The sequence below is a fragment of the Peromyscus eremicus genome, chromosome X, assembly GCF_949786415.1.
Source record: "Peromyscus eremicus chromosome X, PerEre_H2_v1, whole genome shotgun sequence".
Taxonomy (NCBI): Eukaryota; Metazoa; Chordata; class Mammalia; order Rodentia; family Cricetidae; genus Peromyscus; species Peromyscus eremicus.
The window spans coordinates 88,427,293-88,554,377 of NC_081439.1; the positions used below are offsets into that span (position 1 = coordinate 88,427,293).

Consider the following 127,085-nt stretch of genomic DNA (forward strand, 5'->3'; position numbering starts at 1 on the left):
TGTGACGTTTTATACAGTAGATAATCACTGTGCACTGCCATGCTTTAGCCTCTGAGCTACATGCTTTGGATTTGATGGTGACTCAGACCTTCAAGCCTGACATTAACAGCTTGGCCTGGAAGATTTTATTAATTCATTTTTTGAACAACATTTCTTGAAATAAAATCTCTGTATACTGGAAATTATGCTCAACAGATTCATTTTGCATATGGAACCAAACATATTATTTACCATGTATGTGCAATGGTTATATATAGAAAGGTGCATGGCATGTATGTAAGTCCTATAGACCTGTATATGATTCCCAAATAGGAGTGTGAGAGCACTTTTAACTCTATACTGTCCTTCCCAAAGCTCTTTCAGATTCCTAGACAATGATCCAGCATGGTGGCTTTCTCCAGTAACCCTAGCATTCAGGAAGATGAGTCAGAAGGATTTCCATAAGTCCTGGGCCAGCCTGGGTTACATAGTGAGCTCCATTCCAGAATGGGTTACAGGCTAAGACTCTAACTCAAAACATTTCAAAGATGCCAGATCACTAGCTAACTCATTGAGAGCTGCTGGTGCTTCTACTGGACTAGGCACTCACTGGGCCTCCCTATTTCACACATGGCGTTTTATTTCATTTTACAGTGGTAGGAATGTATTTGAGAACTGAGAAACTGATAATAGTTCCTACTAGGTACCAGCATAAGGATTCAAACCCGGTACCCTAGCACCGTTCAAAGCATACTGCTTTCTGATGTCAACCACCAAAGTTCCTTCCTCATCAAGAACACCACCACCATTGTTGTCATTGTGATCATTGTCATCTTGTCGTCCATCATATTAGCTGTCAAAGCCTTCCTTTGTGCTAAAATTCTCTTAAAAACAAAGATAATACCACGTGATCGTTATTTTAACCTTGTTGTCTGCCAGACACTACCATACTATTCTTAGCTGTGTTTTATCTATTTTTATTGTTTGGTTTTGGGTTTTTGTGGTTTTTGTATGTTTTTGAGACAGAATCTGGCTGTGTATCCCAGGCTGGACTTGAACTCACTATGTAGCCCAGTCTGGTCTCAAACTTAGGATTTTCCTGCTTTAGTCTCCCAAGTTCTAGGATTATAGGTATGTGTCACTATATACTGACTCTTAGCCCACTTCTGAGAAGAGGAAACGGGAGGTTATATAGGCCAATTTACCCATGGCCTCACAGCCAGTCAATACCAGAGCTAGGACATGACCTTTAACTGACTCTAGAACCTTGTGTCCTGTGCCAAACTGCCTCTTGTATTAGGAGTCTTGCCTGAAGAAATGTTTGCATTTTTCCCTTTTTATGTTTTTGTGAACATTATCTGCCTGCCATTGGCTTCTGATGACTGGAAATGTCTCAAACCCATCTGCTAACTGGGATAGGGGCTGGGGGAGCAGGCCACCATGGATGTGAATAGATATGCCCCACTGATGAACCAAGACTATTTCCATCTGGCAGCCGATGCCTTAAGAATAGGGAATATGCTCAGAGGGGGCCTCTGGGCCAATCAATTTCTATAAAAGAACTTTGAAAAAATATAGTAGCTAAGACCTGTATGTGGAAGCCTGGTAAACAAGATGATTCTTCTTTTTGTATTTTCTTCCTCTGCATTTGATCCAGTAGGAGTCTATGGGTACAAATTATCTTCAAGAGAACTGCTAGATGCCCTGCCCACTCGCATCTCTTAGCAGGGCCTCCTTCTTCCGACTAACCCTAACTCACCCGAATCCCTTACCTCCTGTTTATTTCAATGTTCTTTGTTTATTATCCCATTTTTCTCCTTTTGAAAACGCCAGCTCCTTTCCCCTGTAAATCTCTTTCCTTTTTCCTTCTTTCAGCTCAAGCCATATTAAGGCTGAGAAGCACTTTGAAAAGTAGTGAGTATGGCAGGCTGGTAAATAGAGCTTGGGGATATTTTTCTTTTGTTGGGCTATGAAAACCAATGGTAATTCACAGCCCTGGTATATCTTCGTTTTTGTAGTGCTATTAGGTAGCTATAGATAGGGTTTGTGGTCATAACCCCAAATGAACAATTCTTGGTGGAGGGCATGAAAAGTCACTCCAAGTGAAGTAGTATTAGCTTGATTAGCATTTCCCACATTGACTTCTATGATATTCCACGTGTGAGGGATTAATAGGTACCACGGGGAGAAAAGGGTTTCTGGGTACAAATGACTTTGATAAGTACTGAGTTAGATAAGCTAAGTTTTACTACAGGATTTTGCCGAGCTTTTAATATACTAATGAGCATCATGAATCTCCAAAAGGACATTTAGAGGTTTTCCATTCGAAGTGTGGTCTGAGGACTGGCAGAATAGGCATCACCTGGGAGCTTGTTAGACATGCAGGAGCTCAAGCCTCCACCCCATACTTTCCCAGCCAGAACTGGCATCGTGACAAGATCATCAGGGGAGTTGCCTGTGCATTAAATTCTGAGCAGCACCAATTTAGAGTGGCTAGCATCTCTCAAACCTTTTTTGTCCATGGGACCCTTTTATACAGCCTCTTCAGGGACATTCTTCAGAGAAATACCAAGGCTAGAAAGTTCCTCATAGCATCTTTTCCTAAAGGAATGGGAGCTAACACCACATTTATAAATTGGGGCACTGGTTGGTTGTGCAGCACCCAAAGATTCATTTTACAGCAGTTCTGTGTCTTCTGAATCTTGTGGCACCAGAAAGTCTTTCCATACCCCTTGTTCCCAATTAACTCATTTCCCGGGGCATTTTAAGCAGTACCACGGCTGTGCTTCTTGGTCTGTTGTCTGGCCCAAATCACCTTGTTCGTTTCTTAAACCCAGCAGCTTCTCCTGGGTGCCGGAGCTCAGAATCTGAGCATGCAAAGAATGTTCCATGATCCCCTGCTGTAAATCATTACAAAGACAATTTTCTTGAAGCTAGGCAACTTTTCAGTCCAGTGTGTTCTGTTCGGTTAAGCTGTCGTTGTTTTTCTTTTAGGCCTTTAAGCTATTGTGCCAAACATCAAAATAACACTAGCTACTTTGTATTCAGATCTTGCAACTCATTTGGGGGCATTGTTAATATTTTATAAGAAAATTCTCTTTTCCATTCATATTTGTGATTTTCAAGTGTGTTGCTCTGTTGCATTCATAAACACGATTTTTATTAAGTCTTGGGGCCCCGGTTTCTTTCTTTCTTTCTTTCTTTCTTTCTTTCTTTCTTTATTTATTTATTTATTTATTTATTTATTTTCTCTTCCCTTGGAGGAAAAAAACTCTCCAGTTGTATGTTAAAAGTTAAAAGGAAAATAAGCCTTGGTATGTGAAAACTGATTTTGCAAGAAAGCTGTCCAGGATGCAACTATTCTGTACAGTGGGGTACATCTGTGCCTAGACTCTGGTTCTGACATAGGCAAAGCTCTCAGGACGGTTTCTTTGCCATGGCCACTTTCTGTGGCTGGCCAGGACTGTGTGTTTACAGACCGGGTAGACTAGGTAAGATGACCAGAAGGATGACATTTAGAGATATTTAAACTTAAGGAAGACTGCCAACCCCTGAGGCTGCCCAGTGTGGGGAAAACAGTGCTTCTGACTTTTTCCATACTCCCATTGACTGACCAGTCTCATACTCCCACTGGCTGACCTGTCTCATACTCCCATTGACTGACCAGTCTCATACTCCCACTGGCTGACCAGTCTCATATTCCCATTGACTGACCAGTCTCATATTCCCATTGACTGACCAGTCTCATATTCCCATTGACTGACCAGTCTCATACTCCCACTGACTGACCAGTCTCATACTCCCACTGGCTGACCAGTCTCATACTCCTACTGGCTGACCTGTCTCATATTCCCATTGACTGACCAGTCTCATACTCCCACTGGCTGACCTGTCTCATACTCCTATTGGCTGACCAGTCTCATACTCCCACTGACTGACCAGTCTCATACTCCCACTGGCTGACCAGTCTCATACTCCTACTGGCTGACCTGTCTCATACTCCTATTGACTGACCAGTCTCATACTCCCACTGGCTGACCAGTCTCATACTCCCATTGACTGACCAGTCTCATACGCCTACTGGCTGACCTGTCTCATACTCCCATTGACTGACCAGTCTTATACTCCCACTGGCTGACCTGTCTCATACTCCCGTTGACTGACCAGTCTCATACTCCCACTGGCTGACCAGTCTCATACTCCCATTGACTGACCAGTCTCATACTCCCACTGGCTGACCTGTCTCATACTCCCATTGACTGACCTGTCTCATACTCCCACTGGAAACACCTCATCATGCAGAAGATCTGAAGCTTCATTTGAATTCTCACTAGCACAATGATACCAGAAGTGCTATGGTCCAGGGTCTCATTCTTTAAAAGGGACATGCAAAAGTCACTGAAAAAGGTAATCATTCAGGGCAATGTTTCCTAACTCTTCTTAGTATTAACATCAGGACACATCCCATAATAGTGGATTATTCTACTGGAAGTGTTTTCTCTCTACTGATAACCTACAGTTGGTATGGATTAAGAGTTTTTCCCCTGCTAAAAATCCATGGGCCTTTCAGCTAAACCAAAGTCACATAGATTTAACTCTGTCATTCATTGCTAGGTATGAATGAATACTAGCAGCTACTATTTCTTGAGCACTTTCTGTATACTTGGCACTGGCCATGGCACTTTTATTTACATTATCACTTGATCTATATTATCATCCAATCTTCACAATTCCTTGTCATTTCTATGTACAGATAAGGAAGCTGAGGTTCAGGGAAGTAGAAAGCCACACAACTAAGAGTAGAACCTTGGAGCAAGCCCCAATCTGTAGAGCTCCCAAGTTGTACTCTTTACTCCTTGGGCTGGGGGATCACAGAATTCACTACAGAATCCAAAAGGAAGGACCAGAGCCTTGGAGATTACTAGAGACATGTGTTTGCCTCATCATTTTACCTAGGGCTAGTCCTGGAAGCAATTGTGATTACAGTAATCCGAATAGCCCATTTGAAGAATTACCAACAGAGACAATTCCTGAGATCCATGTCTACACCCTATCCTCCAGCAACACCAGTCTTGCTCCTGGTGCTTGCTTACACTAGGCGTGCTCTGTGTGAGTCTTTGTGCTCACCGCTCCTTGTGCTTATAACACCCACTCCCTCTCTTCCTTCAGCACTTTGCTCAGTTGCCACCTTCTCTGGTGTCTTTCTCTTGCTTTGTTTCTCTCTCCCTCCCCCCAAAACTTATTTTCTATGCTAGCATAGAATTTCACCTACAAATTGATTTATTGTCTGTGTCTTCTCACTAGAATGCAAGGCATACAAAGGCAGGGCTTTTTTAAAAAAAATCTTTTGTGTTCATTGTAGTATCCTGAGGCTCTGGCACTACTTCTGGCATGTTGTAGAATCTCGATAAATATTTGTATGATGAATGATTGAATATGAAGGTAGCTTTTGACACGGTTCCCTGCCTGTGCCATATCTACAGAGTCAGCCATGGCCTTGGAGATAAAATAGCAGGTGATCAGATAAGAGATGTGCAACTTCACAGGTAAGAAGAAACCGAGGGTGAATATTTTACATACAGAATGACAAAAGCCAAGGATCCATATTCCAGTGCCTCTTCACAGCACTTTTACTCTTACTATCTGTTGATTGAAAAATGAATAGTGATGATGAATTAATCTAAATTTGTGGCTGTGTTTATTTATAAACATGCTAATTATATAGCCTGGGCTGACTTCAAATTGTCAGTCCTCCTGCCTCAGCCACTTGAGAGCTAACATTACAGGTATGTACTAGCACACTGAGACATACCTTAAAATAAATATAGATTTTGTTAATCATTCTGGCATTGGCCTAATACTTGGAAAACAGGGATATGTAATTTAGTGCAATGTTTTAGGATAAATGCTTAAGTGTGTGGCATCTCTTGGCCAGAGTTTGACTCCTAACATTGTCTCTTATTATCTGTGTGATCTTGAGGAAGTTAATTAAACCTTGGCCTCAGTGTCCTTATCTTTACAAGGAGACTAGGAAAAGACTCAAGTTCATAGAGTTGTTATGAAAATTTAATGAGTCACTGCATGGGCAGCCCATGTAAAGTGACTGGCATGTAATAAATGCTCCCCAATTTAAAAAGTCATCATCATCATCATTGTTGGTCATTAGTTGAGAACTCAAATAATAGTTCCATGTATACAAATATGCACCCCTCTTTTAGTACCCCCAAAGTCCTAGACCTTCAGTTCTAGAGCCAATGCAGCTGGCACAAGGTATCCCTAACAGTCAAAGAAAATGGGTTGGAGGCTGGGTATGGTGGCACACACCTGTAATTAATCCTAGCACTTGACAGGCTGAATCAGGAAGATTGCCAGTTCTAGGCCAGCCTGAGCTACATAGTTCCAGGTCAGCTTGGACTATATGGTAACCCTCCACCACTACCACCTTACAAAACGTTTTTAAAGGTAGATTAAGCCCTGGTAGCTAGAGGACCTAAGTGTAGTGAGAATGGGGAGGGATACCAGAGCAAAGGCAGTGATAGGCATCATTTCAGGAGGATAGCTAGAAGTACACATTTAGAGCAGAAGCCAGCAGCTACAAGGAGGCCTTCCAATGCTTTTCAAATACTGACTTAGCTCTAACAGTTGCTGAGGAAGACAGTTAAAGATAGTTATCACTGAAGGGCCTTGCTGGAAGCTGCAAGCATCTTATCGCCCTGGAGTGTTAGCTCTTCAAGTGTAGTGAGGCTGCTTTGATCTTTACCTTATCTGGCTTTGCATTATAGAAAGAAAGTCTTAGTGCCAGGCACTAGTTCATCACTAGACGGTTGTTTATGGGTGACCTGAACAGTTTCTCTTCAGTATATCCCTGCTTACCTCCTACCCCAAATGAAAACTCAAGGAGGCTTTTTGAAAGGTCCTGGACTACTAAGCTGTGCAGCCGCAGTTGGTACTCAATAGGCAGTGATGCTTTCTCCTCTGTCTGTCATTGCTCTGTCCTGAAGAGCTCAAATCCCAGGAAAGATTAACCAAGGAGCCTAGTGAGTCTGGGGATTCAAGAGATCCAACAAGAAGGAGGTCAAGGATGGAGATCCATGGGGGTAAGGAGAAGTGGCCACCCCCTGAAGCTACACATTATTGGATAGGAACTAGTTCACCCACGGAGAGAGCTCACAAGCTGTGCTCTAGGCTGATTAATTTGATGAGGGAGTTGAGCATATTCTGTGATTTTTTGCTAAGAATGGGCAACAGAGCCAATTAAACCTCACCTTCATAGGGAAAAAACTGGGAATCCCAGCTCCTGGGTTTATTTTAGGAAACTGATCTTTCTGGGGGAAAAAACCCTTCAGTAGCACATGGCAGTATGCCACAAAAAGGCTGCTTCTGTTTGACCTTCAGCCCAAACTCCTGCACACACCAGAGACTTGTGTCCCAAACCAAGGACCTTAAAATACCCCTGTTGGTTTTGTACAGATCCACTGGTGCCCCATCGTCATTTCTCCAGAGCATCAATTCCATTCTCCTTGTCATGCAGTAGACCATTTGTAATTGTCCAGTCCTTCCCTTGGTCTGATGGGGAGTTCTGCTCTGTGGCCTCATTTGCATCAACAAACGCAGACTGGCATCTGTCAGCTTAGCACCTCAAGCCAAGGATCTGGAGCAGCAACCGGCAACCTTCTGAGCCAATACTTTGGATACTGAATTCAGAAATGACAGTGTCAAATTGGGGCTAATTTGCATAGGCTTATCAGGTTAATTACTACAATGTCTCCAGGAACTTAAAAATCCTTGAATTCTTATGCAACCAGAATGCTCAAAGACTGTTGCTATGAAACTTAGAGTGTAAATTACCATGAATACCATTAATCTGTTCACTAGGAGGTTAATTTGCAATTTGTTGGCAAATCACATGTGGGTCTTATAGCAAGAGTGTGGGTGGTGTTTTCCTGCCAACTTATGGCCCTGCCTGTGTTTTGGTGTGTGTGCATGAGCACTCACACTCGTGTGCATGCGTGCACCCATGCATATGCGCACATTGCTGGGATTGGTACTTTATAGAAACTTACTTCCTTGATCTTCCCACTGTCTCCTAATCTCACCTGGATCTTCTGGCATACCCTGGGTCCTAGAGTATGTGTTCTCCAACTTGGAGGGCTCCTGTACAGAACACTGCTTGGCCTAGTGCCAGCCACCTTATGCGACATTAGCTCCTCCTGAGACAGAAGCACCAAGGTGTCCGCTAATGCCTCCTAATCATCTGGCTTTTTGGAAAGATATACTTTTGACTTAAAGGCTCTCAAGTTGTTTTTGCATGCCTGTAGTCTGTGTCTGGAGGAAACAGAATAAGAAAAATACCTTGAGATTGGAGATGGTGACCAGAACACACTGGGGGATGGGTCGACTGTTGAGTATGACTATCCTATATTACTCTTATGACTAGTGACAGGGCTAGTGATCCAAGCTGCGTTAGCCTATTCTCCATAAGAGACTGGTACATACAATCATTTGAAGAACATTCTCTCCTGATTTAGAGGACAAGCTGTGGGGAGTGACGGAAGGAGCATTAGAACTACACTCAGAAGTAGCTAGCATCTCAGGGTAACAAGTCTCCTTTAGGGAGATTCAAATATGTTCTGAGAAGAAAGACCTAGTAGGAGATCCTAAAAGGAATGAGAATATAAAGCACCCATTTTTCGGTGCTCAGGAGGGATCTTCAGGAAATTCCTAATGCTTCAGGAGATGCTCTGAAATCCTGGGTGGGAGAAGCATACATATCTATCACAGTGATGACTACCCAAAGGAATGAGGACATGCTACAAGTTTAGAAAAGCTCCAAACTGGTTTTGTTTACTGACCTTACAAGAAAGTCTGAGAACAGAGAATTTAGGTTAGCTGGAAGAACATGGGATGCTGGGCAGAGACAGTTAAGAGAGACTAAAACCCAGAAAGTGTTACTGCTAAGGTATCTTCAACAGTTCTCTTCACCACAATCTTCCCTGCCCATTTGTTCACAAAACATTAACTGAGGCTAGAGAAATGAGTTAGAGGTTAAGAGCACTAGCTGCTCTTCCAAAGGACCCAGGTTTAATTCCCAACACCCACATGGTGACTCATAACCATCTGTGATTCCAGTTCCGAGGAATCCAACATCCTTTTCTGGCTTCCAAGGGCATGCATGGGGCACAAATATGGTGCACAGACACATATTCAGGCAAAACATTCATACACATAAGATAAGTAAGTGTAGATTGTTTTTTTAAAAATTAAAGTATTTAATTTAATTTAGTAGTGGTTCATGCCTGCAATCCCAACAACGGTAAGGGTGGGGGAGGGGGATGGTAAGTTTGAGGCTAGCCTTGGTTACATATTGAGTTCCAGGCCAGTTTGGTCTATATAGTGAAAGCTGTCTAAAAATTAAAAAAATAATAATAAAAAACATTTACTGGATCTGGGGATCTAATGAGCAGAACAAAGGTCTTGTCCTGCCCTCCATGAACACACATTCTAATGGAGGCTGGACTTTGAAATTAGTTCTCCCTAGGGGAAGATGAGGTTTATAAAGGCTTTCCCAGGCAAGGTGACTTCAGCTGAGTCCAAAAGGTGATGTTGGAGATTTCCAGGCAGTCAAGGTGGCAGAGAGCATTCTGAGAAAAGGCATAGCAACATGAGGATAAGTATGGAAGCATAAACTTAGTGTGATCCCACTGTAAAGCAAGAAATGCAAGTTTGCTTAATAAAACATCACCCCAAATTTCCATGCGTGGCCCTGAAAAAAAGACTGTCCCAGAAAGAAAGATCTGTAAGATTTCTCTGCTTCTATAACACTGACCCAATGCCGAGCCGTTGAATACTCAAAATCATTATCCACATCAGGATGACATTTTGCTGACAAACCGTGTGTTAAAGGCTGGGGTGTGGGCTGGGTGTTCATCTTAGTGGTAGAGCACTTGTGTTGTAGGCATGAGTTCCTAGGGTCCATCTTCAGGACAGTAAAAGCCATAGAGAGGAGAAAGAGGAAACAAAAGCATGTTGGTGGTGACAAAGAGAAACCAACATGAAGAATAATGGGAATAAAAATAGCCAGCATTTATTAAGCATTTCCTTGGAGCAGGCACCTCACATGTACTCTTCATAATAACCCCATGGAATGCATACTTCAGTAATGTAATTTAATAACTATAATAATAGGGAATGTTATTCCCACTCTACCCATTTCACAGATGATCAAGAGGAAGCTGAACAAGTCAGTCAGACTTAGAAGGTATAACTCAGCTATCTTCCATTGCTGAGGTTCTGGGACTTGTTCTTTCTTCCTGGTTCCAGGCCTGCCTCCATGGGTCCAAGGTTGTCTGTAACACCAACTGCCTACAAGGGTGCACCCTCCACCATGGAGACTCTGAACCAATCTGTAACAGGGGCACTCAGCTTGTCCGCTCACTGTGTTAAAGAAATGGCAGAGGGAAGAGATGGGATTATAAACTCAGATGCCCACATGGCCAAGTCTGAAAGAGTCAATGAGGGGGAGATTAGTATAATGCCCAAGAAATGCTCTCTTGCCCTTTTTAGTTGTTCTTTTAATAAAAACAACCCAGGAGTTTAAGTACAATATTAAATAGAGACTGACACTTCACCCTATTATGAGGCTACAGAAGGAATGGGGAGCACTGGGGTGTCCCAGAGAGCCTCTCATCCAAAAGGGACACGACTACTTAGTTCCATCAAATTGTTATTTGGTGGATCCTTAAAGCACCGAGTTACCAGGAGGATTTTTTTTCTTTTCTTTTCTTTTTTTTTTTTTAAAGTTTCATTTATTTTGTATAGTGTTCTGCCTGCATGTATGCCTGCAGGCCAGAAGAGGGCACCAGATTTCATTACAGATGGTTGTGAGCCACCATGTGGTTGCTGGGAATTGAACTCAGGACCTCTAGAAGAGCAGCCAGTGCTCTTAACCTCTGAGCCATCTCTCCAGCCCCGGATTTTTTTTTTTCAAGAGAAGTCAAAAATCTGGATGCTCATGTGAGATCTGAGGATTTTTACATTTTAAAATAATGTTTATTTATTGATTTGTGAGCCAGCATGCCACTGTGTGTGTGTGTGTGTGTGTGTGTGTGTGTGTGTGTGTGTGTGTGTGTGTGTGTAGACAGTTTGTGGGAGTTAGTGCTCTCCTTCCATGGTGTGGGTTCCAGGGATCAAACTCAGATCATCAGGCTTGGCAGCAAGTAATGTTACCTGCTGAGCCATCTTGCCAGGACAATTTTTATATATTAATAACTAAAAAAAATATTATCAAGGGGCTGGAGAAATGGCTCGGAGGTTAGGAGCACTTGCTGCTCTTGCATAAGACCTAGGTTCAATTCCAAGAATCCATAGTGGCTGGCTCACAACCATCTGTAACTCCAGTTCCAGGGAATCCAACACCCTCTTTTGGCCTTTGTGGGCAATGCACTTACATTGTACACATACACGCAAATATATGCTCACATTGCTTGTTCTGATCTGTTGTTGTTGTTGTTCTATGGGGGAAGGGGTCTAGAGAGAGGGAGAAAAACATAAGGTTGGGTGGTTAGAGAGGTAGGAAGGACTTGGGAGGAGCTGGGGAGGGGAAATATGATTAAAGTATATTATATGTAAAAGGTTTTAAATAAGAAAATAATTTAAAAGCCATTGAAAACATGGGGTAAGCCTAACAAAGCTCCCCTGCTTATCTGAGTGAACTTTAAATAAAGTAACTGGAGTCTCATTTTACCCAATATATAAAATAGGTTTAAAGCAATACCTGTTTCAGAAGATAATTATGAGAACAAGCTGAGGACAGATAACTGGGATACCTGTCACATATAAGTGATTAATATATGGTAACTATTTAGATGATTATTATTCCTAGGATTCTCAACGTATAATCTGAAGATAAACTATTTCTAACTGACTGAAAGGGAAGTCTTTACCCTTCAGCTCTCGATAGCCCCAATGCTGTAACAAGGCAGTTTAGCTCCTGCTTGCAGACAGAAGATACTAAACACACTTAGATGCCTGAACAGCATGTTAGAAAGTCAGTCCAAGGCTATGGTGGAACTGAAAAGGTCTGTAGAATGATTCAAGCAGAATTCAGGGGGAGACTGAGGCCATACTTTATATCCACTCCACCTCCGGTTTGGTTCTTACTGGAGATGCCCAAGGCTTTCAACCAGGCTCTTCTTCGTCTTTTTCTTCTGTTCACTCCTGTCTGCTGTCCCTCTGCCCCCTCCTTCATCTCTCCTCTCCTTTCCCTCCTCTCTTCTTCTCCCCACCTCCTCATTTCAGGCCTTGGCTCTCACCCTGGCTGCACATAAGAATTGCCTAAGGAAGTTTGTAGAAACTACTCATGTAGGGGCCTGTCCTACAGAGATTCTGTGACCCCCTCCCAACATGCACACACAATCATAATCCTAACTCATATCCTAGTATGTACATACCTACACCTTCCCAAGAACTCCATGTGGCCCTAGAGGGTAGTATGTGGGGTGCCATAGGAAAGAGCTGCGTTTCTAAGCCCTCTTGGCCATTTCACATCATGTTTCATTGGTCACACACACAAGCTTTCATACCTCTCTGAGCCTTGGTCTCCTCACCCATCCCACAGGAATGGTTTCCTCCGGTGTTTGTGAGGATGTGGTGAATCACTACATCGTGTATAAGAAAGCATTTTGAGGAAGCCCAGCCCTCTCTCCACAAGGGAGAGCCTGTTATTACAAGGTTAAGAAGGGTGTGGGTGGGGAGGCAACAGAGGCAGCAGGGAACAGCATTACACGTGGAGAAAAGGCCATGCACGTTAACAATGCAGCTCACAAATGAAAGCAAATTAATACTGGGCCCAGGGAGAACAGAACATTCACAGCACAGGGGCAAAGCACCTATTGGAGCTGCTAGGCCTTGACAGGGAGAAGGAAGCAGGATCTCAGAGGGCAGAAGAAGAGGGGCCAAGTGAGGGGGATTTCCGATGCTAGGGAGCTTATCTAGCTGGAAGCAGAAGATAAGGTATCAGCTACCAAGGAGGGAAGGATAGGAGAAGGAAAAAGGCTGAGCAGGGGGAGCTCCCCACCTAGACCTGGGGAGCAAGTGGGAGCATCTGACAGCCCCTGCAGAGGGCAGCAGTGTGGTAAGGTAGTCGTAACAAGGAGGCATATTCCTCCAACATCAACATATTTGCCTTCATCCTCTAGCAACTAGATCCAGATCACCAAGCAGAGGGTCGCCAACACAGGAGTCGCAAACTACATAACCAGTCCCCTCCTGCCACCATGGCTCCCTTCTTTCTCTCTATTCTGTAAACCAATCAGGTGCTCTGACTAGGAGGCAGAGAGTCAAGCTTCCCTCAGCTTAGAAAAGACCTGACAAATCTTCAGTTCAGTCAGAATGAGCGGCTCTGAGAATCAGAACAGGGTTGTGGAGAGCAGAGATTGGGTCAGAAGCCAGTGGGTAGTGCTAGGAAGTGGGGGCACCAGGAGGCCTTTGGGGGAGCAGCTATTTACCAATCACTAAAGAAGGAATGTAAGATTTTAACAGGTAAGACGGTGTTACAGGTGTTTCCCAGGGGAATGTCAGCCCTGATCCTCCATTAGTGGAATCAGTCCTAGAGGGTCTAGGATTCTCAGGTAGATAACTACCTCTGGAAATCCAAGGAGTCCTTTTTTTTTCTGCTTTCCTTCCATAATAAAGGTACATTAGATAGTGCCTATGCTGTTCAGTAGCAGTACCAGGTCCATGCCCATAGTGCCAACCCTTTGTCTAACTCCCCTGCATGAATAATGCTAATATACCTGCTGCCCTGTGATCAGGACCTACCCTTACAAGAACAGCAGTTCCAATGTCAGAGGACTTAGAGTCTGTGTTTATTTAAACAGGAAGGAACCACAGAATCAGCTAACCCAGCATTCTCATTTAATGTGTGGGGAAACTGAGGCATAGAAAGGGGAAGTGTAAGGCCACATACGTCTAATTGCTGCCAGAGCTGAGGAGAACTGCAAGCTGTCTCTATTCACAGCCCAGAATGTTTTCTCTTTGCTTCTTTGCTACTATCCCAAGTCTTCATTATATTTGAGCAAAAATGCCAGAATGTCTTCAGGGCCAGCCTTACACATAGGTAAACATCATGTGATCAAATGTATCTCCTTCATTGCCTGTCACTGTGCCTGAGACTTTACCCTCATGATTCATTCCTTTGGATCTAGAGGCTTTCTGCTCTTTGGGGATAGAGTATAAACAAGGGAGTGGGGAGTGTTGTTGACAATTGCTGAGAGAAAGGCATTGTAAATTAGAGCCAAGCTATAGGTTCGGAGAGAGCCAGCAACTGGTCTAGGGGAGACGACGCAGGCCAGCCAGAGGAGAACTCAGGGCAAGCATCTGAACCTGGGGCTTAGACCACCGTGGTGGGGCACGGAAAGAGTATTTGATTATGAATGCGCCCAAAGCGACCCTCCAGCCGTAAACGTGGACACTCAGGAAGCTTTTCACCCAGAAAACTCCTGTGACCCAGGAAGCTTGAATCACTGCTGGCTAGGGAGAAGGATGTGAGGGTGAAGGATAACATCAGGGCTGTCTGGAGTGGCGGCAGGGGCACTTTATTAAGAGAAGCAGCCTGGGCGAGATGGATGTGACAAGGGAATGTATGAAGACATCCAGAAGAGCCCCAGCCACAAGAGGGATGGGCTCTACGACTGCCAAGGAAGGCTGGGTGTGGGCTGTGTCTGCTCCGTGTCTTCTCTAGGGACCTACTTGCTGCAGGTGCCCTGGCTTGAGGCCAAAGTGCTTGCTCTTCTTCCCTTTGGCTTTCTTTCTAGTTCTCCAGAGCTGTTGAGGGCAGCTGTGGGCTTGGCTCCGCTTCCTGGGTACCTGAGCCTTCCCTCAGTCTTCTATCGCCTCTAGCCTTCTTAGAGCCAATCTTGATGACAATCTGACAGGAAGTGAGACTGGAAGGGAAGAAGCTAGCAGATGTGCCTAGAAACTGATTTTGCCCACCAGGCCCCTGTGTTTCCGTAAAGTGTGTTTGCTTCGAGTAGCTGGGGGTAAAAGTGAGCACATCTGGAAATCTGGAAATGTGTCTTGAAGACACAGTTGCATGGCAGACATACTATAGGCAGTCCCTTGTTCCCTTGGGCTCTGCATTCTCCGATTCAACCAACTGTAAATCAAAATAGTCCAAAGAATAAAATTATCTTGCTTCTTTTGCGAAAACAAGAAAAAGAAATTCTAAAGAGAATTATGTTTGTGTTAAATTTTATTTCTTGTCATTATTCACTAACCAATATGGCATGACAACTACTTACATAACTTTTATATTGTATTGGATTTTTAAGTAATCTAGAGGTGATTTAAAGTATACAAGAGGATGTGCATAGATTATATGCAAATACTGTGCTATTTTAAATAAGGGAGATGAGCATCCTTATATTTTGGCATCTGTTGGGATCCCGAAACCTTCTCTGTAGATACCAAGGGACAATTGTGTTGTAATTTAGATTGTAGAGATATTTGGGGTGGTCCATGAGATGAGCTAAACAAGCGAAAGACCCTCCCAAAGTTTCTACTAGTTCTGTTGCCAGTCTCAGCTACTTGGGCAGAACACAGACCCCCAGCTAATAGCCAAAGTAAGCCTTCACGCTCTGGACCACCATTTGCTGTCTGCCATGAGCTCTGTGCTTTTCTGAACAGAATGGATTTTGGGGGCCTTAAGAGGTTTCAACCCAGACACTTGCAATCCGGGGACTGGATAATCTCATGGGAGGAGGAGGAAGAGGAGGAGGCTGCTATTGCCACTAGTTAGAGATCCAGAACCCAGACAGTTCTGCTGGTTCCATTCAAGTCCCCCAAAACAATCTCCCCCATTTAAGGCCAAGTCATTACTAATCAGTATGTCCTAGGCACCACTGAGGGAGGATGCCATTTTACAGAGCAAGGGCTGCCTAGCTGCAGGCTCAGTAGTTCTGGAAAGATGAAATTCAGTGCAATCAATCTTGGAGAGTCAGCCAGGATTTCTTTTCAGCTTTACTTCCCAGTAGCCCCCTCCCATCTTGGAGACAGACTAATCCCTGACATTTGTCTAGTGGCTTTATACTTTTCAAAGCTCCTTCACATCCATTACCTCCCTCCAGCATCACAAACACCCCCAGAAAGCTGGACTGGAAGGTGTTATTATCCCTGTTTGACCAAGAAAACTGAGGTCCCAAAGGGATACATGACTCATACAGGGTCACACAGCCATTTAGTCAAAGAACCAGGGCTTTAAATGTTTCCTAACTTCCAGTCTTGTGATCTCTCTGCCTTGCAAGGCGGACTCTCCTACAGGACTATGGAAGTGTGCTCCTAGCACAGTACCCAGCACACAAAGATGCTAATAAATATTTGCTGCATGAATAACTGAGTGGATAAGCAACAGAGGAAGGAAGGGAGAAACATAAGTTCTACAATGGTTCCTCTTCTTATTTTTGTTGTTTTGAAAAATGGTCTCACCATGTCACCAGGCTGTTCTTGAATTCCTGGTCTCAAGTGATCCTTTATACTCAGCTTCCCAAATCTCTGAGGCTATAGATAAGGCCAACCACTCATAGCTCTACTGACCTCTTTAAATGATTAAAATAAGACAAGTATGTTATGTTATCTGATCATTTTGACCAGGAAGGAAGGAGTACACAATCTTTCCCAATTCACCAATGTCAACACCAAAGAAAGGCAAGTGTGACCTGATACCCATAGGGAAGCCAATGAGGCTTAATCTCCTAACAAAGCCACCTTCTACTCATCCTTCACATGGGCCCTCAATCCAGTAGCAGGAAGGAGTTAGAATCAGCCCCCACTGCAAGATCCTCCCCAAATTGTCTCTAGGAGCTTCTCTCTGGTCCCCCATCAATGGCTCTCTGAAGTTCTACTGTGAGGGTTACCTGAGAACATTGGCTGCTCTCATCTCTAGGACCTGAGCACAATCCTGGACGAATTCCTAGCATAACCCAGACTTCAGAGAAGACCACCTGGATCCAGACATTCCCCTCCCCCTTGTCTGTCTCCCATAGAGCCTGGAACATAGTAGATACCTATCAAATGTTAAGAAAAGAACTGTCGCGCCGGGCAGTGAGCACGCCTTTAATCCCAGCACTCGGGAGGCAGAGGCAGGCAGATCTCTGTGAGTGCGAGGCCAGCCTGGTCTACAGTGCGAGTTCCAGGAAAGGCTCAAAGCTACACAGAGAAACCCTGTCTCAAAAACCCAAATGAAAAAAAATGAACTGTCTGTGCTAACGAAGGATGCTTGGGGTTGCCACTTGTCCTTCCTTACCTTAGTCCAGTTAGAAAAATGGGGAAAGGAGAGGTAAAGACACTGGATTTCAAACGCTGCTTTGCAGTAATACAAAGTGGAGTTTGTGCCACGTACCCCCTCATTTAAGATCTCTGTGGTTTCTAACCTTGGCCCCACCAGTTCCTGTCTCCTGAATCTCAGGGGGCATTTGTTTTGCTCCCCCTCCCCCGCATTAGTTTTGTTTTCTGTACAATAAAGAGGGCGCTGGAATGAGAAAATGAATGCAAAGTAGCGGCCAGCCTAGCTAAGCGGTAGCTGGATTATCCACACACCTCTGTTCCCAGAGGGAGGGGTGCCCCAGGGGCACCAGGCTGCTCCTGAGGCCAGAATCCAGGTGGAAAAGAGGGGCTGAGGCTGTGTTTACCAGCTCTGTGCTTAGTTCATCACCCCAGCCTCTGCTCTGGGGCCCAGCCAGTCGCCTCCTTCTTTAAGATTCTGGTCACAGCAGGGGCTGGGTTTCTAAGGCAGGCGTGATCTTTCTCTTCCTACAGACGCTGCTGCTGCTAGTGTCTGCGCTGGGCACAGGCAGGGGCAGCGCACCGGAGAGACGGCGGGCGGGAGGGTTCCCGCTCCACAGCCAAGCAGCCAGGGCCCGGAGAGGGTCCCCAACAGTAAGTACTGCGCCCCAGCAGCCAGGCTAGGGCTCACCTGGGAAAGGGTTATGTAGCCGGGCGCGTGTGGGCTTGTGAGTTCCTCAGAGATTGCTAGGGTCCTCATTGGCACCTTAGAGTGACTTGGGGGAGGCTCTGGCATGTGCCCCTTCCTTCTGGGCGTGCCCCCTTTCTATCTTCCCTGGGAGGGGGCAGAGGATGTACAGAGTTGGCGCTTTGGGGGGGAGGGGGTGATATGCCTCTCCATCCCCCACCTCAAGCCCCCAGGGATTCCTTCTAGTTGCCAAGAGGCCCTCGGGTCAGTTCGCTGTGCTACGGACCAGGAAATTGCAAGGCAAGATGCATGCGGGGCAGAGGTTTGGATGCCTATGGCAAAGTGGCAGCAGGAGCGGGAAGTTTTCCTGCTGAGGGTGGGGGGCGGGGAGCGGGGAGCGAAGAGGGTGAAGAGAGGCTAAACGAGCAGAAAGCTGGAGGGGAGGGCAGAGCTTCTAGGTGTTGGAACTCAAGCCTCCTGCTAGCCGCCAGATCCTCCAGGCCCCTCTCCAGGTGAGAGCTTTGGTCCCCAGCCAGCAGCTGCGAGTTCAGTGGGGAAAGATCTGGGCTTCTAGCCCCCCTCCTCTGTTTCCCAGGCATAGTGGCTAGGCTGCACTCCCGGGGATCTTTGAGGGTGGGGGAGGGTGCACAGAGGATGCTGATTGCTTTGTGGGGAGGGGACAGCTGAGACCTCAGTGTTCTCCAAGCAGAGTCAGGCTGAGGAACATGACCACTGTACCCACCTGGCGGTATATTATTTACAGACATTTCATCCATTAGCAAGTGAGAATAGGCAGGAACATGCCTGTCACTATTTTCTCTCGATTGTGTAAAATTCAGAGGGTGTCAGGCCTGAGATCACAAAGACCTGTCTTCCATCTGTTTTTCCATCCTCAGCTACATAGGTTAGATTCACTAAACTCTCAACCTCTCAGTAATAACAACTCATATGTAATAATAACAACACTACCTGTCATTTGTTTGGAACTTGCTATATGCCAGGCACAGTTCTAAGTACTTTACATGCACTATTTTATTCAATCCGCACGAAAATCCTGTAGGGTAAATACTAATATTATTCATAGTTAACAAAAGAGGAAACTGAGGTATAGAGAGGCCTTCAAGGCCATGGCCCGACAGCTAGTGAAAGGCAGAGCTAGGGTTTCGACCCACTCTTTCTTCAAACACATCCTCATTGGTACCTACTGGAAATATGGTGACAAGCAGACTTTAATGAAGTAATTAAAAAAAAAAGGTTGATTTGCCTGTGGTGAAACTTATTTTAATTCTATAGTTCTGAAGTCAGGGCCTCGTCCTAATGAATGTTGAATCAATTTTTCAAATCGCCCCCAATTACAAACTGTGGGGAAAGACAAACAGCGGGCCAGAACAACACAGCACATCCCATTACTTGATGGCCAATGATAATCATAATCGCGAGTAGAGCCTGTAAGTGAGCACTTATTTGCCAGCATGTTTCACGTATTAAATCTTTGTATAGGTGTTTTGAAGTGAGTCCTATGACGAGTCTCACTTTATAAATAAAGGAATTGAGGCTTAAGAGTTGGGTTTCCAACCTAGATCCAAGAACTCCAAGCCCAGAGCGAGCTGTAACAACCCCTTGGCAAATCTGTGCATGAAAACAGGGGTTTGTATTTACTGTAGTCCCCCAGCTGTTTGCCCAGAACTCTGCACTATCTTTCTCATTTCTCAGCTCCTTGTACCCTAAAGACAGAATTGCATAGATTGGTGGAGAGCAGGCTTCCAGAAGAAACTAGAGTGTTCCGGATGGATTTGGGTTTTGTTGTTGTACAAAATGCCATGCTTGTAACATCAATAAGGTGTAATGCTTTATAGGTTTTATTAATTAAACAAGTGTCTGGTTTGCTGGCTTGGAGTTATTAATCCGATATTATGGCTCTATCTGAGTACCTCTGTTAGGAGGTAATTTTTAAAGAATATTTGCAGTGATGGACAAAACTGTCTTTGTATCACCTAAGGAGAGGGGAGGGTCTTGTTTTGAAACTACAACTTTAGTAGCAGAAGCTGCAGCCTGTATATGCATAAGATTATTGTTGTGCCCCCTTCCCAGCAAGATCCCTGTAAGCTGAAATCTACACGTAACAAATCCCTTGAGGCTGTTCCTGGGTCATATCTAACCCTTCAATGGGGTCCTTTGTAATTTCCTACTATTTTCCCAGCCCATTCAGAGACTAGCATTGAATAGACCCTCTTCAATATGGACAGTGTAGGGTGTGTGAGCTCCGTGCCTTTGGTCTCTGGGACTACGGCTGGATCTTACTGAACCTGCTGTCAGCCTACCTTTCCTGCTGCTCCAGGAGGGGAGCCTTCCACGTGCATGAGAAGTTCGCTGCCAAGCCCGTGTTTGCAGGGCTCCGGCTCTCTGTGCTCTCTCATCAGAGTCCATTGCATCACTTCATAAAGCTACACGAAAGGAGTCGGTGGGGAACTGTGCTCAAATTAAAGTTTGACTTGAATTCATCCTGTGATTTCTTCTAACTGCAGTGACTTAAGTACCCAGAGGTCTCCCTCTTTGCTGACTCTTCCCAACTATTCATTCGCTGTCACATTTGACATTCCTTTTCTGGAATGTCCTTCTCACCTTCACCACTCTGCAAGGGTAGGGGAGATCTGCTGGGAGATACCTTCTTCTGTGTTCCCAGAGCATCCTCTGATGCCCTCTGTGCAGCCAGGTAACATGTCGTTTTGTGTTTGTTTACATAGCCATCTCCGCATTAGACTGGAGGGATAGGCTGGGTACATAGTAGATGTACAGTAGATTTTTTTGGGTGCATATACAAATGAAGGAATGATTTAATGCTATCCAAAACCTGCAGAGGAGAGCCCTTCATTCACAGCAAAGGACTATGCTAGCCTTTCCTTTATAAGAAGCTGAACAGAAAGAGAACTTGCACTGTTCTTCAAGAAAGCCCTGGCTCTGTGAGTTTAATCAATAAAAACACAATACACTATAATGCCAAAATCGGAAGGCTTAAGGAAGGGCCTTCTTGGTTAATAAGCTATTCAGGTACAGTAACTAAAAGTTAGTCCTCAAAAATTATCATTTTTCTACATTGTTTTAATTGAAAATTCATGCAACATACTCTAATCATGGTTTCCCCTCCCCATCTCCTCCCAGATCCTCTCCACCTCCCCACACATCCAACTCCACCCTTCTTTCTCTCTTTAGAAAACAAACAGGCAGATTAAAAAGAAAACTAAATATAAAATAAAATAAACAGAGAAAAAGCACAACACACACACAAAAAAAAACCCCACAATATTGGAAACCATAATATATGTACAAAAAAAAAACAGTGAGAATTTTAAAAAACTGCCCAAACAAAGTAATATGAGATATAAAAAAAAAACACCATTAAATTTTTTTGTGTTGGCCATCTATTGCTGGGCATAGGGCCTGCCCTTGAGTCTGGTTTATATACACAGTGGGACTCCAGTGGAGAAAGCAGTTGTCAATTAAACAGCTTATTGGTCAGGGATGGGGGTGTATGTCCTTTTCCCCTCTCAGCACCGGGGCCCCATATGAACCAATGCAGGCCCTGTGCATGCTGCCACAAACTCTGTGAGTTTATATGTGTGTGTGTCCTGTGTGTCTGGAAGACATTGTTTCTTTGCTGTCTTCCATCCCCTCTGGCTCTTACAATCTTTCTGCTCCTTCTTCTGCAAGGCTCCTTGAGCCCTGAGGGGAGGGATTCGATAGAGACATCCCATTTAGGACTGAGTGTTCCAAGGTCTCTCACTCTCTGCATGTTGTCCAATTGTGGGTCTCTGTATTTGTTCCCATCTACCTAGCTTCTCTAATGGTGGCTGAATATGACATTTATCTATGGGTATAGCAGAATGTCATTAGGAGTCATTTTATTGCTGTGTTCCCTTAGCAAAACAGTAGAATTTGGTTTTCCCTAGGTCCATGGTCTACCTAGTCTCAGGTTCTTGACCACCAGGGCAGTGTCAGGCACAGGTTTCATCTCATGGACACTAAATCCAATCAGATAGTGGTTGGTTAACCCCACAATTTTGTGCCACTATTGCAAGAGGGTCACCATTGTAGATCACAGGTTTTGTAGCTGGGTTGATGGTTACCTTTCTCCTCTGGTAGCATGTAGAGTATCTTCTAGTACCATGAACACTAATCAGTAGGCACCAGCTCAACATTGCCGTGTTCAATGAGTTGTATAGGTGTTATCTTCAGCAATAGGGCCTTCCCATCATTTTGTGGAGAGTAACCAATAGCCTTGACAATAGCCTGGGTTGTTTGGGGATTCTCATGAGACACCTTTGGCCAATGACTCAACGAGATATAACCTATTCCTGGTACTGGAGGTTTCACTTGCTGGAAGACGTCTAGTTGGGGCATTGCCTCCCCATTATTTGGTGACTCCTTTTAGATTTCTCTCTTGTATGTATATGTTTTAAGAAGCTTCTACTGCAGTAGGTTCTCAAATGGCCCTTCATATGCTCCTTGGTGTTAGTTGTTCCTCCCTGTATTTCCCCTTTACCTCTCCTCATGTTATCCTCCTGTTCCAGTCTGTCCCCTGTCTCTCCATAACTATATGTTCTATTTCCCCTTGCTAGGGAGATCCTTCCTTTCCATCTAGTCCCATACTCTATGCCTAACCTCTGTGGTTCTGTGGATTGTGGCCTTTGGCAGGTATTTTTTGCCTGTTGCTTTTATTCTTAGGTGGAGTGTTCATCAACCTCACTTTTCTTTTCTGACCCCAGTTCGGGGAAGACTTTAAAATTCTGTCTTCTCTCTCAGCAGGAAGATGCAATTAGGCAGAATAAAAGGTGTCTCATTGTCCTGAGGCTGCAGTTAACATCTCTGGACACCTCCTGGCAGGGTGTTATGGGTTAACCAGGCCTCTATTCACATCCTTTCCTTTGTCTAGTGGCTTCTTGACCTAATTTTTGCCTTGCATCTGGGGTGGACTGATTGAATAGGTCTGAGCTGACACAAGAGAAGGAGCTGGGGACTGCTCTCTCACACATCAGCCTGGTGCCTGTTGGTCCTAAATTCTATGCTGAAGATACCCATTTCAGGCATCTAGGCAAAGCACCAGGGTAGATGTACTTTACTGCCTTCTCAGAAGCTCCCTGAGAGAACACTGAGGGGAAAATTCTGTGCCCCTGCAAAGCCAGACATGAGGGAAAGTCCTGCTCACTAAGTTACCTATAGCTTTTTGCTTTCCTGTTAGCCTGTACTTGGGTTCATCTTCATGCCTTCTGCTACATATTTCCTGAACTCTTTGGTCTCTGGGCCTGTTTGTGCCCTCCCTCTCTACCGGTCCAGGTCTGGCACTTCCTCCAGGACCCAGCTGCAGTCCTAGCCTTCCCCTCCTGTTTCTGGAAATCAGCAGGGGTGCAACAAGAGCAAGTAAATAACTTGCATGATCGTTGCCAACTCTGAGATTGTCCTGGAGTTGACCAAAATCAGAGGCTGGGGGCATCCAAGGCTAGTGGCTCAGGCCATTGATGCTTAGTAGTCTCATAATGAGGAGGGTCTTGGCATGGTCCAACAGCTGAATGGGCACTCTTTTAGCTTCGAGAGGCTATGCCCAGAGCCCTGTGCAGTCAGCGCCTGCCAAGCAGGCCCCAGGGAGATGCTATATGAGTCCTGGGTCTTTGCTGCTGGAGGCAGCTACTTGGGAAATTCCCAGAAACTCCTGACCACACCTGCTCCCTTGTCTGTCCTCCAAGCTTTGTTTACAGTTCAGCCCTTGGCAGACTAAAGGCTGGGATCCAAGAGAAGAAAAAAAGTGGGTAGCCAGGGACCCTCTCCTGGCTTGGCTTTTTCTGCCCAAGCTCTATGGTCCAGCCTAGCCTCAAAGAGAGTGTGCACCGAGGGGACCAGTCCAGGCCTGCTGTTCCTTTCCCTGCCAACTCTACTTTTCCCATCACGACTATGCCCTCCTGCTTTCTGCAGTTCTCTCCCAGTCCTGTTTGGCTTCTCTCAATCTCCTCTTTCACAACAAAAATCCAGTTTCTGGTGCCTGGAAAATTGGCCTACATCAGCAAAGTGTCCTGGGCCTTTCACTCATAATGTTTTCCATTTGTCGCTTGTCCACTGTATCCCCATCTGTGAACCGGGTAGGAGCATCATACTGTCAGTTTGGCATCATAGCAATCCTCCTCCCAGAAGAGTTCTGTCCTCTGAAGTGCTCTATCTGAAGGCTCTCATTACCATATGGTCCTTGAGCAGTGGTGGATGCCCTAAAGGTAACACTGGGGACAGCTGGCAAGCATCTAGAGGACAAGGGAAGAATTGGAAAGGACCTTCAAAAAGCTAAGGTGACAAGAGATGGTGTCTCTAGTGTTTGCCTTCTCCAAGCTTGTCCTCTTGCCTTCAAGGTCTCCAAGGCCTTTCTGTCTTATTTCTCCTCCATCTTGTTGGCCCTGCCTCTTTCCCTCTGGGCTCTGACAGGCCTCTTCCCTGCTCAGCTGTCTTCTCTTCTCTTCTTGATTGTCTTTCCCTTCATTCCTCATCCCTTTTCCTCCGGCTCAGTCAATCTGTCTTGGCATCCTTCAGAAATACTTGGTGTCATACATGGAGGTGGGGGCTGGGGTGCCCAGGGTTCTTTAGAATGACATGACAACTCCTTCAAGCTCCCATGAATATTTCATTGCTCTAGTTCCCCCTCACTGCCTCAGCCAGTGACAGGTGAGTGAGGGCTAAAATGTAAGGATCTCCCTACTAACTGCCTCAGCTCAATGGCAGCAGCTTCAGATCTTGTGACCCAGAATGCCATATGGCATCAGCCTCACATCTGGAACAGCCCTAACATCTGTCACCAGACTGACAGGCCCAGCAAGGAGAGTTTAGGAGTGTGTCTGGACCTATTAGGCAGCATGTCGGAATCTACTGAATGTGTAACCCCTGAGGAGAAGAGGGGAAGGCAAGGGGGCAGCTGCAAAGAGGGTCCCCTATGGCTTCCTTTTTTTCTTCTTCTTCTTCTTCTTTTTTTTTTTTTTTTTTTGATTTTTGATTTTTCAAGACAGGGTTTCTCTGTGTAGTTTTGGTGCCTGCCCTGGATCTCACTCTGTAGCCCAGGCTGGCCTCGAACTCACAGAGATCTACCTGGCTCTGCCTCCAGAATGCTGGGATTAAAGGCGTGTGCCACCACCACTGGGCTCTCTCTACAGCTTCCTTTCAGAGACATTTTAGGCTTGGTCTTTGACCAAATTACTGCAAGCTCCCAAATATTTGTAGAAGAACAGATGACTTCAGTCACTACACTTTCCCTCTTATGACAAATAACAGTTATTCCAGCCTACTAGGGGAAAGCTAGTTTAGACAATCCAAGAAAAGAATCCAGATACCAACAAGTTTTCCCAAAGATGGTTCTTCAGGCTCAACTGAAGAGGAAATTGCAGGGCCATAAAGATTGGGAAGGAAGAGGGTGTTAGCCCAAGGAAAGTAACCATCTGGAGACTCTCAGGAGTGATAAGGACCATGGTCTCTTCCTACCCAACCCAGTGCTTCTGGCCATTCTGAAAAGATGATTGAATACCCGTTAGAGAAAATTCCTTCCCTCTGAGGGAAATTCTGTTCTATTTCGAACTCTCAAAGGACTTGGAACCCTACTGTCTCTTGTTCCTTCCTGTATTGTAGTCTTGGACTCCTTGGACTCCATTCTCTCCTTACAATTGTCTTGGTCAGATACATTGAGGAGTGTCTCCTTTGGGCCAGATCCACTGCTGTGATTTGGATATGACATATATCTCCCAAAGATGCATGAGTTGAAGGTTTAGTATCCAACTGGTGGATCTGATTGGATCCTAAGGTATCTAATCTGATCAATACATTAATACTTGGTAGATTCATAAATCAATGGTTTTGGAGGCGGTGTCAACAAAGGCCCTAGTTGGAAGAAGTGGGTCAATGGGTGTATGTGCTGCCAAGATGTGTCCTGTCGTCTGTCCCTTCCTGTCTTTCTGCTTCTTGTTTGCCTTGAGGAGAGCTGCTTTGTTCTATTATGTACTCTCCACCACAAGCCACAGCCTCACCACAAGCCTACAAGCAGCATGGCTGACTTTCTAGGAAAGGCCTTTGTGAGGAGGTGATATTTAAGAAGAGACCTAAAGGATGAAAGAGCATCTATGTGAAGAGTGAGGAAAGAGATTTCCTTGAAAGAATGGAGTACCATGTGAGCATGTACTGAAACCTGCAAAACCATGGACCAAAAATAAGTGTTCCTCTTATTAAGTTGTTTTTCTTGGGTATCTATTATAGAAACTAGAGTCTGACGAATATGATTGCCATCTATGAATCTGACTTTCACAGGGTGAACCACAGCCAGTAGCCAGTTGACAATTAATTGCGTGGAATGGCCAGAGATTCTGTGTGCCTCAAAATTACTTCTACTCACTGATGCATTGGTTCACTTGGAAAACAACACTCAGCACCAACTATGTGCCAAACACGTAATAGGTGCACTGTTAAACAAAAGAGACCCAGTCCCAACTCATAGGGTTTATAGCAAAATAGCCACAAAGCACATAATTACAAAGTGTGATGAGTCTCATGAAGGAAATAACAGGCCACAATAATAGGGCAGTTTACAGGAAAAGCCTTTGTGAGAGAGTGATATTTAAGCATAGAAATAAAGGATAAAAGATCAGCCATGTGGAAAATAGGGAAAGAGGTTTCCAGGAAAACAGAATACCAAATGGGCTGGCCTTGAGATGGCAAAGAACTTGTTTGGTGTGATGAGAAACTCAACAGTAGCTAATGGGACCATATTGTAACAGTCAATACTAAGAATAGCTTGGGGAGAAGGGCATGTGAGCCATGGAAAATAAGTTTCAGTACTGTTTACAAGCCATGGAGAATGTCGACAGGGTTTTCAACAATGGAATGACTAGCTCTAGTCTTGACTCTTGCAACACCTATAAATGCCAAATTTAGAAGGGGACAGCAGTGACACGGGAAGGCCAAGAGGGAGGCCGATGCAGCACTCCACAGGAGAAGTGACGGCGGTTTGCATCAGGGACAGCCATGGAGCCGGAGAGAATTGGGCAGAGTCTGGATGTGCTTTGAAGTGACAGCTGACAGTACCTACTGAGAAATTGGATGTCAGGGATGAAGGAGGAAATACAGGCTTCACGAAGGACTCGGGTTTCCAGCTTGACTCGGTGCCACGTACTGAGATGAAAAATGCTGAATGAGGTTTTGGAGGGGAAAAAAAATTAAGAGTTCAGTTTCGGCAATGTTAAGTTTGAGATTCCTGAGATATATAAAACTAGAAATGTTTAAGTCTAAGAGTTTGGGAGCTCCTGAAGAAGAGTGAGTAGAGTGTAAGCTTGGAGATTGTGGCACTGGAGATTTGGGAGTTAGTACAATACTTGATAATGTCTAGGGACGGCAATGAAGTGAGTTCAGTGACAGAAGTTGTTTTCAGTGGCTTTCCCATCACCTGTAGATGTTGAATTCACCAATAGTGGTATCAAAACTAGGCATGGGCCCACCATTTCATAACTATTATGAAAACAAAACAACAAACAGAAACATAAGTCATAGCTAGAAAAAAGTGGTATACCCATTGAGACATATGGCCATTCCTAAAAAAATAAAATTAATTACAGAGTTCTCATACTATCTGGGAAGCCCACTTCTAAGTTGGGTTAATCACTTTTTCATTGCTGTACCAAATGTTTCAGAGAAATAATTTTAAAAGAGGATGAATTTGTTTTTGATCATGGTTTCATAGATTTCAGCACACAACCGGCTGATTCCACTGACTTTAGGCTCATGCCACAGCAGAAACGCCATGGAGGAGGGCATGACAAAGGACAGCTGCACGCATCATGGCAGTCAGGAAACCAGAAGAGAAGCAAAAAGGGACAAGATTACAATCTGTCTGGGGTACTCCTCTTGTGACTTCTTTACTCATTCAAACAAGGCCCCCACCTCCCACTTTCTACCACCATCACATTATATATTCATCAAAGGATCGATCCATTGGTTGACTCAGATTCCTCGAATCTAATCACTTTCCAAATAGCAACCAAGCCCTGGAGGTATGAGCCTTTAGGAGAAACCAAAACATGGGTCTAATCCCCCTAAAAGTGAAATCAAGGATCCAACAGATATTTATACATCTGTATTCATAGCAGCATTATTCGGAGTAACCAAATGTTGGGAACAATCAGTGTCCATCAACAGATGAATAAAATGTGGCACATACATAGAATGTGATTGAGTCTTAAGAGGAAGGAGGTGCTGACACAGGCTACAATATGGATGAATCCTGAAGACATTCTACTCTCTGAAATATGCCAAACACGTAAGTTTCTGTTTGTGAAGAGGAATGCTTTCTGGAGATGGGCGGTTGTGAGATTTGCAAAACAATGTGAGTGATTTTAATGTCACAGAACTAATTGTAGAGTAAAAATGGCTGAAGTTGTAAATTTCATGTTATGTATATTGTACCGAGATTTCTTTTTAAAAAGAGTGGAGGGGGGAGATCACATGTGATTTGAAACGAAAGTTCTCAGTGACCTTGGGACCTACCTAGAAAGTCTACAGGTAACACTGAAAAGGGAGGAAGGCTGGAACAGGCAAGTTCCTCAGAAGGTGGGGGCATTTCAGAAGAAAGAACTAGTGGCCTAGAGAGAGCACTGGTAAGTACAGGAGGCCTACCTCCCCTGCAGGTCCTGAGCGACTGAGATTCCAGAGAGAGAGAGAAACAAAAACAATTTTCAAAAATAAGCAGCTTCCACTTGAAAATGAGGGCCTAGGAGCTAGACAGATGCCTGGCAAGCAGACAGATAGGGAAAGGGGCCACAAATACATAAGAAAGACAGCAAACTTCAGAGCTTTTCCTCACCCTCCTGACTGGAGATAAAGCCCTGGTAGATTCTCACACACACACACACACACACACACACACACACACACACACACACCCCACCCCACCCCCGCCTCCAGCTGACCAGTCCTAAGTATGTTTACATGAAGCCTCGGGCCTGCCAGTTCAATCTTTCTTTGGCTAAGCTGACCAATCCAAAATGAGGAGAGGGGAACAGTCCAAGGCAACCAAAAGCACTTCAAACTTCCAGCCATCAAGGGGAGGGGGTGGGGCTTGCTTTCTTCATCCCCTGCCCACTTACACAGCAACAGAAGGTCTCCCTTTGGAAGGAAGATGCCAGGCCATTTCAGAAGGGAAACTGAGAGTACAGGAGAGTATGCTGTTGACTAGGAGCTTCCAAGGCCACAAAAGAAGGGTGGTGTTAGATTGTGGACAGGTCATTACAGTAAAGCCCACTCAGCCAATGGCTTCACCTTCTGCAGTTTTAATTACTTTCAGTCAGCTGGAGCCCAACAACACCAAGTGAAAAATTCCAAAAGTAAATAATTCATACCTTCAAAACAATTTTTATTATAGTACTGTCTTGCTGGTCTGTTGCTATGAAGAGACACCATAAGCAAGGCAACTTATAAAAGAAAGCATTTAATTGGGGGCTTGCTTACAGTTTCTGAGGCTGAGTCCATGACCATCATGGTGGGGAGCATGGCAGCAGGCAGGCAGGCATGGCACTGGAGCAGTAGCTGAGAACTTACATCCTGATTCTCAAATTGGAGGCAAGAGAGAGAGAGACTGGATCTGGCAAGGGCCCACCACCAGTGACAAACCTCCTTCAACAAGGCCACCCCTCCTAATCATTCTCCAAACAGTTTCACCAACTGGAGACCAAGCATTCAAATATAATCAAATGGCCTGTGGGGGCCATTCTCATTCAAACCACCACAAGCACTTTGCTATAGTCAGTCTCATTTCTTTTGTTTTTTTTTTTTTTTTTTTAGTCAGGACTCTCACTATATACCCCAGGTTGGCCTGAAACTTGTTACATAGTCTGGCTGGCCACAAATTCCTAATCCTGTAGCCTTAACCTCTGGAGTACTGGAATTATAGATGTGCACCAATAAACCCATCTTCTCTTTTATCTTTGTTAATCTTTTACTGTGCCTCACTCATTAAATTAAACTTTATCATAGGGGTGTACGTACAGGAAAATAACCACAATATAGAAAGAGTTTAATATTATCTTTGATTTAAGGTAACCTTGGGTGGAAGGGTTGTCTTAGAATATGTCCTCCATGAATAAGAGGTCAGTTCTGTGCCTAGCATCCCTGATGTCACTTACTGGTGTGGCGTCTTCAAAGACGTCTGCTCTTAAAGACAGCACTAAAACAGCGTTCAGTTCACTTGGGAAGGAACAGTCCACAGAGCTGACCTCACTACCTTTTAATAATCTGCTAGGTTCATAGGTTCCTGGCAAAAATCATAGAGTAATTGGCAGACCTGGGTTCATGTTGCAATTCCACATGGCTTCTAAGGATATATTCTTTAGCAGATTGTATGATCTCTTTTGTCAAATGTTTCCTTAACTGTAAAATAGTCATGGTACTCTAGCTCAGGAGGTTGCCATAAAGATGGAGGGTAATATGCGAATAGACCCTGGAGCATGGTAAGTCCTCAATAAACACCTAATTCTGTTACTTAGCGGTATCCTTCCTTTCAGCATCTAACTACCTGACTCCCAGATGTTTCTAGTCCTTGGGATGACCAGATTCTCCAGTAGGGCCAAATAAATCCATATCTTTCTTCTCCTTGCCCCAATGTGACCTTCCCTGTCTCGTTTCATAAAAGCTCTTCATATTCATTCCTCAGATATATCTGATTCAGCCATCCAGATCTTTGTTTACAAAAATTAACGTGTCCACGATAGGTAATAATGGGGTTTTACTCATTTGGTTTTTAGTTTTTTTTTTTTTTTTGAGGTTTTGGTTTTTAGTATTTTTGAAACAAGGTCTCATGTAGACTAGGCTGGCCTCTGTAGCTGAGGATGACCTTGAACTCTTGATCTTCCTGTCTCTTTGTCCCAACTCCTGAGATTACACATGTGTGCCACCAACCCTGGCAACAGTTAGGCTTTAACTGGGACCTTCAATGGTGCAACAAAACAGAGTGAAAGCACTGACGTAGTCTCCTATCTGACTGTGGTTCTCCCGTTGTCTAAGGATAATGTCCTTGCATCCCAAATTATAGTCAGCAGTGGCATCACCCTGGAATAGGTCAGAATGTCAGAGCTGACTACAGACCTGCTGCCTCAGAATAATTTGCTAATACCCCCCATGACCCATGTGCGCATTAAAATTTGAGCAGCACTACACAGTAAGAAGCAGCTAGCTAAAAGGAGAGGAGAGGGCACCTTTACCAGGGGAAAGAGGTTTACACCCAGAGGAGCTATCTCAGAGCTCTGGAGATAGGGTTCCTGTTCCTGCCACCTGGAATTCATGGCATCTCATAGATACCCAGCTGCTTGCCTGCTGTGCTGGATCTTTGGAGTTTCCAGGAGAGTCAGGCTCCAGTTACTGGAATCAGAGGGCTAATTGGCGCCACATGGCTCCAAATCCTGCCAGTTTCAAGGAGAATGACAAGACTCCCCAAGGAGCCAACCAAATGTAAAGAAAAAAGAGCCAAAGGCAAGGAGGGATGGAGAACTAAAAGCCAGCGCCTGGAAATGTAACTGTAACATTTTAGTTCTCCTGCCCCAAAGTGCAGAAAGATAGAACATTAGCACAGAACCATTTCATTGCCCTGTCAGTTCATCTGTCTTTAGCCACATCTGCCTAGCAACAGTTGTTAGTGTGAACTCCAGCTCCTGGTTTCTCTTTGGCCAGTGATGGAGGTCAGGTTAGTCCACAGAGAAATCAAAGCATTCAGATGGAGTCAGATTGTCTGATAGTTTGGGCCAGGAAATGGACTGCCCAGCTAACAAAGGAGCAGAGTGCATTGTGGGGCTGTCTCTTAAAAAGAAAGGGTGTGGAAAGGCCCCAAAGCTGTGTGACTTTGGGTGAAGGTTCATTTTTGGCTCCATTTCTCTGTTCCTCTGGCCACCCTGAATAATGCTACCCATAATATTGTCACCTCTACATCCGTATGCTATACTTAACCTTCTAAATGCTTTCTTCTGTAGCCATGATCTCATCTCATTCTCCCAACAACACAAAGTGAACAGGATAAGAGACAGGTTAATTATAATGTGTGCTGAGCATCCAAGCCTGGCCAGGACATGACATGTTACTATTCACAGGGTTGGAGCCAGCTTGAAATGGAAATTCTGGGTGACAAGGGGTCCAGGACTCTGAAAGCATGTAGCTGATGGTGCTGGGATTTTGGGACTTTCCAAGGAGATTTGGCTCCAGCTGGATCACGGCTGTGCTCAGCCTCTGTGGGTATCTGCCCCTACCTTGAGGGCTGGGGGAGGAGCAGTCACCTCGCCTCTTTGGCAGGACAGAGAGCAGCTGTGAGGAGATAGTGGATGTGAAAGTACTTTTTCTCAAATGAGGTAATAGGTGTCAATATGCAAAGAAGCACATGGACCTAAAGGTTGTTACTATGAGGCAGAAGGAAAAGGCTAGAACTTTTTCTTGGATCACTGAATGAAGAGGGCCACCGTGGTGTAGGATGAGCAGATACTTTAGAGACATCGTATAGAAAAGGGGACAGAATGAAGGTGCTGTATGCTTGGGAACAAACAACAGAAGAAGATGGCAGATGCCAGAAATAAAGCAATGGGGGGCTCATGAGCTTTGGCTGCTTCATAATTTGTTCAGGGTTACCCTGTTTGGAGAGACCAGAAGCCAAATGTCTTTCAAAGTCAAATTGCCTAGTTTCCCCAGGAAGGCAGTCACGTGGCCCTTGGACAGCTGAGCTCGACTCATCCATTACTGCTTGCCTCCGGTGTCCCTCGGAAGTCTCCAGACACTTAGCAAATTTTCGAGGGACTGGGCTGCATACACTAAAAGATGCAGACCTTAGGAGGGAAGGAAGACATTCCATTGGATTATCAAATGGCCCCCCTAGATTGTTAATAGAGGTGTCTCCCCTGACCCAAGACATGTGGGAAGGCCTAGGCACTGGGAGGCATCAGATACTTGTAGAATTGAGAAAGATCCAGCTAGGGACAGTTAGTCCAGCTCAGAAACAACCCTAATGAGGAACAAAATGTGATTCGATTTCACCTGGCAACACGCCTTTTATGGTGAAGAATAGCTGGGTCGCCTGCGAGAGAGAGCTTGAGTTCCTTTCTCTCTCCACAGTGTGCCTTTTCCTGGCCTACCCAAATCATTCCCACACCCTCCATGGCACCTTCTCCAGCTTCTCTACCCTTTCCTCTGAATATACAAGGTTGAGTTAGTCATCAAGTTCATCTACTGTTCTCAATCATACTCTAATTCCCGTGGGCACTGGACCCTTGTCTTTTCTCTTCCAGCTAGACTGGTAGCTCTTCGTAGCCAAAGACCTAGAGCTTCTCTGTGTCCTCAAGGGCTCTGGACTGCCTGAGTAGGTACTCAATAACTACTCGTTCTTTGCCCCCATGTGAGTCAGAAGAATAAAGCAAAGCATGTCACGAAAGGCTTTCAGCTTGTCGGTTGCTGTGGCTCCAAGAGTGGCTGTTTTAATCAGTAATGGTGGTACCTCAAGGTCCACTGAAGGCTGAAGGGTCCCCAGCTTCACGGAAAGCAGAGGGAGGGAAAATCTGGATTGTTAGTGGTTGGGATGGGAGGGTGAGTACAGGATAGTACAGGATACTTCCATGGTATACCTGCAGGCTCTTTGCTCCCCAGGTCAGGGGCTGTGCAGCCCAACAGCTTCTCAAGCATCCACCCTGCCCCAACGTGCGTCCACATCAGCACCCAGTTCAGGGCATCCCGGGAAGAGGCTTTTTATCGTCTTTGAGACTAGGTGCTCAATTGAGTAGCGACCTCAAGGCTGAGGCAAGATGGTAGCCCAAAACAATGCTCTCTGGCTCCCTGCAATGCTAAACTTGTGCCTGCCAGCAAGAACAGAAGTCAGAAAAGCACCTCAGGTCACCCCCAAAGATACCCTGTACCCCCAAAATACCTATTCAGAAAAATAGGCAAGCCACCTTCCAGCTGTTTCATGCCTTTCAGTTAGAAAGTGTCCATTTGTCTTACTAGGGCAGGAAAACGGGAGGGAGCCAGCTTCTAAATTTGCCTTCTAGAGACTTCTAAATTTGCCCTATACTAGCATCCACCTCCCCAAGGGATGAAAGACAGTCTCCAGACCACATTGGGTACAGCTAGAGTATATGTGGGTGATTCATATCATCCCTGGTCTGGTATGATGAAGACAGCTGTGGGGTCTTTGCTGAATTATCATTTATCTTTCATGTAATTGCTCCAAATCTCACCTCCCCCACAAACAGTCTAAAGCTCAGCTCTAATTAGTTGATTCCTGATAAACAACCCACCTGCCACTGAAGTATTTGGAATTCTTAGCTAGTCAACAATTGCATCACTCTCATAGTGTCAAAGCCTCCCACATCTTTTACAAACCTTGTACTAGTCTAATTAATTAACTCCTAGTCATCTGTTTTGAAGAGCCCTGGCTAGAACTTTAATTTTAGAGAATAGATATACTGAGGTAAGGAACCTAGGTTCTTCTGCTATACCTGAAAGCCTGCGGGTATTGGAGCTAAATCAGGTTGCTAAGATTCTGAGTCTCTTGGTTCTGGTCCTCTCTCTTCCATCCCTGCCTACTTTGTCCTTCTTCTAGACCATCATTCCCTGTTTTACTATCTCCCTTATCCCTGGCACCCAGTGTCCCCACAAACATCACTTTCCTTACACCCCCACTACTCAGGGTTCTTCATCCAAATGCTCCACCTGGGCCTATCTGCCTGAAATATGCCTCACCCTGGCCCTCAGTGTAGAATCTTTATACAGCTAGCTCTATGTAACTGTTAACCTTCAGGAGCTTAAGTTGTAGGCATTGAGAGAACAACATGGAATCTCTTCCAGGTGTGAGGGAAGTGTTCCCTCTTCCCCAGCCTCGACTGAGTTTCAGATCTATCAGCCACCTCAAGAAGATGCTCTCCTTCTGGCCCACAGGAGCCATTTTCCAGCTGTCCCATTAAGTGAAATAAGTTGGCATTCTGTACAATTGTGTAAAGTAATGGTCCTGAACATTAGCACGCTTGTTTATATATGCCACCTAAATAGTTCCTTTTTATATATCACCTAATAGACATTAAAGTTTAAAATTGTACAAGGACTTCCGTGAAGATGTTCCTCATTCTGGAATGATTTCACATTTCCTTTCCCACTTATTCTCCTGCTTTTGTGGTCTGTTCCCTGGGGGGTTAGTTTCCTTTAGGGAGTTAATAGCCAATTAAGATAGGTGATACCAGTTAACTTCAGAACAATACATTTGCATGTAGGCTTCTTCTAGAGTCCCAACATCATAGAGAAGGAGTGTGACTTGCAATTCCCATGTCACCAGTTTCTCCTGAAGACAAGTAGCTTCTCCCCGCTAGCTCCCTCTTACTCCAGTATGAACTACAAGGTAGTCATTGCTTCTGCTGGTCCCAAAACATGAAGGAAGTGAAGCTGTGATCTCCCAGATATCATAGCCAGAACCATAACTGATGTCCCTCCCAGCTGGCTTTGAGGCTTAGTTCCCTTTGCGTCTTGTTTTGCTCCTATCTTCCCCTCCCCCCCCAGTCATGTGATGCAAGAAGAGAGCGCAAATGATATGGAATGTGTACAGCTGCCAGCAGAGACACTGCGACAAGTGACCATTCACCGAGACCCTATTTATGGCTTTGGCTTCGTGGCCGGCAGTGAGAGGCCTGTGGTGGTTCGATCTGTGAGGCCAGGTAGGTGTCCCTCAGAGGGTACCCCCAATCCCTGGCTTTTGTCTCCAACACCTACATATCTTCCCAGAGAGCAGAGCTCCTAAGTATATGGGCTTACTAAGTAATTTACCAAGCATGGATAAAGATTTGTCAGCTAGTAACAAACCATCCAGGTGGTTTGGGGCCTGAGACAGAGACTGCAGTTAAGAGGAACTGGGGCGGGGGGGAATCTTCCACTTGCACAGAACATGAGTAGGAGACACATCATACCTTGGATGAGAAAGTACCATTCAATTTATTTCAACAAGTATTTACAGAATGCCTACTCTAAGCCAAGCAGTGCTGTAGGGAAGCACAAGGCCCAGCTCCTGTCCTCAAGAATCTGTGGGCTTAGTAAATAAAAGCACTTGCTGTGCGGGCCTGATGACCTAAGTTTGATCCCTGGAATCCACATAAATGTGGAAGGAAAGAATCAACTCCACAAAACTGTTCTCTAACATCCACACATGGACAATGGCATGCCAAGTATCCATTCTCTCTCTCTCTCTCTCTCTCTCTCTCTCTCTCTCTCTCTCTCTCTCTCTCTCTCTCTCTCTTTCTTTCTCTCTCTCTCTGTCTCTCTCTCTCTGTCTCTCTCTCTGTGTCTCTCTCTCTCTGTCTGTCTGTCTCTCTCTCTCTCTCTCTCTCTCTCTCTCACACACACACACACACACACACACACACACACACACACACACAGAATCTGATCTCCAGCCTATGGATACTATTCATGAGATAGATGAGCTAGTGAAGACCAGAATTAGGATTGAGACTACTGGTAGGATGGGAAAGGGAAAAGAGAATGAACTGTCTGAAGGCCAGACTGTCAGTAGCAAAAGTTCCCATTAATGAAGCATCTCCTAAGTCCTTTATTTCATTTTGTCTAGTTCTCACAGCAAAGCTGGTAAGGTAAGGGGCATGTAACAGGGTCGTTCAACTAGGAAGCAGCTAAACAAGAGTTTGCTCAGAGCCTGTTTGAGTTGGTGAGAGGCAAGCTGGGCTTGGAAGTGACTGCATGGGATGGGAAAAGGAACAAGCACCCCGCCCGCCCGCCCGCCTGCATGTCTGAAACCCTGCCATTGTGAGTGAAATAGAGCCAAAGCAATGTTGTGTTTGCATTCGCTGTGCATTGACAGGAAAGGGCTTTATTCCTCACTTGCTAGGCCTGAGGCTTGAGATGTTTACAACAGTTTCTCACTCAGTCAAAAGGAGCAGCAGAGTACGAACTGGTCTTGCAGAAATTTGATGAATTTCGCTATCCTCAAAGGAAAAGAAAAAAAAAAAAACATTTTTTCCCTGTAAGCTCTCTTCAACTAGAGGGCACAAGCAAACAAAATTCAATACAGGAGTTTGTGGATAACCTTAGGCTCCTGAGTCAGTCATCCAGTTTGGCAAAAGAGTTCTGTCTTCTGATCAGAAACCAAATTTGTCTCGGGAAGAGGGAATACAATAGACCACCAGAAACCCCTACTTTAACTTCAAAGTAAACAGAATTTGAAGACTGGAAAGAAGCCCTCCCCCATCCCATCCCTGTCCTAGAACAGAAGGAGGTGAAGGAATAAAAAGAAAAGTCCTGGGGCTGGAGAGATGGCTCAGTGGTTAAGAGTACTGACTGCTCTTCCTGAGGACCTGGGTTCAATTCCCAGCACCCACATAGCAGCTCACAACTATCTGTAATTCCAGTTCCAGGGGACCTGATACCCATGGCAAAACACCAATGCACATAAAATAAAAATAAATAAATTTTAAAACCTGATTTTAAAAAAATAAATAAAAGTCCATTGATAGAGCCACAAAAAGCTAGGGACTGCCAGGCCCTACCCTTTAAAAGATGGGCTGATCCATGAATACATCCATGGATACAGAGGATGTTTGCTTGCATATGAGGCCATGAGAAAAGATGTATTCTACAGAGGGTCAGTCATGGCTCCGAAGACCCACAAACCATTTGTGCAAAAGGTAGATCAATATCACCAGTGACATGGACAGGTCCAAGGCCCAAGAAGAAAGTTGTATTCTATGAAGACCTCTTCACTCCAGGCTAGGGAGAGAGGGAAGAAGGAAATAAAATAAGTAAAGTGCCCCCACCTACGAGACTGTTATTTTCATTTTGTTGGCTTTTTTATTTGTTTGTTTTAGAGACAGGGTCTTGTGTAGCCCTGGCTATCCTGATATCAGGCCAGGCTGGCTCTGGACTTAAAGGAATTGTCCTGCCTCTGTCTCTTGAATGTTAGGATTATAGGTGTGCACCACCACATCTCATTTATGTGGTTCTGGGGAGTGAGCCCTCTGGGGAGTGAGCCCACGGCCGAGTGTATACAAAGCAAGCACTCTACCAACTGAGTTACATCCCTAGCCAAAGCTAGTTGGTTTTGACAGAAATTGATAGACGTAATGAAACAAACGGAAGGAACTGTCCCTTGGAAGATCCAATAACCATCATTTATTCAGTTCTCACTGACAGCGATCAACTATTTGTATTCTTTGCTTTGTTCTGTTTTTGAGACAGGATCTTATGCAGTCTAAGTTGACCTTTAAATCACTGTGTAGTTAAGACTGACCTTGAACTCCTAATCCTCCTGCCTCAACTTCCCAAGTACTAGGATTATAGGTGTGGGACACTTTACCTGGCTTAATCAGCTATTTTAAGTACTATACATTTATCATCTCATTTATCTTCCCAACATACTGTCATTTTCTCAGTTAACAGATAAGTGACTGGGAGACATTACAAGTCTCACTCAAGGTCACACAGTAAATTATGACTGCAGGATTAGAGCCCAGTTCTTCATGGCTGCGAGGAGTATGATTGTCAACCCCACGCTCACAATTCGTGAAATCACTGAACTGTCATGAGGCCTAGCAAATGTCAATGCTGTTCCATTGGTGACTCCTACATGAGTCCCAGGGGCCAGAGCCATTGAGGTATGCTCAGGTGACTTTTTATTTTTGCCCATGGGCTTGAACTCCGTGTATGCTGGGCCATAAAACCTCACCTCTCGACTGTCTTCACTTTTTTATCTTGACACAGGGTCTTGCTAAGTTTCCCAGACTAGCCTTGAACTTAGCTAGTAGCTCCAGCACCCTTGAACTTCCGATCTTCCTGTCTCAGCCTCCCTAGCAGTTGGGATTATAGGCCTGCACCATCATTGACATATTCAATACGTATAAGTTTGGGAAGTCAATAGGCAGCGCACTTCTCTGTGGAGAGAGAAGTTGGGATTTGGCCTTTTTTAAATGGCCACAAATAATAAGCAAGGCCAGTTTGAGAGTGGGACATATCATTTAGCTTTTCTTTAGGGTTTGAATCATGCTGTATCCAACTTCATTCTCTTTCTGTCTCTGAAAAGCTTTTCTCAAGAAAAATAGAAAAAAAAGGAAGGAAGGAAGGAAGGAAAGAAGGAAGGAAGGGAGGGAGGGAGGGAGGGAGGGAGGGAGGGAGGGAGGGACTTTCCTAGGAAGTGGAGGCAGCACCACCTGTGGCACCTCTCTGGCTCTACCTTTGGCTTTAGCCAAAGCATTTAGCTTTCCCATAGATCAGTTCTTAACCTCACCATTGGAGATGGGAAGGCAGCAAGCAGATGTCCTGCTGCCTGGGGACCTGTACTTTGTTTACACATTTGGAGGGGATAGCATCTCTCAGTGTTGGAAAAATTTAAGCCCTTTCGGTCTTAAAATCCATTCCCCTATCTCCCAGCATATGAGTGCCTAAAGCGTTTCAGAATAAATGCGACTGATATTCAAGTAAGAAGATTGCTTCCCCTGCTCTTGTCACTTGTACCACCTCCAGCAGTCAGAAGCCATTCATTTTGCCTAAGTGAACCACTCAAATGAGACAGAAGTCTCTGTCCCTCTTTAGAACCAAGCGACCAGACACTTACAGCCGCACCTTAGCCGTGGGCCTTTTGCTCCTACGCCGCGCTCTGAGAAAGGGTCTCTACTCCAGTCTCTCTCTTCATTCCTCTGTCCTTCATGGGCAGAAGCCTGAGCTAGAAAAACACTTCTGCCACCATACCTCAGTCTGCATCCTCTGCAGGCTTCTACTGGAGTTCTCTCTCTCTCCTCTCTCTTTATTGGCTTGACTCCCTCAGGCAATGTGGCTTTTGCCCAGACTTGCACTTTCCCTTGGCAGTACCTCTGAGCCCTCACGCCTCTCTCCTCTCCTCTGCAGGAGGCCCCTCTGAGGACAAGCTCCTGGCTGGTGACCAGATTGTGGCTATTAATGAGGAGGACGTGAGTGAAGCCCCCAGGGAGAGGTTCATAGAACTCATCAGGTAACAGGGGCCTCTGGGGCCTTGACAGGAGCTGAGCAATGCCCCCACCCCTGTCCCATCAGTGGCAAAGGGCTACCACTATTCAAGGCCCTAGAGAGAAACCTTCCCAGGCAGATCAGCTCTAGCCAGGGCTCCTGGCCACCTAGAACTGTGGGTATCAGCCAGTAAGGGTCACCACAGGCCTCACATACTCTGCCAGTGACATGAGTAGACAAAAAGAAGAGCCTTCATGCTCCTGCCTCACCTCTGTCCTCTCCAACTTCTCCAACTTGTCTCTACATCCAAGCCCTTTGGAGTTTTGGAATTACTGTACAGTGGGACAGGCCAAGTGACTGATGAGAATCCAATATGCCATTAAAAGAACACTCTGAGATAAGCACAGTGCAAGCAAACACACACACACACACACACACACACACACACACACACACACACACACTTCTTGTCCCGACACCACATACTTATACTTTTGCATAGATGTCTTGAAAGGAAAGGACAGGATAGAAGTGAAGACTAAATTCAGTGAGCTAACCTCAGTTTGGGGGACTCCCTGCCTCTCTGTCTCTGCCTCACTGCTTCTCTCTCTTTGTCTCTCTAGCTTGCTCACTCATTCGCTCTTTCTGCCTTGTATGACCTGCCTTCGTCTTTGCTTTTATCCCCTTCTACTGTACTTGGTTCAGAGTGTTTTCCTTCTATTCATCTTTCTGGAACTCACCAAAGCCTGCCTGCTCCCAGAAACACTCCCTGGCTTTCAGAGGCAGACTTTGCATTCTGTGTGTGGTACCACACTCTCCTATCTCCTTGAAAGGTATTGGAATGCTCTGTCCTGAAGTCCAGAGTAGGTCTTCTTTGCCGTACTTCCCCTGCAGCTCAATGCCTCCAAATGTCTCTGATCTCTAATGACTTATTTGTCTCTTCTTCAATTCAACTGCCCATTGTACTGCCCTACTCTTTACACTGTGCCCTTCACCCTCCACTAGCACAACAGTATGGGGAGAGCTCCCTTTTACCCCATCAGTACATGCTGGTGTTCTTTCAGCTATGCCCCTCAGAAGTCCTCCTTTGCTTCTAGTGGATGTCTTTGTACCCTAGAACAAAGTATTCCAATTTTGTAAAGGTTTCTGGAGCTCCATCAGTGTCAAAACAAACCTTACTCTTTTGATAACTCAGGTGCTAATGGTCCATTCATCTATCCATCCATTTATTCAATGAACATGTGTTTATTGTCTGTTATGCACCAGATACCACTTTAGGCATTGAATAAGACACAAAATTTCTTGGCTTATTAGCATTTGCAATATAGTAAAAAGAAACACCCCCAAACAGTGGACAGGTTGAATAATTGTATTACAATAAACAAAAAGTAAATAAAGATTTTTGAAGAATAGAAAGTATATAGGGTAAAGAAGGTCAGATTGCTGGACCCAAGGGTGCAAAATGTAACCTTAAACACAATGCCCAGTATTGGCTTTATTGAGAAGGTGATGTGTGAAGAAAGACATGGAGGCAAATACATTGGAGAAAGAAGAGCTAGTTTAAAGGCCCATAAGACAGCACTGTGTCTGCCCTGAAAGAGGAACAGGGAGATGCCCCAAGAGTCTGGTAAGACAATGGAGAGAATGTTGTAGAAGATAAATCCAGATTGTGGAGAGCCCTGTAAGTCATTATCAAATCCAGCTTTCTTCATAATGGAATGGGGAAAACTGGCAAGGACTGGAGCAGGTGACTATATGTCCCTTCCCTGTTTGAGATAAACTGCTCCCTGAAGATTCTCCCTATAGTACAATTCTTTGCTCTGGTAATTTCCCAGAACTTGGAGCTGATTGATTAGTGGACTTTGCCTCAACAAATGTGGGAAATGTTCATTAAAAGTCCTTGGACAGGAGTCTTAGACAAAAATAAATAACCAAAATCAAAGTAGCTTTGATATTATTGTTGCTGCTGGTGGTGGTGGAGGAGGAGGTGGTGGTAGTGGTGGTGATATTTGAGTCAGAGTCTTGCTATGTAGTCCAGGCTTGCCTCAAACTCATTACCTTGCTGCCTCAGCCAGCTAAGTGCTAAAATTATAGGTGTGTGGTGTCAGACTCGGCATGACTCTCCTTGGATGCCTTTGTCCCTATAAACATCTGAAAAAGGCCAACAGGGAGAGGGAAAACTCCTTTAGGGAAAACTCTTCCCATTTCACTTAGTTATTTTAAAAGATTATGTATTCCTGCGAGAGAATTTTCATACCCCACAGCCTCTTTGATCGTTGGCATAATTCTTGTTGGAAGAGTTTTGAATTCTTCATCCTTTGAATATTTGCTATCTGGAGAGTCTGGACTTCCATCTGTTGCTCCTTGGCTCTCGTTTTTTGGTCCCTCAATTAAAACAAATCTGCTGAGTATGAGTCACAATGACCAAATGACCTCCTCTGGGTTTTTCCTTTGAGTTTCTTTTCTTGCTTAAATACCAAATTGCCAATAATCATCATACATGGTTCCCAGGACTCTCTGGCTGTGTGCCCTTTGAGTTCTATAATTCAGGCCTGTAGTTTTCCTTGAGAATTTTCTAGTCTACAGATAAAATCGTACCTAGGGTTTAGTGATTTCTGCAAAGAATGTGAGAAGGACTATGAAAAGAAAACCTGAAAAATGACAACCCCAGAGGTAATGCTAATACCATTGCTGAGTACCCGTGTGAACCAATATGGATGGTTTTGTGTCAGCTTCCACAAATGATGGGAAGCGAGGCATCCATGCAGATCCTCAGATTACCCTCTGTCCTAATCCATATACTGGAATGCAACCCAGGGGAACATTCTGGTGTTGCTTCTTGTACTAGATGAATACCTAGTGCATGATATACTGCTCTCCTGTTCCCTCTTTTCTCTGTAGGAGTGCTAAGGAAGCCATCGTTCTTACAGTTCTGCACACTCATCAGGTGAGTGAGCCTCTGTGCCATCTGCCCTTCATCCTGCCTCCTGCCTAAGAAAAGAGGACTCCATCTTAGAAAGTGGCAGCCTAGGATGGAAAAGGGATCAGAGACCTAGGAAGGAAGAGGGATAAGAAAATAGAGCAGACCTGAGAGGCACAGATTTAGGAGTGAGCTTAAATACGATATCTCCAGCCATATCCAGGGCTGAAGATTTTGAAGAGCTGTGCAGTGCTATGCTCTGTAACATGTCTTCTGCTTAACCAAGCTAAATTGCCCACCTGCCTCAGCTTAGAGCCTGTCTTCCACCATGCTTTTGCTGTGCTCCACCTGAATGTGACCATCTCCCATAAAGTTCTGCCAGCTAGTGGGTGCTACTTTTATTTATCCACATAAAGACTAAATGACCTGTGATGTGTGAGACCTAGTGCTATATTTGAAGCATTTCAGATAAAAATTGCTGCAATGTCTGGGGATAATAACTCAATGATAAAGTGCCTGTCTGGCATGCTCAGTGGCATGGGTTTGACTCCTAGCACCATGCAAACAATTAATTAATTGAAAAATGAGGTTATACAGGGTGGTGGGGGGGAGTTCGCACCTTTAACCCCAGCACTTGGAAGGCAGAGGAAGGATCTCTGTGATTTCTAAGCCACCCTAGTCTCCATAGCCCGTTTCAGGCCAGCCAGAGTTACATAGTGAGATCCAATTGGACAAGAGCTTCATTTTTCTCCTGATACATTCAGAAGCTGGCTGTGTGACCTTGGGTGAGTCCCCTTTTCTAATCTGTTCTTTGATCTGTAAATTGAGGTTTCAAGATGGACAACATTTGCTAAATATGCATTGTCATAATAATCAATACAACTGCTATTGGAAGGGAAAATTTCCAATTTCCCTCTCCTAGAAACTGGATTCTGTCAGAGCCCATTACTAGCATGTATCCTTATGGCAACTTTAACTTAAACCACTAACCCAGATGCAAAACTTCCATCTGTAAAACTTCCAACCCTCACTCCCCTCCAGCCCATCTGTCCTTTCCTAGTGTCATGAAAGTTCCCTGTACCCCAGCACTGATGGCCCACCCCATTGAAGGAGACAGAACCAAAGTTGGACCTTGAGAAAGGGCAGGATTTCCCAGACACTGGACACAGACATAGGGAAAGATTTTTCAATGAGAGACATGTTTGTATGTAAAGCCAGAAATGGAGCACTGGTGTAAGCCTAGGCTCCAGGTCAAGAAGCGTGGTTCAAATCGAACCAGGAACCAGCTATCTTGCTCCATGGTGTCCAGTTCTTTTCAGGCTTACACATACATGTGAACACACATACACACACTTGCATATACACACATGCTCAGCACATACATATAACACTCACACACTAGCTACAACGACATGCAAAAAGCACCAGGCAAACAGACTTTAGATTCTTGCATTTCTCTACCTCTGAGAAAACAAGCCCTGGTCCTCTGTGGGTGTTATGAATAGTTCTTTCCCACCTTATTGTTCAATGTGCACATGCCTGGTGAGCCATGGCCAGTCACTCCCTACCTGTCCTGTCTTGAAAACAGGAACTAGTTCTACCCTCAAAGCATGCATTTTGTAAGGCTAGAATTTACCATGTTGAGCCAGGCATGGTAGTCCATACCTGTAATTCCAGTGCTCAGAAGTCAGAGGCAGGAGGATCAATTGAAAGGCAGTCTCAGCTACATAGTGTGCCCAAGGCCAGCCTGGGTTACATGAGATCATGTGTCCACTCTCCTTGCCTCCACTAGTAAAAAGACTTTGCTACTCTGATCAGAGGTACATTGTGGATTACTCTGTTAATCTGGTCTTTTCAAATGTCACCTTTCTCACAGATGCTTTTCTTGACTACCCTTTCTAAGATAGCATTTACCCATCATTATCTCTGGATACTGCTTCATTTTTACTCAAAGCTCAAATACTATTTTTTTTGTATGTTGACTCTTTTTATTCTGCTCTTATATATTACATCTGAACCGCAGTTTCCCCTTCCTCTTCACCTCCCAGTCCCCCAACACACATACCTCTCCTCTCCCCAGATCCACTCCTCCTCCTTTTCTTTTCAGAAAAAGGCAGGCCTCCCAGGGAGATCAACCAAACATGGCCTATCAGGTTCCAATAAGACTAGGCACATCCCCTCATATTAAGGCTGGACAAGGCAACCCAGTAGGAGGAAAAGAGTCCCAAGAGCAGGCAAAAGAGTCAAGGACAGCCCCCAACTCTCATTGTTAAGAGTCCTACCAAAACACCAAGCTACTCAGCCATAACATATGCAGAGAATCTAGGTCAGACTCCATAGGCTCCCTGATCTCTGAGAACCCCCATGAGTCCCAGCCAATTGATTCTGAAGGCCATATTCTTGTGGTGTCTCTGAGCCCTCAGGCTCCTACAATCCTTCATCTCCCTCCTCTGCTGGACTCTCTGAGCTCTGCCTAATGTTTGGTTGTGGGTCTCTGCATCTGCTCTCATCAGTTGCTGGATGAAACCTCTCTAATGATAATATGCTAGACTCACTCCAATCTACAGGTATAACAGAGTAGCTTTAGGAATCATTTCATTTACATTTTTTTTTCTGCTGGTCACAAACACTGTTTTTGGTTGTTGATGTTTTGGTTTTGGTTTTGGTTTTCTGAGACAGGGTTTCTCTGTATGTACCCCTGACTGTTCTGGAACTTGCTCTGTAGAGCAGGCTAGCCTCAAACTAACAGAGATCCACCTGCCTCCACCTCCCAAGTGCTGGGATTAAAGGTGTGTGCCACCACTGGGCAAATACTATATTTTAAATCATTTTCTTTTGAACTAATTATAGTCACAGAAACTTGCAAAATTAGTATAGAGACATCATGTGTATTATATAGCCTGTTGCTACTAATGACTACATCTTTCATAACTATAAAATGTAATATTGCCAGGCGATGGTGGCACACGTCTTTAATCCCAGCACTTGGGAGGCAGAGCCAGGAGAATCTCTGTGAGTTTGAAGCCAGCATGGTCTACAGAGTGAGATCCAGGAAAGGCACGAAAGCTACAAAGAGAAACCCTGTCTCAAAAAAAATGTAATATCAAAATTAAGAAGTCAGAGCAATGGCTCATGCCTGTAATCCCAGCACTTCAAAAGTTGAAGCAAGAAATTTTGAGTGACAGGAAAGCAGAATGATGTATTAGTCAGGGTTCTCTAGAGGACCAGAACATATAGAACAGAACTTCAGTTCAGTCCATAAGGCTGGATGTCTCAGCTGGTCTTCGGTATATGCTGTCTCAAAGTAGGCTCCAGTGCCAATAAAGGAATGGACTTACTAGCAAGGTGAGAACAAGCAGGCAAAGAGAGCAAGCTTCCTTCTTCCGTGTCCTTTATACAGGCTGCCAGCAGAAGGTGTGGCCCAGATTAAAGGTGGGTCTTCCTGCCTCAAAAGATCTAGATTAAAATTGTACCTTGTCATCTGAAAAGATCCAGGTTGAAAGTGGCTCTTCCCACTTGAAATGGTTTAATTAAGAAAAAATTCCTCACAGGTGTAATCAGCCGCTTGGGTTTTAGTTCATTCCAGATATAGTCAAGTTAACAGCCAATAACAGTCATCACCCATAAGCTTCATACCAAGACCCTGCTTCAAAAAGAATAAACACACATACCTTTTTTTCAGGATTACAGCCCTGATCCTATACATATACATGGTTTCGTGTGAATTTATCAATGGTGTGCATCCACCAATACAATCAAAAGACAGATTTTTGTGGAAAAATCTACCACAAAAAAGATCGCTTATGGTGCCCTTATATAGACACACCCTCTCCTCCCACTCCATCTGAAATCCCTGTTAACCACTAATCTGTTCCCCATTTCTGTATTTCAACAATACTATGAAAATGGAACAATATGGCATACTATCACATGGAACCATTGGGACTTAGCTTTGTTTCACTCAGCATATTGCCCTTGAGATTCATTCAAATTGTGTGTAGCAATATTTTGTTGCCTTTATTGTAGAATAGTATCCCATGGTGTGAATCTATGAGTTTAGTTAATCATTCACCATTGAAGGGCCTCTGGGTTGCATCTAATTTGAGGCTATTATGAATAAAGCTGCTATAAACATTTGTGTTTCTTGTGAGCATAAGAACTCATTCCTCTGGGATAAATGCTCAAGAGTGTGATTGCTAGGTCATATAGTAAGTGTGGGTTTAGTTCAAATAACTGCCAGATTGTTTTTCCAGAGTGGCTTTATAATCTTACATTCCCTTGAAACAGTATGTTAATATGTTTATTATCTATATCCCTCATTAGAATGTCACCTTGAAAGGCTGGAGACTATGTTTTCTTACTGCTCTATCCCAAACACCTGGAACAGCATCTGGCACAGAAGTATTAATAAATACTGGTTGGAGGAAGGAAGCCCAGGTTCCAGCCATCTAAAAAACCTAAACTCAAATTACCAGACGGATATGCAGAATGAGAATCTAACATTTTCCCCATATCCATCCTAACCTTCCTCCCTCCCATTCCACCCACCTCTGATGCCACAGCTTCTCCACCTCCAGGCCCCTCCCTTTGTGATGGCCAGGTTGCTTTCCTTTTCCTCCTTGGGCATTTCTTAGTTCTTATTGGACTTCTGATTATTCTCTTTGTGTTACTTGAGTTCTTGTGTAACAACGTTCATTTCCTTTCAAACCTGGCTGATTGTGCCCATCTTTCAAACATAATGAGAGCTTCTAACTCATTCACTCATTCATGGAGTATTTATCAAATGCCTGATATTCTGGCAACTTACACAGGCTCGGAATATAGCTGTTCATAGAACAGCCACACCTCCTGCCCTCAGTAGCTCACATTCCAGTTCCTGGCTTTGTTCTCTCCAAATCCTGGGAGCATAGATGTAGGTAGGCACGTACACAGGTGGTGTCGTATGATCACTGTGAATTTGAGGTCATCCTTAGCTACGAAGTTCTAGGCCAGTGTGGGCTACCGAGTGAGACCCTGAGGTGGGGAGAGAGACAGACTGAAAGAGAGTGAGAGAAAGAGATTGCTAAAGGATAAAGACAGTAGGATGTAATGCAGAGTGGGAAATGCTTCTCCGGAGTACAAGGCTAGTTATCAGAGGTTCAGTCCTGAGTCTGGAACTTCTAAGGGAGGTGGCCTCAAGTAAGACACCTAACAGTCGTGATTCTCAATTTCTCCTCCTGAAATAAAGAAAATAGAGTCTACAAGTATGAGCTCCTTTCAGGATTTAAGATTATAATCTATGGGAAATATTGGAGCAACTGTTCACCATGCACTAATTCAGTGTTCACAGTTGTATAGAACTGTCTTAACAATATTCAACTAAGAGAATCTTCTCTCTCAAGCTATAGTGAAAATTTCTTGAAGACCCCAGTATACACTCAACATTATACCCCCATATCAAGCAGGCACTTAGCATTTTAGAGGTGCAAGGAGATTACTGCCTCTTAATGGAATCTTGCCATGTTAAAGTTTGGGTACCAAATCTCCGAGAAGATAGCTCATTGATAGGTCTAGGATGTGACAGACAATTCAATATTTGTAATGACGTCCCATAATTGATTCTGGTGATCAGTGGGATTTAGGAAACACTGGACCAGATAATCTCTAAGGCTCCTCCCTGCTCTGGTTGATAATGGTCTAATGCTTGCTCCTTCATTTGGTGCCTGGTAGTGGTTCTTGGCTCTGACTATTCATCAGAACCATCGAAGAAGTTCTTAAAACCATTTACATTCAAGTTTTAGCCCCGACTAATTGAATTACAGGCTCTGGGGACAGGGCCTTGGTATTGGACTTTTGAAAAGGCTCCCCCAAATGATTCTAGTCTCTTTCATTTGACACTTTCCTCTTAATAGAATAAATTATACTACAGCAGACCATTGTGGGAAGTAATTTCAGAGGTCACCACACCTCCACCTATCCTATATATACAAATATCCACATATTAAGGCTTTTTTTAATCTTTTGGTGACCAACTATCTCCCTGTGACTGTTTATTAATCATGATATATGTAGACTTTATCACATGGCATGTCCTCAACAAATGTTGAATTTTAAATAAAGTTGTGACCTTAAATAACCTTGATAAAGCAAATAAAGATAGTTCCTCCAAAGGAGGGCCAAATGAGAACAACCCAAAGAGCCAAAATCCCTTCTGCTTAGGGCCATCTTCCCAGAAAAAGCTCAGAATAATGAAAATGACTATAGAAATGGTTTTCCACAGAGCATTTGGGGGTACTTAGCAATTCTAGACCCATGTTTTTGAGATATGGTTCTAGGCAGATGGTGAGCACCCAAATTATACTTTCTGGATTCATGAACTAATTCATAATTAATTATAGCAATCAAACCAATATCTTTTATGCTGAGTCTACCATGTGCTTAGTGCTAGAAGAGACATAGGGATGCTAAATCCTATCTCTTATAACCTGATTGATCAGATAAACTATGGCAGTGTGGATTAATCAAAATATTGAAGGAAATTTGGGAAAGTAAATGGCAGACCTGAAGAAGAATCCAGATCAAAGAATTGGAACTATTTTGTTGTTGTTGCTTTGTTTTATTTTTTCAGGTTTTTGTTTTGTTTCTGAGATTAGAGTCTTACTATGTAGCACAGGCTGGCCTCAAACTCACTGCTCTCCTTCCTGCCTTAGCCTCCTAAGTGCTGGAATTACAGATGTGTGTCACCACACTCTGCCGGAACTAGGTTTTAATGAAGGGATAGTGTTTAGCTGGTCAAAGGGAATATTGGGATCCCCAAAAGGTAGGAATGAGGAGGTGGTGTGAAGTGGGCCTAGAAGTGGAAACAAACCCACCGTGTGCAGAATCACCAAATACAACCAGTGATGATGTTGGAGGTAGGTGAGGAATGAGGCTAGGTAAAATGTAGGGAAGCTTGCAAGTCAGGAGAGGATATCCATCACTAGGTACTCCTGAGTGCTGAAAGGCAGGCATCCTGGTTCCCATCTGGTGTAACCTGGATAGCCTTCCTTTATCCTAGAAGCCCACAGTTGCTATGGGAATTGATTGTAAGTAGGCTCAGGTGTCAAAGACAATGAGGCAGCAGAAAAGCCAATCAGAAAACCAGTAAGCTTCAGGAAAGAACCGGAGCTCCATCTTGCAGGAATCAAAATGTAGCCTTTGACCCACTGCTCTCAATTCCCCTCCCCCCTGAGCCTCTGGTAACTACTATTTTCCTCTATACTCCTATGACAGCAACCATGTTTGGATTCTGCAGTTATACAGAAGTAATAAGTTCTGCCATTCTATTGCACCAAGTGATTGTAGTTAATAATGTTGTATATTTCAAAACACTGCTGTAGATGATTGGGAAGTTTTACCACAAAGCAATGACAAGAGTTTGAGGTGCTAGTTACTCTGATCTGATCATTGTACATGTATACATGCATCAAAATATCACATCACACTCCTAAATATGCATTATTACTATGCATCAAAATAAAAATTTACAAAACTGGAGCCCTATCTTGCCATGAAATATTAACATTTGGCCCTATATACTTGACTTCGACCAAAATATGAGTGATCACAACCCTGAAATCTGTGCTAATAGAGCCACCAAATTAAAAAATGCTCAGAGAATCAGCAGCTGCTGAATTCAGCCCTGAGGGAGAGGCAGGCTCTCTCTTCAATTCCTTATTCCACCTAGCTTCTGGTTTCATATTTGCTTCGAGGGGCTTGCAGTGGCCCCAGAGGTACTTAGCAATTCTAGTCCCGTGTTTCAAACCAAAATTCATCTTAGCCAGAAAGGGTGCTTGTTGCAAAATTAGACTCCCAGATGCTGGGAGGAGAAATCGGGTCAGTGAAGAGCTCAGATGTTTCATCTTTAAGGTACTCAATTAATCTATGCTTAATGGGTTAGGACATCTTCACCAGTATGGCTTCTTGGGCCCCACTCTCCCAGGGATTCTGATGTCTAAGTAGTACTGGGCATGGGCCTGGGCTTTTGTATTTTAATAACCATTCTTTGGTGGTTCTTATTATTGGGTAAGTTTTAGAAAGAGTGGGTTAGTACATACTAGTGTTAGTAAAGGGGTGAACATGTTTGTAAAGAACTATATAGTAAATATTTTAGTATTTGTAAAATAAACACACTAACCCCAAAGCAGCCACAGGTGATACCTAAATGAAGATCATGACTTTGTTCCAATCAAAATTTATTTATAAGAACATGTAGTGGACAAGATTTGGCCCAGGCGGGCCTGTCGTTCCCTGGGCCCTAAAGCATTTTTTGGCATGTTTTAGTATTTTAAGTCAAAGTATTACAAACTTTAGGCCCCACAGCTGAGCAGATGATGTGGGACGGGAAGACCTTTTTGAGCCGCTTTGTGTCCCTCTGGACGTCAGACCTCACCTGTATCCAAGCATCAGGCTAGACATGACTGTGATATCTAGCAGAGAGCAGCTGGCAATGAGTGAGTCACCATCAGCGACTGAGACTAGGACGGAGTCTTTGAGATCAAGACGACAAGGGTCAATGAGGAACGAGGCATAAACAAGCCGAACATAGCTCTGAAACAGACACAGCGAGCTGATTACCATCCCTGAAAACTCCGGCAATTCTGCTTCCTTTGTGGGTTTGCTCCTGTAAATACCTGAATTGTCTTCTATGTGGTGGTATAAACGTTCCTAGGACTGGTTGTAATTTAGATTTTTGTAGGAACAGCAACACTGTTGGCCTCTCCATGTGTGTGTATACATAAAACAGTATGTTCCTTGTTCAAATCTATTGCACGGGACAAAGGTAGACCCAGAACCAGCGACAGAAATGTCAGCCTGCTGCAAAGAGGACAGTCACTAATCAGGGTTCAGGAAATTGGAGTTCTGCTTCTTTGGATATACTGAGGCAGCCCCATCCTCCTGTCTCTGAACCTCTGTTTCACATGCAAAACCGGATGGTGGGCTGTGTGGCCCACTCCGCTCCCTAACATGCCTTGCTCCACTCTGTGAAGACTGACATGGAAGAAACTGACAGCATTGTGACTTTAGAGAAGGGAGGTGGGTGGGCGGCTATCAGGTCAGACAAAGAGCCCACTAGGTTTGTGTTTGTGGCATCTTAGTGAAAAAAGAGGGGACTGAAAATTGCGTCAAGCAGAGTTGTCCAAACAGAGAGGCCTGCAGATTTATCTGGTCCATTCCCTTTACTTCTGTCTCTGTCTGAAGCCCCTCACCCCCACACACCCAGGATTTAAGCATCCAGATGTGCAACATACAAAGACATTGATCTCACGAACAATCACTGCTGTAATCGCTTTCAGCATCCGTCTCCAGCCTGGATTTTGTATTGTCTGCTGGCAGCAGATTGCACCTCACCCCCATGCCTCAGGATGAGAACTCTGATATTCCTTGGCTGCAGATTTAAAAAAAATTGGACATGAGACCCTGTCTCAAAACACACCACACATACACACACACACACACACACACACACACACACACACACACACACACACACACACTGATGTTCTGGCTCTAACCTATGTAATTGGCCTGGGGTGGGGTCTGGGCCTTGGGGGCTTTTAAAACTTCTTCCAAGCATTTCTTCTGTGTGGCCAGAACCAAGCCCCACTGCTGGGAGATGTGATTGTTGACCCCACTGAACATAGCTCGGCCCAAAGCTGACATGATGAGGACAGTTTGTTTCTGATGTGCCTTCTTCTTAGGACTCAGCCCTCCTGTGGCTGCTCTGGTAAAAGAATCCTAGCCAAGGTGTAAATGGTATATAATCGCTTAATGTACTGCCTTAATGTACAGCTGGCATGGACCTTTGGGGTTTAATACAAAGGAATCCCTGATGGAAAGACTCACAGGCTTTATGGCAAGGCCCATGGAAGAGGTATTTAAAGTGGCCCCGAACCTGATCTATCCCTCAGTCCTCATCTCAGTAAATGACAACCCTGGTCTTCCTATGGACTTCTCTCTTTCTCGCTCCCCATATCTAACCCATCAATGTACGATCTTGGTTCAGTCTTTGAAATATGTCCAGAATAGACTCACTTTGATCATTTTCATTCCTGTCATCCTAGCCCATGCCAGCATTACATTTTAAGTGTCTCACTGCAATAACAAATACTGCATTTAGCCACACCTAACTGGTCTTACCATTAACCTCCTATACTCAACTTCCTCACAGCAGCCGGAGGCATACACATACATCAAACCCCATCTACTTAAAACTCACCAGTAGAATGAAATCCAGAGTTCTCACCGTGAATTACAAGGTCCTACATGACTCAGCTTTCAGCTGCCTCTTAGAGCATGTCCCCTCTGGTCCCCATTCCAGAACTGTATTCCAGTTACAGGGATTCCTGTCCACCTCAATCCTATGCCCACCTCAGGGGCTTCACCATTATTTTTGGTCAGCAGCCTGTCTCACCTGGTAGCCTCATTATCATCTCTGCCTTGCTCCCTTTGGGTTTCTGATAAATGTCACCTTTGCAGATAGTTCTTCCCTAACCATAAGATGTAAAATACTTCCCCCTCCCCTAGAATGTATTTGTGTATGTGTACATGTATGTTTGTATCCAATACATATGTCCCCAAAGGAATTGAAACCAATGCCTTGAGGAGATACTCACACCCATGTTCCCCTTAGAATTGTGCACAGTCCTCAAGACATGGAGCCAATCTAAGTGTCTGTAGACAGAGGAAAAGGCAAATAAATTGTAGTACATATAGATGACAGACTATTATCCTGATTCTAAAGGAAGGATACTGTCTGAAGGCCCTGGGTGCAGTCTTTCCGCATTGCAAGGGGAATCAAAAGCGAATTCTGTCATTTGTTACGTGGATGAACCTGGAGGACATTGTGTTACATGAACTAAGCCAGGCACAGAAAAACAAAGACCTTGTGATCTCACTGATACATGAAATCCAAAAATAGGAGAGTCATAGACGCAGAGTAGAACAGTGGTAACCGAGAGCTGGGAGCAAGAGGGAGAGGGTGGGGAGAAGCTGTTCAGAGCCCCAAGTGGCAGGTAGAATGCATTGGTTTAGATCTAGTGCAGAGTTAAGAATAACGCGATTGCAGGTTTCAAAACTGCTAAAATAGCAATCAATCCTACTATGCCCGCCCTTGCCATTCTCTTGTGTAGTCCTTTATGCCTTGCTTTAATTTTTTCTTACTGTAGCCACCTCTTAGCTGCAAGGCTATTCCAAGCCCCCAAGTGGATGCCTGTAACATGCACAGAACTGAACCATATATATATTGACTTTTCATATAAAGAGAGAATAAGGTTTGATTTACAAATTAGGCATAGTAAGAGGTTAACAACAATAACACTATGAAACAAAACAATTAAGAGAGAGGTGTGGCACATGCCTTTAATCCCAGCACTCAGAATGCAGAGGCAGACTGATCTCTGCCTTCAAGGCCAGCCTGGTCTACAGAGCTAGCTCCAGAACAGCCAGGGCTACACAAAGAAACTGTCCCAAAAAACAGGGCAAGGGAGAAAGAAAGATAGAGAACAATTATAACAATAACAAAATTTATTTTAAATGTGTTAATTGTTTCTGGCATTTTCCATGTTATATTTTTGAACTGAAGTTAATAATCAGTCACTATAATCACAGATGAAACTGAAAGCTGGGCATGATGGCACATGCCCATAATCCCAGAACTTGGATAGTGGGGTAAGGAGGACGAGAAGTCCAAGGTCATCCTTGACTACATAGTGAGTTCAAGGCCTGTCTGGCTTCCATGACACCCTGTATCAAAAGAAAAAAAAAAGAACAAAACATAAAATTGCAGGAAGAAGAACTACTGTAGTTATGTGCTACATAAAATATATTTATTAGCCAGACATAGTGCTACACGTTTGTAATCCTAGCACTTAGGAGGCAAAGACGAGAGCATCACAAGTTCAAAGCCAGCCTGGAATATATATAGTGAGCCCTATGTCTAAAAAAAAAAAAAAAAAAAAAAAGGCACACCATAAGACCATAAGGCCGTGGAATTCGGTCAGTCTTACTTACTCCTGTATCCCTCATCATCTAGAACATTGACAGGCAAATGATAGCTGCCCTTTAATTAATCAAATGAATAAATAAATACCCCTAAAGACATGAGAATGCCCTTCAGCATGACTCTTGCATTTCCTGGTTGCTAGGCTGCCTGCAGCTCAGCAGAAGACTAGAATCTGAAGAACACCTCCCTTGGTCTCCACAGGGGATTGGGTTCAGGACATCCCCATAGATACGTAAATCACGGATACTCAAGTCCTTTATATGTATATATAATGGCATAGTATTTGCATGGAACCTACCTATACCATCCAATATACTTCAAATCATCTCTAGGTGACTTGGGGATTCTGAATACACAATAAATGCTATGTAAATAGTTGTTACACTGGATTGTTTAGGGAATGAAGGCAAGAAAAAAATATCTGTATGTGTTCAGTACAGAGGGTTTTGTGGTGGTGGTGGTGTTTCATGTATTTTTAATATGTGCTCGGTTGAGATGCAAGGATGCAAAGCTGTGGGTAACAAGGGATGACTGTGGTTTACAATGTTTGCTAATCATGCTTCCTGCTGAGTTTTGGGAAAGTTTTCAAGAATAAGAGAGCCTGACTGATTCTTTGGGCATTTCATGCAGAATTGAGTAAACAAAGTGATGCAGCGTTTAGAAGTAGAGAGCCAGGGGCACTGAGCTAAATCGCACATATCTCTCTTCCTGAATAGTTCAGAAAGTGTGAGTGAGTCATTTTGGAGGGCTGGGTTTCTTCTCTCTCAGATCTCAAAAATATTTGTTATAAGTCTCCGTTCTAGGGGCATATCTATGAGATGAATAAGATTATTTCTGTAAGTCCTCTGGGAAGTGTGTATTCACACACAATAGAGTCTACTGTTTAAGTTGATCTCATATTAAGAAAACTGAATATGTAAAATTCAATGTATATGATTACTGAAGAATTTTTTTTGCAAACCTCCTTAGGCTTAGAGCATTCATAATGGGATTCAGGTTTATCCAAATTCAAGTCATGCCCAGCCTTTACACAACACACCAATCATACAGGGAGACAATTAGCACATTGCCTTATAGCACATTACCTTGCACTTAATAGGTAATCAATACTTCTCTATTGACTCATGGATCATTAAGGCAAAATATCTCTGTACTTGGACATTTTGTTTTTGAGACAATGTCTCACAATTGTAGTCCAGGCTGGTCTCAAACTCATAATCTGCAAGCTCAGCCTCTTGAGTTCTTGGGATTACAGGTGTGTACAACCACACTTGGTTGTATTGAGACATCTTAACTCTAATATTAAAGGAATGGAGAACTCACCAGCCCTTTGCTCTTTTTTCAGTCCCCCAAATCTGCCTTCATCAGTGCTGCAAAGAAGGCCAAGCTGAGGTCCAATCCTGTGAAGGTCCGATTTTCTGAGCAGGTGGCAGTTGGAGAAACAGATGCAGTAAGTACGGCTTTGGCTTCCCTCCTCTATCCTTGGCCAGAATCAACCTGGCTATTGAGGTCTCAATCAGGGCCTTCTGGCAGTGGATGCCTTTATGAGGGAGTTGGAGCAGAAGGATCCTGGTGCTCTGAGTGAGTGGATACTGAGGAGAGAAGAGTGTCTGGCATCCAGAGAGGATTGGGAGGGAGGGAAAACAACATATTGATTCACTCTGGATCTTCATGGTGCTTAGAGAAATTTTCGTCCATAGCACAATAGCGTACACTCAGGGCAAGTGTTCCATAAACATCTTTTGGCTGCTTGACAGAAGCAGCGAGGAAGTGATGGTTTTGTGAAGACCCAGAGAACAAGTGGCTGGTGAAATTGAACTCTCTTGACATTTAAGTGGCCCTGCAATTCCACATCTTGACTGGAGAAGACTGCACTGATGGGTAGCCGCTTACAAGAAATGATACAGACTCTGTTTTTCCTAGACACCAGAAGGGATCCAAAAGGAATACCTGCTCCCTGCCACTGGCTATCTTTCAGTGGGGTGGGGTGGGGATGAGGGGTGGGCAAGTGGTCCAGACTGAGACTATAGCAAATCTTCTGCTGTGTGGTATCATCTCAAAGAGCAGCTAAGCTTGGCCAGTCCGTGTCATGCAGCTGCCAATCTAGGGATTCATGGCCAGCCCACAGATTTCTTGCCATTTTGTGGGGTGTGCATGCAGTGAGCCATCTACCCCAGATGTGCATGTGCAAAACAGGTAGGTGGAGAGCAGAAGTCGGTGTGCACATCAGTCATGAATTCTGGCCCAGAATCCCCCAGAAATCGGCAGGTGTGGGTGATGCCCCAGTGGGAGTAGACAGAGCTGGAGCTAACAGGCACTGGTGTGCTTTTGTAGGCAGTGGTGGGATGGGCTGTCAGAAAGCTTGATCACATATGTACAGCTGCAGTTGTGGAGAGACATAACAGCAGTCCCAGAATGAGCAGAGAAATCAGCAGGATGCCGGGCATTTTTGTAGTTTTCGGAGGCAGAGCCGCCCGGAAGAAGGGAGAGAGGACACAGGTGTTGTCCATCCTCTATTCCTCACCTCTCTTCCTCAAACCCAGCCCACACCTTTCTGTATCCCTGTGTGAGGAAGACTGGGAAGCTCAAAGGACAACCAGAAGATGGTTTGTTTAGTTAACACTCAGGGTCCATGTCAATCCCAAGAGAAGCGGTTAAAGAGACATGACGGTTGATGATCAGCGAGGAGAGGGAACAGGATCGATCCCTATTTGACCTATAAGTCAAAGTGAAACGGATTGCAAGGTCCAAGTCACTGATGAGACATTGGTGTCCTGAACTATTGAAAATTCTGAGGACATAAGCTTGAGTTTGCAAAATATGGACAGGTGTATCCTATCGCACCTCAAAATTTCAGTCAAGGCCAGGACACTCAGTGAAGAACTCCTGCCCTCCTCTACGTCTTCTCTCCTTTTCTTCCTTCATCTCCTTTCCATTCTCCAAGTTCCATACCTTGCAGCTAGGCCACAGGCAGAATGAAGAGCCATCTCCAATTCAACCATACTAGCAACCGCCCCAGGGCAGCTAGAACCTGTCCAGAGTTGACTTGTCTCTCAGACAGGTACCAAGCTTGGCCTGAGACTCTGTCTAGCGGGGGAAACACATCCGTCTTCCAACCCTCACGGTTGCTGCCTGTGTGCACCATAGCAGTCTGCTAAGCCCCGGGGAGACCAAGTCCAGGTGACTCCAGGCTGCCCCATCATCCCCTTCCCCTTGTGTTCCAAGGCTTTATTAAGCAGCCAGAACAAAAATAAATCCTGTGGGCGTTCCTTGCCAACTCTATTTTTAAGCAAAATCAATTAAGTAATTATCTAAGTCCAACCCAGTGTGCTAAATAAAACTTGCCACCGCTGAGCGTCATCAGCCTGGGGAGCTGGGCCTCGGGGCCAGGCAGGAGTGGGGCATCTCAGGATCAGAAAGGCCTGGACATCATCATCACACTTTTCCAAACTGATATCCATGGCTCTCCTCCTTGGTTTGACCCCATCCAAACTTGCCTTCTGGCTCCCCACCACTGTTAGCCACACCCAAGCTCAGGAGGACTCGCTCACTTAGTACTTTGTCCACAACAGCGCCTGGATCTGAACTGTTCTCCTCTGCCTTCTCTGATAATCTATACCAGCTATCTCATTCAAAACTCAGAATTCAATTAGCCTTACATAGAAGCCTCACCTGCCTTATACCAGTTAGTTTGTTTGAGGTTCATAATGTTCAGACAAGACAGGGGTTGACAACAAGAATGCAAGTTAGACTCTCTCTCTCTCTCTCTCTCTCTCTCTCTCTCTCTCTCTCTCTCTCTCTCTCTCTCTCTCTCTCCTTGCTCTCTTTGAAACAGAGTCTCACTGTCTATCCCTGACTCTCCTAGAACTCCCTATGTAGACCCGGCTGCCTCCAACTCACAGAGACCAACCTGCCTCTGCCTCTCAGTTGCTTAGATTAATGATGTGTGCCGCCAGACCCATCTCGGGGCCTCTAGTTTTGCTTTAGCTCCCTGGGTTCTCAGCAGGAGCTGATTACGCAATAAGGCTGCCACTTAGTTAAAGAATCTGGCCATCTATACACTACAAATACCCATAGAATGGATGCTGCTGGACCCAGGAAATGTGTGCATCCTCTTTGTGAAGCTAATCATTCAAGTAAGCACATAGTAAGCATATAGTAAGCACCTACTGTTCATTCATTTAGCAGTCACTTATTCAACACCAACTATGTGCCAGGCATGCTATTCATTGTTGGCACCACAAAGATGACTAGATGTGGTCTTTGTGCTCTGAGGTTACTGTTTGATTATAAATGACAAATGTTCTTTAAATATTGCTGGACGCTAGGTATGGTGATATATGTCCGTAGTCCTAGTACTCAGAGGGAAAAAAAAAAAGAAAAAAGGAACCAGTCTAGGCTACATAGCCAGTTACTCTGGGCTGTATAACAGGACACTGTCTTGAAAATAAATGAATAAATGAATGATTATTGTGCATGGCAGCACACATTTGTAAACTTAGCACTTTGGAGTTAGAAAAGGGAGAGTTGTGAATTTGAGACCAGCCTGGGCAACATAGGAAGACCCTATCACAAAAAGTGTGTGTGTGTGTGTGTGTGTGTGTGTGTGTGTGTGTGTGTGTGTGTGTGCTATGTGCACTTAGTATCTCAGGGAGAGAGACAGTCAGAGCCCTGAAGGGGTAAGCCAGTCCCAGAATAATGAATTGTCAGAGCCATGGAGGCCTGAAAGAAGGAAGGCTTCTAGCAATGGTAAGACCTGAATCTGGAGAGGTAGACAGGTCCAGGTCAAAAAAGATCTAAAGAACTAGGCTTGGTGACACACACCTTTAAGCCCAGCACTTGGGAAACAGAGGCAGGTGGATCTCTGTGATTTCTGGCCAGCCTGGTCTACTTGATGAGTTACAGACTAGCTGGGGCTACATGGTAAGAACCTGTCTCTAAAAGTCAAAGAAACAGAAAAGGGGCCTAAGGAGATAGCAAAGTGGCTCAGCAGTGGAGTGCTTGCCTGGCATGGGCAAGGCTCTAGGCACCATCCCAAGCACCAGAGAATGGCAGAATAAAGGCAAAGATGGGCTTGTGAAGGGCCTGGTGGGAAAAGAAGTATCTGGAGATAAACTGGGGTGTGTGAAGTGGTCCCAAAGAAGACTCTTGATGAGCTGTTCATGCTGTGTATAATGGTCTCTACTGATCTAGTGCTGTGTAATGCTACAGAGCTTCAAACTGCAGTAGAATGCAAATATACCATGATAGAAAAGGAGAAGTGGACTTTGGCTATGGCTCAACATCTTCCTGGGGATTTTGTTCTGATCTGCATGTAGCATTATTGTTGATCTTGTCTTTCCTCTGTCTCTTTGTTCTCATATCCCTTCATCTCCCTACCTCCCTCACCTTCTTTCCCTTCCTTTCTACAAACCCTTCTGCTTTCCCCTCTTTCCTGTGTGTCCACAGAAAATGATGAAGAAGGAAGCTCTCCTCCTCATCCCCAATGTCCTGAAGGTTTTCCTAGAAAATGGGCAGATCAAGTCATTCACATTTGATGGCCGGACCACTGTTAAGGTACACAAGGAGTCTCCTCACCTGGGGCAGCTGTTCATTTGTGTTCCTCTGAGATTGCACACAGTGGCTTCACTGCTGGAACAAGATTGCCTTTGATCTGTGCTCTGGAGTGTGAGGCTGCAAAAATGTATAATCCTCAGATGAGGCTGGTAGTAGAAAATTGCATGCCCAGCTGTGTGCTAATTGTTGTAAAAATGTGTGTGTGACACACACACACACACACACACACACACACACACACACACACACACGAATGCACATCTGCTTGTCAACTACTTTGTGTTCATGCTACACCGGGTCCTTCAGGACTCTTAGGAGCTAAGCAATGTGAAGATCATTAAGCCATTTATAAAGCTAAAGTGATTTATATTGATACAATAACACCTACGCAAGTTTACACACAGAAATAAACAAATGTCATCTCTTGGGAGATTAGCTTAGCCATGTCTTGCTTTTTAAATAACAACCAAATCTTAGGCACTGAAGCAAGATTTGAGAAGTCCAACCACAGCCCTTTGGCTATTCTTTTCACAGGAAGAGCAATTACTGAACTGTGATTCTCAACAGCTCAGCCAGGCGTCCAAAAGTCCTAGTGATTCCTTAGTCCTGAAGAGTAGAAGTGTGATACAGTTTACCCTGAGGTTCACTCTATAGTGGGACAGAAATAGCTATCCCTGACTCTTCGGGACTCTCGCCAGAAGGAGAATGCCAACCCAGGAATGAATGTTCTTATGCAACCAATGCTGCCCAGCAATCTGGGCAGTTATGACACCTGCCCAAGAAACCTACCTGGCCCACAGCTGTCCTGTGGTTCCCATGCAAGGGCCAAGATGACCCTATAAATAAATAATCCCATCAGGTACAGTGACACAAGCCTGTAAACCTAGTACTCAGGAGGCTAAATCAAGAGAATTACAAGTTCAAGGCCAGCCTGTGCTACAAGGGGAGACCCTTTGGGAAAGAAATAGAGGAGAGAGGAAGAACTACCCTCAGCTAGAAAACTCTTATTCAGAGGAATGATCAAGTGTTCAGAATGGCCTTGCCAGTGTTTTTCTACTGGAGTTTACAGATCATTCCCATATGGTTTAAGGAATGTCTAAGAGTGTTTTGGGGTCATCCCATGTTATGTCATGCTACTGGCATTTAGAATCTCAAAGTCAGAGATGCTAAGCGTCCTCCAGGAGACAGAACAGTCCCTGAATTATTAAATTGTCCTACCCAAAGTTTATTTGGAAAGCTTAGGCCAAGCTAGGTACCTCTAAGGAGCCTAAGACTCAAGTGTACTCTTAGGAAGTTATGGCATGGTCTTGGCTATGGAGGGTCTTGGGCTATGAAAGAGGTTGAGACAGAACTAGGTCACCCCAATGCCAGAATCTTCCTTGGTCTCTTCATGGGTTAATATACTCATTGTGGATTTCTCAATACCCTAGAGCACTGACCAACCTCTCTTCCTCTTAGAGGCTCAGAGCACTTCCTACCTCAAATTGCCACTACCATTGTGGCATCCAGGCAGTGCTAACCTTTGACACTCAGTCTCGCTCTGCACTTTAGGAAAGGTGCACGGCTGTTTGTTAGATTTTTGACAGGCTTCCAAGCCACTTGTGGCAAAGAGGTACCTGGAGAAAGTGAAAGTCTGGCCTGGTGGCAGTTACACATTTAACACCAGTTGACAATCACTGGCTTGGCTGTCCACAATGTCAATGTAACTTAACTGCAAAGAAAACCAGACCTATCTATGCCAGGGTTCTAGTAACACTCAAGCCTCTGTGACTACATGAATAGCACAAAGAAATTCTCTCAAGTACCCAGCACTTTGCCGTCCTCTGTTCAAATGACTGAGCATCTCACATAGAGGGGATACTTTGGCAGCCCTGTCTGTCAGGGAGCTCTGAACTCCCAAGCCTGCTTCCCTCCAGCCTTTGGGGGTTGAGACATGCTGACTTTGCAAATGTATACACTGCAGTGCGTATGCTGAAGCCACAGCAAATAGATGGCACACGCCTCAAAACTGACATTTGGGCAGCCCCCACCAATATGCTGTCAGACGCCCTAGTATTAAAAGTAGGGCAGCAGAGCAGACGGAGCCCAAAAGTAGTCAGTTCTATGACTGTACTCCAGACACGTGGCATTGTTCCTCTTTGTGGACATATTTTTTCAAGTTGCTAAATTGATCGTCTATAAAAGCTAGCTATGGCCAAAAATGAACATTTTGCCAGTAGCTCAAGTCATTTGATTTAGATTATGAATCCGGAAATAGTACACTTCTTAATCACAGAAATGTAGCTTTGGCTTTTGCTCATCCATAAGAGTTGACAGACAAACCTAAATGGACATTCTGACTTAAGAGAGGTGAGCAGAGAGCCAGCACAGTGCCTGAACTCCATAAGCATTCAGGAAATGATTTATCTAATAGAGGGAGAGAGAGAGTAGGAAGAGGGAGGGAGGAAGCGACAGAAGGAGGAGGGAAACATCCATTCACCATATGTCTGCCAGAGGAAATTCAGGGACACACACATTCACCTCCTGAATCTTTGGTGTTCCCCCAGGGCCCAGGCTCATGAGGCCTTTTACTGGTCCCAGAACTCAGTATCTGGGCCACCACAAAGCCTTTTCCACAGGACTGTTGTGCTTGATTTCCAATATTTTCTCATGTATTCATTACTTTGAGTAACTCAGAGTCAAGAAAGATGCCTCCTCTCAAGGCTCTTTTTCTTCTACAGGATGTGATGGTGACCTTACAGGACCGTCTCTCCCTGAGGTACATTGAGCATTTTGCTCTTGTCCTTGAGTATATTGGGCCAGAACAGAATCACAAATTCCTGATTCTCCAAGACAAGCAGCCCCTGGCTTATGTAAGTCACCCTTTATCCTGGCTTTGTCGCTGTGTATAACCAATGCTAGGGAAGAGCACCCAAAACACTGCTTAACTAGAAAATTCATCATGATGTAGTCAACCAGCTCCCAGAAGTCGCAATTCTAATCTGAGGTGGAGTGTGTGTATGCATGTGTATGTCTATATGTATGTGTATATGTGTTCTGTATGTATATGTGTGTATATGTATATGTATGTATGTGTATATGTATATGTGTGTATGTATATATGTGTGTATGTATGTGTATATTTATTGTGTATGTATATGTGTATATGTATGTATATGTGTGTGTGTATGTATGCATATGTATGTGTATGTATATGTGTATATGTATGTGCCTATGTGTGTATGTGTTTATGTATGTTGTGTGTGTATGTATGTGTGTGTGTATACTGCTGTGAGTGGAATCAAAGGACTTGTACATCACTATTCCTCTGAGCCACAGCCCAGCCTTACCTGAGGGGCTCACTATCCATCTCTAGAGAACCTTTGACAATGCCCTTTGTGACTTAACAAAGGCATTTGTCTTGGTCTCTATTGACAACTCTCCTGTTTCCTGGAAACACTGCCTGCTAGACCCCGATGCTTCCTAAGAAGAAATTTGGCCTCTTCGATAAGGACTGTGATACAGAAAGGTCAGAACTAGAATCAAGTAGTAGTTGGGAATGAACTGTGCAGAATCAAGAATAGATAGCAGCCGGGCGGTGGTGGCGCACGCCTTTAATCCCAGCACTCAGGAGGCAGAGCCAGGCGGATCTCTGTGAGTTCGAGGCCAGCCTGGTCTCCAAAGCGAGTTCCAGGAAAGGCGCAAAGCTACACAGAGAAACCCTGTCTCGAAAAACCAAAAAAAAAAAAAAAAAAAGAATAGGTAGCACATCATCCCCATCATCTTCCAAAGTAGAGGAGGACAAACTATCTCATCCTCCTAGCCACACCATATGGGAAAAGACCATCGAAATCTAAGATTGTTATATTGGATTTCACCCATATTGAACCACCAGGAAACATCAGAGAAGTGAGCAGGGCCAATCTGCATTCCCTGGTAGGGTGGGAAAGAGCTGAAGAAGGACAGTTAGAAAAAATAGCTTTTAGAAAATGTATGGAAGCCAAACAAAACTCACAAAGCAGCCCATCAAGATAGCATACTCCTGGAATCTAGTATATGAGAAGCTGAGGCAGGAGGATCTGGAGTTTGAGGTCAGCCTGGGCTACATAAAGCTTGGGCTACAAAGCAGAGAAACAAGGCTGGGGATGAAGCTCATTGGTAGAATATTTGGCCTGCATAAATCAGACCCTTTTGATCCCTATTGCTGTGTAAACTGGGTATGGTGCTATGCACCCGTAATCCCAAGCCTTGGAGGTAGAGGCAGGAGGATCAGAAATTCAACATCATCCTTGACTAAATATCGAATTTGAGTGCAAGGCCAGCCTTGGATACTTGAGACCCTGTCTCAAAACAAACAAATCAGATACACACAGAAAAGAAAATATTTTATGAAAGAGAGATTCAAGTTTCAGCTCAAACACAATCCAGGTAGGAAAGGAAAGGTGGTATCTGTTTAGAGAGCTGAGGCACCTCCTACCCTATCCAACAAATAGTCCTCTGAGTCAAAGTAACGTCTTGTTCCAAATGGGATTTCAAGCTTCTTTATTATGAAAATTTTCAAACATACACAATATATATGAAATATCATATGATAAACCCTAGTGTCCATCTCCAGCTTCAACAATTACCATTATATTGTCAGCATGTTTCATCTGTATCTCTAAATGAGGTTTTCAGTCTTTGATTTGAACTCTCTAAGCATCAATTAGTCTGTTAGATGCTAAGCCTGTCTGCAAGAAGAATCTGATACATTTTCAGGACTCCTCACCCCCTCACTCCCATCTTAGCACTTAGACTCAGTTCTTTGTAGGGGCAATGAAACAACCGGGTCTTGCTATATATCTCAGACTACCCTCAAACTTGTGATGACCTTCCTGCCTCAGCCTCCCAAGTACTAGGATTATGCATGAGCTACTGCATAGACCTCATTCTTGATAAAGACCATGTCCTTAAAAAACGATTAAAAAATACTAGTAACAGCCAGGCATGGTAGCACACGTCTTTAATCCTAGCACTCAGGAAACAGAGGAAGGGGGAATCTCTATTAGTTCAAGGCCAACCAGGTCTACAAAGTGAGTCCTGCCTCAAAAGAAAAAAAGCTTCATTGATAAATTAATAATATAAAAATAGGGTAATTACAAAACTATATTATAGTAAAAGTTATGAGTTGTTTATTTCTTGAATTTTCTATTTTGGACTGAGGTTGTCTATGGGTAACTGAAACCAGGGAAAGTAAAATCCAGGATGAGAGAGGAATACTCAATATGAATTTGCCAGGTATGAAACCAAAGTGGGAAACAACAGCCTAGCTCATCCCTACACCTACTTTAAGAAGCCACCAAGCTGCCTGCCCCCTCCCAGTCATTGATTCTATGGTTTCTTCTCCATCCTCTCTTCCTGGGGTTTCAGGTGGTACAGCGGACACACTATCATGGAATGAAATGCCTCTTCCGAATCAGCTTCTTTCCCAAAGACCCCGTGGAGCTGCTGCGTCGAGATCCTGCTGCTTTCGAGTACCTATACATCCAGGTAGAGTCTGGCTTGGGGACACAAAGATAGAGCAGTGGACAAACGAGCAGGCAGGCTCTTCTGCCATCACAAAGAAGTTGCTATGTAAGGTCAACCTTCAGCTTGCTCTGAAGGCCTTTTCCTTTCTTGCTTCTATTGTAGTCCATTGTCAAGTTGGCCAGGCTGGTGACTTGAATTTGATTGTCAAGGTGCTGTCTACTTGTCCACTCAGATCCCATCAGTTTTCAGAAACATGCAGTCCCAAGAACTCTGGTGCTTTCACAGAATCCCAAGGTTTAACAAGCTCTTTTGGGTTCCATGAACTCTCAACCCCCAATCCCTAGGTTCAGTAAGGAGGTGGTGTTGACCTCACTCCATCCAGAAATATTTATTGAGCCCATATCCCGGGTCAAGTCCTATGCTGGGTCCTGACAATCAGAGGGGCAGAAAGGATACACTTTCCTCACTAGAGTTCCTATATTCATAACTATAACTACAACAGGGTTCAATGTCAATATGACACCTAGGAAGCAGTCTGCCAGCCCTACAGGAGAGAAAGACAGTAAAGGCTTCACAGAGGGAAAGATATTTGTATACTCCTAGCTGTAAATAATGAGTGGATGTTTGCTCCGTAGAAAGATGGAAAAGAGGGGTTGTAGTCCAAGCAAGAGCCCTTGCATTTTCAAAGGTATGCTGACGAGAAAAAAACAGAAGTGATTTATTGCAGCTTCAGTACCGGATGTAATGTAAGAAGCAATAGAAAATGAAATTGGAGAGCTGGGAACCAGGGAGTGAATGCTTGGTAGGCCACGGAGAGCAGACTTTATTCTGGAAGCTGGGAAGTGCTTCTCAGAATGTGGGCCCTGAACCAACAGCATCATCAACTGGAAATTTGTTAAAGATGTAAATTCTTGGGCCTTATCCCAATGATCTGTTTGAACAGGCTCAATGAGATTAAAGCAAAACAAAGCAAAACAGGGTCTCGAGTGTCCCAGGCTGACCCCAAAGGAACTATATATCTTTTTTTTTTTTTTTTTTTTTTTTTTTTTGGTTTTTTGAGACAGAGTTTCTCTGTGTAGCTTTGCGCCTTTCCTGGAACTCACTCTGTAGACCAGGCTGGCCTCGAACTCACAGAGATCCACCTGCCTCTGCCTCCCAAGTGCTGGGATTAAAGGCATACGCCACCACCGCCCGGCGAACTATATATCTTAAGGATAACCTTGAGCCTCTGATACTCCTGCCACCACCTTCTAGGTGCTAGGTTTACAGGCAGGCACCACGATGTCCAATTCTCCGTGAGAGTTTAATACCCTCTCCCCATGCCCAAAGCTCTTGAGACACTGGAACCACTTCATAACAATGGTTCCTTAATCCTACTTGAACATTGGGATTATCTGGGAGGGGGCTGAAAAGATGGCTCGGTGATTCTTCAAGAAAACCTGGGTTCAATTCCTAGTACTCACATAGGTTCGTAACCATCTCTACCACCAGTTCCAGGGGATCCAAAGCCTAGGCACGTTTATGATATACAGACAATTATGCAGGCAAACACACATACACATAAAATAATTTTTAAAAATGAATTACCACCAGAGGTGGTGGCGCACGCCTTTAATCCCAGCACTCAGGAGGCAGAGCCAGGTGGATCTCTGTGAGTTCAAGGCCAGCCTGGTCTACAGAGTGAGATCCAGGACAGGCACCAAAACTACATGGAGAAACCCTGTCTCAAAAAACCAAAACCAAACAAAAAACAAAAAACAAAACAAAAAAAGAATTACCTAGGAAAAAATATATTCTATCCCCCCAAATCTGGGCATGGAGCCCAAACATTGGCATTATTTAATTATCTCAACTTATTCTAATAAGCATCTCAACTCATTCTAATGAGCAGTCAAGGTAAAGAAATTCTGCTGAGGAGTGGGTAAGAGTGCTAAAAGGAGTCACCTGGTCATTATCCAGAGGAAGAGTGATGTCCACAATCAGGGCTGTGAACAATGGGGTATTTGGAGTGGGATTCTGGGGAGATGTAAAGGCTTTGATTTGCTGAGTGTTGGCAGAGATGGTAGTAGTCCTCACGTTAGCAAATCAAGGCAGTGCCATGAGCTTGGAGACAGGATAAGTTCATTTTAGGCCATGTTGGGCTTTAGGTGCCCACACAGGACATATGCAGCACTTGATGAGGAAAAAAACCAAACTTATCTGTCTCCAAGGCTGTCACTTGGGACTGCAATGAGAGCCACTGCAGTTGTCCTTTCTGCCCTTTCTGACAACCTAAAATGTTAAGAACATTTCTCAGCCTCAAGTTCCTTTGCCAAACCTCTAGGGGCACAATGGGTTGTGCAGTTTAGTTTAGTTCTCATTTTGTTTGTCCTGAATTTCTTCACTCAAACGTCCAGGGATTGCCTTGGTTCTCATACTTTGGAATTTGATGACAAGATCGTGCCCAGCACGATATTTATGATAATATGGACTTCATCTGGATTTTCCCTTTTTAAAAAATTCAGTTTTTTTTAACCAAGGTCTAATTTGGCACATAACAAACTGCACATGTTCAAAGTGAACACTGTGATAAATTGTCACCCACAGCCATCACCACAATCAAAATATTGAACATATCCAATGTCATTGACATTCATTCCTCAGGCTCCTGTGTAACTCATCCTCCAGGCAACCTCTGACTGACTTTCTGTCACTATAGATTTGTTTTCATTTCCAAGAGTTTATGTAAATTAAACCATACAATATGTATATTTATTTTGAACTGGCTGATTTTCTTCAATTGTTTTTTTTTTTCTGGGGGCGGGGGTGGTTTGGTTTTATTATTTTAAGACAGAGTTTCTCTGTGTAGCCCTGGCTGTCCTGAAACTCACTTTGTAGACCAGGCTGGCCTTACACTCACAGAGATCCTCCTGCCTCTGACTCTCGGGTGCTGAGTTTAAAGGCGTGCGCATCACCACCACTCAGTCATTTTTCTTGTTGAGTACTATTCATCATGGTATCAGAATTTGTTGCACATGTTGATGGACATTTGAGGTATTTCCAGATTTGTGCAATTACAAATGAAGCTTCTATGAGTATTCATGTCCAAGTCTTTGCATAGATGTGTGCTTGCTTTGCTATTGGGTAAATGGCTAGTAAAATAATGGTTTGATTAGTTTTCTAAAAGAAATTCTAACGCTATTTTCCAAAGTGGTTGTACCATCTAACATTCCTATCCATTACGTATTACAGTTCTAGCTTCTCCAGTCTTGTCAACTCTTGGTATAGTCAGTCTTTTTTTTTTTTCACTCTAATATTGTATAGCGGTATCTCTTCAAGGTTTCCATTTGCATTTTCCTAGTAACTAGTGGTGTTGGATAATTTTTAATGTGTTCACTGTTGTGCATCTTCTGTGATGAAATATCTATCCAAATCATTTTCCTGCCTTTTTATTGGGTTATTTGTTTTCTCATTATCAAGTTTTGAGAGTTCTTTATGTATTCTGGAAACAGTCATTTGTTGGATATGTTATTTGCAATTATTTCCTCCCAGTCCGTGTCTGGCCTTTTTGGTCTCTAAACAGTGTCTTTCACAGAGCAGATGTTTGAATTTTGATGAAGTCCGGTTTGTTAATCTTTTCTTTTAAAGATAGCTTTTCTGGTATCATATCGTGTGTGTGTGTGTGTGTGTGTGTGTGTGTGTGTGTGTGTGTGTGTGTGTATCCATCTATCCAGTGTATTGTGTATTCATGGATGTGGATGTGGATGTGTGTATTCATGTATGTGTATGTGTGTGTGTATGTTGGCATATAGATATAGATACACAGTTGTTGAAGCTCCACTCATTGAAAAGCCTCTCTGAATCGCCTTCATACTTTTATTAAAAAGCAGTCTGTGTAAGTAATAAAACCTCTAGATATAGTGAGAAAGCAGTTGTCTGTGTATCTGTAGATCTCTTTCTGAACCTCTATTCCATTCTATTGATCTACCTGTCTATCACTATGCCAACCACACACTCTATTGATAACCAGGGCTTTCTAATAAGTCTTAAAATCAAATAGTATTTGTCCCCATCTTTGTTCTTCTTTTGAAAAATTGTTATTTACTCTAGGCCCCCTGCATTTTTCATGAGAATTATAGAATCAGCCTGTCGATTTCTCTTAAAAATCCTACTGTGATTTGGATTGGAATTGTGCGGAATCTGTAGATTGATTAAGGAAGAATTGATATGTTAACAATACTGAGTCTTCCAGTCCATGAACAAAATATTTCTACATTGACTGAGGTCTTTAATTTTCCTCAGCAGTGTTTTATAAGTTTTTGATATAGTGATTTTTTTCACATATTTTGATAGATTTATCCCCAATTATTTCTTATTTTGATGCCATAATAAATGATTTTTATTTTTGTTGTTGCTGCTGCTGCTGCTGTTGTTTTTAAGACATAGTCTAATTCTATAACTCAGGCTAGTATGGAACTGTGTAGCCCAGGCTAGTATTGAACTATGGAGCCATCTTCCTACTTCATCCTCCCAAGTCCTGGGATTATAGACATGAGCCATGACACCCAGCAACGATTTAGATTTGTAATTCAATTTCCAATTGTTTGTTGGTAGCATATAGAAATACATTTTTAGAGTGATTTTTATGCCTTGTAACTTTGCTGTACTCAGCAAATAGTTTTAGAGGTTTTTTGTAGAGTCTACTGGATTTTCTGTATAGATAAACAACAAGTGTTTATTTTCTTCTCACTCACCCCCCTTTTGATACAGTCTTGATTTATAGACCAGGCCAGCCTAGAACTCACTGTGTAGCCCAAGCTGGCCTTCCAATTCTCGTGCCTCAGCCTCCAAAGTGCTGGATTTATTTACAGTCATGAGCCACCACATTGGGCTGAAGTATCCTTTTCCTGTTCTTTTCCTTTGCTGTAGTGATACCACTGTGGCTCCCTAGTCCCAGGGCCCTTTGCATTACAACCTCAACCAAAGGACAGCTGTTCAAATGAAGGTGGAGTCATCGGTAGCTGGGGTGGTGACCCTTAGAGTTTGGGAGGTTATCTATTATACCCTTGACTATCACCTACAAGGTATTCCCTCAAGACAGCATAAGGAATGTCGACACATCAATGTTTTTGTCCTTTGGCTCTCAAGGAACAGAATGTCTGCTCCATTTCTGCAAACTATCATCATGGGCTTCTGTACCAGAGCCCCACAGAGAGCTTCTCCCAGTGTCTTTCTCTCCTTGTACTCATCTGGACTATTACAAGAGCCTGGTATGGCTAGTGGTTGAGTACAGGAACCCCAAAGAGCAAGATGTCTCTTAGAACAGGAGAAAGAAAGGGAATGAGCCAGTTCTCACTTGCACAGCAACCCGGACTTTTCTACCCATTGTATCATGCTATTATGTGACCTGCCTCTGAGAAGAGTGTCTAATATTTGCTGAACCAAGCACATAATGTCTCTGTGACCTAAGGCTCCCCTGTTGGCTCTTCCCCAAGGGCAGCAGCCCTCTCTTTCACTTGCTCTATCATGTCTTGCTGGTGACATGATTCTTTTCTGGGACCCAGGGGGAAAGCTAGGGAAGCAGAGAGGGAAACGGTGTCTCCTTTAACTGATGGATTTGGTCTGCCCTCTCTCACAGAGTCGTAATGATGTTATCCGAGAACGCTTTGGAATGGACCCCAAGCCAGAGATGCTTTTGGACCTTGCTGCCCTCCACATCTATATCACTGTCTCAGCCACTCGGCCTAGTCAGAAGATCACACTCAAGAATGTGGAGTGAGTTGTGAAAGGGCCCTACTGGAGGAGACAAATAGCTGTCTATAAGAAGGTTCAATTGTTGAGCTGTGCTCTGCTTTTCAAGGTCATAGCCATTCTATAGGGGTAAGAATTTGAATTCCTGGTACCTAGCCTACCATGCTTTAGAGCTATAGTTTCTATTGGGTACTCATGGTCACAGTTTGCCGGTCCTTATCCTTCTTTCACTTTCCTAGTCTCTGTTTCTCCATCTCTGCTTCTCAGAGTTACTCAGATTCTTTCTTGCCATCTGTCCCTCCCTTGATCCCATTTTGCCTCTCTCACTAATCTCTTGCTTTTCTTCTGGTTTTAGGAAGGAATGGGGCCTGGAACCCTTTCTTCCCCCCTCCCTCCTGCAGGGGATCAAAGAGAAGAACCTTCGGAAATCTCTCTCTCAACAACTGAAGGCCCACCAAATGCATCCTTCTAGCAGCACCAAGGTACCCAGAGGAAACCATTGGGCACCATTTTTAAACACTAGAGGCCTCCAAAGGGTCCTGGGTGGTACTCTGGGGATTTCTACCACTCTTTCTGACTCAAGTGCACAATCTGCCACTCTTTCTTGGGTGCACATTCCATCATTCTTTTTGACTAGGGTACACATCTGGCTTGGCCAGGTGTGAGGCATTTACGGAAAGGAGTTTGCTCCTAACCCAAACTTTGTCCAAATAGGCTTAGCAACACATCACTGCAAGCCACTGTGTCCTTAAAAAGAAAGGAGCAATAAGGAAGGTCATTCTTGGGGTCTTTCACCAATTAGTACTGATGGAGCACCTGTCCTGTGGAAGGCATTGGCCCCTGAGAGAGGCACGTATTTTCCATGAGAGTGACTGCTCTGTCCCTCACTAGCTTCCTAATCCATCAGTCCTAAACTAGGGAATTTTAGGAGATGAAAGCCTGACACAGAGCTGGGGCCACTGCTGGGCTGTCTTCTGAATTCTAGGAGACACCAGTCTTTGCCTCTGAAAGGCTTCTTTCCCACCTCCCCTGGCCCTGCTGGGCCTTCTTAGGCTGCTAAGACGCCATCTGCTTGTGCTTCCTGCCCAAGAGGCTGGAGGATGGTGACAAATACTAGAATCAGCATGCAGATGTAGACAGGAGACACAATCACCCCCATATATGCCACCCATTCCAGATTACTTGAATTACCAACTAGCTTCCCTTTTAAGATGCAAATTTCCCCAGAGAGCTAAGCCATTCCCACCTTACTGTGCATGTTTAATCAGATTGTTTTTTTTTTTTTTCTTGGCTGAGAGCACCAGTGCTCACCACCATCTCCACAGCAAAGATTTTTTTTTCTATGAAGAAAGCCTGGCTTTAGCCCTTGAGTCAGGCATAGTCAAGTAGGGAAATAATACCATAATTCCCACCACAAAGCAGCAGGCACTGGTATTCTGCAAGTGTTCGGGAGAGACGGATGCCAAGCCCAGGCTAGGAGAAGAAGAAGAACTGGTATATTTAGTGCCAGGGCTGAGACTTGAAAGACAGACAGATAGGAGCCTGTATAGATGAATGGCTAGAAGCAGTACTAAGAGGAAGACTTTTCTCCTTCAGGAGATCCACCTCTACAGAAGCCGGCCATGGGAGTCATGGTAGCCAGGAAAAGAAATAAATGGTTCAGCCTATGCAAAGCTACAGAATATAAGAGACATGAAGCTGGTGGAGGAAGAGACAGGAGGAAGACTAGGGAGGTTGGCAGGAGCCAGTTCTTGGAGGGCTTTCTGTGCCATAGAAAGGGGTTACACACAATCCTGTAGGCAGCAGGGAGCCATGGAGGAGCTGAAGCAGGAAACTGATGTGATTCACTTTACTATGTTTTAGGATGTTCCCACTAACACTAGGTGGGGGTAACTGAGAGAAAGAAGCTGAGTTCCCAAAGCCCTGACATAGGAAGAAATGCCAAAGCAGTGGTAGAGGGCAAAAGAAATAGGTAGATCCATTCAAGATGAAATGGGGGGGGGGAGTAAAATAAATATGATTTGGTGACTAATGGCCCTCAGATGAGAGTATTGATGGTCCGAAGATCAGAGTATGAAGGGAGAGTCCTGTGTCCCTCACAGGTTTCTAGCTCAGTTGCCCCAGACATGCTGACAGAGACCTGGAAGCCCAGAGGAAGAACAGGCTTGGGACTTGGGAGTACTCAGTATGAAGGCACCAAGTGGGACCCCATGATTGGCAGTGTCAATGAGACTAAGGTTCTGAAGGATCTTAGGAGAGATGCATCGATTGGGTGATGTCAGAGTTGGGGCAAAGTGCTTGATTAATGCAAGAACAAACAGATTCAACTGATACTTTAGGTGCTGGGATCAAGAGGTCTGAGGAGTGCTTAGAAAGGTAGGTGGAATGCTGAAGGTGAGAGCCATCCAAACTGGAAATTCCTTCCGGCTTTACCCAGGCCCTTCTCATTTCCACAGAGTAGGCTGATGACTAGCACCTGCCATAAGAGGTGTTGGAGGATGTGGGCTTGTTTTTCTGTGCTCCTCTGGATTCTTATTTCAAGGTGGGTTGTTTCCACAGGGCTCCGCAATTCAAGCAAAGCTCCAGTACCTTCGAATTCTGAATGAACTTCCGACCTTCACTGGTGTTTTGTTCAACACTGTAGGCCTGGTCAGTGGGACTATGGGGGAGGGGCAAGGTGTGGGGCCAGGGGGAGGGAACCAGCCCTTCGTTGGAGGGACAAAATCGGTTAGCTCTCATATTCAAAGCATCCACTGCATCCATGGATCCAACCAACTGCAGATCAAAAATAGTCCAAGAAAAAATGTGTTGGTACTGAGCATTTATAGACATTTTTCTTGTCATTATTATCTAGACATAACAGTATAACAACTATGTACACAATATTTGCACTGTGTTAGGTATTGTAAGTATTCTTGAGAGGGTTTAAAGCATACAGTAGGGTCAGATGTGATATTGCATGCTTGTAATCCCAGCATTCTAGAGGCTGAAGAACAAGGATCATGAGTTCAAGATTGAGGCTATCCTTGCATATATAAGACCCTTTCTCAAAAGTACACAAGAATATATGTGCAAATGATATGCAAATGATATGCTATTTTATATAGGAACTAAGCACCCATGGATTTTGGTATCTACAACAGAGTCCTGAAACCAATTCCCTATAGATAATGAGGTCCAAATACATCTGCTTTCAACACCCCTTATCAGCCCTTCTGTGCCCCCTTCCTATATTCCAGGGCTTGACAACCCTTGTCTGTAAAGAGCCAGATAGAGAATATGCTTGCCTTTTGTTGGTGGATCAAATGGATCTCTGTAGCAGCCAGTCAGTCCTGCTGTCTTAGCGTGAAAACAACTACAATGTATTAACAAATGGGGCTTACACTGTGCCAATAACTATTTAGAGACACAGAAATTTGAATTTCACAGAATTTTCATGTGACAAAAATATGGTTCTTTTGACTTCTTTCCAACCTTTTAAAAATGTTTTAAAATTTTATTTTTAACCATTGAGGCATATGAAACAGGTGATGGGCCGTATTTGGCCCATGGGCCATAGTTTGCCAACCCCTACTCTATTTGTTTGCCTTTACATATACATACTCCCATAGTCCCCTAGCCCAGCTTTCCTGAGTCTCCACACTGCCCCCTGCCTACCCAGAACCTGCACTGCACAGTGATGCTCTGGGGCAGGGCTCAGCTGGCACCATCTCTAGGACTACTCCAGTCTAGTTGACTTTGGTAAAAAGAAATTCAAATCATCTTACTGATTGGCTCCAGGTGCTTGTCATGCTCTGTGGAACACACTGTCGTGCTAGCATGGCACACTGGAGACAATTGGCTTATCAAAGTGCCTGTAGGCAGACTTAAGAGGTTCCCGGGGTGATGTTAATAGCAGGGAGTGGGCCAGCAGAAGGCTCTGCTTTCATGATAGCTTCAAGGAGTTTGTCAGCCCCATTTAAGGGAATCCAGTCTGTCAGACCTAGAAGCAGCCATTTGTACACTGGGATTTGTAGAACACTGAAAGGCCCCTGGCCCCTCCCTTCACCCCCACATGCCCTCAAATCTCCCTTCCACCACCCTGACGTTGCTCAAACGCCTATTGGTCATTGCTTTGAGTCAAGGCGGCTGGAGTACCTATTAAAGGGTAAATCTAGGGAGCCCTTCATTAAGCACCTAAACAACCATGAATGCCTTAGGCAAAGTTATTTTTTCACTTTGGCTTTGGCACTGGGTGAGAAGTGCGAGTTGGTGGAGGGTGGGTAAAAGCCAGACGTAATGCTGCCTAGTCAGGCAAAAGCACCAAGTAAGAGCTTTGGATGGCTTTCAAGCAATTGTGAAAAGTACCTCGGGGCTCAATAAGGGGAAGTTCTCCAAAAGCACCAGAAAGAACATACTTCACCTACCTCGGGATTTTGTTAGAGCCAGCCCTGATGCTGCTCACTTAACTTACTGCTGTAGCTAAGGTGTGATTTAGGCTGAGGATCTAGGATCCTGTACCAGGGAGGTTCCAGACTATTTTCCCATCGAGGTTGCCTTTTTAACACTGGCACTGAGCCTCAGGTATTTCTCCTCCCTTCCCCCACTCCTCACACACCCCAGCAGAACCAACATAATACATATTTTCTCTTCCTCACTGCCTCTTCTCCTTGGACCTTCTCTCCACTCTGTCTGTGAATGTTGTCTGCCTGGCACACTTGGGCACTAGGACGAGAAGCAGTCAGCCACCACTCTCCTGGTGGGACCCCGTCACGGCATCAGCCATGTTATTGACCTCAAAACCAACCTCACCACTGTGCTGTCCGAGTTCAGCAAGATCAGCAAGATCCAGCTGTTCCGGGAGAACCAAGGCGTGGCCCGAGTGGAGACCAGCATCATGGATGCCAAGGTGAGCCCTGCTTTGGGGTGCTGCTTCTTTCCAGAAACATCCCTGAGGGACAAGGAAAGAGAGTTGGAGCATGTGAAGGGAGGCTCAGCGATTCTGAAGTGGCTTCTCCATAGAACTCTGTCTTCATCTTCCCCTCCTCCATCTTCTAGGTCTTAGACCACCTAAGATGGTTGTCAGCATGCCTTAGTTATTGCTCCATTGCTCTCATTAAGATAGCATGACCAAGAAAACTTGTAAAAGAACGCATTTACTTGTCACTTACAGTTGCAGAGGCTTAGAGTCCGTGAGCATCATGGCATGGAGCAGGGCCCAGACAGGCAGTAAGCATAGCACTGGCCCAGTAGCTGAGCACTCACATCTTGAGTCACAGATCCAAGGCAGAGAAAGCTAACTAGGAATGGTGTGGGTTTTTGAAACTTCAAAATCCACCCCTAGTGACACACCTCCTCCAAGAAGGCCATACCTTCTAATCCTTCCCAAACAGCACTATCAATCTGAGATGTCCAAGTATTTAAACATATGCACCTACGGGGACCATTCCCATTCAAACTACCACACAGCACTATGTAGGGCTAGAAAGTGTTGGGTCAATCTGAGTCAGTTCTCCCCAGAGAGCTGGAGCACCAGGAGCTCATCCCACAATTCTTCTTGTCATAGCACAAACAGAAATTTGAATTTATGGATATCATTGTGGCTTGTAATTCCAGTATTCAGAAAGCTGAGGCAGGAGCATTACTGCCTACATGGTGATTACAAGTTGAGCCTAGGCTACATAGCTAGCTCCTGTCTCGAATGTTAAAAAAAAAAAAAGGAAGAATATAAAATTCATATAGCTGGTATGGTATTGCATACCTGTCTGTATTCATAGCCACTTGGTAGGCTGAGAGGAAAATTAAATTTCACAGCATGCTTTGGCTAAATAGGGAGGGAGTCCTTGTCTCAAAATATTTGTGTGTGTTCAGTGTGTACAGGTGTATATGCTCATGCAAGTGGAGTCCAGAGGTGTCTTCCTCAGTTGCTCTGTATCTTACTTTTTTAGACAGGACCAAGGCCTATTTGGCTGGACTGGCTGGCCAGCAAGGCCCAGACATCCTCTTGTCGTCTCCTTCTCAGCACTTGCATTGAAGGTGCATTGCTCCCACACCTTGTTTGTTTACACGGATGCTAGGGGTGGTCCTCAGGTCCTCATGCTTGCACTTCGCTAACTCAGCCATCTTCCCAGCCCCACCAAAAAGTGCTTATGGCTGGTGAGGAAGCTCAGTAACAGAGCACTTGACTAGCAAAGGAAAGACCCTAAATTCCATCCCTAGCACTGTAAAATGTAAAAAAAAAAAAAAAAAATCACACTCACATGGAATGTCAAGATAAATGTCTGCCTCAGAGATTAAAGAAGTGTATGCCTTAACCTATCTCTGCCCATCCCACATGTGTATTGGTTGGGGAGCACCCACTCTGAGCTACGTAAGAGGTATGTCTGTACATGGACTCAGTGGTTCTGGGGAGTGGATGAACAGTCAGAGCCAACATCCCATCTCATCTCCCAAAGTCCAGCTAGAACCTCAGAACCTTCCCCACAGATCAACACCTTCAGACTGGCAAGCAGCTGTCTGAGAAGTTTGGCAGCAATGGTCAGCCACCCCCTCCACAGTTCTCCTGTTTGACTACAGCGACCAGTGTGGGCAGGGGGCAGGCCTTCCTGCCAGCTGGCAGAGGTTCTCCGAGGGAGGTACAGCTTTCCCTTCTTAAAGGCTTTCCCACAAGGACGTGTAGTTAACAGATTAAGTGGTGGAGTGTTTTGCTGTTTCAAAAAGAACCAATTATTTATTTTTGTGTTTGTAAAACCCAGGAAGCTTTAATATGTTAATTTTTCCACCTGTGATACACAGGATTCCCATTGGTTTGGGAATCTGCCTGGTGCTGATGTTTAATTGGGTTGTGACTACTTTCGCAACCATTTGGTTGCTCCTCTCTTCAGATGTTGTTGGGTACAAAGCCAAATGAACTGGTAAGGAAAGGGGAGGAAAGACAAGACATGCAGGGAAGTGTGGCTCACAGAGCTATAGAAAGGGTTTAAAACAGAGAAACAGCTTTCAGATTTTTTTCAGCCTTCAATATTTCATGAATAGGTTTGCACATCAGTAGCACAATAGAAATTCCATGAGAGGTTTTAAAAAATAAAGACACCTGGGCCCTACTCTGAAAACTGATGTCCTCCTTTTTTTGGAGACAGGATTTCTCTGTGTAGCCCTGGCTGTCCTGGAACTCACTCTATAGACCAGACTGGCCTTGAACTCACAGAGATCTGCTTACTTCTTGCCTCCCAAGTGATGGGAGTAAAGGTGTGCACTATTACCTGGCTAAAACTGATGATTTCAATGGTTAGAAGTACTACCTGGGCATCAATATTTAATTTTTTTGTTTTCTCCAAATGATTTTGTAATACAATGAATTAGAGTGAGCATAGGTTGAAGACCTACCTATATGACCAGAGGCCTGTGAGGAAAGAGGCTGAGCTGGGTTCAGTATTTGTCTCCTGAGTGAGGAGCACCCTACTTATTTCTGGAAGTGATCCACCCACAGTGGTGAGCATGAATGAACACTTCAAAGAAACTACATTCTCATCAGGGTGGCTGGAATCACAAGCATACATGACCTACCTTGACACCGCACCAGAACACCTACATAACTCTGGAATCAGATGAGGTTCACCCTCTCGGGGAAGACATACACACACACACACACACACACACACACACACACACACACACACACACAAATACAAAACTAAAATACATCTCTTTCTAAAAAAGCAGTATGAAGTAAATGTCATAGATAAATGTGGTATGGAATGTGGAATGAAAAGAACGAGAAGGAGTTAACCAGAACTAGCTTCCTCGAGAGGGTGTTTTGAGCTGGATCTTGAAGTGACAGGCATGAATTAGCAGAGAGAAGTGGGATGTGTTCAAAGGCAAGGAGCAAGCACGGAAATAAGTAAGCCATATGTGCAGGTCCATGAGCAGAGTCGCTTGGCTGGAGAGGAAAATAAGGAGAGAAGAGATTGGAGATTAGGGGCAGGCAGAACAAGTCGGTTCAAAGCCTCCCAGGCCAGTTGGAGGAATTTAGATTCAATGTGGTTGATTAGTAAGAATACACTGTAGGTCCTTGAGCAGAGGGGTACCAGAATGAAAGCTGATTTGGAGCAGCAAGAAAGAATGGTGGAAGCAAGACAACTATGAAGCCAAGGAGCAGATGTGAAACATGTGATGTATGAAGATGGGCAGGGGTGACCCCTCCTGTGTTGTTTTTTATTCTTACCCCTATTGCCCACTGCACACATCCAATGTCCACTAAAGAACAGTGATAGGTGTAAAGAACTCCAGCAGATCACGAGTAGGTGGTGAGATGACACTACCTTTGGAGATAAATGCGTTGTATTTGGTGTGTAGATGAGGCTTTTAAAGGTTGCAGCTTAGGAGTAAGCTGTGACCAATAGTCAGGGAGATTATATGAGTGCTCAGAAGTGTAACCAAGTGATAAATGGTTCAGGTATACCCTATTAAGAGCAATTGACAAAATGCAAAAGAAAACTTCGGGAGAATTATCCACTCAGTGTCATAATTGTTATAGGCTGTAATAGGATTTACCATTACAATAGGTAGAATAATCCCCTCCTAAATATGTGTATTCCATAATCCCCAGAACCTGTGAATATGCTATGACAGAGAGGAATAAAAAGTGCAGATGCAATTAAGATTGCTAATCAACTGACCTTAGAATAGGGAGATTAGCATGAATTATTCAAGTGGGACTAATGCAGTCAATGGAGTCAGTCTGTATGGAACAGAGAATCTGGACGTGAAGTTCTCTAACTGTGTGATGAGAGGACTCAGCTCACCCTTGCTAGCCTTCATTAGGGAAGAGGCCAAGGACCAAGAGTGTGGTGACTTCCAGGATTAGGGAAGGCCAGGAAATAGATTCAACTCTAGACCACGAAAAGTGACAGTCTTGCACTTGATTTTTAACCCAGTAAAACCTGTATCAGAACTCTGACCTCCAAGACTATATAGGAATGTGTGTATTATTTGAACTACTAAATTTGGAGTCATGTGTTATAATGACAATAAGAGATTAATGCCATGAGGTTTTTCAAATAACAAGTACTCATATATTACATTTTCCTTTTCCTCCCTTTCCTTCCTTTATTTTACTTTTGAGACAGGTCTTTAAGGCTGGCTTTAAACTTTCTATATAGCTAAGATAATAAGATGACCATGAACTCATGATTTTCCTACCTCTATCTCCCAAGCACTGTGATTAAAGGTATGTCTCACCATGCACAATTTATATGCCACCACATGTAGGTTTTTTTGGGGGGGGGGCTGTTGTTGTTTTTTATTCTTTGGAGGCCTGCCACCCAGCTCCCAAATAAATACATGGAGACTTATTCTTACTTATGAATGCCTGGCCTTAGCTTGGCTTGTTTCTAGCCAGCTTTTCTAACTTGAATTATCCCATTTCTCTTTAACTACATTTTGCCTCGGGGCTTTTTACCTTTCTTTAGTCTATATATCTTTCTTTCCTTCTTTCTTGGTGGCTGGCTGTGTGGCTGGGTGACTGGCCCCTGGCATCCTCTTCTCCTTTCCTTTTCTTGCTCCTCACTCTTTTCTTCTCTAGATTTCTCCTCCTATTTATCCTCTCTGCATGTCATCCCTGCCTACTTCTCTATCCTGACTAGCTATTGACTGTTCAGCTCTTTATTTGACCAATCGGGTGTTTTAGACAAGCAAAGTAACACAGCTTTACAGAGTTAAACAAATGCAACATAAAAGAATGCAACACATCTTTGCATTGTTAACAAAGGCAGCAGAAATAAATGTAACACACCTTTACACACAGTTAAAATAGTATTTCACAACAAACACACCCAAGGCTTTGTAAATGGTAGGCAAGCTGTGAATGCACTCTATTAACTGAGCTACATCCCCAGCTCTCATATGCTACAATAAAGGTATTATTTGATTGATAAGCATGCCATTTGCAGCCAGCTTTTGTTACCAAAAAGCTTCAGTTATATCTGCTGTGTGGGTTACTAAAACCATGCTCTATGAAATGGCCACAGCAACATTTAATCTTTTTTCCACATGAACATGAAAAATGAATGACAACATCATACTAATAGCTTGGTTGGAGTATAGATACCACAGAAATCAGCAAACGCACTGATTTGAGTTTAAAAGAACTGGTTGCAATTGTACATGATGATGACTGCCTATAATCCCAGCACTTAGGAAGTTTAAGGCCAGCTTGGGTTATATAGGGAAGACCTAACTCAAAAAGAAGTGGGGAAGGCAAGTGAGACAGTTCATAGGGTAAAGAAGCCTTCTACCAAGTCCTGGAGACCTGAGTTTAGTCCCCAGATCTACACAGTGAAAGAAGAGAACCAACTCCTATAAGCTGTCCTCTGACTCCCACACTCATGTCCTGACACATAGTGAGAGACATATTCATATAGAATAAATAAATGTAAGGTAAACCAACAGGAGAGAATCTGTTTGTAAGATGAGTACACTACTACACATGGAACCTTCCATTTCAGCTGCTTGAATTTCCTTAGCAAAGGACGCAGAAGTTAAAAATCAAACCTAGCCCATTTTCTTCTAGATAGCCCACTCTGGCCTGAGAATATTCTGAGAGGGTCTGCTGTCTCAGCCATAACTGTCTTAGTTATGTTTTTCATTGCTCTGAAGATAGCAGGACCATGATGACTCTTATACAGAAACCTTTAATTGAGGTGGCTTACTTATAGTTTCAGAAGTTCAGTCCATTATCATCATGGTGGGGAGCATGGTGGCATGCAGGCAGATGTGGTGCTGGCTACATCTTGGCTTTCGAGCAACAGGAAGTCAATATCCTGAGCATAGAAAATCTCAAAGCCCACCCCCACATTGGCACGCTTCTTCCAACAAGACCGTACCTACTCCCAACAAAGCCACACCTCCTAATAGTGCCACTCCCTATGAGCTTCTGGGGGCCAGTTACATTCCAACTACCACAATGACTAACCATAAGAATCATGCCCAAAGATTTCGTTTTTATTTCTGAAACAGGTTCTCATATAATCCAAACAGGCCTCAAAGGATGACCTCCCAAATGATGGGGTCACAGGCATGCCCTTCTCATGTGAAAAGATTTAAAATCACTGGCTACTACTACTACTACTACAGCAGCTACTCCTGCTGTTCCTCCCAGATCATTTAAAGCAGTATTTCTAGGGGTGGGTGCAGGGATAGCTAGGTCTTTACAGACTCCTGGTGATTCTAATGTACAGCTGGCCTGAAAATCATTGCTTTAAAGTGATATTCTGCCTCACCCCAAAATTGTCTAGCTATGCCCAATTAGCCTTTCTCAGTGTTGTGGAGGCCAGAACTCAAATGGACTGGTTCCCTGGGATTCAAGGACCCCCATCTGGTACCCTTGCCTCTCCAGGATGCTTCCCATCCTTTTTCTCTTGTCAGAGATGCTGGAGTGAGCCAACTCTATACCAGGGCATCCCAGGAAGGAGATACAGCTGGAGCATGTCAAATTAATCCCTGCAGTAGCTTCTCCTGCCTGGCTCATGCTTTAAACTCCGTTCTCCTTATCTCATTTTCCACTTGAAGATGGCCCGAGTGTATTTAGTTACAGTTTTCACTCAGCTTACTTGTTCATAGTAGAGAGAACATGAGGTAGTGTTCACATATCGTTCTCCAAGAGACAACAGACTGAAACAGACACCACTGGGCCATTAGCCTACTCCATTACTACAGAAGCACATCAGGTCGAAAAGGAAACCATCAAAGGAATGTCCCATGGGATCTCTGTGGCCCAGCATGCTTCCTGTTCTCCTGCTTGAGCTTTATTGCTTTAGTGTTTTCTGTATGGCCAAGTGTTACATGAGGCATCGTGACCATTAAAATCCTATTTAAGGGAAATGGTTGTTTTGGAACTTCTATAAGAAACCTACCCAACCTCTGCTCGCCTTCGCTTAATTTGATGTGTACCCCTGTTGGCCAACAAGCTCATCTGTGTTCCTTTTTACAAGCCATGCTTAGCCCTTGTTGGGGCCCAGTTGGCTCCCTGGAAAGGCCACTAATGTGGTGGGCTGTGCTGTCCTGACCACCTGTTGATGTGCTCGGCCTTCTCAGAGCATGGCATTTTTGCCTTCTTGCTGATTTATTGATGATACTGGACCACATCGGGGTAAGGGGAAACTGAAGTGAAATCAATTAAGCCAGTCAGTCAGTCAGACTCCAGTCAGTAATTCTGTCCGTAGCCAGCCGAGCAGCCAGCCAGGTAGCTAAACAATCCAAATGTGAGACTGTCTGGCATTCTGGCTGCCCTGCAGCCAGCTTGTCAGACAGGGCTCAAGTGAGTCAGACTGCTCTTCAACCAGCCAGCCCATCAATCTGTCCATCCATCAGTCAGCCACTCAACCTGGGCATTGGGCAAATAGTCCTATATTTAATTTGTCAGCCAATGCCATTTCCTCAAAGAAGTTTCTTCTAGCTTCTGAAACCAAATATCACATATGCACACATTCATGTCCACCCACACACTGCTCTGGGACAGTCTATGTTCTGGTAAGTCTGTAATTTCCCTTCATAGTTCTTATCACACCTTGTGGCCATATCTGTTTCTAAGATTATTTGGTGTATGATTTATTGCCAGTGACACTGTAAGCTCCACAGAGGCAAGGACCCAGTTGTGCTATTCTAGAATGAGTGGCTGTAGCTGTCAGTTGATCTTGCTTTTTAGGAGGTAGCTAGAGGAATCAGCACAGGTCAAAGTATGGAAGGGATGAACTAGCTTGGGAAACTCAATTATATGCCATTGTTTGAATATAAGGTGAGGGGTGGTAATAGGAGAGGAGGTCCTAAACCAAGCTAAGACACATGTGGTTGAAGATGTAGGCTAGGTCCAAATCCTGAAGGGTCTTGTAAGCTGTTGTAAGGTAGTTGGATTTCGTCACTATTGACAGTGCTAAGTTATAATAAAAGTTGTGCACTAGAAAGATCCCTTAAGTAGCAACAGGGAAGTGAAGTAGGAAGACACTGGAGGAAGAAGGACAGTTAGGGGTCTAGTGGAGGTCCTTAAGTTGTCTTCCAGATTATGAGAGGTCACAATTTGTATGACAAAACATGCCCACAGATGAGGCACAAATACACACAGGTGAAGCAGCTTGGGACCAGACATACAAGGACCCCCAGCTGAGAGCCTCCCCACCCCCATATCTCAGCATCATCACATAGCTTAAGAAGTATGGAGAAGTCAGCGAGATCCTGAAATAAAGCCACAGCAGTGGAAATGTCCATGGTGTTCATGGATGCCCTGAGGTAAAAACCTGGTGAATCTTGTGTCCTCCCAGTACTGATGGCAGCAACTGTCACCATCCAAACCTCTGTGTCTTTCTGTTGAAGATGACAGGGTGAAGCTAGAAGGTATATCTGGCTGCCCTGCCCCATTCTACCCTTTTCTGTTTGTGCTATGTAAAGCTGACCATTCTGTTGTGACTGAGAAGTTTTCATTATTCTGGAAGAATAGACATCACCAGTGTCCCTTCCTAATAATGGCTGGAGAACATTTAATCTGCGGCTCCTCTCTTCCTGGAGAAAAGAACCATTGCTCCTCATTGTGTATCGACTGTTCCTTTTTCCTTCCCATGGTATTTCATGAATTTAATAGAAGCATCATTAGTCATTAACTTGTTCTCTCAGTGACACTCCAAATGCCTTACTGTGACATGCGTTGGAACTGGATATTTAAAAACTATTTCATAAATCAAGCTGGGTGTGGTGGCACTCTAGGGGCAGAGGCCAGAGGATTGCTGCAGTGTGGGACCAGTATGGGCTACATAATACAGGCCAACCTAGGCTACAGGATGAGACCTTGTCTCAAAAAGAAAAAAAAAGTATTTGACTTATAGCAGTATCTGTGTTTTGAGAAAGGAAAAGAGTTCCAGGAGAAATAAAATGAAGCACTGACTCAAGAATCCCAACCCAGAGGAAAAAGCTGACCCACCATGGGGAAGAACCAAGGATTGTAGATGAAGGTTAAAAAGCTACACAGGAAAAGCCAGCTAGAGAGCAGTATGGACAGGGCTGGGGAGATGCCTCAGTGGTTAAGGGCACTTGCTGCTCTTCCAGAGGACCTGACTTCATTTCCCAGCAACCACATCAGGCAGCCCACAACCACCTGTAATTTCAGCTCCAGGGGATCTGTTCACCTCTTGTGCCTTCCTCGGGCTCCTGCACGAATGAGTGCATGCTAATACGCAGACATATAAACATAAATAAAAATAAATCTCAAAAAAAGAGAAAGACCAATGCAAAGATGGCCAGAGATCACAGACCCAGAACATAGTGTCACCTCATAGAAACAGAAGTCATGAGAAGAGTGTCCAAAGCAGAAGGTAATCACCGTTGACAAAAGCATCGAGGTTAATGAGAAGCTGAGGGAGAAAGATTATGAGTTCAAAGCCAGCCTGGGTTGCAGAGTGAAATCTTGTCTCAAACCAAACCAAACAAAATGTACCATGTTCAGGAATGGTTGTATATGCTTGTAATGCCAGCACTTGGGAATCTGAGGGATGAAAACTACCAGGATTTTGAGTCTAGCCAGAGCTACATAGCAAAACACTGTCTCAGACAAACCCAAAAGTAGCAAGTTACACAAACAAACAAAAAGCAAGTTACAAGGTGTGTTGAATAGCTCGAACTATGCCCTGTAAGCTGACTTTAACCCACCACCTGCCTCTATAAATGGTCATTATAACACAGTCACAGCCGTTTGTTTAGCTTACAGATCATCTGTGTCTATTGTCACACTATGGTGGCAGTACTGTTTCAACAAAGCCTGAGTGACCTGTAAGGTCTAAAATATTTATACTATAACCCTAAAAAAGGATGAAGTAGGACACGGTGGTGGAAGCCTGTAATCCTAGTATTTAGGAAACTGAGGTAGGAGGATCTCAATTCAGAAACAAGCTTGAGTTAGGATCCTGTATCAGTAATACATACAAATTGGATAGAGAGGTGGCTCAGCAATGAAGAGCTCCAGTTGATCTTCCCAAGGACCCAAGTTTGATTCCCAATACCCACGTGACAGCTTAAAATCTGGTCATAACTCCAGTTCTAGGGGACCCACGCCATCTTCTGGTCTCCAAGGGCACCAGGCAAGCATGTGGTGCATAGATGTACATGCAGGCAAAACACTCACACACATAAAATTAACTAAAAGGAAAAATTTTAAATAAATCAATAAATAAAAACAAAACATACAAACACGTGCTGACTTCTGCTCTGAATGAACTAGTCTATGTTCCACTTAACCTATATGTTGGGTTCCTGAGAGCTAGCTAGCAAAGAAAACTAATCTGACTTCAGCTACCAGCAGCTAGTTTGAATTCAGAATTGTTCCTAAGGTGACAGTAAAGCCAAAGGCAGATGATCTGGTTGTTGACTGAGTTTTGTCATGAAGGCCCTTCATTTTTACTGATAAAGGTCCTAATCATTTCTCTCGTGGACTGGTGCATTCACCTCCTAGCTAAACAGAGAACAGATGTTCCCTCTTAATTCTTCTGGGCTTTTATTTTGTGGTGCTGGACATCAAACCCAGGGCCTTGCTTGTGCTAGGCAAGCAGTCTACTACTGAGCCATATCCCCAGTTTGAAACAGGGTTGATTGTAGCCCAGGCTGACCTCAAACTCACTAGATATCCAAAGGTGACCTTGAACTCCTGATCTTCCTGGCTTCACCCTCCAAATACAGGATGATGGGCATTGCCACATCTCACCTGGCTTTCTATTAGTTCTTAATAATGCCCTCTAGTAATCCCAAAAGGTCATGGCTACTTATAGCCCATGACTCCCTCCTCAGCCAGTCTCCACAAATTATCTCACTTTGATTTGATCCAACTTACTCACATGGCACCTTTAAAATGATAGAACAAATTCAAGAGTTTCTTAAAAATGCATCGCTGCTTTGTTTATCTTTATAGGAATCTCTGAAACAGTTAAGGAGTTAACTCCAGGATCAATCAAGAGAGTGTGATAATGTTTCCCATTGTGGGTTTAAAAACAGCAACAACTGGGCACAGGGGAGTAGTTGGATTGTAGAGTGTTTGCCCAGAATGCATAAGGTCCTAGATTCCATCTCTAGCACTGAAAAAGAAATAAGAACCCTGTTGGTACGAAATTTTCTGTAAAAAAAACAGATCTTTGGGGTCAAATAAATTTGGAATACTAAAGTCTTTGAAGTTTCATAGAATATATTCATATATTCATATATATCATAGGATCTTAGAATTCCCATAGCAAAAGTATCTACATAGCTTGTTTAACCTACCACCCTTAACTCCAGACCAAGGAGCTCTTTTAAGAAACAGGTGGTGGTGGCACACACCTTTAATCCCAGCACTTGGGAGGCAGAGGCAGGGCAGATCTCTGTGAGTTCAAGGCCAGCCTGGTCTACAAAGTGAGTTCCAGGACAGCCAGGACTGTTACACAGAGAAACCCTGTCTCGAAAAGAAAACAACAACAACAAACAAACAAAAAAACAAAGAAAGAAACAGCAATAAACAGCCACGTACCTTTAATCCTAGGCAGATCTCTGAGTTCGAGGCCAGCCTGGTCTACAGAGTGAGTTCCAGGACAGGCAGGGCTGCACAGAGAAACCCTGTCATGAAAAATCAAAAATCAAACAAACAAAAAAAAATACAGGGCTGGAGAGATTGCTCAGTGGTTAAGAGCACTGGCTGCTCTTCCAGGAGTTCCTGAGTTCAATTCCCAGCAACCACATGGCTGCTCACAACTATCTGTAATAAGATCTGATGCCCTCTTCTTGCATACAGACCTCCATACATACAAAGCACCCATATAAATAAATAAATAAATAAATAAATAAATAAATAAATAAATAAATAAATAAATAAATAAATAGATAGATAATTTTTTTTTAAAGAAAGAAAAAAAACTACCAGTAAACTGGCATGGTAGCTGACACACGTAATTCCAATACTTGGAAGACAAAGACAAGAAGATTGCCATGAATCTGAGGCCAGTCGGGGCTACAAAGTGAATTCCAGACTAGCCAGAGCAACAGAGTGAAAAATGTGTATCCAAGAAAAAAAAAGAAAAATCAGTATCCATTTCCAGGCTACTTCGGAAAATACAGGAAATAGAGGGGAGATCAGGAAGGTCCAGGCAGGACTTAGACCAGAAAGGGTTTGTCCCTAAAGACACAGTTAGGACTCCATTCTGTGAAGTGTTGTGTCCAGAGAGCTCATCTGGATGTTGTCAGGGCATACGGAGAGGAGCAAAGGATACCTCATGCAGCCAAAGTGCTTACATTCAAGGATATTCCAGGCCATCCCTCAGCCTAGCCTAGATTCCTAGCTTTACCCCCACTCTCCCAGCTGGCCCACACATCTGCTGAGCTCTGACAAACGCAAACACAGCCACACAGCAGTCACATGATGTTACATAATTTTAGTCTTTTTTCAGTAAAGGTGGTTCATTAAATGCGTGAGTAAAGGTTTATTTAATGCTGATACCTAGAGAAGCAGTCACCACAAAGGAATGTCCAGGACTGAAGAAAATGCCTGGCTACAGCCCTCATGTAGGGTTTGGAATGTGTGGTTCCTGTAACTACTCAAGGCGTCTTTTCTTTGTTACTGTCCTCGCAGAAATGTACCTGCCTCTCTCCTGCCTTCTCATGTCTTTGTGTTTTGAACCATCTCTTCCACAGCCTCTGGTGCTGTTGATGGAGTGGCCTGAAGCCACCAACTTTGCCTGCCTGATTGCGGGGTACTGCCGCCTTCTGCTGGACTCCAGGAAGATGGTCTTCTCCAGGCCTGCCAGCCAGCCTCTTCCACCTCCTATGATAAAGGCAGGTAGGGCTCAGCCTCAGTGTTTTGGTGTGTCCGAGGCCCTCTGACTCTGAAGTCATGGAGGGAGGGGTTCCATCACCCTAGTGTTCAGCATGTGCCAACAGTGCCAGCCTGTTTAGCAGCAGCCAGAAGTGTAGCATGCACCCTGCTGACACACCTCACTGGCAAACACATATGATATTCACATGTACATATTCCACAAAGGATGCCTGTGACAACACACTGTAGTTGAGTCAGTGGATGTATGTAAGATGAAAGAAGCAATCACATGATACAGCCAATTAAAGAATTGCATTGGGGGACTGGAGAGATGGCTCAGTGGTTAAGAGCACTTGCTGCTCTTCCAGAGGACCCAGATTCAATTCCCAGCACCCACATGGCAGCTCACAACTGTCTATAACTCCAGTTTAAGGGATCCAACTCCTTCACACAGACATACAAGCAGGCAAAATACCAATGTACATAAAATTAAAATAAATATTTCTTTAAAGGAATTGCATTGGCCAGGTATCGTAGCACATACTTGTAATGGTACATTATTGTAATGCCAGCTACTGAGGAGGTAGATACAGAAAGAGTTCAAGGCCATCCAAGGCTACACAGAAAATGTTTTCTCAAAAAGGTTTATATTGATTTTAAGGCAGAGATTTACTAATCTAGGAGAGATTTGTGCCTGTTCTGGCTTCACTGAAGTAAGGTTGAAAATGAAAATAAGACCTTCCTTTTTGTTCATCATATTGGGGATTGACAGAAGTGTCTGAAATATGAAGTCACTGAAGGCTTGGAGTAGGGGAGACTGGGCATGCCCAAAAGAAAGCTTGGAACTAGAATAGGAGGTCCATAAAGAGCAAATGCAGCTTCCAAGCAAAAAGTGTCCAAGTTAGGCAACCTAGTATGACTACTTCTCAGAGATGTTCTGATGATGTTGTACAGAGGCCTTGAAAAGAAAAAAGCTGTCCAGCCCAAGTGCTCCTGCCCAAAACAAGTGAGAGGAGCAGAGTGTGACAGAGAGCTGGGTCCTCCATGTGTTAGACCTCAGGCTTACAAGCATCACAGACAGAATGTAAGCAGCACCCAGGAGTCACCCTTGCCATAAACTGAACACTTGATCCACTGGCCCTTGCCACTTAACTATTACTAAACTTTCAAGACTTTCTTGGTTTGGAGTCACTGCACCTGATGGAGACCATGGTATCTGAGAGTAGAATCACACTCCTGGCAGATGACCCAGCACCTAGAGAGCTGAGTATCACCCATTTTTTTTGCTTTGTTTTGTTTTGGTTTTTGGTTTTTCGAGACAGGGTTTCTCTGTGTAGCTTTGCGCCTTTCCTGGAACTCGCTTTGGAGACTAGGCTGGCCTCGAACTCAGAGATCCACCTACCTCTGCCTCCCGAGTGCTGGGATTAAAGGCGTGCGCCACCACCACCCGGCGAGTATCACCCATTTTAAACTTTGTTCTTTATCACAAACAAGTCCATCACATACATAGCAGGCCCAACTTTCCATCTCATATCACTGTTCACAGCAATTGAAAGGCAGTTCATCACATGCAGATTTGGGAAAGGATTGGTGGTCCCAAAAGAAGGGGTGTCCACATAGTAGATGAAAGGAGCTGAATTGGAACAGGAAGAAACTGGGGGGTGAGAGTCTGCATGGCTGCAGATGACTAACTTGAAGAGGCAGCCGTGCTTCTCAAACTTACACATGGTCAAATGTTGGAAAAACCATCGTTCACATTTTCGGTGTCACCTGTGGTCCTGTGGCTAATCACACCCAAGTAAACTGTACCTCTTATTGAGCAGGAGGGGAAGGGGAAAAGGAGAGGAGAAGGCAGAAGGATGGACCTGGGGCCAGTCAAGGTAGAACCAGCTGGGACAGTCAGAGCTGTTTGGGTGTCCACTTAGAGAGGACAGTGGGCATGGTTATGTAGTCCCAGTCTGTGGGACAATTATCTGTCACGCCATCCACGCCCTAGCCAATGCTGGTTGCAAATAGTTCCCTTACTGTGGAGATTGTGGCACCAAGTCCAGGACATGGGCTGCATGTGTCACTGCAGTCTCACGAACTACTTTCCATGTGGCTTTCCTGTTGCTTTTTCAAAGTTAGGTCTGCTTTACCGGGTTCTCTTGGCGCTAAGCATCACTTTCACACCCCATCTCCAAGTCTCCAATGCCTGAGAGGCTCCTTGCACACCTGCAGATGTGCACACTTCCCTAGCAAATGGGTCTCTGGCTCTATTTAGGAGCCAAATGGACCACTGTAGCACCGCTGCTGTTTATAATGCTTCTCCTTAGCATGGAGACAATTGGCTCAGGGGCAGAAGCAAATAGAAAAACCTCTGTTCCTCTTTCTTCTTCTGTCCAGAAAGATAGGAACTTGCGCTTGATATCACCTCCACAGAGACTGGTGCGGTGTTGGGGGCCAGTTTCTTGGCCTTCTGAACTGCTAGGTGCCAGGTTGACAGCAGCCACTGACAGAATGTTCTCGCTGTGTAAGGTGACCCCCCTGGCTTGGCCCAAATTCAGCAAAATGCCAGGAAGAAGAGAAGAGTGCCACTGAAGAGGCTTGGGCCTTAGCTGCAGTGGGTTAATAGTTCCTTCCTGGTCTTGAAGACCTTTAGGACCACCATCCAAAGCTGGGATGGCTTTCCTCTGTCAGATCTCACCTTCATTCTAGAACAGAAGTTCCAGGGCCCACCATGGTCCTTTAACCAAGGCTGTAGTGCAGTCAGCTAGCCATGCCTGGTGGCACAGGCCTATAATCCCAGCTTCTTGGAAGGTTGAGGCACAAAAATTGCAAGTTCAAGGTCTGCCTCAACACCAGGGCTACAGAGAGAAGAGGTGTCCTCACAGCTTCAGATGGACTTTTCCCAGGGACCAAAGCCACAATTCCCTCAGGTCAAGGTCTCTGTGGAAAGGAGGAAGAAGTCTGGCATCACAGAAGCTGTTGACTACCAACTAGCCAAGCTCAGTGCTCAGTCTACCAGGCCAAACAGATGCTGTTAACTCAGCAGCAGGGGAAGGAAGCACCATGTCTTGCGAACCTGGAAAAACAGGAGAATGAGAGGGAAGGAATCGTCTCTCTCACAGTACTTGACCAAAGCAAATATTTCACTTATTCACTACACACATGTTTTTCAAGGATCCATCATGGCAGACATTGGGAATACAGCTGGACATAGCAGCTATGATCCTTTTGGTGAGTGCCTTCACATAGCTTACAGTCCAGAGGGGAAAAATGTGGACAGTTGATTCAGGGATGATGCCAATACAGTAAGTAGCTTGTCATTTACACAGGAAGAGTGCAGCAGTCCTAATAGCACCTGCTTTTGAGAGCCTAAACCACACTGAGGTGGCAAGAAATCCAGAGGCAGGGCCAGCAAGATGGCTCAGAGAATACAGGCACACGCCACCAAGATTGAAGACCCCCGGGACCCGTATGGTGGAAGGAGAAAGCCAACTCCCACAATGTACATGATGGTACCCGTGTACCTACATGAATACACACATGCATTCACACAGACAAACAGACAGACAGAAAGACACACACAAACACATACACACAGAGAGAAACACACTAAATAAGTTATGGAAAGAAATAAGGAAAGGAAAGGAAGACAAGAAGAAAGATCCAGAAGCAGCTGCCATCTCTTCCCAGCTCTGAGCTCCCTGTATCTGCTGGGTAACCCAAGAAAATAAGGCTTTAGAGATCCTATTTAGGACCTCAGTTAGAGAAACTCATTCTACATTTTCTAACATGTTTAGAAACAGTTTACTGTGCTGCACTGAATATTCTTATTTTATATACATATGTGTGTATATACATATATATGTATATGCAGACATTACCAGTTTTCATGTACATATAACCCAGCAAGCTGATTGTGGTGATTCATGTCTGTAATCACAACACTCAGGAGACTGGTGTAGGAGGATTACACATTCAAAACCAGCCTAGGCTACAAAATGAGACACTGCCCCCCCCTCCAAAAACCCACCCAGCAACATTCATAGGAAGTTAGAGTGAGCATAGTACTCTCTTCTTTTTTTGGATGACTCAGAAGGACTATGAGGTTCTTGCAAGGCTTCTATGTCGTGATTATGACCAATGAACATGACACTACAAAAATACACCAGAGTCAAGTCTAGAAAGCTGCTTGAGTCAATCTTGTGTCGATGGTATGTCTAGTGTAAATATGTGCATGCTTTGTGTATATATTATATATTATATTATATATTCACAGCATATATATTTTAGCATAATTCTAGTCAGTTCACTGTCCTGTTCTTTGCAAGCATTTCTGAGTCAATCTTGTGAGTGACTGAACACAGACAGATAAACTAGGGCACCTCCACCCTCCTGCTTAGGGAAAGCTGATGAGCAATTCACATAGATTTACAATGTGAGAGGCAAGCTGTCCCAGCCATCAACCAAATGCACCCGACTTTACCCATACTTCTAATCTGCCTAGAGGAGACTGAGGACGCTCCAGGCACATTCTCTCCTTGTATCTGGAAGTCATGATACCAGTGGTGAGTTAGACATCACCTGACCTTGGCAGTGTAGTATGGGAAGATATTTCTTCCTGCAGGGAAGGCAACCACCTTTAGAACTCCAGTCTTTATCTAAGAGGGAAAAGTTGTCACTTGCTTATTGGATATAACTGTTATTGGATATAACTCTGATATCATCATGTTGCCAGGTGGCTCCCCTGATGGGCTCAGTTGCCTCCTAGGAAGGTATCACCTGGAGCATTTCTAGTCCTGCAGATGATGCATTCAGGTAGAGACACATTCTAAACCAAGGGCTTATGGCTCTGTGCTCTCCTGGAGCACTTCTTTAACTCTCAGAGGCCCGGATAGAGGATGGATCACTAAATAGTAACTCCCCAACTGATCCAGGGTTTTCTCCATCACCCAGTAAGACATGAATCGAACCCACAAGTGTGATTACATTGAATCTGTATAGAGGTGAATAACATGGTCTATGGAAAACTCCTAGCATGTAAAGGCAGAGAGACTTGGGTTCCAGTCCTTTCTCTGCTGTACCTTCACCATGTGAACATGAACAAGTCCCATAAACAGGTTCAGATTACTTGTCATTAAAGTGAGAAGTCGTAATAGTATATATACTACATACCTCCTGAGGGATTTGACAAGATAATGTGAGATAAACTACATAAAGTCCTTTCACAAAGCAAAGCACTTAAAAAAATCTTTTCTTAAGAGTTCAAAGTTCACCATGTGCCAAGACACCACTTTTTAAAATTTATTTTTGTTTTTAAAGACTTTATTTTTTGTTTTTAAAGACTTTTGTTTTTAAAGACTTTAAAGAAATGGGGAAGAGTTGAAGGAGGGGAACGAATATGATAAAAATGTATTGTATAAAAATGAGTATGTTTAAAATATTTCTTTTTATGAGCATCTATGTGTGTATGCATGTGTGTAGGTGCCTACAGAGGCCAGAAGAGGGTGTCAGATTCCCCAGTAACTGGAGTTACAGGCAATTGTGAGCCACCTGATGTGGGTTCTAGGAACTGAACTCAGACCCTTTGGAAAAAGCAGCAAGTGTTCTTTTTTTTTTTTTCCTTCAAGACAGGGTTTCTCTGTGTAGCCCTGGCTGTCCTGGAACTCGCTCTGTAGACCAGACTGGCCTTGAACTCACAAAGATCTGCCTGCCTCTGCATCCCGAATGCTGGGATTAAAGGCATGAGCCACCCCCACCCCGACCCCTACACCCCACCCCACCCCGGCACAGCAAGTGTTCTTGACCATTGAGCAATCTCTCCAGTTCCCTTAGCACAGGCTATCCTAGAGATCACTATATAGCCCAAGATGGCCCTAAACTTGCAATCCTTCTGCCCTAGCCTGCAGAGGGCTTTAATGACACTACACCCAGATTTGTGGAGGAGTTGAGTCTTTGTTTGTTTGTTTGTTTGTTTGTTTGTTGTTTTTGAGCCATAATCTCACTATGTCATCCTGTCTGGCCTGGAACTCACTATATGCATCTGGCTATTCTTGAATTCACAAAGATCCACTTATCTCTACTTCTAAGTGCTGGCATTAAAGGCATGTGCCACCATTGTTGGATAAGAAGTTTTATTTTTATAAGCAGCATTATTCAGCTATAATCTCCTAGCCATAAAACTTTTTCGTTTAAAATTCATAGCTCCATTTGTTTTGAGACAGGGTCTCACTATGTATCCCTGGATTGCCTGGAACTTGCTATGTAGACCAGCCTGACCTCAAATTCATGAAGATCCGCCTCCTCTGCTTCCTGAGTGCTGGGATTAAAGGCCTGTGCCAACATGCCTGGGTACAGCTCCATTTTTAATATATTTATTATAGTCAGGCGGCAGTGGCACATGCCTTTAATCCCAGCACTCAGGAGGCAGAAGCAGGTGGATCTCTGTGAATTTGAGGCCAGCCTGGTCTACAAAGCAAGTTCCAGGACAGCCAGAGCTGTTACACAGATGTGTGTGTGTGTGTGTGTGTGTGTGTGTGTGTGTGTGTGTTTGTGTAGTATATTCATGGGGTCATGCAACCATCTAGTTTAGAACATTTTCACCACTCGAGCTGGATCTGGTAGTACAACCCTGTAATTACTTCTGCTGGTTAGGCTGAGTAGGGAGTATCAAGGCTTACATGGGCTATAAAGTGAGTTCAAAGCCAGCCTGAGTAAGTTAGTGTTTCCTTGTCTCAAAATAAAAAGTAAAAAGAGCATGCATGCCGCCACAGGTTCAATCCCAAGTACAAAAAAATTTCACCGCTCCTAAAGAGAAAAAAACAGTATGCAGGAACGTAATAACAGTCCCTCCCCATACTGTGTCCTATGTGCTACCCACACCAAGCAGCCAGTGCTCTGTAGTTTGTCTCTAGAGCATTGCTTGTTCTGAGTGTTTTATATGAATGTAATCATGGAATATAGTCTTGTGTGCTTTGCTTTTTCACTTAGCATAATATTTTCAAGGGTCATTCATGTTATATCATATAGCAATACATTGTTCCTTTTAATTATATAATATGCTATTATATAAAAGACACATTATTTATCATTTCATCAGTTGATACACATTTGGGTTGTTTTTACCTTTCGGATATTATGAATAATGATATTAGACATTCGTGTCCAACTTTTTGTGAGGATGTAGGTTTTTATTTCTCTTCATTATAAACATAGGTGTAGAACATACAATTGATAACTGTGTTGAATTATTAGAGGAACAGTATATTTTTCCAAAATGACTCCACCATTTCACATTCCTACCAGCAATAGTAGAGAAGTATAACTTCATCAGATCTTCACCAATATTTGTTATTGCCTTGTTACATCCATCACGATGGATAGAAGAGGCAACTCCTGATGTTGATTTGCAGTTGATGAATGGCCAATGACACTGAGCATCTTTCATGTCTCATTGCCCTTTAATATGTCTTCGTTAGTGAAATACCCATTCAAATCTTTTGTACATTTTTAAGTTGGACCATTTGGCCATAAATACGATAGTTTATATCTGTACAGTTTATTCTACTGCATTGACTGTCAATACTGCATTATCTTAATTGTTATTACTTTGTAGCAAATTTTGAAATCATGAATTATCTTCATTCTTTTTTTTTTTTCAAGGTTGTTTTAGTTATTCTGGGTACTTTGAGACTCTGTGAATTTTATAATTGACTTGTCAATTTTCTACAAAGTCAGCTGGGATTCTGATCAGGATTGTGTTGAGTCAGTAGATTAGTTTGAGAAGTGTTGCCATCTTAAGTTGTCAGTGATGCAAATATGAAGCCTACTAGTCCGCGAATGGAGAATCTTTCCACTTATTTAAGTCTTTCATTTGTTTCACAAATGTCTTACAGACCTCAGTATACAGTCTTGCTATTCTTTTCAAAAATTTGTACCAAGTGTTTGATACTCTTTTTATGTCTAGTAAGTCATTTAATTATTCTCTGAACTTTTGAGTTCAAAGTTTCACAGAACTGTGGGCTCAAAAAGAATTTTCTTATATTGATATGAGTTTATAAATAGCATATTTTAGGTTCAGCATGGTAACATACACCTTTAATGCTAGTAGTGAGGAGGCAGAGGCAGGCGAATCTACATGAGTTCATGGCTAATTTGGTGTACACAGCAAGTTCCAGGCCATCCAGGGCTGCATAGTGATACCCTGTCTCAAAAGAAAGAATGTTTTAAAATGATTTAACACTTTTTATAGCATACTATAATAAACTGGCAACAGTAACATCATCAATAATACTAGGATGATGGATGAGGGGGCACAGTAAACACACAGGGGCTTAGGAGTCAGACCAAGGTGAAATCGTAAACCAAGCAAATTGAGGTGTGCATGCCAATGAGGTCAACACTTGAAAGATAGAAGCAGAAGAACCAGGAGTTCAAGGTCATCCTCTGCTACACTGCAAGTTCATGGTTGGCCTTAGCTCCACAAGACCTTGTCTCAAAACAAAGAAACAAACAAACACAAAGTAAGTGAAACATGCTCCACTGAGATCACCTCATGGCCTAGGCCAAATTTCCTAACTTCAGTTGTTACCTCACCCCAAAGTCCCAAGCCCCTTCTCTAGCTTCCCTGTCCACTGGTTTGTGACATCTGTGATTATATCAGTCATATGTAATCTTTGAGAATTTATCAAACCTTTTCAAACGTTTTACTTTTCAAAAAAACATTTTTAATGTCGGCATGGGGGTGCATACCTTTAATCCCAGCACTCAGGAGACAGAGGCAGGGGGAAATCTCTGAGTTCAAGGCCAGCCTGGTCTAAATAATGATGTCCAGGACAGCCAGAACTGTGTAGAAAAACCCTGTCTCAAAAAAAATTTTTTTAGTTAACATACAAAATAATGGGCTTCATTAAATCACTTTCATGTGTATAGGTTGTTATATTTTTCCCAATCACTCTCCCCATTATCCTCCCATATCCGCCTCCCTTATCCTTTACAATCATTCCCTTTGTGCCAGGCCAGTCGGAAATACATGGTAGACCCTGTTACCCCTCCTACGGTGATGGGGAAAAGGACAGATGATATTCATAAATTGCTTACCATGAATTAGATTCCCAGTACCCACATAAGGGCCAGGCACAGTGGCATGCATCTATAATTCCAACACTGGGGAGGTGGAGACAGGAGGATCCATGGGACAAGGTGGCCAGTGAGTCTAGCTAAATTAATGAGCTTCATGTTCTGTAAGAAGCCTTGTCTCAAAAACTAGAGAGTTGGCAAGATGGCCCAGTGGGTAAAGGTACCTGCCACCAAGGCTGACAACCTGAGCTCCATTCCTGGAACCCACATGATGAGAGGAGAGAACCAACTTCTGCAAACTATCCTCTGACCCCCAGAAGCACACTGTGGCATGCATGCATGCATGTGAGCACATGAGCAAGTGTGTTTGATGTACATGTGAACACACACACACATGCACACAAACAGGGGAATGTAATTTAAAATATTTTTGAATGAATAAGTAAATACAAAATAGGAAGAGAGAAGTTGAGGAATACACCTACCAAACATTGACCTCTGGCCTCCACTTGCGTGCATGCATACACACACACACACACACACACACACACACACACACACACACACACCCCAAGGGTTAAGGATGTAGCTCAATTGGTAGAGTGCTTGCTTAGCACACATAAAACCCTGACTTCAATCTCCAGCCCCACATTAACTGGGTATGGTGGCATATAACTACAACCTCATGAAGCTTTCATGAAGCAGAGGAAGGGAGATCAGAAGTTCAAGAACAGCTCTAGAAACACAAGACCCTACCTCAAAAAACAAAACAAATTCCACTGTGTAAATGCATCACATTTTCTCCTTTTTTTTCTTTTTCCCCCTTTGAGAACAGAGTCTTATATATTCTAAAATGACCTTGAACTTGCTAGATAGCCAAAGATGACAGTATTACCTTCAACTCCTGATCCTCCTGCCTCTACCTCCCAACTGCTGGGATTACAGGCATGTACCACTATAACCAGTTTTTTTGTTTTTTGTTTTTTTAATATGGTACAAGCAATTAAACCCAGGGAGGGTTGTTTGTTTGTTTGTTTGAGACAGGGTTCCTCTATGTAGCCCTAGCTGTCCTAGAACTCACTCTGTAGACCAGGCCAGCCTCGAACTCACAGAGATCCACCTGACTCTGCCTCCCTTAAAGGCCACCACCACCTGTCAAGGGCTTTTTCAATGAATATCATTTACTATGTTGAAGAAATTTCCTTGGATTCTCGTTTGTTGAGCTTTATCCCAATAAGGCTCTGGGTTTTTTCAAATGTGTGTGTGTGTGTGTGTGTGTGTGTGTGTGTGTGTGTGTGTGTGCCTTTCGAGATGAACATGAACATGTATATTTTATCCTTAGTTATCATGCTATATTGCATGAATTAATAATTGATTTTTTTCAGGACTCGAGAGATTGGCCAGTGGTTAAGAGCACCACTGGCTACTCTTCTAGAGAGCCAGAGTTTGATTCCCAGCAGCTATATGACATCTCACAACCATCTGTAACTCCAGTCCCAGGGGATCTAATACCCTCTTCCAGCTTCCATGAGCACCAGGCACTGAAGTGGTATACACACATATATGCAGGCAAAACACCCATACATATAAAATAAAAATAAAATTTTTAAATAATTGATTTTTCATGTCAAAACAACTTTGCATTAATGCAGTAAGTCCCCACTGGTATGCAATTACTAGTAAGTAGTTCTTTTTATGTGTTTCTGGGTTCCATTTGCTAGTATTTTGTTGATGGATTTTGTGTCTATATTTGTAGATGTTCTGTTCATATGATAGTGGTCTGTAGTTTTATTGTGATATCTTTCTTTGTTTTTTTGTATTAAGATAATATTAGCCTCAGAATGAGCTGAAGGATATTCTTGTCTCCTTTTACTTTTCTCCTTGTTTTGTTTTGAAGACAATGCCTCACTGTAGCCAAGATTGGCCCAGGACTCACTGTATAGTGTAGGCTATCCTCTGATTGGTTTATGGTGATCTTCCTATCTCAGTCTCTCAAATGCTGGTGGGTGAAAGCAAGAGGGTCAGGAGTCCAAGGCTAGTTGCAGAAACATAGTGATTTAGAGGCTAGCCTAGACCACATGAGAGCCTGTCTCAAATAAAACGGTACAGTATTAGAGGCAGGCATGGTGTTATGTACTTTCAATCCCAGCACTTAGAAAACAGAGGCAATAGGATCACCACAAGTTCATGGCCATCCTGGCCTACATTATGAATTCCAAGCTAGCTAGGGCTATATAGTGAGATTATGCCTCCAAAAAAAATGGTATACTTAAGACTCTAATTACTGTTGAATTGCATGAACTTCTCCTTTCAGTTCAGACCAGTTTTTACATCATGTGTTTGGAACTCAATTGCTGGGTGCCTGGACTGTGTTTTTGTCCTAACTGTGTTAGTGAAAAGTACCACTGACTCATTGATCTGGCCTTGTCAAACTGGAGTTTGAAAAGCATTTAAAGTTTTGTTTTCCAATACTTTGGCCACCATGATGACTAGCTATACCAATTCTGAAGTCTCTCCAACCTGGACTCAATCTCAGGTTGCCACTTACAACCCATATGACCTTAAGTAAAGCATATAAGCATTTAAGTCTGTTTCTTCCTCTGTTAAATGGGGATATTGATACCTGCCTCACTGGTTTTGTGAAAACAGAATTGGGATTATATGTAACTTATCCTGTTTTAGTCTATTTGTTTGTTTGAGACAGGGTCATCTGAATCCCAGGCTGGTTTCAAACTCACTATGTAGCCAAGAACTACCTTGAACTCCTGATTATTCTGCCTGTACTTGCCAAGAGCTGGGATTGCAGGCATGTGCCATCATGCCCAGCTTTGCAATGGCTTTTCACTTGTCTGCTGATAGCAGAGGAAGCTGGCATTGTATGAATATAGTCTCATACATGATGTGAGATGACTTCCCAAAACAGCGTGATAGAGAAGTCACTCAGAGATAGAATTTGCTGTGGATAGGGTGCAGATGCACATACCTGCTATCAAGAGCTGTTGCTAAGAGCATTTTACCACCTGTAGTGGCCTTGCATGAACACAGGACGGTAATAAGCTTTGAAGGACTATAAGAATCATGCCTCATGCTCATTCCACATACCACACCCCACCATACCTCCCTTATACACTACAAATTCTGATGGCCAGAATTTGACCAGTAATCCTTTTAATGCTTCTGGGCTCCTGGCCATAGGCAATTTTGAAATGTAAATTCTTGAGACTGGTACTAGCCAGGCTGGGGGTTTGTCTATTTAATTTTGATTTTTTGTTTGTCTGCTTGGTTTTTGAGACACAGTCTCATACTATAGCCCAAGCTGGAGCTTACTGTGTAGCCTAGGCTAGCCTCAAACACATAGCAGTCCTTCTCCATCAGTTTTCTAAGTGTTAGCCACCATGCTCAGCTTGTACTGACCAGTTTAACACCTTCTCAGTAAACACAGTAACTTCTCGTATCAATTTCTTGGACTGGAAGAGATCCAAGATAACATGAAAGCTACAGGGTACTGGCAGTAGGTATGGCTTCCCAAAGGGAGGGGGGCAATAACAGAAACAGGAACAGATCTCAAAGTAACATGGAACAAACCTCCTCTCCTTAGGTATGTTTCCAGCAGACTGCCAACCAAGCCATATCCGTGGAAGAATCCTGTGGTACCTGACATTAAACCATGCTTTTTCCCTTTTCAGGGTTGATGAGGCTTTTGCATCTCTGGCCATCACATTCTATTCACTCTGCTTTCAGTATCAGCAGTGACATGGTCCATCCGTTCTCCTCTACCTAATCTCTAGCAGCCAGGCGAAGCGCTCCCCACCCACACCCACCCCCTCTCTCTCAGTATCTGTCATCCAGTCACACTGCACATGGGCCAGAGATGCCAAAGGGGCTCTGCTACGATCCTCAGCAGCAGGCTCATCTGTGCATTCTCTTTTTGGGTTTAGATCACATGCACAGTACCCACCGCCCTGTCACTGGAAGCCACCTGGGGAAAAAGGAGAGTAGTTATGTGGGCAGCGTGGGCACCAGCCCTAGGAAGTCGAGCCGATGCACGACCCCGCCTGCCGACTCTGAGCTTGTCAGCTTCTGCTACCTCCACATGCGGGAACAAAGGAAGGAGCAAGAAAGCAGGACGGATGTCAACGAGAACCTAATCTTCTTCGAAGAAACCAGACCCCGGACCAAATCGGACCCCACATCCAAAAGCTCTGGCCAAGGTTATGAGGTGATTCCCGATGACTTTGATGCAGCCAGCCTAGACCATGAGCCTTGTGCCAGCAGGGCCCGGTCCTACACTTTGGACAATTCCCTTGGGGCCGAAGCCCTGAATTTCTACTGTGACTCTTGCAAAGTCAAACTCCAGGAGCAGCTGGGGCCTCGAAAAGGTGGGAGGCCTGGCTCCTCTCGAGACAATATGGTAGACTTAATGTCCCTCCCACCGCCAGGAAGTGAGGAAGAGGAGGAAGAGGAAGATGAGACAACTTCTCTGTTGCCAGCCATTGCGGCCCCACCTCCTGGTTTCCGAGACAACAGCTCTGATGAGGATGATCCCAAGCGCAGGGCTGTTCAAAGTCAGGAGCAAGGACGTCACCTGCGTGGGCTCCTGTATGATGAGATTCCAGTGACACTGATTGACAGCGTACAGACCCGAACAGTACGAGATCATGCCCAGGAGCTGGATGATGCACTGGTGTCTACTCTGCAGGCTCTGGAAGCCCTGGCTGCTTCAGAGGATGGACCCCACCCCCCACCCCCACAGACTGCAGGTAATAGCCCATTCTTCCTTCCTCTTGCCCTCTTCCTTCTTCTGGTCCAGGAATGTCCAGTAGGCAGCATTGCTTCTTTTCCCTCAGTTGTTTAAGGGACTATAGTATATCAAAGGCAATGAATTGGCAGCAATAGTTCAGGGCTCAAGAGAAAGGAAGCTACAGAGCAGAGATGTGGTTCAGCTCTAGTTAGAGCTCTATCCCTCATGATTTCGTATCTCTGGACAGATATTGCAGATGGAACTCACAACTGCTATAGATGGAGGCCAGGGTTGAGGAACAGGAATCTAGAAGAGACACAGAAAACAGACAAAGAACAGCAGCATGCTCCAAAAGTCCAACTAATTTCCAAAATGACCTGTGATCAAGACAGCCAAGAGCCATCTCTACTCAGGGATGGGGTCTTCAGCCTATCTGAGAACATGACCTCTGAAGCAGAGGCAATAGAATCCCAGTTTCTTTACTCATGGCAAGGCACTTCCTCTCTTCTGTGTGTCCTACAGCAATTGCATCACATAGTATGCAGATGCAGTGACATCACTCAGACAGAACACTTAAGCACTACCTCGCACACAGTGAGGGCCCAGTAATCAGTAGCTACCTCTGTTAACTGTTAATTGGTAGGAGAACCATGTTACATGTTTGTTATTACTCTCTATTATAGATGCATGAAAATTCATCTGCTGAAAGGCACACATATGTACACACACACACACACACACACACACACACACACACACACCTTTTCAAAAAGAGAAACACAGCAACAATAATGACAAACCAATACAGAGGCATAAGAAATATTAACAAGCATGTGAGTCAGGGGCAAGTATGGACAGAGCAGGGGAAGGGACTGAGATCCAAGGGAGCCTGTCTTTTCTATACATGAGGGATCCCTTATCTTTGGGTACCCCTTGAATGTTTGCCCCCAACCCAGGCTGCCATTTGTGTTCACTCATCATTGGGTGCTCCAAAACCAGTTGGTTCCAGGTCCAAGGCCTACGTGGCCACCGGAGAGAGAAGCTCAGCTAAATGGCCTCAGCTGCAAGGACTGTAGACAGCCTGGCCAGATGAGGAGGAACAGAACAGCACCTCTCTTTGCCAGCTCTCTTCAGGACAATTAACAGAAATTTCCTAGCTGTTGAATCTAAAAATAGCATTGATTGGCATGTTGTTTTACATGTTAATTTACCACCAAACTGCCCAGATCTTCTTTTCTGTTATTCCTTTTTTTGGATTCCAACCTTTCACACCCCCTTCTCACATCCCGTTCAGCTTTGTGTGTGCTTCTTGGCTCCTCCCCCTCAGCCCTACAGTTTGCTCAGGCTTGACTGGTTTTCTCCAGCTTGAAATACTGCTGCTACCTACCACTTCTCCATGAACACTCTAGATATGGTGAGAAAAGACCTCGATGCTAGTAAATGTGACAAATCCCATTCTTGTTCCTCCAGGTCTGATTGTGCTGGCCACAATCACTCCTGAATCATCGCTAGACTCGGGCCATGAAACCAACTCTTCAGAGCTCACAGATATGTCGGAGATGATGTCGGCCATGAAGCAGCACCAGAACACCACCTACTTCCTGGCCCAGCACCTCAACAAGGACGGCCTCCTTGCCCGAAAGGACCTGCCCTTCAGGATCCAGAGCTGTGCAGCTCAGGCTGTTCTCACCGCCCCTTATGCCCTTGGGCCCCCAGATCCCAACCCATCCCTTCAGCCAGCTGTCACTGGCCAGAGTCCTGGCCCCCCTGGCGCTCGGAGAAAGCTGCCTCAGTCAGAAGCCCAGGTGCAGGGAGAGAGAACATACTCCCTGGCAGTGCACCCAGCATTGTCCCCACAGCTTAGTGAGCAGAAGAATCTGAGCCTGCTTCCCCCAGTTCCTGAGGACAAAGGCCCAGGTCACACTAGGGCAGGCCTAGAGATGTCACTGAGGGCAGCCACACCATCCCTCAGTGAAGAGCAGGTCTCAGAGCTAAGGGAAAACTTGCCCAAGGAAGTCAGGTTGAGCCCTAAGCTTATCCTGGACCCAAAAGGCAATGTGACCCCAGCTATAATCTCGGCTGCCCTACAGCAGGTAGTACACAGTAAGAGTCTAGCTACTCCTGGCACAGCCTTGGCAACACCCTCCAACAGGGGTGAGAGACGGCTGGAGGCTGGCATGGGGAGGCCTGAGGTCACTATGGGCAGGCCAGAAGTTAGCCTGATGAGCAGCAGCGCCAGCAAGAATCTGAAGTTTAAAATGAGCCCTGGTGCTCCGGAGACCACACGGAATTCTCAGCCGCAGCTGGGCCCCGAGGTCTCTGTCAGCCCCAGAGCATCCACAAGCCGCCGGGCTGACAACCTCCACCTTTCTCCACAAGAGGACAGGTTTCCTGTTCAGAGCTTCCCTCCTAAGAGCTATCTATCCAGAGCGAGTCGAGACTCGGTGGGCAAGCAAGCTACTGGGGAGATGGCAGGCAAGGGTGGGCCAGAGGGTGCTAAGCCTCCCCCTACCAAGCAGAGCACAGTCTCTGGCCAGGGGGAGAAAGGGCAGCTGGAGAGCACATCCAAAAGCAGCAAGCTTGAGGAGACCAGCCTGGTCCCCCGAGCCGGCTATCCCATGGCTCTGCAGAGCCCAAGCTGCCAGGCTCGAAGCCACAGCCCTAGCTGCCAGGCTCGAAGCCACAGTCCCAGCAGCCAATCCCGTGGCCCGAGCCCCAGCTGCCAACCTAGAGGCCAGAGCCCACTGAGGCCTCTGGCCACCAGCCGGCAGGTCAGCACCATGCCCTCTAGGAAGCTTGAAACAACCTTGGATGGAGCCCACTCGGCCTCTGAAGGCCCCACAAAGCCCAAGTCATCCCGAGGTCCTTTCCGACTGCGCAACTTATTCTCTGCCACCTTCCCTACACGCCAGAAGAAAGAGACAGATGAGCGACAGGCCCAGCTGCAGAAGGTAAAGCAGTATGAATTGGAGTTCCTTGAGGAACTTCTAAAGCCACCAAGCCAAGGGGAGCTCCCAGGCACAGAGTACCTGCAACCTCCAGCACCTGGTCGCTGTAGCTGCCAGCTACGCAGTAGCCCTGTGCAGCAAGGACCCGGCATGTCTCGTGAACAGAGACGCAGCTGTGACTGCAAGCGCATCTGCCGAGGGGGACGGCCTCAAGCTGCCCAGACCCCAGTGCCTGGCCTCCGGGAGAGGGAGAGGGTCCCCCCTACCCAGAGGCAGCCAGAGGCTGGCCCAGGTTTGAGCCTTGGTAGTCCCATTAATATCCAGCGCATCCGTTCCACCAGCCTGGAGTCCCGTGAGTGCCGGTCAGACCCTGAGAGTGGCGTTTCTTGCCTGGCCACATGTGCCTCAGGGGGTGAGTGTTTGGGAGATCCCAACTACAGGAAACTGATGCGCCGCTACAGTATCAGCGAGCTGGACCAGGGTGACAGTGCCTCACTGACCTCAGATGTCTACCCACACCCACCCTTGGGAATGCTGCCTAGAGAGGTCAAGGAGATAGATACAGGCCTCCCACTAGTCTTGGGTCCAAAAGGCAGGTGTGCAGAGTCACCAACTCTAGGAGACCCCTCCTACGTCCAAGTGGCCCCTGAGAGCAAGGGCCCCAGGCAGATGGCTGTGTTTTCACTGCCAGAGGAGGTGTACCGGAGGCCAGCTGATCTAGATGAGGACAGTGAGAGTAGCAAGTGCTGTTCCATCCGCTACTGCTTCTATTACCGCAAGTGTGACATGGCCGATGACGCCAGTGATGGCAAGGATGAGCTCTCCTATTCCATCCCCATGAAGATTCTGCCTGGCATGAAGTTGGATGAGCAGGTGGTGCCTGTGGTGAGCAGAACCCTGCAAGTACTGGATGCGGCCACCTGCAGCAGCAGCCCGGAGGTCTCCCACACCCAGGAGATCGACCTTCGGGTTTCCACCTTTGAGGGGAGCCTGGCTAAAATCAACGCGCTACGGGCCCACGCTTATGGCCTCCCTGATGGCTTCCTGGCTGCCCGTCTGGACACCAATGAGCTGCTGACCGTCTTGCGGCAGTGTGTGGCCAGCCCCGAGGCCCGTGCCCCCAAGCCCTATGTCTCTCAGATTTCTGAGTACAAGCTTGAGCTAGCTCTCAAGTTCAAGGAGCTCCGGGCCTCCTGCCGCCGAGTAGCCAACGTGGACAAGAGCCCGACTCACATGCTGGCAGCCATCACAGGCAGCTTCCAGGTGCTGAGCAGCCTCATTGAGACCTTTGTGCGGCTGGTGTTCATCGTGCGTTCCGAGGCCCAGCGCCAGGAGCTGCTGGCCAAAGTAGAAGAGGTAGTGAGGAATTACACCTTCCTGCTGCGTGCCGCTGAGGAGTCCACAGCCCGGAACCTTAACCAGCAGCAGCAACAGCAGCAGCAGCAGCAGCAGCAACAGCAACAGCAACAACAGCAGCAGCAGCAGCAGCCTCAACCGCTGCCACCGCTGCAGCTGCCAGCAGCCACAGGGCACCCACCAGGCTCCCCATCATCGACTGTTATGAGCACATTCACACACTCCTTAAAAACCTTTATTAAGTAGGGCACTTGCCCAGGCTTGTCCCCTCCCCATCCGTGGCCCCAAGTTTGAGCTTTGTGGTCTTTGCATCTCGTGGTGAGTGTGTGTGTCTGCTGGGCCAGTCAGGGTCCAATAGCCTAACGGTCTCCAAGGAGTAAAAGCTCCCTAGACTAAGGCTCTCTATTAAGGGCTGCAGGCTTAGCTGCCGCCCTGGGTGTCGTCACCCCTTACTGGCCTCTGGGCGTCACTGTGAGGGCAAAGGCCCCTCGCCATTACGCCCACCACAGAGCTGTATTTTCTCTCTTCTCTGGGGCTGATAGGTGACATCAGGTTCACCTTCCGCTCTGAGCTGGGCACGGGAGGAGCCAGGACCTCGAGCTCCTCCTAGCATCTGCTGCCCCACGGAGGGCAGTGGCAACAACAGTAGGCCACAGCGCCAAGCCAAGGAGAGAGGGCGCTCGTTCCATATGCGCCCACCCACCATGGGTTCCCTTGTACCTGGCAGGAGCCACCTCAAGGGCCAGTGCCCAGTGGCTGGCTCAACAGGCTGGCAGCCTTGGGAGCCCTTGCCCCCAGGTTCAGTAGCTCCACACCAGCCATCCCCAAAGTGCCCTGGCCCTCACTGACGGGCAGGGCAGCTCAGTCCACTAGGGAGCAAGCCTCTGAGATCACCTCACTTGTTTTGGGTAAGGTTACCTGGTGAAAAACGTCTGCTCTGGGGAGACCCAGTGCAGGTATCAGAGCCTGCCCGGCTCAGCCCAGTCATGTGCAGGAGCTGTTGCCTGAGGCATGTGGCTCCTCTCTCAACATCTCTACCAGATAGACTGTCCTTAGTTTGACAAGTAGCTACGGATTGGGATGGGGGGTGGGGGGAGGGGGGAGGGGTGGGGGTGTTGATGACTATATCTTAAACTTCTGGAAGCTAGCGTGATATGTTAATCCTGAGTATATGCTTTTGGCTGTGTATTGACCCTGTGGATTTGTCTCTCTAAGAAAAGAAGCTGAGCGCCTTACCCGGTGCACTCCTGCACCTCTCTCCCTCTCTGGAACCATCTGGAAGGGAATTCACACTGTTTAGCATCCTTCTTGACACTCACCTATTGCCGCTGCTTCCACCACCACCGCTGCCGTCACCGCTGCCGCCACTGCTGCCATCACCCCCCCTCCCCAGCCCTTCTGGGAGTGAAGACACGGAGTCCCTACAGTTACCCTACTGTAGGGGACAAAGAAAGCCAATGTTTCTTCTGTATAGATTGCTTCTTGTCCACTTCTCCATAGCTGCTTGTTTCCTACACCCTCCCACCCAGTGTCGGTCTCTCTTTCATCTCTGTGTGTGAGGCCTATGTGAAATCCCTCGTTCTTACGTGAGTTTTATAAGATGTACACTGTGCCGAGCCCCTGCCTAGCCTTGGTGATCCCAGTGCAATAAAGCCTCCTGAGTGGCAAGGTCTCCCAGCAAGGAGGAGGGGCACCCTTCTACAGAAGCCAGCCCCCCCCTTCCTTGCCTCTCCTCCCACAGGACCAAGATGTTTAATGGGCCAGAGATGCAGCCAGTGGGGGAACCCTTTCCCCCACGACCACTGCCAGCCGAGGTCTGGCATGGTCTTCCTGTCTCCCAACTTCTTGATCCTACACCTTCGCCACTCAGACCCTGCCTGTCTCATTTCACTGCTGTCATTCACCTCTCCCTCAGCCTCATGGAGAGGGATCATTTTCTAATGTCTGTATATAGTATATATACTACATAAATATATAAATTCTATATATTACACTAATTTATGTCTTGTTTTTCCAACAAGAATGATTAAATCGATTCATCTTATGATCCCAATAAGTCTTTGTAGTGCCTTTCTGTGGATGTCCTTGTGTCCTTGAATTGGTGGTTGGGAGCAGTCCTTGTTTCTCCTGCACCTTTGTCCCCTGGTACATGGGCCAGTTGGGTGTTGAGAGCTAAAGAGCCCACTCCTCCCATGCCCCTCCAACACACAGTGGATCCTCCTTGTTTCTCTTAGAAAACACCTGATGGCCACAAATGTAAGATGTTTCCCATTTTTTATTGGCCATGGAACCTCTGGTTTATCTGGCCCCTACAGCTGTGACCTCAAAAATGAAGGGTTAAGGCCAGACAAAACCACAATGTGCTCCATTCCCAGTGGATCAAAGAGTCTGGGAGTTAGGGGACCAGTTCTGAGGCCAGCTCTTAGTCTGATCTTCCGACATTTGGGATGAGGAATCTCCTGCAACAGCCTCTGGCAGATTTTGCAGTGGGGGGGGGGGTGGTTTAGATAGGATAGAAGTATCAGGATCCCAAGCACTGCCAACCTCTAGCTCTTCAGAGCTAGGTAACATTAAGAACTCTTTACTCAGCCATGTGGTGGTGACGCATTCCTTTAATCCCAGTACTTGAGAGACAGAGGCAGGCAGATCTCTGTGAATTCAAGGGCAGCCTGGTCTACAGAGTGAGTTCCAGGGTAAGCTCCAAAGCTACACAGAGAAACCCTGTCTCGAAAAACAAAACAAAAAAGAGAGCTCTTTACTTCCTCCTGGCCTCTTTGTTTCTTCCATTAAACCCGGGTTCCCAGTCGTCTCTGGGATGCCTTTGCACAAATGCAGGCAGGTTATCCCACTGCACGCTTACCCAAGATGAGGTAGAAAAACCTCCTTCTGGGTGATGATAACCCCAAGGTCACATGACCTGGTAATTTCGACTCCATCATATACAGTGGCCCTGAGGAGTCACAAAAAAAAAAAAAAAAATCTTTCTCGAACAGATTTCCTTTTGGTGTGTCTGCAGAGGTCCTGGCTAAAAGGCGTGGAAGCAAAGGATTGAGAGAGGAGGATCTGGAGGCAGCACAGTCAGCTTGGGCCAGTCTGCAGATTCGCCCATGTATATGTGGGAGAAATCATGCACACTGATAGCAGAGCTCTTCTGGATGCTGCCTCTTAGACACCAAGGTTTGGATTTAGTGGAATGCTCATATACAGTGAAGCTAGAGAACACCCAAAATGAGTGTCAGGCCCTGTACCAATCATACTGCCAGGGCCTGGTGATGTTATTCGGTTCTGTGCTTTGCGAAAAGAGCACACTCTCCTCTGGGAATCAGTAGTCCACAGTAGTGCAGTGAGACATGGCTGTGCAGTCAGGCATCCTACTAGAAGAAGAGGTGGGGGCTGGAGTTGCAGTTTAGTTGGTAGAGTACTTGTTAGCATGCACAAAGCCCCAGGTTTGATGAATCGCCAGCACTGTATAAAACCTGGGCATAGGGGCTGGAAAGAGGGCTCAGCAGTTAAAAGCAGAGGGCCGGAGTATAGTTCCCCAGCACCCATGTCAGGTGCCTAATAACCACCTGTAACTCCAGCTCCAGAGGGTCTGACACCTTCTTGCCTCTGTGGACACTCTTGGGAGAGAGAGAGAGAGACAGAGACAGAGACAGAGAGACAGAGACAGAGAGAGACAGAGAGAGACAGAGAGAGAAGCTGGAAAGCAGGCGTGGTGGCTGGAACCACAAGTTTGAGGCTAGCCTAGTTTAATTGGTGAGTTCTAGGCCAACCAGGGCTGTAGAGACAACCCTGTTTGAAAGTAAAACACTGCAGATGTTGAACCTATAAACCAGTGACCCATCAATTCAGCTGAGTTTAACCAAGTACTTCCCCACACTTCTGAAACTCTCCTGAGGTGACCATTGATCTCACTTTCTGTGGACCCCAGGCCACTCCCTGCAGGAGCTTGGAGCACTAGGAGAGGCCAGTATCTTCCTGGCCATCTTCAGCTGGAACTGGGACCTGGAGCTGATGCTTCCCAAGCGCCCAAGGCAACTCTTTCACAACCTGACTCCTGTCTTTCTGACTTCAGCCAATTAAGTGAAAATGTGTTCAGACACTTGGCAGGGGCCCAGAGTGCTGGTGGGGCTGGCACAGTTACATTTTTTTTTCAAGCTGTTGTCAAGACATTGTGGATAATAGGCAATTTCATCAGCTATGAATTGAAAAGACCTGCCTCAGCCAGAACTTTTGCTGCCAAAAGAATAGGAGAGAATCAATTGCCAGGACTGGAAAGGGGTGTTCTTTTATAACTTTGGATCAAATTTCTCCCCCCAGCCAATAGGATGAGAGTAATAACTCTATCCCCTTCCCCATTCTGAACCTGAAAGCCAGATGGGAGTGAGCATCTAGAGCAAGGAGAACATCTTCCCTGGAGCAGGAGAAAGTGAGTTTTGAGAGTTCTGTTCCGGGTCTATGAAGGTCTCGCCAGTGGAAAGTCCCGTCCTGCTGCAAACCACAATTAGGTGGGAATGATGAAGGTGTGCCTTCTCACAGGGACAGACGGCTTGTTTTATTGGCATCGGTGCTGCCAGTGAGTCCCAAAGGCACCCACATATCCCCGTACCAAGTTCCCCATGAAGACATGCCCTGGTGGTTTTCAGTCAGACCTACCCCTCAGCGGTGAGTCACATGCAGCTTCCCTGTTCTCTTGTCTGTGATGTCCTAGGTGTAGATGGCTTATTCTTATTTCCTTCTTCAACACACACATGCGCACACACACACACTTGAGGAACAGCAAGATGCCTGCCTCAGTGGGTGAAGGCATTTGCTGCCAGATCTGGTGACATGAGTTTGATCCCTGGGACTTATATGGTGGAAAGAGAGAACTGAATCCCACAAGTTTTCCTCCCACCTCCACACACTCCAAGGCACTGGAGTACAGGAGTGCCACAGGTATATACACATACACAGAGAGAGAGAGGGGGGGAGGGAGGAAGGGAGGGAGAGAGAGAGAGAGAGAGAGAGAGAGAGAGAGAGAGAGAGAGAGAATTAATAAAAATTATCCCTGCCCTTACATTTGAAGGAAAAAAAAAAACTGTGCATGAACATTTGCCATATGCTAGGCACCCGCCTAAGTACTTTACATGCATGATCTCTTTTAATTTTAATTTTAATTTTGCAACACTCCTATGAGAGAGGCGATAATCATCTATCTCTATTTCTCAGAGAAGAAAATTGAAGCCCAGAGAGGTTTAGTCACTATCTCAAGGTCCCACAGATAGTAAGAAGACAGTCAGTCAGTTTTTCTACACAGCCCACGCTTTCCACTGCTGCTCCACGGTACTCTGCCTGGTCCTATACTTGAAGCATCCCCATGGATACAGAGTCATGAATGCTGCCACATTCATTGGAAAATGGCGTGTAATTGTTGCTCTGGGTCTAGGTGATTGTAGCAGGTGTGGATAACCATAGAGTGTGAACTGCAGGATGCTGGGAGCCAACCTGCCCCTGACCTCTCTCTACCAGCCTGTGCTTGTGCCTTTCACAGAGCCGGGGTGATGCAAGCTTATGGACATGGTCATTTGTGAATATAGTAGTTGTGTCGTCCAAAGCCACACTCAAAATGGCATGTGAGTTTCCAGGTAGTCCCTTACCCTCTCCCATCTGCCCACTTATGATCCTTAACCTGGGCTCTGAGTTTCCAAGGGTATATGACAGTATGCTGGCTGACATATCCAAGCACCATACATACTTAGTGTGGCTCATATTCCTGACACATGAGGTTGTCTCAAAAGATCTGGAAGGAAAATATCATTTTTTTGACATATTAAATATTGGGGGGGGGGGGTTCGAGACAGGGTTTCTCTGTGTAGCTTGGAGCCTGTCCTGGAACTCGCTCTGTAGGTCAGGCTGGCCTCGAACTCACAGAGATTAACCTGCTTCTGCCTTCCAAGTGCTGGGATTAAAGGCATGACACCACCCTCCTGCTCATCTTAAATATTTTTAATAAAGATATCATGACGCCAAAAGTAACACGACAACAAAAAAGCTGGGTGTGATGGCTCATGCTTATGATCCTAGTACTCAGGATGTGGAGGCAGGGGTTCAAGACCAGCTTAGGCTATGTGAGCCTCTGCCATCTCTAACAACTCACCCCTCAAATAACAAAACAACAAAAAATCATGGAGAAAAATATAAACCTTGGCTGATGTCTCCTCTTTCTTCCTTTTGTCTCATTTCGCTATTTTGCTACTTTTAAAGAATACTTAGCATTTCAAATATACTCCAAACCTGTCGAATAACTCCAGCTACACTTCCTTACCTAACTCTATGGCATCCATCTTCATTCTTCCTGACTCCGCTTGGACAGAAATTAAATAATATAGTATGCTCTGTTTCTAACAGATGAAAGAGCAGAGTTGGTAGTACAGACCCCAAAAAGATTCTGTCTAGGACTGACCTGTCTCCCTAAATCTGGGTCCAAGTAGAGATCAAACACCTCAGAGATCCAGAACCTAGAGGGATGAGCCAGGAAGGGCTACTAAGACGCAGCAAATCCCTCTCTCTCCACCCTCTACACCCTAGTGTTGCCTATTACACACTCGTTACTTTCAAACAAGATCTCTCTGTATACGTAGCCCAGAGTAGCCTGAAATTCCTGTCCTTCCTGCCTTAGGCTCCTGAATGCTGGGGTCACATCTATGTGCCATCATGTTTAGCTCTACGATAGACTTAAGCAGAGGGTCAGCCTGGTGCAGAGAGAAAGGTGATGCAGGTTCCCTGCAAGAGGGAGATTTCTGCATCCGCAGTGAGCAAAGCAGGGATGACTCATGGACTAACTTAAGCAGTTTACCCCAGAATCTCATCACAGTGGCTGACTTACTATACGATGGGGTTGAAGTCATTTCACCTCTTTGGGACTCTTCTCTAAAACGAAGACGACTGAGTCTTCAGCCTCCCTCGGCGGCTGTGAAGGTTAATGAGGTGGTGCTGGAAAAGCAGCCCTAAAAAAGCCTCACTCCTAGCTGTACAAGCTTAACAAGTGCAAATCAAGCTGCCCCATTTGTGGTTGGTCCACAGAAACTAATTACGCTTGCACTGAGCGCCTGCAACAAGAAACTTGGCCCAAACAAGACTGAAGGCCCGTTTCCTCCAAAGATCTAGTCCTGTCAGGCAAAACGGGCTTCTGTCAGTTCCTCTCAAATGGACCATGCACAACCTGCATCCTCACAGCCTTTCTTTTGAAACCATGAAGCTCTAGGACTGCTCACCAGAGGAGGATCAGTACCTTTCAGGAACAAGGAAGCAGACCTAAGGCACTTCCTGGCCTCTGGCCAACACCCTGACTTCCTGTTTCCTTCACACCCATCCTCCTGATCTTTCTTTAGTCCCATCCTCTTTGCTAGAAGCAGATTTAATTAAAGGAGCCTGGAATGTCCTATCCGACCTCGACATACAGGCTTAAAGGAAGAGGTGGGCTGGGAAGTACCGCTCAGCTGGCAAAGCATTGCCCAGCACATTGAAGCCTCTGACCTCTACCCTTAGCATTGCACAGAACAGCAAAGGAAGGAAGGGTGTCAATTTGATTTTAAAGAGAATAGTCACTTAAAATTGATCTTCAGTGTGTGTCTGTGTGTCTGTGTGTCTCTGCATGTGTCCATCTGAGGAAGCCAGAAGAGTGTGTCGGATCCTTTGGCATATAGGTCTTTGTGAACTGCCCAGTGTGGGTGTTGGGAACTAAACCTGGGTCATAACAATGAAGCGAGTGCTCTTAACTGCTGAGCCATTTCTCCAGCCCTAAATACTCACTTTTTAAAACATTTTTTTGTAACAGGCAAATGAAATCTAGCTATTCGACAAAAATCTCTAATATAGTATATTTTATTACATTAAAAATGGTGTGTGCACGCATGCTCATGAAATAGCATATGTGTAGAGGTCAGAGGACCACTTGAGGGAGTTCATTCTTTCTTCTATCTTGTGCATTCTAGGGATTCAACTTGGGTCTTTAGGGTTGAGAGTAAGCACCCTTACCCACTGACCCATCTTGTTGGCCCCAGCATAAGTTTACTAACTACATATCTTCATGTTGTGTATTAGATCCCTAAACTTGTTCATCCCACATACCACTCACTACATGGAACCTCTAACCGACATCTCTCTTGTTCCACTCTTCTCCCCAGTCCCGGCAATCACTATTTTAGTTTTTATCATTGAATAGTAAAGTTTTTTGTTTCAGCTTCCACATATGAGTGTAGTTATGTGATATTTGTCTTTCTTAGTCTGGTTTATTTCACTTAATATGGTGATCTCTGGGTCTATTAATTTTCCTATAAAGGACATAATTTCCTTATTCTTTATTGCTGAATAAGACTCCAGTGTACATATGCAGTGCATTTTTATCCATTTGTCTATTGGTAGACATCTAGGTTGATTCCCTATCTTGGATATTGTAAACAGGGCTGCAAGGAACACAGAAATGTGGGTATCCTTACAATGTGGTCACTCATCTCCTTTAGCTATAGACCCAGAAGAGGAAACGTTGAATCACATGGATAAGGAAAACTTCAAAATTCTTTTTTTACTTCTTTCAACAAAGTCTCACTTTGTAGCTCAGGCTAGTCTAAAAGCTTGGGATCCTATCCCTTAGCCTCAACAACTACAAGCATGCACCAGTGTGCCCAGTTCAACTTCAAATCAGTATCAGCTGCCCAGGGTGCTTGATTTTTGCCCACTCTGTCAGGGTTTACCTCAAATGTTTTCCACTTTCACCAACCTATGGCCTGATGCCAAGGATAAATGATTTTCAAGGAATTATGGGGAAAGGGGGATGTTCTGCTCCTAAGATCGTTGCCAAGTTTCCTAGAAAGCAAACTGAGCTTTGGTTTAGGACCACTGATTGCCCTCTCAACTCCTACCTCAGTAGGACATAACCGGACTTCAAACATTCCTCTGGCTTCTCAATGCCTCAATGCCAGGGTGACATCCTTCTCTCCTTGTCTTCCCTCCAAGATGATTCATGTCTCCATTTCCTCTTTCTGAGCAACAAACAAACAATCAGAGACATTTGTTGGACTGTGAACCACAAGATTAACTAAAAAAGACATTTGGGGCCTGGGACAAGGAGCTTCCTACAAAGTCACATATGTACTTGTGTTTAGTGCAGGGGACAACTAATTTTTTTACAAGATCTCACTACATAGCCCTGGCTGGCCTGGAACTTGCTATGTAGACCACCTGGCACTCACTGTGAAGATTATTCTGGTCTCCCACTCATAAAGATCCACCTGCCTCTGCCTCCCAAATGCTGAGATTAAAGGCCTGCACCAACACACCCAGCCTTGAATCTGATCTTTTAACTGATATTCTTTTAACTGATATGCATGCCTTGTGATCTCCATAATAAAGCTGCTAGAATCCTTCTACTTGGAAGGGAAGCAGGTACGAGAGGGAATATACATACAAACTTAACATACAAAATATATACATCTATGAAAGTTTTAAAAATTAAACAAAAACTTTTAAAGAAAAGAAAAGGTCCAGGCGTGGTGGCACATGCCTTTAATCCCAGCATTCCAGAGGCAGAGGCAAGGGGACCGCTGAGTCCAAGGCCAGCTTGGTCTACAGAGCAAGTTCCAGGACAAGCAGGACTATATAAACCTAAGAAACCCTATCTCAAAAAACCAAAATAAAGAAGAAAGAAGAAAGGAAAGAAGGAAGGAAGGAAGGAAGGAAGGAAGGAAGGAAGGAAGGAAGGAAGGAAATAAAGAGGCCAGGCATGGTAGTGCACACCTCTTATCCCAGTCCTCAAGAGGCAGAGGCAGGTTGATCTCTGAGCTCAAGGCCAGCATGATCTATATAGAGAGTTCCAGGCCAGCCAGGGCTACACAGCAAGACCCTGCCTCAAAAAAAAAAAAAAAAAACAAAAAAACAAAAAAAAAAAAAACACCACTAACACCACTAGCACCAAATAGTGGTTCATGCTTGTAATCCCAGAATGCAGGAGGACAAGATGTTAAAGACCAGCCTCCAGAGCAAGTCTGAGATGAGTTGGGGAACACACGAGACTCTGTCCCAAATAGAAAAAAAAATAGAAGGGAGAGAAAAAGAAAAACAAGGCCGTATCTCAAAATTCAAACAAAACAAAAATAGGAGCTGAAGAGATGACCCACTCTTCAAGGTTAAGAGCACTGGATGCTTCTCCAGAGGACATAGGTTTGATTCCCAGCACCCACATGACAGCTCACAACTGTATAACTCCAGTTCTGAGGGATCTGATGCCTTCTTCTGGCCCCTGGGGGCTCCAGGCACACACATGGTGCACAGACAGACATGCAGACAGAACATCTATATACACAAAAAAGAAAATTAGATAATTTTAAGTCCTAAAAATAAAAAATGATTTCAAGTTCTTGTCGGCCTTTCCTTGCATTGTACACATTTGAGGATCAGTTTTCACTATGGACAAGCTGTTTTCAGTGCTCGGAAGCAAATGCAATTATTGGCTTCCAGCTATGACTTACAGACTCCAAATGCTAGATAGCCTTGGCCATCATGGACAGGCATTCTTGCCCTCTCTCTAGCCTAGCACAGCGGAAATATACAAGGCCTCCACTCAAAGAATGAAGTAGAAAATGACAGATTTCATTTGTTGAACAATGGAAGAGACTGATTTGATTCACAGCTATTGTAGTGCCAGCCTGCTGCTTGCTTAACTCAGAAACTGCTCTCACGCTCACATGCCCACACATAGTCACTATTTAAAATAAATACAATAAAAGAAAAGAACCAAAGTCTGTTCCTGGTCTAGGGCTCTTGCAGTTCTGTTTCTGACCTGGAATTAATAAAGGCTTGTGCCACCACACCCGGCAAGCATGGCTTTCATTTCAGTATTTTGAGATGCAAGTAAGTATGTCTAACATCATTCAATCATTCCATAGGTCAGTAATTATCCTGGGACAAGCTTTCAGTTCACAGAAGTTCAATATCAGCACAAACTGCAAAGTTCACTTGTTCCTGCTGCTTTCATCTAATGATGGCTGTCATTTTTTAAACCCTGAGATGGTTCTACCTCCCTGTGACACCGACTGACACATACACACATGAGAAACCAACTCACGTGAACCCTAGAATGAAATGCATTCAGCTAAATCCCAACTAACGTTTAAAAAAAAAAAACTAGGTGTATAAGACCAATCTTTTAGGACAGGAATCATTTTAAGAAAAGGAGTAAAATAGTGATTTTTGTTATTTAGAGACAATGTTCTTTACCCCGCCCACCCCATTGTCAGAGATGGAACTTGAGCTTCCATTCCTGGAAAAGAAGCTGGGGATGTGCTCAGTAGCACATAATACATTCTGATTATGGTTTTCCCTCCCTCTACTCCTCCCAGATCCTCCCCACTTCCCCTCACATCAGGCTTCACCCCCTTTCTGCCTCTCATTATAAAACAAACAGGCTTCTAAGGAATAATAATAAAATAAAATAGGTCCTAGAGCTAAAAGGAGAAGTGGACCCATGCCCCATCCCTAATCCAGAAGCTATCTCCAATTGATAATTACTTGCAAATGAAAATTTAATTTTTTCCAAGGGAATCTCACTGGGAAAGCAAACTACTCCTAAGTGTAGACTGCATGCCCATCAGTAGATGGCCAACAGAAAATTAATTCAACGGCATTTTTGGAAGTCCCTTGTTTCTGCAGATGTGACAGACTCTGTAGTTGTGTCCATTGAAGGCTCTCTGGCATATTTACTTTTGTTGTTGTTGTTTTGTTTGTGCTTACCCGTTTTGAGACAGAGTCTCTCTGGGTAGTCTTGGCTGTCCTGGAAGTTGTTATGTAGACCAGGCTGGCCTGGAACTCACAGATTCACATGCCTCTGACTCCCCAGTGCTGGGATTAAAGGTGTGCACCACCTCACCCAGCTTGGCATGTTTACTAAAGTAAGATATCCACCTGCCATGTTTGGTCATTGAATTAAGTTGGCTGAGAAGGCCCAGGTAAACAATGGACAGGTCATGTCAGCCTCAGGGGTCGAAAATCAGAACAGAAACAGGAACAACCTGGGATGTAGTGGGTATCCAGCTTTAATCTGGAAGGACCACCCCCATTGAGGCTTCAGTAACTGTCATGCCTACAAGGCAGAGCCGAGAGAAGACCCTTAAAGATCCAGATCCGGATGGGCTGGCTCTCTTGGTTCCTAGACACTGGATGTTGGAGGTAGACCGAGCAGAGTTCTCCAGAGAACATCGCTGGACTGTGCTTCACCTTTCCCAGACCCTGTTACCTATCCCTTCCCTTGTAAGTTACCCCACAAAATAAACCTCCCTTTTAACTACGTGGAGTGGCCTTAATAATTTCACCAATACTGGGAAGAAGATGACTCCGAAGTCCAGATAGTTACTGTGCATTCTGGAAGAAGGCCAGCATGTTAGAGCCAAAGGGCCAGATTCCAAAAGGGAAGATTTGGTCTGGTTTGCTTGTTTTTAAAGACAGAGTTTCATAGAGCCAAAACTGGGCCTTGAAGTCCTTATCCTTCTACCTACAATACTGGAATGCTGGGATTGCAGAAGTAAGCCACGCACGCGCATGCATGCGTGTGTGTGTGTGTGTGTGTGTGTGTGTGTGTGTGTGTGTGTGTATTGGTGTATGGAATCCAGGACCTTATCCATGCTAGATGAGCACTGTACATAGAGCCACAGTCACCGCAGAAAAGGAAGGTTCTGCTGCAACCTCCTCCTAGTCCTGCAAAGTGTAAGAAGAAGTGTTTTCTTCACTCTGCTGTTAAAGTTCGTCATTTACAAATATGTTTGGCAAGCTTTACAAGGGAAAGGGCCACGCTTTGGTTTGATGGGATTGGTTTTTTTTATATGATACGTAGTTGATTTATTTTGAATATCCATTTATTTTTATGTCTATGAATTTTTTTTTTAAGATTTAATTTATTATGTATACAGCATGTATGACTGCAGGCCAGAAGAGGGCACCAGATCCTATCACAGATGGTTGTGAGCCACCATGTGGTTGCTGGGAATTGAACTCAGGACCTCTGGAAGAGCAGTCAGTGCTCTTAACCTCTGAGCCATCTCTCCAGCCCTATGTCTATGAATTTTATCTGAATGTATTTCTGTACACCATGTGTGTGCAGTGGCCATAGAAGCCGGCATCAGATCCTCTAGAACTGGAGTTACAGACCGTTGTGAGCCGCCATGTGGGTGCTGGAAATTGAACCCAGGTCCTCTGGGTATTCTAAACCTCTGCAACATCGCTCCAGCCCCCACAGTATAATTTATTTTTAGTAATATGAGTCTTTTCTCTGAGTCAGTCCACATACAGTAGAAAAGCAAGAACACAACGTTTCTATAGATTTATTTATTCTGTTTACTCAGAGAATTTTCTGGTGCTTTTAAATTTAATCCCAGCACTCTGGAAGCAGAGGCCGGAGAATCTTTATGAGTTCCAGGCCACCCTGGTATAAACATAAGGAGCCCTTTTTTAAAAATACAAAGTAAAAGCAAGTGTATCAACCAAACATTCTTGAACCCAGGAGGTGGCACCTTGAAAAAATTGATGGGATTGTTTTTAAATCTAACATTATCTGTGTGTGTGTGTGCTGTGTTTGTGTATGTATGGTTGTGCACATCTCTGTGTTGGTGCATATGGCCGTCAAACACATGTGGACGCCGCAGGGGAAACTTCAGGTGTCTTTATCGCTCTCTACCTGGCTGCCTTAAGACAAGGGCTCTCCTTGAACAGGAATCTCACCAGTCCAGTAAGGCTGGCTGTGTGGCAGATGAGCTCCTGTCACTCACCTGTCTCGGGCCCATGCCCCACATCGAGTGTAGGGGATATACGCAACTATACCCAGATAGCTGCATGGAAACTGGGGGTTTACATTCAGATCCTCGTGTCTGTACAACAAGCACTCTTCCCTACTCATGCACCTCCCCAGCTATCTTGCAGTACTGGGAACTGAACTTAAACCCTCTCAGATGCTAGGCAAGTGCTCCACACTGAGCTATATCCCCAGCCCTGGTGTAGGTTTTCTGTTTTCTGTTGTCTTTTGTTAGACAAGGTCTCACCATATAGCCCAGGCTGGCTTTAAAATTGTGCCTTCTGAGTTTGGGGAGTACGGGCATGTACCAGCATGCTCAGTTTTAAGGCTATGTTTTATTCATATGTGTAATCCAGAGGCTAACAGCTGTACTTTACCCAAAGCTCTTCATGAGATGCCTAAAATAGAAATGACTGAGGGCTGGAGAAATGGCTTAGTGGTTAAGAGAACTTGCAACTCTTCCATAAACCCGAGTTCAGGTCTCAGCACTCCGAGTCAGGTGTTAACAATTATCTGTAACGCCAACACCAGGGGCATCTGACACCTCGGCCTCCACAGGTACCTGCACTCACGTGGATGTATCCACACAAAGATATATACGCATTATTAAGAATAATAACTTTTTTTAAAAAAAGAAATGCCAAGCACAGTAGTATACACCTTTAATTCCAGAACTTAAGAGACAGAGGCAGATGGATCTCTGTGAGTTCAAGGCCAGCCTGATCTAAATAGCAAGTTCCAGGCAGGCTGGATCTACATATAGTGAGACCTTGTCTCAAAAGAGCAACAACAGAAAGATTAAAAAAGAAATGGCTGAACAGAGGGAAGGATTCAGACTCTCCTTAATATCTGCCTCTAAGAGAAAGGCAAAACCAGACAAAAACGCCCTTGTGGGGTGGGGGTGGGTAGAGATTTTTCAAAGAAGCCTGTTTACACAATTCTCTTAGTGGTTCTGTGCTTTGCAGTTAGCTGGAAATATGAAATGTAGGCTAGAGAGGAGCCCTCAGCATTTTCTAGAATGAGTTGTGTTGCCTCCCTCCTTTTCCCTCCAGGTCAGAGGTCAGATCTGCCATCATCAGGACTCCAGTTCCTACTGTTAACATCCTCAAAATATCATCCAAACTCTTTCACTACCTAGTGTTATGAGTTACTGTCAGCCAGAGACACACAGATGTATGTATATTAAGGGATTTATGGTAAGCAATTGACATACACCATTGTAAGGGCTGGCTAAACTGGTCTGAAATTCTTGGTCTATCAGGAAGGGCAACAGCTGAAGATGTAGTCCACCTGCTTGAGTCATCTTTTGATAACTTGTTTTGTTTGTTTGTTTTGTCTTTTTTTTCTTTAGTTTTTCAGGATTTTTCTATGTATCTCTAGCTGTCCTGGAACTCGCTATGTAGACCAGGCTGGCCTGGAACTCAGAGATCCGCCTGCATCTGCCTCCTGAGTGCTGGGATTAAAGGCGTGTGCCACTACTGCCCAGCTTTCTATATTTTTTTAAATTTTTTCAGAGAGAGGTTCCTGCAATGCAGCTTTGACTAGCCTCAAACTCACAATCTCTCTGCTTGGTGTCCTGAGTGCCAGCACTAAGGGCATGTATCTCTGATCCTGGCCTGAATTTTGTTTTTCCCCTCAAGGAAGCCTTAGTTCTGTTTTCAACGGCCTTTCAACTGATTGAATCGGGCCCACCCAGAATAACTAGGAAAACCTTTCTTAATGTTAAACCATCCTAGACATTGATCCTTCTTATAAATTACCTCCTTTATAACAGTCATATCTGTGTTTTCTTATGTTTTTTTTTAAATTTTTTATTTTAGGGACTAGAGAGAGATAGCTTAGATACAAAGTGTACTTTTGCAAGGACCAGAGTTCCGTTCCCAGAGCCCACATTGGGCAGCTAACAACTGCCAGTAATTCTGTCTCCTCCACAGGCGCTGCACTCACATGCCCACCTCCCACACCCAGACACATAATTTGTGTGTATGACTGTGTTGGGGAGAGGGTCAGAGTAGAACTTTTGGGAGTTCCACCCTGGGTTCTAGGATAAAATGCAGGTTATTGAGTTTTCATGGCAAACACTTTTCATTGCCAAGCCATCTCACTGGCCCTTTTTCTTTTGTGAGACAAGGTCTTGTGTAACTCTAGCTGATATCATCAAACTGGCTAGAAGCCAAAAATGGCCTTGTGCCCATGATCCACCAGTCTTTAGGATTATAAGCAGGCCCCGTACCTAACTTATTTACTTCTTCTCCTCTTTCTCCCCTTCCTCTTTTGCTCCTTCCCTCCCTCCTTTCCTTCCTTCTGACACAGGGTCCCACTACTATATATAGCCCAGGCTGGCCTAGGACTCATAATCCTCTTGCTGACAGAGGCAGGATTACAGATATGGGCCACCATGCTCAGTTTTGAGACTACATTGGATTTAGTAACAGGACGCTCAGCATAGATGAGCGGTCACACAAGATTCTTGTTGCTCTTCTTGCCTGAGCTCTCAACCCCTGCTCCCTTACCCTCTTCCATTTCACACATTCATCCACCATGCCCACCCTTTGCTAAGCTTCTTTGGTTTTTTTTGTTGTTGTTGTTTTTCTTCTCACGATGTCAGCCTGGGTCTCATGGGACCCATTTCTTATAAAATCCTTTCTAGATTCTCAGTTTGATTTCATTTCTCTACCTCCAAGTGCTGGGCTGGGGTTATGGGAGTGTACCACCACACCAGGCTATTAAGCTTCTTTTTGTATCTTGCGGCTTCTAAGAGAAAAGGAATGCATATTGTTCATTCTTTATGGGCCATCCTCCAGAGGGCCTGATATAAAGGCAGTCAGAACTCTTTTTTCTGAATTATATTAATTTACAGAACCCACCATAACTTACATATAACTCAGGCATATTTTCCAAAGCCTCACTTCTCTCTCTCTCTCTGTCTCTGTCTCTGTCTCTGTCTCTGTCTCTGTCTCTCTCTCTCTGTGTGTGTGTGTGTGTGTGTGTGTGTGTGTGTGTGTGTGTGTGTGTGTGTTTTGAGACAGGGTTTCTTTGTGTAGTTTTGGAGCCTGTCCTGGCACTCACTCTGTAGACCAGGCTGGCCTCGAACTCACAGAGATCCACCTGCCTCTGCCTCCCGAGTGCTGGGATTAAAGGCGTGTGCCACCACCGCCCAGCCTCTCTCTCTCTTTTTAAAGATTTACTTTTATTATTTTTCAGTGTGTCATATGAATACAGATGCCCTTAGAGGGCAGAGGCATCACAAGCAGTTGTGAGCCACCTGAATGTGGGTGCTAAGAACTGAACTTGGGTCCTCTGCAAGAGCAGTACTTGTTCTTAACCTCTGAGCTATCATTTCAGCCCAAAAGGTAGTTTGACAAACATGTTGCTGGGCATTTTTAAGAGCAATAATATGCACAGAGAGAGCAGGGGGCTCTCTATGTAGCCCGAGCTGTCCTGGAACTCACAGAGATCTGCCCAATTCACCACTGCTGATAATTCCACAGTGCCCAGCTCTCAAAGCCTTCTTTCTGGCCCATTGGTGGCGGGGAGGGCACACCTTTAATGCCAGCACTCTGGAGGCAGAGGCAGGTGGATCTCTGAGTTTGGGGCCATCCTGGTCTACAGAGTGAGTCCCAGGACAGCCAGGGGTACACAGAGAAATCCTGTCTCAAAACAACAACAACAACAAAAGCCTCATTTCTGCTAGGTGAGAAGGTATGCACTTGTAATCCCGGCACTTGGAAATCTGACAAGAAAGAACTACCTCAAGTTCGAGGACAGCCTAAACAGCATAGCAATTACCAGGCCAGCCAGGGTTACATGTCAAAAACCTGTCTCAAAACGAAAGAAAAATAGGTTGGGGATGTAGCTCAGTTTGTAAAAGTACTTGCTTAGCATGCATAAAGCCCTGGGTTTGATTCTCTAGCATAGCACAAACCAGGCATGAAGGTGCATTTCTTTCCTTCTTTCTTTCTTTCTTTCTTTCTTTCTGTCTGTCTTTTTTTGTTTGTTTTCGAGACAGGGTTTCTCTGTGTAGCTTTGGAGCCTGTCCTGTAACTTGCTCTTTAGACCAGGCTGGCCTCGAACTCACAGAGATCTGCCTGCCTCTGCCTCCCAAGTGCTGGGATTTAAGGCATGAGCCACCACCATCTGGCAGCTGGTGCATTTCTATAATCCCACACCAGAGAGCTGGAGGTAGAAGTTCAAGATCATACCAAGTTAGAAGCCAGAATGGGGTAAACGAGATCCTATCTCAAAACCAAAAAACCCAACACACATCCATGCTTCACTCATCATCCTCTGTCTGCCCATTCACATACATTGTCCATATTCTGATGGACTATCTGTCCATATCTATCCATCTCTAAAGGTCTAAGAGCATATTTTACCTAAATTATTTTTTTGTTTATTTATTTATTTATTTTTGAGACAGGGTTTCTCTATGTAGTCCTGGCTGTCCTGGAACTCACTCTGTAGACCAGGCTGGCCTCAAACTCTGAGATCCTCTTGCCTCTGCCTCCAGAGTGCTGGGATTAAAGGTGTACAACACCACTGCGCAGGTCAGAGTCTCATTGTGTGTACCAGGCTGGCTTGGGACTCATGATCCTCAGGCCCCAGTCTCCTCAGTGTTAAGATTATAAGCATGTATCACCATACCTGATAGACATTATTTGATTATTGTTGTTTTGAGACAGTGTCTCACTATATATCTCTGGTTGCCCTGAACTCACTTTGTAGATCAGACCGGCTTAGAACTGCTTCTACCTCCACAGTGCTAGGATTAAAGGTGTGTGCCACCACCACCAGCTTAGTGCTGACTTTTTTTTGGGGGGGGGGGTTCGAGACATGGTTTCTCTGTGTAGCTTTGGAGCCTATCCTGGAACTCACTCTGTAGACCAAGCTGGTCTTGAACTCACAGAGCTCCACCTGCCTCTGCCTCCCGAGTGCTGGGATTAAAGGCGTGCTCCACCACCTCCCAGCGGTGCTGACATTTCTGATAGTAAAATTGTGTGACTTTTCTCTTACATCTAATTTATGACTGGAATATTGTTAATGAAAATGGAATTTAAAAAATAAAGGTTTGCATTGGTCCAGTTAGCATGTTATCATCATAAAAGTAATAAAAGAATGTAAAAGGCCACATTAGCAACACTACCTAGTCATTGTGGCAAACAGACCTAAAAGTTTTGCTGATTCCTTCAGGGCTCTTCATGGATAATATTTTAATTTTTCTTCTTCCAAGCATTAGGTAATCAGAATTTTACCACCTACATATTTGGGAAAAGCCACACTCCTTCCCTGACTGAACATACTAGATCCCAGTGTTAGAAACAAAATGCAACTTTATCCTGCATTGTTCCAGGATGACACACCTTCAGTCATTTTCCCCTGGGACTTGCCTTTCAGGTAAAAACTACACTTGGTAATTAGAGCCAGTAAACAAGCCCTTTGGATGGTATGCGCCTGCGTTAAGGCTGTCTTTGTGATGTAAAAGTGCTTTAATTTAACCCCTTACTGACAGCGAGATAAAAATCCGGATCAGAAAGCTGCACACTCACGTGACTACCATCCTGTTAAGACAATATACTTAAAGGAAAATGCATACCAGGGGTGGATTTGGTTTCATGAACTGAAACAAAAGAAACAACAAGGATGATTCCCCTTTTGGGGGGGAAGAGCTAGCCCTATGCGTCTGTAGAATCCCTCCACTCACATCTTTTCACA

The 127,085-nt window shown here is 44.7% G+C and overlaps 1 protein-coding gene across 1 annotated transcript; it reads left to right on the top strand.

The window, feature by feature from the left end:
• Positions 1-35,525: 35,525 nt before the first annotated feature.
• Positions 35,526-108,301, top strand: Frmpd3 (FERM and PDZ domain containing 3). Its single transcript, XM_059251508.1, has 14 exons — positions 35,526-35,673; positions 39,863-39,965; positions 42,842-42,887; positions 56,228-56,332; positions 60,331-60,438; positions 63,159-63,290; positions 65,827-65,946; positions 71,543-71,679; positions 72,011-72,137; positions 74,215-74,304; positions 76,364-76,543; positions 89,326-89,470; positions 102,448-103,269; positions 104,721-108,301. Exons 1-14 carry the CDS (start codon positions 35,526-35,528, stop codon positions 107,798-107,800), a joined length of 5,343 nt encoding a protein of 1,780 aa, XP_059107491.1. The 3' UTR covers positions 107,801-108,301.
• The last annotated feature ends 18,784 nt before the right edge of the window (positions 108,302-127,085 follow it).

Excerpts from the sequence above, each read along its gene's own strand:
- Frmpd3 (XM_059251508.1), top strand. The coding sequence starts at position 35,526 with ATGCAAGAAGAGAGCGCAAATGATATGGAATGTGTACAGCTGCCAGCA. Across the intron at positions 65,947-71,542 it reads TCGAGTACCTATACATCCAG|AGTCGTAATGATGTTATCCG; the intron begins GTAGAGTCTGGC and ends CCTCTCTCACAG. Across the intron at positions 74,305-76,363 it reads TGTTCAACACTGTAGGCCTG|GACGAGAAGCAGTCAGCCAC; the intron begins GTCAGTGGGACT and ends CTTGGGCACTAG.